General features: G+C 37.1%; 34 protein-coding genes across 40 annotated transcripts in view; 19 read left to right on the top strand and 15 right to left on the bottom strand.

Moving 5' to 3' along the window:
* Positions 1-2,566: 2,566 nt before the first annotated feature.
* Positions 2,567-3,355, top strand: LOC9317399. Its single transcript, XM_021029239.1, has one exon. The coding sequence runs from the start codon at positions 2,638-2,640 to the stop codon at positions 3,061-3,063; it is 426 nt and encodes a 141-aa protein (XP_020884898.1). The 5' UTR covers positions 2,567-2,637; the 3' UTR covers positions 3,064-3,355.
* Positions 3,356-7,083: 3,728 nt separating this feature from the next.
* Positions 7,084-8,268, bottom strand: LOC9315559. Its single transcript, XM_021030041.1, has one exon. It carries the CDS (start codon positions 7,651-7,653, stop codon positions 7,249-7,251), a length of 405 nt encoding a protein of 134 aa, XP_020885700.1. The 5' UTR covers positions 7,654-8,268; the 3' UTR covers positions 7,084-7,248.
* Positions 8,269-13,888: 5,620 nt separating this feature from the next.
* Positions 13,889-16,809, top strand: LOC110228969 (protein NUCLEAR FUSION DEFECTIVE 4). Of its 3 annotated transcripts, none has more exons than XM_021027467.1 (3): positions 13,889-14,962; positions 15,356-15,779; positions 15,898-16,809. In XM_021027467.1, exons 1-3 carry the CDS (start codon positions 14,498-14,500, stop codon positions 16,611-16,613), a joined length of 1,605 nt encoding a protein of 534 aa, XP_020883126.1. In that variant the 5' UTR covers positions 13,889-14,497; the 3' UTR covers positions 16,614-16,809. The 3 variants fall into 3 exon arrangements, with proteins under 3 accessions (XP_020883126.1, XP_020883125.1, XP_020883127.1); XM_021027466.1 differs by having other exon boundaries at positions 15,925-16,809; XM_021027468.1 differs by having other exon boundaries at positions 15,356-15,711; positions 15,866-16,809.
* Positions 16,810-17,745: 936 nt separating this feature from the next.
* LOC110229558 (protein NUCLEAR FUSION DEFECTIVE 4) lies at positions 17,746-19,937 on the top strand. The gene is made up of 3 exons (XM_021030104.1): positions 17,746-18,374; positions 18,663-19,092; positions 19,190-19,937. Exons 1-3 carry the CDS (start codon positions 17,919-17,921, stop codon positions 19,876-19,878), a joined length of 1,575 nt encoding a protein of 524 aa, XP_020885763.1. The 5' UTR covers positions 17,746-17,918; the 3' UTR covers positions 19,879-19,937.
* A 419-nt stretch (positions 19,938-20,356) lies between these two features.
* Positions 20,357-27,595, top strand: LOC9317400 (RRP12-like protein). Its single transcript, XM_021028299.1, has 20 exons — positions 20,357-20,484; positions 20,788-20,853; positions 20,941-21,501; positions 21,576-22,095; positions 22,215-22,472; positions 22,576-22,667; positions 23,228-23,437; positions 23,517-23,915; positions 24,143-24,318; positions 24,389-24,482; positions 24,609-24,665; positions 24,962-25,090; positions 25,235-25,303; positions 25,384-25,497; positions 25,617-25,778; positions 25,884-26,012; positions 26,258-26,359; positions 26,446-26,525; positions 26,609-26,749; positions 26,836-27,595. Exons 3-20 carry the CDS (start codon positions 20,980-20,982, stop codon positions 27,419-27,421), a joined length of 3,840 nt encoding a protein of 1,279 aa, XP_020883958.1. The 5' UTR covers positions 20,357-20,484; positions 20,788-20,853; positions 20,941-20,979; the 3' UTR covers positions 27,422-27,595.
* Positions 27,596-30,725: 3,130 nt separating this feature from the next.
* Positions 30,726-34,534, top strand: LOC9315560 (protein DETOXIFICATION 15). Its single transcript, XM_002879447.2, has 8 exons — positions 30,726-31,136; positions 32,485-33,029; positions 33,120-33,206; positions 33,321-33,377; positions 33,471-33,709; positions 33,809-33,927; positions 34,037-34,123; positions 34,288-34,534. The coding sequence occupies exons 1-8, from the start codon at positions 30,888-30,890 to the stop codon at positions 34,372-34,374; spliced, it is 1,470 nt and encodes a 489-aa protein (XP_002879493.2). The 5' UTR covers positions 30,726-30,887; the 3' UTR covers positions 34,375-34,534.
* Positions 34,535-34,822: 288 nt separating this feature from the next.
* LOC9315561 (pentatricopeptide repeat-containing protein At2g34370, mitochondrial) lies at positions 34,823-41,955 on the top strand. Its single transcript, XM_021027344.1, has 3 exons — positions 34,823-36,021; positions 40,983-41,258; positions 41,576-41,955. Exons 1-3 carry the CDS (start codon positions 34,880-34,882, stop codon positions 41,595-41,597), a joined length of 1,440 nt encoding a protein of 479 aa, XP_020883003.1. The 5' UTR covers positions 34,823-34,879; the 3' UTR covers positions 41,598-41,955.
* Positions 41,952-43,595, top strand: LOC9315562 (seipin-3; the record flags this gene model as incomplete). Its single annotated transcript, XM_021027346.1, is given in 2 exon segments — positions 41,952-42,269; positions 42,271-43,595. Coding segments are annotated over 2 exon segments (1,521 nt in total), but the record flags the coding sequence as incomplete, so codon positions are not given.
* Positions 43,596-43,624: 29 nt separating this feature from the next.
* On the bottom strand, positions 43,625-44,920 carry LOC9315563 (aquaporin NIP2-1). Its single transcript, XM_021027347.1, is given in 5 exon segments — positions 43,625-43,974; positions 44,079-44,140; positions 44,221-44,350; positions 44,352-44,659; positions 44,774-44,920. Coding segments are annotated over 5 exon segments (849 nt in total). The 5' UTR covers positions 44,906-44,920; the 3' UTR covers positions 43,625-43,757.
* A 447-nt stretch (positions 44,921-45,367) lies between these two features.
* On the top strand, positions 45,368-47,812 carry LOC9317401 (pentatricopeptide repeat-containing protein At2g34400). The gene is made up of 2 exons (XM_002879450.2): positions 45,368-46,601; positions 46,699-47,812. Exons 1-2 carry the CDS (start codon positions 45,688-45,690, stop codon positions 47,636-47,638), a joined length of 1,854 nt encoding a protein of 617 aa, XP_002879496.1. The 5' UTR covers positions 45,368-45,687; the 3' UTR covers positions 47,639-47,812.
* An 896-nt stretch (positions 47,813-48,708) lies between these two features.
* LOC9315564 (protein REDUCED WALL ACETYLATION 3) lies at positions 48,709-53,136 on the top strand. Its single transcript, XM_021027343.1, has 16 exons — positions 48,709-49,090; positions 49,314-49,405; positions 49,489-49,626; positions 49,721-49,777; positions 49,854-49,926; positions 50,127-50,285; positions 50,447-50,596; positions 50,703-50,958; positions 51,131-51,246; positions 51,334-51,420; positions 51,503-51,591; positions 51,689-51,751; positions 51,844-51,900; positions 52,004-52,100; positions 52,189-52,348; positions 52,463-53,136. Exons 1-15 carry the CDS (start codon positions 49,058-49,060, stop codon positions 52,342-52,344), a joined length of 1,623 nt encoding a protein of 540 aa, XP_020883002.1. The 5' UTR covers positions 48,709-49,057; the 3' UTR covers positions 52,345-52,348; positions 52,463-53,136.
* Positions 52,852-53,883, bottom strand: LOC9315565 (chlorophyll a-b binding protein 1, chloroplastic). Its single transcript, XM_021027348.1, has one exon. The coding sequence runs from the start codon at positions 53,818-53,820 to the stop codon at positions 53,023-53,025; it is 798 nt and encodes a 265-aa protein (XP_020883007.1). The 5' UTR covers positions 53,821-53,883; the 3' UTR covers positions 52,852-53,022.
* Positions 53,884-55,047: 1,164 nt separating this feature from the next.
* LOC9317402 (chlorophyll a-b binding protein 1, chloroplastic) lies at positions 55,048-56,193 on the top strand. Its single transcript, XM_002879452.2, has one exon. It carries the CDS (start codon positions 55,255-55,257, stop codon positions 56,053-56,055), a length of 801 nt encoding a protein of 266 aa, XP_002879498.1. The 5' UTR covers positions 55,048-55,254; the 3' UTR covers positions 56,056-56,193.
* Positions 56,194-63,104: 6,911 nt separating this feature from the next.
* Positions 63,105-64,301, top strand: LOC9315566 (agamous-like MADS-box protein AGL29). Its single transcript, XM_021027088.1, has one exon. It carries the CDS (start codon positions 63,351-63,353, stop codon positions 64,023-64,025), a length of 675 nt encoding a protein of 224 aa, XP_020882747.1. The 5' UTR covers positions 63,105-63,350; the 3' UTR covers positions 64,026-64,301.
* A 4-nt stretch (positions 64,302-64,305) lies between these two features.
* Positions 64,306-66,230, bottom strand: LOC9315567 (high mobility group B protein 14). The gene is made up of 6 exons (XM_021027089.1): positions 66,014-66,230; positions 65,599-65,760; positions 65,307-65,364; positions 65,150-65,194; positions 64,657-64,737; positions 64,306-64,539 (listed from the first exon to the last, which is right to left on the bottom strand). Exons 1-6 carry the CDS (start codon positions 66,073-66,075, stop codon positions 64,489-64,491), a joined length of 459 nt encoding a protein of 152 aa, XP_020882748.1. The 5' UTR covers positions 66,076-66,230; the 3' UTR covers positions 64,306-64,488.
* Positions 66,192-67,513, top strand: LOC9317403 (uncharacterized protein At2g34460, chloroplastic). The gene is made up of 4 exons (XM_002879454.2): positions 66,192-66,368; positions 66,472-66,666; positions 66,734-67,126; positions 67,205-67,513. Exons 1-4 carry the CDS (start codon positions 66,198-66,200, stop codon positions 67,367-67,369), a joined length of 924 nt encoding a protein of 307 aa, XP_002879500.2. The 5' UTR covers positions 66,192-66,197; the 3' UTR covers positions 67,370-67,513.
* Positions 67,386-69,092, bottom strand: LOC9315568 (urease accessory protein G). The gene is made up of 7 exons (XM_021027087.1): positions 68,942-69,092; positions 68,652-68,852; positions 68,433-68,493; positions 68,138-68,339; positions 67,923-68,044; positions 67,724-67,828; positions 67,386-67,630 (listed from the first exon to the last, which is right to left on the bottom strand). The coding sequence occupies exons 1-7, from the start codon at positions 68,998-69,000 to the stop codon at positions 67,547-67,549; spliced, it is 834 nt and encodes a 277-aa protein (XP_020882746.1). The 5' UTR covers positions 69,001-69,092; the 3' UTR covers positions 67,386-67,546.
* Positions 69,093-69,329: 237 nt separating this feature from the next.
* LOC9317404 (60S ribosomal protein L18a-2) lies at positions 69,330-70,931 on the bottom strand. Its single transcript, XM_002881291.2, has 4 exons — positions 70,723-70,931; positions 70,500-70,615; positions 70,341-70,404; positions 69,330-69,864 (listed from the first exon to the last, which is right to left on the bottom strand). The coding sequence occupies exons 1-4, from the start codon at positions 70,735-70,737 to the stop codon at positions 69,523-69,525; spliced, it is 537 nt and encodes a 178-aa protein (XP_002881337.1). The 5' UTR covers positions 70,738-70,931; the 3' UTR covers positions 69,330-69,522.
* A 1,432-nt stretch (positions 70,932-72,363) lies between these two features.
* LOC9317405 (cytochrome P450 710A2) lies at positions 72,364-74,287 on the bottom strand. Its single transcript, XM_002881292.2, has one exon. The coding sequence runs from the start codon at positions 74,111-74,113 to the stop codon at positions 72,614-72,616; it is 1,500 nt and encodes a 499-aa protein (XP_002881338.1). The 5' UTR covers positions 74,114-74,287; the 3' UTR covers positions 72,364-72,613.
* A 3,583-nt stretch (positions 74,288-77,870) lies between these two features.
* LOC9317406 (cytochrome P450 710A1) lies at positions 77,871-80,049 on the bottom strand. Its single transcript, XM_002881293.2, has one exon. It carries the CDS (start codon positions 79,572-79,574, stop codon positions 78,081-78,083), a length of 1,494 nt encoding a protein of 497 aa, XP_002881339.1. The 5' UTR covers positions 79,575-80,049; the 3' UTR covers positions 77,871-78,080.
* Positions 80,050-82,980: 2,931 nt separating this feature from the next.
* On the bottom strand, positions 82,981-86,974 carry LOC9317407. 2 transcript variants are annotated; one of them, XM_002881294.2, is made up of 3 exons: positions 86,595-86,974; positions 83,802-84,311; positions 82,981-83,692 (listed from the first exon to the last, which is right to left on the bottom strand). In XM_002881294.2, exons 1-3 carry the CDS (start codon positions 86,707-86,709, stop codon positions 83,115-83,117), a joined length of 1,203 nt encoding a protein of 400 aa, XP_002881340.1. In that variant the 5' UTR covers positions 86,710-86,974; the 3' UTR covers positions 82,981-83,114. The 2 variants fall into 2 exon arrangements, with proteins under 2 accessions (XP_002881340.1, XP_020883206.1); XM_021027547.1 differs by lacking the exon at positions 86,595-86,974 and adding an exon at positions 86,043-86,581 and having other exon boundaries at positions 83,802-84,996.
* An 873-nt stretch (positions 86,975-87,847) lies between these two features.
* LOC9317408 (ribosomal protein S14, mitochondrial) lies at positions 87,848-88,798 on the bottom strand. The gene is made up of 2 exons (XM_021027548.1): positions 88,192-88,798; positions 87,848-88,110 (listed from the first exon to the last, which is right to left on the bottom strand). Exon 1 carries the CDS (start codon positions 88,707-88,709, stop codon positions 88,215-88,217), a length of 495 nt encoding a protein of 164 aa, XP_020883207.1. The 5' UTR covers positions 88,710-88,798; the 3' UTR covers positions 87,848-88,110; positions 88,192-88,214.
* Positions 88,799-88,898: 100 nt separating this feature from the next.
* On the bottom strand, positions 88,899-90,351 carry LOC9317409. The gene is made up of 4 exons (XM_002881296.2): positions 89,838-90,351; positions 89,610-89,756; positions 89,455-89,532; positions 88,899-89,338 (listed from the first exon to the last, which is right to left on the bottom strand). The coding sequence occupies exons 1-4, from the start codon at positions 90,240-90,242 to the stop codon at positions 89,105-89,107; spliced, it is 864 nt and encodes a 287-aa protein (XP_002881342.2). The 5' UTR covers positions 90,243-90,351; the 3' UTR covers positions 88,899-89,104.
* Positions 90,352-90,365: 14 nt separating this feature from the next.
* Positions 90,366-92,659, top strand: LOC9317410. Its single transcript, XM_002879455.2, has 4 exons — positions 90,366-91,342; positions 91,875-92,015; positions 92,130-92,213; positions 92,325-92,659. Exons 1-4 carry the CDS (start codon positions 90,803-90,805, stop codon positions 92,430-92,432), a joined length of 873 nt encoding a protein of 290 aa, XP_002879501.1. The 5' UTR covers positions 90,366-90,802; the 3' UTR covers positions 92,433-92,659.
* Positions 92,660-95,812: 3,153 nt separating this feature from the next.
* LOC9315569 (gibberellin 2-beta-dioxygenase 3) lies at positions 95,813-98,478 on the top strand. Its single transcript, XM_002879456.2, has 3 exons — positions 95,813-96,524; positions 97,048-97,387; positions 97,936-98,478. Exons 1-3 carry the CDS (start codon positions 96,124-96,126, stop codon positions 98,200-98,202), a joined length of 1,008 nt encoding a protein of 335 aa, XP_002879502.1. The 5' UTR covers positions 95,813-96,123; the 3' UTR covers positions 98,203-98,478.
* A 1,540-nt stretch (positions 98,479-100,018) lies between these two features.
* Positions 100,019-102,699, top strand: LOC9315570 (katanin p60 ATPase-containing subunit A-like 2). Of its 2 annotated transcripts, none has more exons than XM_021027134.1 (11): positions 100,019-100,174; positions 100,437-100,571; positions 100,682-100,728; positions 100,892-100,957; positions 101,036-101,143; positions 101,220-101,286; positions 101,477-101,561; positions 101,670-101,833; positions 101,917-102,018; positions 102,106-102,328; positions 102,418-102,699. In XM_021027134.1, the coding sequence occupies exons 1-11, from the start codon at positions 100,133-100,135 to the stop codon at positions 102,549-102,551; spliced, it is 1,173 nt and encodes a 390-aa protein (XP_020882793.1). In that variant the 5' UTR covers positions 100,019-100,132; the 3' UTR covers positions 102,552-102,699. The 2 variants fall into 2 exon arrangements, with proteins under 2 accessions (XP_020882793.1, XP_020882794.1); XM_021027135.1 differs by having other exon boundaries at positions 100,044-100,174; positions 100,464-100,571.
* Positions 102,700-102,794: 95 nt separating this feature from the next.
* Positions 102,795-104,526, bottom strand: LOC9315571 (rRNA-processing protein UTP23 homolog). The gene is made up of 6 exons (XM_021027136.1): positions 104,247-104,526; positions 104,076-104,156; positions 103,641-103,761; positions 103,254-103,532; positions 103,047-103,145; positions 102,795-102,951 (listed from the first exon to the last, which is right to left on the bottom strand). Exons 1-6 carry the CDS (start codon positions 104,435-104,437, stop codon positions 102,865-102,867), a joined length of 858 nt encoding a protein of 285 aa, XP_020882795.1. The 5' UTR covers positions 104,438-104,526; the 3' UTR covers positions 102,795-102,864.
* Positions 104,527-104,625: 99 nt separating this feature from the next.
* On the bottom strand, positions 104,626-106,635 carry LOC9317411. The gene is made up of 5 exons (XM_002881298.2): positions 106,525-106,635; positions 106,088-106,275; positions 105,840-106,002; positions 105,670-105,730; positions 104,626-105,185 (listed from the first exon to the last, which is right to left on the bottom strand). The coding sequence occupies exons 1-4, from the start codon at positions 106,600-106,602 to the stop codon at positions 105,671-105,673; spliced, it is 489 nt and encodes a 162-aa protein (XP_002881344.2). The 5' UTR covers positions 106,603-106,635; the 3' UTR covers positions 104,626-105,185; position 105,670.
* Positions 106,636-107,106: 471 nt separating this feature from the next.
* On the bottom strand, positions 107,107-107,681 carry LOC9317412. The gene has a single exon (XM_002881299.2). The coding sequence runs from the start codon at positions 107,520-107,522 to the stop codon at positions 107,277-107,279; it is 246 nt and encodes an 81-aa protein (XP_002881345.1). The 5' UTR covers positions 107,523-107,681; the 3' UTR covers positions 107,107-107,276.
* Positions 107,682-107,873: 192 nt separating this feature from the next.
* LOC9317413 (pyruvate dehydrogenase E1 component subunit beta-3, chloroplastic) lies at positions 107,874-110,876 on the bottom strand. The gene is made up of 5 exons (XM_021027133.1): positions 110,522-110,876; positions 110,334-110,434; positions 110,199-110,242; positions 108,422-109,057; positions 107,874-108,347 (listed from the first exon to the last, which is right to left on the bottom strand). Exons 1-5 carry the CDS (start codon positions 110,631-110,633, stop codon positions 108,011-108,013), a joined length of 1,230 nt encoding a protein of 409 aa, XP_020882792.1. The 5' UTR covers positions 110,634-110,876; the 3' UTR covers positions 107,874-108,010.
* A 13,003-nt stretch (positions 110,877-123,879) lies between these two features.
* On the top strand, positions 123,880-124,703 carry LOC9317414 (protein TIFY 5B). Its single transcript, XM_021028952.1, has 2 exons — positions 123,880-124,032; positions 124,142-124,703. The coding sequence occupies exons 1-2, from the start codon at positions 123,956-123,958 to the stop codon at positions 124,455-124,457; spliced, it is 393 nt and encodes a 130-aa protein (XP_020884611.1). The 5' UTR covers positions 123,880-123,955; the 3' UTR covers positions 124,458-124,703.
* Positions 124,704-126,309: 1,606 nt separating this feature from the next.
* Positions 126,310-127,571, top strand: LOC9315572. Its single transcript, XM_021029393.1, has one exon. It carries the CDS (start codon positions 126,521-126,523, stop codon positions 127,388-127,390), a length of 870 nt encoding a protein of 289 aa, XP_020885052.1. The 5' UTR covers positions 126,310-126,520; the 3' UTR covers positions 127,391-127,571.
* Positions 127,572-128,083: 512 nt separating this feature from the next.
* On the top strand, positions 128,084-130,186 carry LOC9315574 (transcription termination factor MTEF1, chloroplastic). The gene is made up of 3 exons (XM_002879461.2): positions 128,084-128,439; positions 128,666-129,613; positions 129,707-130,186. The coding sequence occupies exons 2-3, from the start codon at positions 128,844-128,846 to the stop codon at positions 130,020-130,022; spliced, it is 1,086 nt and encodes a 361-aa protein (XP_002879507.2). The 5' UTR covers positions 128,084-128,439; positions 128,666-128,843; the 3' UTR covers positions 130,023-130,186.
* Positions 130,187-130,342: 156 nt separating this feature from the next.
* LOC9315575 (solanesyl diphosphate synthase 3, chloroplastic/mitochondrial) overlaps positions 130,343-130,992 on the top strand; it is a 3,346-nt gene continuing 2,696 nt past the window's right edge. Inside the window, exon 1 of one of the 3 annotated variants that reach the window (XM_002879462.2) lies at positions 130,343-130,705. In XM_002879462.2, the coding sequence (XP_002879508.1) occupies positions 130,562-130,705 (144 nt within the window). In that variant the 5' untranslated portion in view covers positions 130,343-130,561. The remainder of the gene's footprint in view (positions 130,706-130,992) is intronic. The other 2 variants (XM_021027507.1, XM_021027508.1) reach the window with 2 other exon arrangements.

Here is a 130,992-nt window from a genome sequence, read left to right on the forward strand (position 1 = left end):
AGGGTTCGAGGCACGGCTACTAGCAGGTTTACATAGGAGAATTGACAGCCTCGTGGGATTAGTCTTTGGGCCTAGGAAGCCTTTGGGAGATTCGCGGTTTAAAAAAAAAAAAAAAAAAAAATTTATAGAGGTTTGACTGTAGTAAGAACTAATACACAAAACACACTATTAGATGCCGACCTAAAAACCTATAAAAACCCTCTAACCATATAATTGATTAAGAAATTTTCACGTTTATTAATTATATCCTAAAGACTAAAGTACGTAAGTTTATTATATAAACTAGAGAAAACGTTAAACAACCTGAGCAATATCAACATTATCTAAAAATTTGAGACTTAGAAATGTCATCTAACAACAACTTGTTCACATCACTCATTGTTTTGGATACAAACATAAAATCCGTCAATGGTATAGTGAAAATGTCAAAGATAACAGCACGGTACTATTAATTTCTCACATAGTTGCTGGCTTGCTGCATAACTAACCAAATTAGTTCTTTAAAAATTCATGTACAGTAATAAATTGAAGGGAACTATTAAAAAAAAAAAATTGAAAAGGCAAAAATTACAAACATTCAACTACAAATACTTTTAGAAGTATTTATAGTTTCGCGAAAATCAAAAATTATACTCTAGTGTAGGCTAGTCCGGCCTAAGAAACCCAAGCTCTATTATTTTCAGATCTAAACTCTTCGATCTGAGACCTATTTTGTCTACAATCGGCCAAGTAGGTCTGACTGGAACCTAGGATGCACCCAGATTGACATTTCAGCAGGCCGATGTGATGTGTTGTACAATGTCAACTTTAACATGGCATGTATAGATGCATTTAGTGACGTGGCATGATCTATACCGTCCTTTTAGAATCATACGGACAGCCCAAAGAAATCCCAAAATATTTTTCTTTTAAGAAGATGATTTTTTTTTATCACTTTGTGCAAGACAGAATCTATGTGAGATCTTTAAACCTAATCTCATCTTACAAGGCAAGCTACGGTAATATATGCATCTGGTGTTTTGACTTTTGAGACTTGGCTTCTTGAGAAAATGGTCAAACTCTAAGAGTATGGTCATTAGTGATACTCAGAGCATGATTATCCAAAGGCTTTTAATAATATTTCTTAAGAATATTTAAATAATATTTTTTTGTTCCACCTCTTAACATTTTTTTTTTTCTTAGACTATGTACATTGGTTTCAACACACCATGCACACCATATATCTCTCTTCCATATCATCTTCTTTTTCTTCCACATCATAATTCAACATCCATATAATTTTTAATCTCTATAACAGTTTTGTTTAAAAAAATTACAACACCTTATCCCACCAACTTTTTTCATATTTTTCATTTTATTTATATTTATATTTTTATAATTACATATTATTAACAACAAACAAGAGTTATAAAAACTAATAACAAATATATAGTAAAAGAAATGATTTTTTTATGTGTGTTCAAATTAAATGAAACAAGTCTCTATTTTTTTTTTTTTTTTCAGCAACAAGTCTCTATTTATAGAGTACAAAAATGATGAATTTTGATATAAAAAAAATTAAAATAAAATTTAATATTTTATAACATAATTAATCTCAAATAATTGGATTGAAAAGAAAAAAAAACTAAAATCTCAGTATCCAATAACAACAAAACACATGGCATAGTGAGACCCACTTTCTATGTTCTTCAACTGTGTTGAATACACGTCAGCTTTTTTTTCTCTTTCAACATACCATTGCAGGTAATCAACAGTTGAATAAATTATTAAACTGTTGAAAAAGTAACCATTGTAAGAGCACCATTATTAGTGGTATCTTAGATGGTTCTTAGCTTATTATCTTATAATTAAACATTGAAAAATAAATCAAAACAGGTTAAAATGCTAAGATTTGACTCTTATCTAAGAGCTTTTGGGAGTGTTAAGAGCTAAAATTTGATTCTTAACTTACAAAAACCAAAATTTTAATATTAAACAATGTTAAGAGCTAAAGCTAAGAACCAACCGTTAATGATGGTCTAAGTAGTCTTAGCTAAGAAACATTTCTTAGCTTAAAGGCACTTTTGGGAATAAATATAATCAATTAAATGCTAACATAATGTTAAGATTTTCTTAAGAGACTACATATAATCATGCTCTAATAAAATATCATTAAGAATTTTTTAGTATTAATGTTTAATTAATATTTTTTTATTTTTTTTTCCTACTTTTGGCAAACGCGACCAATCAAGAGATGTCACGTCAGATAATATTGGTATCAAAAGTATCACTGCGCTAATACTAATCATGCCCATTCTAATTGTTTTGTCAATATAAAATAATTTATGGGCTTGTGATACTCTAAAAGTATAACCCATGTACATGGTCTAAGTAGAGAAAACTTAGTCAGCTGAGAGAGAAGACAAAGTCTCTTCTCTAATTTAGAATCATGGTGTACCACAAACTAAGTGACTCTTTAACACAACAAAACGTGAAACCCACCTGCAATATACGACGGACATGGTTACAAAAGAGATATATGCTAACACAATCCCAGAGACACATACATTAGCCCAGAGGCCCCAGACCTTGACTCTGTCTCTTTTCTCTTCTTACATTCTCTCTGTTATTTGCTAAAGAGAGGAAAACAACCAAGAGATGAGGGGGGCTGAGTCGTTAGTTACCTTAAACCACAAGATTCTCAGACCATGTAGGAAACTCCTGATCAGAATCACCAAGAGTTGTCCCCGACGTCATAACCGGCATTTGAAACTCAAGAAAGCCTCTTCTTCTTCTACTACTGCTTCAGGGAACAAGGTCACCAAAGTGGTGGCTTTGTTCTTCCTCTCCTTCCATAAGAAGAAGCAGAAGAAAGAAAAGATGAAGCGGCTCAACGAACTCAGGAGCTTCTCTCACGCAGTCAGTGACCAGAAGAAGGCACCAAAGCAAGAATCAAGCAAGAAAGTTTTCCCATCAAGACTCACAATGTCTTGGCTAGGCCAAGGAAAGGGTAACAACAACACGCAGGAAGTCCCGCAAGAACACGATGCACGTAGAGACAGCACAAGCGCATTCATTCCTTGATTTTCAGTCAAATTTCATCAATTATGTGGATATTTCTAGGCTCTCTTAATGTACATTGACATTGAGACCCTACACTAATTTATATTACGCGATACTCTCTAGCGCAAGATCAAAATCTCTGTGTTTGCATTGTGGTCATTGAGAAAGATAAACAAGATTGATGCATATGACTTTGTAATGGAGTTAACATATAATATTAGAATCATCAAGAAACGATTGTAATATCAAGAATCCAAATAATATCGAAAACAGAGAAAGAGAAGAAGATAGACATTGAAATTTTATACATCTATCCTAAAAGCACGGACCAAGTTGCTTCATTCCCTACACCCAATCTTAGGCATATCAACTCACCAATAGGGTTGATACAAAGTTGGAGTAAGAAGCCAGGTTTCTATCCTCCAACCAGTTCTTGGCAACATCTCCATTGTATGAGAACCTAAAGCAGAGACCCAAAAAAAAAACAGAGCAATTAAAAAAAGAAGAATTGACATTCTCGTTAAAAGAAGGTCAACGAAATTGCTTGCCAACAATATAGATTTAGAACACTACATTACAATTGAAGCTAAAGTGTTTAACTAAAAATACGCACAGAACTGATTTTGGCTAAACCCTAATTGAAAAACCCACATACAGAAACAGAATCAAAATGTGGGTAGAAGAATCTCAAGAAAGAAAAATTAGCAGAGAAAATCTTACTCTTTGGAGAAGATAAATCTGGAAGGAAGCTCAAAAGAAGTGAAGCCATTGGGCGTGGTAACAGTATTAGGGGTGGGAAAAGGCTAAAGGGTTAAACCCTAAGAGAGAGAGAATTAAGAGTTAAGAGTGTATTTAAGTAAAAGTAATGATCTTTGGCGAGCGGCGTGCTTACAGTTCTGCACAGAGCACATTTATCAATGAATGTGAGAGACAGACAGAGTGAGACTCTTTGTTTTTTGGTTTCGACGTTTCCTGATTCGAATTCGAACAAGGTCCCCTTTGTTTTCTTCTCATAAAAAAAAAACAAATTAAAAGACAAGAGAAAAAAACTTCCCCCGGGTCAATGTTGGGTTCCTTAGTGGGCTCTTAATGGGCCTAATAGCAAACCAATGGACGATGCAAAAGTAATATCTTCTTTATGTTCATGTTTGGATCCTGATAGTCTGATACAGAGATTAGAGAATAAACGACTAGTAAAAGTTGTTTGATATCGTTATATTCGATAGTTTTTCAAATTTTTAATAGAGTACTTACCAAAATATAAAGTACATTTCTTCTTCTTGATGTCACAGGAAACAAATTTTGCTCTCTCTCTCTCTCTCTCTCACAATCAATGACAAGAGAACAGCTGTTTCTGTTCGGCTTTTGTCCACATCTGACCAAGATAAATCCAACTCAGATATATTTATCACACTTCCAATTCCAACTAAGTACAAGTTAACACTTAACAAGCCTTCCAATTATTGTTGTTCTTCTCATAATTAATCCGAAATTTCATTCTGTTTCCTATTACAATTAAGGAAAAATAAAGAATATGAAAGAAAAAAATAATAGGAACTAAAGGAGAAATCTTTGTTTCACATTTCCCCAACTTCACTTAAAAATAAAACAACACGGGAATACTTGCAATTTTCCTTAATATGCAAAAAAAGTATTAGATATCACTAGATTAGTTTAGTTGGTTTAGTAATTTATGTACAGCTTGGTTATCAACTTTGGTTAAGAGTCTTAGTATTTAAGGTTTTCTTTGTACATCTTTTACGATTGAATGGAGTAAAATCATAATTGAGAAGTAAAGTTTGTTAAATCTGAAATGGTATCAGAGCAATTTTTTTCCTTCTTCAAGCTTTGCTTCGTCAAACTTCATTCTTCTTCCGCAAGCTCAAATCATCTTTCATTCTTTGTTCATACCTCTTGCATCTATCATCATCTTTTTCTCCGATTCATTCTCGACATTTTCATCGGAGATTTTCTACTTTCTTCTTCGTTTTCTTGCTTTTCCGATCGTGTTACATTCCGATCGCGTTGATCGTGTTCGATTTCGTGTTTCTTCACGGGCGAAATCTTGTTTCGATTCCGGTTGTTATTTTTTTTTCTTTCATCTATCTTTGTTTCCGATCAAAGCTGATCGTGTTCATCTTCATTCTGATAATCATTGGTCTTGTTATCATCGATCTTGATCATCAATCATCGATCTTATCTGTTTTTCTTCCGATCATTTCATCACAATCGATCGTGATTCTGTTATATCGTATTCATTGTTCTTCGTTTTCATTCCGATCAAGTTGATCGCGTTTATCATAGTCGCAATCGACTATTTCTTCTGGTTCAGAGTTGATCCTTCATTATCCGATTGATTCATCAAAGTTGTTCGCGTTTTTTGTTCGAATCGAGCTCCGTTTCGAGAAGAGCGAGCTTCGTAGATCTCAATTTGTGCTTCAATTGCTCAATTTCATTTTGCGTTATCCGATTTGACTACCTCGGCTTCTAGATTGAGATTGACTTCATGATCTGCGTTTGAGATTTGGTATAATGGTTACATATTCTCCGCTGATTGATGCTCATTCCAGCTCATGATTCTGCTAAATCAACATGATTTGATTCTGGAATTGTCTTCGTTAGTGATGATGTTGTTGCTCGAGAGGGGGAGCTTCAATTAGAACAGTTTAGGCAGAACCATTCTTTTGATGTTGATACACGATGCTTCGATCTAGCTGCATCTGTGATTGATCTTCTTGCGTTTTGTCGTGTTACTGAGATAGCTTTTTCGCTGGAAATAGTCTCAACATTACTAGATATTCTTGAAGATTGCTATGACTTTCTACTTCTAATTGCTATGGATTATGACGTTATTGTCATGTTATTGCTGAACTTTGGAGGATTGCAAGTGATAGCTCATCCTCTAGCCGGTTTAGTTGGTTTCCATGCCATTGAGATTGATGTCCAGATCCTGCAATTCTTTCTGCAGATTGATGTAGATCCTACTACAGCTGGTTACTTTGTGGCATTGATGGCATTTGATGATATTGTTGAAGTTTCTCTTTGGCTCACTTCCACGAACACCAGAAACTTCATCTAAGCCAATATGTATGATTCCCCTGACCTTAATCTTTATTATATTAGGCTGTGGAACTTTTGGCAATGGAGTTAGATGTTGTTCGTTGGATTCTTGTTATCAAGAATTTGCTTCATCCGGATATGTTCTTAGAAAGGGGGAGCTAAGGTTAGAAGGTCTTAGGCATCTTGCTTTCACGTTCAAAACATTTTATTTGAAGTTGTCTTCAAGTGGGTGCATCAAGGCCAGAATTGTTATGGTTTATTATTTGTGTACACACATGATCAAGTCTCCTTCTCAAGACTGATTCTGGTTTCTCATCACATAATCCCCGATGTCTTTGTCAAGCCACCAACAGGGTGTTTTGTGCTGTTGATATATGTTGCAGTGAGATTAATTTAGTTGGACTTAGTTGTTGCTATTGTGGAGCAAGTTCTGTTTTGGCTAGTAATGATACTGTCATGGTTAATAAGCTCAGTTCAGCCACCTGCTAGTCCACTATTTCTTCTGGTTATTGATGGTACAATAGCTACACTGTTTTTGGCTTCCTACCCCGTTATATACAGTTACATAAGAACCTGTTGAAGTTCGACGAAATGCAAGTAAGATGTGTTCCAAGACAGTGGGAGTTGAAAGTGATATTTGAGAAATCTACATTGTTATGCTTGTATATTTTTTTTGCTACCATCTGCTTGAAGTTGTTACTGAGGCTGCGATGGAGGCCTTACTGCTCTCATCTGCTCTCATCTTCTCTGGTTTACAGTGCCACATAATGCTAATGAAGATGGTGAATATGTTAGACAGTGGAGTGCGTTTGATGTTGATGCTCATTACAGTGTCACTCATCCCCCAAGAATCTCTCATTACAGTGGAATGCGTTTGATTTTAAGGTTTTCAAGTCCAAGATGAAAGTCCCTTTCATCTTGAGGGAGTATTAGATATCACTAGATTGGTTTAGTTGGTTTAGTAATTTATGTACAGCTTGGTTATCAACTTTGGTTAAGAGTCTTAGTATTTAAGGTTTTCTTTGTACATCTTTTACGATTGAATGGAGTAAAATCATAATTGAGAAGTAAAGTTTGTTAAATCTGAAAAAAAGAAAAAAAAAAGAGTTGGGAAAAGATGAGAAAATATGGCAAACCGGTAACGGTTCAAGCCTCCAAAAAACCGGTTAACCTAAGAACCGAATTCCGAACCCGGCTCAGATCTCTTCCCTTAAGAGTCCTTCCACTACCTGAACAAACGGAAAACGCCATTTGTCCTCCTTGAATCCTCCGTCCGACCATAATATGCGGCGGAACCATCTCTCCTACGTCGGAATATTCCTCCTTGGAGTAATCATCCTCCTCTTTTCCAACGTACCTTCTAAACATGTTCTCTGGAATATTCACCGGAAGCGAGCTCGACAACGCCTTATCCGTCGTCGTCATCTTGATCCACCTCTTCTTCTTCATCTCCATATCGGAACCAAACAGGCGCTTCTTGTTCTCTTTATGGTGAACGGAGCTAAAACCGTCGGAGAACACTATCTCAGATTCATCGAATTCCTCCGCCATTTACAGAGAAGATTTGGAAGGTTTTATTAGTATGGATTGAAAATATTGATATTAGGGTTTGGAGAGACTCCAAATGATCTTAATCTCTAAACAAAATGAAGGGTTTTATATAGGGAAGAGAGAAGACGAAGGAAACGTAGAGAGTCACAAGACGTTGTTTTGGGGTTTTGTGTTGTGTGTTTTATGAGATCAGATGATGTCATCATGATCATGGCATTGAGTGCGGACCCCGCTTACCTTCTATATCTGTACACTTTTACACTTGGATTAGTATATGTAATTAACGAATTTTTGCTAAAGCAAAATACTTTATGATATGTGGACATATCTTATCTACATGTGTCTGAGTAACGCAGACTGGGGACTTCGATTGGATCGTCCTTTTGGTCTCATCATATTTATCTCTCGTAGTTTATTACTCCGTGAATGTTCAAAATGGATTTGGAACACCAACAAGGTATAATAATAACTAATAGTAAGAAACAAATTGGACACCTTTTTAGTTCCTGTTTAAGGAAATTATATTACTACTTTTTGTAAGGAAATAAATTTTATGTATAATTGAATATGACGTGAAAACACGTGAATTTGTCATATTTCGTAACTTGTGTCTCATGACTTTTTCTCATGCATCATTGCATTGTATACAAAACTTGATATGTCCCTTTGTAAATTATTCTGAAAATATTTTTCATTTAAATAAGTAAATTCAATGAATGCGGAGAAAAAAATGTATGATCATGAATGTTATTGCGGACGTTCCAGTCTTAAAAGACCTGATCAAGCATGTATAGAAATTAAGTTTCGTTTAGTATAGTAACACAGTAACACTGGAGATTGGATTGGACGGAGACTGCAGATTTGTCATATAATGTATGCTGCTTTTGTATTGTATGTGACAAGTAACTGCAGATTGGCACACATAACTACATGGTCGAGACCAGGTCCAATTTTAAAAAATCAAAATCTATTTTGAACCATATTAATTTATAAAAGAACAATTTGTTATAGTCGATCACATTTTCAAATGGTGAAAGAAAACAAGTATGTTCAGAATTTTAATATGTGATAAGTTCGAATCTTCTGCACTATTAAAATATTGATAACTTCGTTAAATACTAAGCTTAGGATGGATTAAGTACTTATGGGAAGTTGGAAACAACACTTTTTGTGTGTTTTACTGGAAAAGGAATCTAAACGTCTGCGTGTACAGACACATCAGGGCTCCGTTGCTTTCGGCCCACGCGTACTGTTTTATATTTTTGGTGCTCTATTTTAACGTTAGCGGTAGCAGAGTAGAACATAAATTCATTTTATTAACATAGAAACATAAAATAATTATGTATTAGTTTTAAATCTTGTCAACTCATTCTGATAGTATTAGATTTTCGCTTTTTTATAATAGGTTCAATTATGAAGTTTTCCAATTTATAGAATTTTAACCAAAGTACAATTTATACCGAAATACTATTTAGAGATCAAATTACAAGAAAACACCGAAATTGATTGGCAAAAGCAAGTGATTAAGACAATGTAACTGTTTAATCAAGATAAAAAGAATATTAAGAACACCTAATGATGAAAGAACCATGAAAGATTCAGAGCGCAGCTCAATCTAAAACGCTTCTCTAAATTATCTCTTTTTCTTCCTCTTCTTCTTCCTTCTCTTCTCTTCTCTTCCAACCTTCAATCTCTCTTCAATGGCCGCCGCAGCCAACAATTCCGACAAAATTTACGGAGTCAATAACATCAAGACTCACATCCCTGTGATTCTTGATCTTGAAGAGAGTAACTACGATGCGTGGAGAGAGCTTTATCTCACCCACTGTCTCAGCTTCGATGTCCTTGGCCACATCGATGGCACTCTGCTCCCAGCTAACGCCGACGATGTCGCATGGAAGAAACGTGATGGGATTGTGAAGATCTGGCTCTATGGAACTCTCACACCCAAACAGTTTCAGGGTTCCTTCGTCTCTGGTTCAACCTCTCGTGAGATATGGCTGCGGATCGAAAATCAATTCAGGAATAACAAGGATGCTCGGGCCTTGCGTCTTGACGACGAATTGAGAACCAAGGAGATAGGTGACATGAAGGTAGCTGACTACTGTCGTGAAATGAAGAAACTTGCTGACTCCCTCAGTAATGTCGACGCTCCGGTGCAAGATCGTACGCTTGTGATGTATGTGTTAAATGCCTTGAACGCCAAATTTGACAACATCATCAACGTGATTAAGCATCGCCAGCCCTTTCCCAGTTTTGATGATGCAACAGCAATGTTGCAGGACGAGGAAGAACGTCTAAAGAAGGCGATCAAACCGAACCCTACACATGTTGATCACTCTTCATCGTCAACTGTCTTGGCTGTTTCTGAAGCTCCACCCGTCAACAACTTCCAACGATCAGGAAATCAACAGTTTCAGAACAGAGGCCGTGGCAGGGGAAACAACAAGTTTCGTGGAAGAGGCCGGTCGTCATACAACTCACCACGTCCATCTTACCAGTCCTCTCCATTCAACGCTTGGAACAGTCCATTCTACCCGCCACCATACCCGATGTGACAGCAGCCGTGGGGGTTTCCGCCTCAACTAACAGCTGCAGGAGGCAGTGGTTATGGGGTTCTTGGACCACGACCTGCTTACAACACACCACACAACAACACTCAAAATGTTGGAGGGAACAAGTATGAAAGCACAGCAGATTTTGCCCAGGCATTCAACACGCTGACACTGCAAGATCCCACCGATTCCCAGTGGTACATGGACTCCGGAGCTACCGCTCACTTAACGTCAGGCTCAGGTAATAATCTCCAAACTATTTTTAATCCTAGCATCAGAAAGTCTGTCATTGTGGGCAATGGTGGTTGCATACCTGTTGCTGCTACCGGATCCTTAACACTTGTTAATAAACCTCGTCCCTTATCGCTTCGAAATGTTCTTGTCACTCCCGATATCATCAAAAATCTTGTTTTAGTCCGTCGTTTTACTAAAGATAACACATGTTCTATAGAGTTTGACCCATTTGGTTTTTCTATTAAGGACCTCCACACCAAGGAGACACTTCTCCGCAGTGATAGCACGGGCGACCTCTATCCAGTTTTTTCTACATTCAATAAGAGGCAAGCTCAAGCTTCGGCGTTTCTCGCTCAATCGTCTAAAATTTGGCATCAAAGATTAGCTCACCCTAGCAATGATGCCTTAAGGACGTTAATTTCCTCTTCTTATTTTCAGTCAAATAAAAAGACTCTCCCTTTGTCTTGTAATGCTTGTCAGCTTGGAAAACATGTTAAGCTTCCTTTTTATTCTTCCACATCTTCTGTTTCTTCACCTTTTGAAATAATACATTCGGATTTGTGGACCTCATCTATTCCTAGCATATCGGGAATTCGTTATTATGTTCTTTTCTTGGATCAATTCTCTCATTTCTTGTGGGTTTATCCTCTTCGTAACAAGAGTGATGTCTTCTCTAAATTTTCACAATTTCATAGCTATGTGAAAAATCATTTTAAGACCAATATTCGGTCTCTCCAATGTGACAATGGAGGTGAGTACAACAACTCACAGTTTCATGATTTTTTCGCCAAAAATGGTATCACCTTCCGCTTCTCGTGTCCATACACCTCGCAACAGAATGGAAGATCCGAACGCATGATTCGAACTATCAATAACGCTGTTCGAACCTTGTTAATTCAAGCTAATCTTCCCACTTCTTTTTGGGTGGAGGCCTTAAACAATGCTGTTCATATTCTAAATCTTCTTCCATCTTCTTCGATAGACAACAAAATTCCCTTCTCTGTCTTGTTTCAAAAATCACCTTCTTACACTCATCTCCGAGTTTTTGGATCTCTTTGTTACTCTCATACAAACTATCAAAACAAACTCGAGCCACGGTCTACACCATCAGTTTTCCTCGGCTATCCTCTTCTTCATTCAGGTTACAGATGCTTTGACCTTAAGACAAGAAAAATTGTGATCTCTCGTCATGTCACGTTCAATGAGAAAGTCTTTCCGTTCAAGGCCTCAAACACTCAATCAAGTTCTGTTTATAACTTTCTCCAAAACGAAACAGAACCTTCTTTAATACAAAAACAAATCCTTCTCTCACCATCGTCTCTTTCTCCTTCTTCTTCCTCCGAGCAACCTGCTCCTCCTCTAATAGAGCAACAAACGTCTCAGCCACCTGCTGCAATTGAGCCGACACCACATCACAGGGTTACTAGGTCAAAGCAAGGTATTAGAAAACCAAAACAAATTCTTTCCTTATCGGTCGAATCTGTTTCTTCAATTCCTAAAGGTTATCGACAAGCTCTTTTGGATCCAAATTGGAATCCTTCAATGACGGATGAATATGATGCTTTGATTAAAACTAACACTTGGAGTTTAGTGCCTAAACCTGCAGGTACAAATATCATAAACTCAATCTGGCTCTACAAACACAAGTACAACGCTGACGGGTCTTTAGCTAGATACAAATCAAGGCTGGTAGCCAATGGTAAATCACAAGAACAGGGTATCGATTTCGACGAAACTTTTAGCCCCGTCGTGAAGCCTGCTACCATACGTGCGGTCCTCAATTTTGCTGTTGAAAGGGATTGGCCGGTTCACCAGTTAGATGTTCAAAACGCCTTTCTACACGGGACTCTTACCGAAACAGATTGATCGTATCTTATCTCCTAATATCATTCACCATCCAAACACAATAATTCATATATATGAACAAGGCTAGCAGCAATTCAAACTGTGTTTATTTATCGTTGCAATTAAAATTCTCTAATCCGGGAAACAATTGTCTCCTTATAGCGCTTATATTTCACAGTTTAATTATGATGATTAAATTGCTAATACTTCAATACGATGTGGTTTGTTCCGTAAACACTTTTGTGTAGGGTATCACTATCAGTAGGGTTGATATTGTTTAGTTATACGTATATTTGTATGTCGATAATATATATATATATAAGTCTACGGAACAAACCACAAACGGGTTTATCCTGATTATTCGTTGCTTAGTTTTGGTTTAATTTAACACGTACGTAAATACCACATGCAAATCTAATTAAGTAATACAAAATTATAGATTTAGTTTCGCAAGTAAATGGCCTTGGCCAATATTATTTGATGATGTTTTTCTTAAGATTCTCAAGCCTTGTCTTTTTAACTTTTAAGCAACGTATGCTTGGATAATATCTGATAGGCATCTCTTGCACAGTGGCGGAGTCAGAAATATATCTCATGGGGGTCATATATTACAATAATATTATTTGTTAAACTAAAATAAAATTTAAAGTAACTTTAAGAATTTAATTTTTACAAATAAAAAAAGAGAAGAAGAAAAATAGTATTTAAGTAAAGAGGAAAAGATGAAAACCTATATAAAATAGAATAAGAGTTAAGTATTGCAGCAATAAAAATTAGTCAAAAATTAATTAGGTGGTGCAAATGAAGAATATGAACTAGGAACATAGGGGTCATATTACATATTTAAGCCAAATAATTTAAATATTCTCACTAAATAAGCTTGCAAATTTTTTTTATTAAAAGTTATGGGGGCAGTTGACCCCCTTGCCCTTCATATAGCTCCGCCTCTGCTCTTGCAAATTAAATATGATAATTAAGAAAAAAAAAAAAACATGATAATTAAGAATTCGTATAATTTATTTCTATTGTATTCTAATGCACGCAATGTAATTTAATTACTCCTTTTTTTATATTCGTACTTATGAGTTTAGATTGATATTCTAGTACATTACCGTAAACAATCCTTTATACGTGATTTAATGTTTTTTGTTTGTTAACAGGCGAAATATATCATTTTTGAACTACCTAATGATATTGTTTATTTTCTAATTATATTTGGATTATTAACAAAATGCTTGGGTCCGTTTGGATAAGTCCAAAATTATAATTTTAAAGTCAACTCTTATTGGAAACATTTCAAACATTGGATTTTTAGTGATTTTAGGGGACTTTAGAGGATTTCTTTAGTTAAAATATAAAAATCTAAATCTCATGGTTTTAAGTGAAATTTGGGGAGATTATATAACAAATTCCCTAAATTCACCTAAAATAATCTAAAAACTTATTAAAACTCAAATCATTAATTTATATATAAGATTGAATTAGTTTCATTTTTGTACTTGGCATATAATATAAAGAGATGATTAGTTAAGTTATTGTCCTAAGTTATATGATTGTGCCTTGCTGTTGAAAGATTTGCCGATCTACGTTGTTGTCAGCGATTCGCCAAGATTTATAGAAACCAGCTACATCTACATGTCTGGTTTTTATAATCACATTAAACTATAACGGAGGACAGATATCTATATATCATAGACAAAATGTAATTATATTTTATAGAAAACGTCACGTTTAAATTCATGTATATATATTATATATGAATTGATTATATAATGTATTCATCATCCTCCAATTAATTAGTCTCTCATCTATACAGCTGTTTCTATAGATTATTTAGTGGACTTCCTCGTTTCTCATGGTAGACATTTCAGATTTAGTTTTGAGTTTACCTAGATTTCGATATATTCAGGTATCTCGGTTTAGGAATTGTCCAGTTTTCGTGTACTTTTTATGTGGTTGTGTTATCGGTTACATTTGGTTTAGTCTAGTTGGAGTGTAACTAAAGCAACTCCAATTAGAACTCGGTTTGTTTGTACCGTTTGTTTTAATCCGGTTAAATTTGGTCTTAACCAAACCAATAATGTTGCGCATGATTAAACAAACTTTTAAATTTAAAGTTGACTTTTTTTTACTTTCATTTTAAGACAATGGAGGATACTCATTATGATCGATGTAGATAGCTATAGAGAACGAGAGAAAAAGAGAGAAAGATGGAGTTCGCAAACACGAAATGGGTGGCTGCGGCGGCTAGCATATGGATACAAAGCTTTAGCGGAGCAAGCTACACTTTTGGAATTTATTCTTCTGTTCTCAAATCATCTCAATCTTATGACCAATCTACTCTTGACACCGTCTCCGTCTATAAAGACATCGGCGCAAACGTAGGAATCCTCTCCGGCCTTTTCTACACTGCGGTTGCAAGCCGAACAAGCGGTAGCGGCCGCTTCTTTGCTGGTCCATGGTTGGTTATATTTGTGGGGCTGCTCCAATGGTTCGTGGGATATGGATTCATATGGATGGCTGCGTCAGGAGTGATCGAACGGCCTCCCGTGGCTGTGATGTGTTTGTTCATGTTCTTCGCCGGTCATTGTCAGCCTTTCTTTAATACCGCGATTGTGGTCACCGCCGTCCGTAACTTCTCCGACTATGGTGGGACCGCCGTTGGCATTATGAAGGTATAGGTTATATTGAGACGTGAGGAATAAGATATATAAATTCTTGAAAAAGATTAATTCTTGTATCGGACAGTTTCTGCTCTTTTTATCGTGTAGTTTAGACCATATAAAATACGAAATAACTTTAAATATTGACATTACTGGCTGGAGAAAGAAACTAGCAGCTAGTAGGTTAGGTATATTGAAATGATAATGTATACGACTGGTCTTTTTCTATATAGTTACATAAACTAGTTAAAATCAATTTTGATGTTGTCTTGTAGACCACTAAATAGGATAAATCGGTAGATTACAAACATATATAATTCTTAATACGTACATAATTCTCATTACAAACATATATACTTGATAAGTTTTGTGGCCCTTATGTGTCATGTGTTTTTAATTTTTTAGGGTTATCTTGGGCTAAGTGGAGCAATTCTGGTTCAAATGTACCACATCTTCTGTGGAGGTGACCCAAGGAATTACATTCTTCTCTTGGCAGTGGTACCATCACTCCTCATCATGACGTTGATGCCCTTCGTTAGAACGTACGACACAGTCATCGCAGGCGACAAGAAACACTTGAACGGTCTCTCCGCCATCTCTTTGATAATCGTCACCTATCTTATGGTCGTCATATTGGTCGAAAATATTATCGGAATGTCAATGCCTATGAAGATATGCTCCTTTACCTTTCTACTTATCTTGCTCGCCTCTCCTCTCTTAGTGGCGGTTAGAGCACAACGTGAAGAGAAACAGAGATTCTTGTCTTTGGATTTTCCGGTTACCGAGAGAACCACGTTGCTTGACTCTCCAAAGCTCAACTCTTCTTCCGGTAAGGTTTAGTTTTGGTTCTTATTTATTGACGAATGATATTTTTGGTGGTCCAGGAGTGAATTATACCCTTTTAAGTTAGTTTAGGTCCCTTAGTTATCTGCTTATCGAAGTGAAAGTCCTAACACATTTCAATCAATCGACAGATGTTAAAGTTGTTATGACCAATGACATGAACGTTCTCGAAGCTATATGCACAACAAACTTCTGGCTTCTATTTGTGGCGATGATATGTGGAATGGGTTCAGGACTTGCGACGATAAACAACATCAGACAGATGGGCGAGTCACTTCGCTACTCAACGGTTCAACTCAATTCTCTGGTGTCTCTCTGGAGCATATGGAACTTTCTAGGCCGGTTTGGGTCGGGTTACATCTCAGACACCTATTTACACAGTCATGGCTGGCCAAGACCGGTATTCATGGGCATAACCCTTGGCCTTATGGCTATAGGTCACATTGTCATGGCCTCCGGTGTACTAGGAAGCCTATATATTGGGTCCTTGTTGGTCGGTTTAGCGTACGGCTCCCAATGGTCACTGATGCCAACAATAACCTCTGAAATATTCGGGGTTCGTCATATGGCAACTATATTCTATACAATTTCGATAGCTAGTCCGGTTGGTTCGTACATTTTCTCAGTGAAGGTAATAGGCTACTTGTATGACAAGGTAGCTTCTGAGGATGATCATTCTTGTTATGGGAATCATTGTTTTAGGACTTCGTATATGATAATGGCAGCCATGGCTTTGCTTGGATCTCTTGTGGCTTTTGTGTTGTTCCTCCGCACTAAGAAGTTTTATGCGACGCTTGTGGCTAAGAGGATCTTGAAGTAATCTTTACGAACCTAGGGTCTGAATCGTGGCTTCATATTCATTTAATTGGTTTCTTTTCTTCCCTCACATTTCAAAAGATAAATATCTATTATTTGTAGAAAGGAAATTGAGCATATGGCCTACTTTTTTTTTCTTTTATTGACATGAGTCATATCACCTACATATCATTTTCAGAAATTTAATAATTTGTGTTAGAAATTTGACGGGTGGTCTGGTCTCGCCGCTTGCCACACGTCAAAATTGCGGTAAGCCGATAATTAGAAATTTACCCGCAACAAAATTACTGTTAATCAGTGTTTTTAAATCCGACCAACATAGTGAACCGGACTACCTTCTGGATCATCGAGTTACTAGGTCAACCGAGTTCGACCACGGGTCAATTAATTAAAATATATTTAATATTTAAAGAGATTATATAGTTTTTATAAATATAAAAATAAAATATTCAAACTATATTTACAAAATATGAAGTCTAACAATAATAACAAAGTGATTTAAATTAAATTTTTAAATCTAAGTAAAAGTCTAAAACCGTTACAAATATTAAAATAGTAGGAGATCACCAATGACGGAAATAAACTAAAATACCATCGCGAATTCAAAACAACTAATCTCGATTATTTCTTTCACCATTCTATCCATTCTTCTTACACGGTACAATGAAGTTTCATCAAAATCTAAAACATCAAATGAGTTTAAGAATTAAAAAAAATTCTAAAAATAACTAAATAGAGTCTAAAACTCTATTTTTTATTTCAAAATCAAATGATAATTTTAAAACCCATGCCCAGCCGGTTTAACCGGTTTTCTGAGTCACGGGTTAATAGCGGGTTTATGTGAGTTTTTGCGGTTTTGAAATTGGCGGATATTAGCACTAAATCCAAACCGGAAAAGTGTATGGGTCGTGATTAATCGGTTGGACCGGACGATTCGGATGGGACGTGAAAACACTGCTGTTAATCGATAAAAATCTGTTGTTTGGAAAGTAGAAATTTTAGTTTCTGTTTTTGATTATCAGTTATACGCCAATACCTTTTCAAATACGTAAAGGATAATTCGTATTTAATTGATTTTTGTATGACTATTAAACTTAAGCTCAACTGTCAACTCCAATACCTTGTTGATCTCGCAAGAGCAGCAAATAATTAATTAAAGACTAAATTAATCACGAATCACGATGTTGTCTAGAGTGCAATTGAATACTTCTTCTCTTCGTTTGACATCACCATCATCAGATTCAGACCGGAGATTTTCTTATACAGTTTCGGTAGTAAAATCGAAACTGGCTTTCAATTTTTCGAGACGATGGAGAGAATAAACACGAAATGGGTAGCAGCAGCAGCGAGCATATGGATTCAAAGCTTTAGCGGAGCTACATACACATTCGCTATCTACTCTTCAATCCTCAAATCATCTCAATCTTATGACCAATCTACTCTTGATTTCGTTTCTGTCTTTAAAGACATTGGTGGTACCTTTGGTATCATCTCCGGTTTCCTTTACACGGCCATGACTTCTAAGTCACGCGGCGGTTGTGGTGGGCCTTGGGTTGTTGTTTTCGTTGGCTTAGTTCAGTGGTTTGTCGGATTCTTTTTTATTTGGGCTTCGGTTGTTGGGTTGATTGCTCCGCCGCCTGTTCCGGTGATGTGTTTGTTCGTGTTCTTGGCTGGTCACTCGTTGCCGTTTTTCAATACGGCTAATGTTGTGACGGCTGCTCGGAACTTCTCTCGTTATGGTGGGACTGCTGTTGGCATTATGCAGGTAAAAAGATTGTAACTTTGTTGAAGAATCATCAAATTGGGTGAAGTTGAAACTCAATTTGTGTGCTTAGGAGTCTCACTTTCTGTTGTTTGTGTTTACATGACCAAAAAAGAGTTCGCCTTTTTTGAAGAAAGATTCACATTTTTGATTTGGAGCTTAGTTTCTCTAGCTTTGTTTGCATCCTAATGGTGGTTGCACTTGAGTCTTTTTTTGTTGTACACTCTCTCAGTTTGATGTATCCAAAAGCTGACTCATTTTCCTCTAAATGTGTATATCTTTGAACATCAGGGATTTCTAGGTCTAAGTGGAGCAATTCTGATTCAGTTGTACCACGCGGTCTGCGGTGGTGAAGGTAACCCTGCTACTTTCATTCTTCTCCTGGCCATAGCGCCAACGCTTGTCATGTTCGTGACTATGCCTTTTGTAAGAGTTTATGAAACGGTCACAACGAGTGACAAGAAACACTTGGATGGTCTCTCTGTGATCTCTTTGATCATTGCCGCCTATCTTATGGTCATTATAACGGTTGAAAACGTTCTCGGTTTATCACGCTCCATGCAGATTTTCTCCTTCATCCTTCTGCTTTTGTTGCTTGCCTCTCCTCTTTTTGTTGCGGTCAGAGCCCTACGAGAAGAAAGGCAGACACTTTCTTCTCTGGATCTTCCTGTTCTCGACACATCTGCCTTGCTCGACCCTCCTAGTTCAATCATTTTTCCCGGTAATTATGCATATCAAAAACTGGATTAGGCCCCCCTAAGTCAGCACACTAAACAGAATGAGGACAGAATGCTGATCGTTTTACAAAATTTGTGCAGATGGAGATCATGTGGTTGCTGAAGACTCAAACTTACTGGAAGCAATGAGCACAGTGAACTTCTGGCTACTCTTCTTGGCAATGCTATGTGGGATGGGTTCCGGATTCGCGACTGTAAACAACATGAGACAGATAGGCGAGTCTCTTCGCTACTCTTCGGTTCAACTCAATTCTCTGGTCTCTCTCTGGAGCATATGGAACTTTCTAGGCCGGTTCGGGGCTGGTTATGTCTCAGACATATTCTTACACAAATACAGCTGGCCAAGACCGGTCTTCATGGCCATAACTCTAGGTGTTATGGCAATAGGCCACATCATAGTGGCCTCTGGTTTACAAGGCAGTCTCTATGCTGGTTCGGTTTTGATCGGTATGGCTTACGGTTCGCAGTGGTCGCTGATGCCGACAATCACATCAGAGATATTTGGGATCCGGCATATGGGAACGATTTACTTCACGATATCGATTGCAGGTCCCATCGGGTCGTATATTCTCTCTGTGAAAGTGATAGGTTACTTCTACGACAAAGTGGCTTCTGAAGATGACAATTCTTGCTTTGGAAGTCAATGTTTCAGGACATCGTTTATGATCATGACTTCTGTGGCTCTCTTCGGCTCTTTGGTTGCTTCTGTATTGTTCTTCCGCACAAGCAAGTTTTACAAAAACCTTGTAGCCAAGAGGAACTTGAAGTGAGCTTGTAAATTGTATCTACTTGTGATTTGAAGTATGAAGCGTGATTAGTAAGCGTCTCAGTCTCCGTTTTTTTTTTTTTTTTTTTGTGTTGTTTGTTGTGTTTGATCTTTCATGTTTTATTTTATTTTATAATAATTCTCGGATGATATATAGAAAAATGATTCGAGCTTGAAAAACTTCACAAGAAAAAGGAAAAAAAAGATGTATAATGAATGACATATCAACGTATATTAATTTTTGTTGTAAACTTTAATGATATTTTCGTAATTATTTATCTTAGGTCATCTAGGTGTCATTGAATCAATTTGTTAATGAAACGAAATGTGGATTATTAACACAATCCCATAAATCAACCGTGTTGGTCGGACCAACCGGTCGAACCGCAATAACTGGGTCCTAGTTTTAACTGTAAAACCAATCACTTTGTCTAAACCGGAGGAAGTCGATTAAACCATAAACCCTGGATTGAATTTCGGTACTGAGAAGTAAGAACCCTAAAGGCTTCTCCTTTCATAATCGGCGCCAACACCAAGACTTTGAGCAGTCTCTTTTAGTCGCCATCGATCTTCAAAGCCAACGAGGGTTCTTCTACTCTGCTGTTTTCAGGTTAGAACTTCTCCTTCTGTTTCGATTCAATCTAAATTGTGAAGCTTTATTCTTCTCTACCTGTTTTGTTTATTTGCTTATTTCATGTTTCTGCGTCTCTTCTCCAACCCTAAAGCTTCAATTTTTGAGTTTGTATTTCTTTCATATTTTACGCTTTGTTTATATAGAATTTTGGCTAGAGTCTAGTTTTTCTTGTTATATGTTTTGATGATTTTTTTCGATTGCTATGATAATTATGAAGATTGTATAGTATTGCATTAAATTTCTGTCTTTGTGTTCTGATATTGTTTCCCATCTTATCAGAATCTGAGAAGCTCCATCTTACTCTTACAATTCCTCCCAGGCAACCTTCTTCAATCTTTCCGAAAAGTAAGTTTTTGTTTGTTTGTTTGTTGAGTTGGTTTCAGCCTCAAAGTAAAGTGATTGATTAACCTAATTGTTCCCGTTCTATTGTAGAGAATTCAGCTGGATTAGTTAAGGAAACGGATCCTAGTTATGGAATCATTATGTGTTGGCATTGACACCAGCATGTGCCTCTCACCCTCAGAAACGGACCTGCCTGTTTCTGAAGATTTTGGGGAGTACATGCGCTCACGCTTATCACAGTCCAAAAGACAGGACCATGAATATCTATGCGCTGTCATTGATGAGTTATCAAAAACTCTAGCAGAAGATAATCATCCTCGGACACCTGTGGCTTACTTTGCCAAGACATGCATCTCGCTAGACAGCCTCTTGTCGGAAGATGGTGAACCACGTTTGGATGTTGTCCAGCCACATGTTGTCATCCTTTCCCTTGTGTTCCCTAAAGTCTCAGCAGGAGTACTGAATAGGGATGGGTTGGCTTTGCGTCTCGTCCTTAGTGTTCTGCGTCTGAAATCAGCCACGCCTGAGTGCTTGATTTCGGGATTGAAGTGTTTGGTTCACCTTCTCACAACTGTTGAGTCCATTATGGGGAACGAAGGCTCTGATTCCTACAGCATTTTACTGAATTTTGTAACTCATTCAGACGGAAAGGTAAATTACAAATTTGCTGGTGTTGATGATTTGGTCTGCATCAGACTTTGACGATCTTCTTCTTTTAAATCCAGGTAAGAAAGCTAGCAAGCTTGTGTCTCCGTGATGTCCTGCTGAAATCCCATGGAACAAAGCCCTGGCAATCAGTCAGTGGAGCTATTGCAGAATTGTTCCAGAATTATTTAGAACTCGCCCATAAATCGGAAGTGGGTTCTACCGAAGGAGCCAGGGGAGCAAAGCAAGTGCTTTACATTCTCAGCACTCTGAAAGAGTGCTTGGCCTTGATGTCGAGAAAGCACATTGCTACTTTGATTGAGGGATTTAAGATGCTGATGATTCTTCGCGATCCATACATTACAAGGCCAGTGATAGACTCTTTATATGCAGTTTGTCTCAATCCAACCTCCGAGGTTCCAGTTGAGGCGCTGCTCGAAGTGTTATCTCTTGCGGCTGGACTGTTCTCAGGACATGAAACATCTGCTGATGCCATGACCTTTACAGCACGTTTACTGAAAGTTGGGATGACTAGGAGTTTTTCCCTGAATAGAGATCTTTGTGTGGTTAAACTTCCTAGTGTGTTCAATGGTCTGAATGGTATGCTGTTGTATTTGCTCCTTCCTGCTTTTTGGTTTCAGAATTTCTCAAACATACTGCTTTTCGTTTCAGTGTAGTTTATCATACTGTTGACATGATCTATTTGCCTCTTTTGGCAGATATTGTTGCATCTGAACACGAGGAGGCAATCTTTGCAGCAACTGATGCGTTGAAGAGTTTAATATTTTCATGCATTGACGAAAGCTTGATCAGAGAAGGTGTCAACGGAATCCGGAATTCAAGCTTGAATGTACGGAAGTCTAGTCCAACAGTCATTGAAAAGCTGTGTGCAACGGTTGAGAGCTTGCTTGATTACAAGTACCATGCAGTCTGGGATATGGCTTTTCAAGTAGTTTCAGCGATGTTTGATAAATTAGGTAACTATTCCTATCTGAGATACTAACCCTTGGCCTCAGGGAGTTATTTGGACCAGTTATTTACTTAACTGCCATGTGCTAATCCTTTCACACAATTTTTCAGGTGAAGAGTCTGCATATTTTATGAGGAAGACCCTCGAGGGCTTATCAGATATGCAAGATTTACCTGATGAAGGATTTCCTTACCGGAAGCAGGTAACTGTACTATACTTGTCCTGGAGCGGAATGATCATCTACTGGATTCTAGATTAGGGTACAAATACTTCAGATATTGATGTCATTTGTAATCTCTTATCTTGGCATCATCATTGATCATATAGTATTTTGTCTCCATTGTTACAGAAATATAATATTCTTGACCATAGAACGTCAGTAACAATATTAGGTTACGTATATGGTGAGTTGTTCTAAGAAATAAAATGCTGTGAGCATATGCAACTATGTCAATAGATATTAGGCTGTGTTGTTTTTCATTGAAGTCTCAAAATGCTTGATCTTTTGGCTAAAGTTCTTGTATAAACCTTTCCTGCTTTTTTATTGACGTAGTGGTGGATCATGCTGTTGGTACAGCAATTGGATACACAAAATATCTATTATGTTATGTAGACGTTTTCTCACTTTTAGTCAAAAATGAATGATAGTACGATACACGATGATGCAACATGTCACTGTATTAGACATTGCTTCTGTTAGTCACGTTCTGTAATTTCCTGACTGTTTATTTGACTGATGTTATCTTTATTTGCGATCTACAGTTGCATGAGTGTGTAGGATCAGCCGTTGGTGCAATGGGACCTGAAACATTTTTGAGCGTTGTTCGTTTAAACCTTGAAGCTAGTGATCTGTCTGAGGTAAAAGTTTGGCTCTTCCCAATCTTGAAGCAGTATACAGTTGGAGGTCGCCTAAGTTTCTTCACAGAGACTATTTTTAGTATGGTCGAAACAATGAGCCAGAAAGCTCAACAGGTTATTTTTATTATTTCCCGCTGTTTGATGATATATGCTTATCTTTATTATTCTTAAATTTTGCTAATTGTGATGGCAGCTCAAGCTACAAGGTCTTCCTGTAGCATCTAGGAGTGTGGATTCTCTCGTATATTCATTATGGGCTTTGTTACCTTCATTCTGTAATTATCCCGTGGATACTGTGGAGAGTTTTGCCGATCTGGGGCGAATATTATGTGGAGTTCTTCAAACACAGGCTGAGACCCGTGGAATTATATGCGCCAGTTTGAATATTCTTATTCAACAAAACAAGGATGTTGTTGAGGGGAAAGTACCTACTAATGATGCTAGTCCTGCTATTCAACGAGCTACTGCTCGTTATGATTCACAGCATGCTGCAGCTAATTTGAAAGTTCTGCGGTTGTGTGCTCCTAAATTATTGGATGTTTTGACAAGGATATTTCATGAATCTGGCAAAGATGATGGCGGTTCTCTTCAGGTAATTCAGAACCTTAGAGGGCAGGGTAATCTAATACCTTACATCATAGAAAATTAGAAATTATGATGAGTTGGAACATAAATATCAGTTCGTTAAATGTCACCAGAGCTTGTTCTTCTTTGTGTTGTATTCTCGTGTAACTGGTCGATGTCCCTCACTAATTAGATAAACTTAACTAAGTCAGAGCTTATCACAGTATTTGATAACTTTCATTGTCTTACTTTCAGTCTGCGATAGGCAACTTGGCTTCCATAGCGGAGAAAAAGACTGTTTCAAAGCTACTTTTCAAGACTCTGCGAGAGCTTTTAGAGGCTACCAAAACTGCCATTGCACAAGATGAAAGTTCTGTTAGTGGGATGGATGTGGATAATACCGCAGACAAAAATTCATCTTCCAACTTAAGGTACTGTTACTCTGATTTGTGTTTCTAATTGCTTAGTTAAATTGACCCTAAAATCTGCAATTCATTTCAGGGCAAGGTTGTTTGATCTGTTAGTTTCACTTCTACCGGGTTTGGATGGTCAAGAAGTAGATACCATATTCAGTTCTCTGAAGCCTGCAATGCAGGTTTGTAAAATGATATTTTGTATTGAATGATTTATTGTCTCGTGTGGCTGTGATTTATCTGCCTACATGAAGATGACTTTTTCTTAAATTAAGATGAGTATATGCTGATGTGGATCTTAACTGCAGGATCCCAAGGGCCTAATTCAAAAGAAAGCGTACAAAGTTCTTTCGATCATCTTGAAGGTATTGATTACACTCTTCGACTAGGTCATGTATATTGATTTCTTTTGTGCATAGCCGACTGATTTCATTCTTGCTTAGCGTCTAAATCTACATTGCTCGGATGCAGTGATGACATTTTGTTTCTGCCTAATATATGCTTAGTTAATTTATGTTAAACAGTAGAGGACTGACAATAAGTTCTGTCCTCTATACACTGATGCTGTTTCTTAAGGTCCTTGAAAATCATTAACCTAAGCTCTCTCAATTACAAATAAATCTTGACTAATGTCTTTTGGTACAAATGTATACATTGCCAGAGTTCTGATGGATTTGTTTCAAAGAACCTCGAGGAGTTGCTTGAGCTGATGCACAATATATGCCATGTCTCTGCGAAACGCCATAAACTTGATTGTTTATACTTCCTGTTAGCTCATGCGTCAAGGACTGTAAGAGGCTAAACCTTTTAGCTATATGTGTATTTTGACTAAATGTATCATGATAAAGACGTAGGTTTTAGTTTTAGATTGCATTTCGCTTTGAGTTATAGGGAAATAGTCCTCCTAGATTCTGATAGTTCTTTTCCTGTACAGGATGATTTAAAGGAGAGAAAAGACATTGTTTCTTCTTTTCTACCCGAAGTTATACTTGCTTTAAAGGAGGTACGAAGCATTGAAACTGTGACACTAAGATTGTGTAGGAATCATTATTAATTTTATTCAGGTCGCTGTTGTTTCTGCAGGTAAATAAAAAAACAAGAAACAGAGCCTATGACGTGCTTGTTCAGATTGGTCATGCATACGCAGATGAGGAAAATGGTGGAGACAATGAGAAATTGCATGGGTACTTCAATATGGTATGCATTAATCTAAATCCTAATAAAGTCATTTTTAACATTTTTTTCAGGAGCTTTGTTTTTCCTTTCTACGTCAAGATTGATTAATTGATTATTGACCTATGCTATAACTGTCGCAGGTAGTTGGTTGCTTGGCTGGAGAAAAACCTCAGATGATTAGTGCTGCTGTCAAGGGTGTAGCTCGTTTGACATATGAGTTCTCCGATCTCATAGCTAGTGCTTACAATTTGCTTCCTTCAACATTTCTTCTCCTCCAAAGGAAAAATAAAGAAATCACAAAAGTTAGTATCACATCTTCCCTTTCAAGAGGCCCCAACTTTATCAATGAGACACAATGAACTGTTTCCCTTTTCTTAAACTTACAACCTATCTACTTTGGGAAACAGGCAAATTTAGGTTTGTTGAAGGTGTTGGTGGCTAAATCACCGGTTGAAGGACTACACGCAAACTTAAAGAGCATGGTTGAAGGCTTACTAAAGTGGCCAGAAGGAACGAAAAACCTTTTCAAAGCAAAGGTGTGTTTCTAATATCTTTTATTAATACAGTATGCCCAAGATGGCATCTTTGGTGCCTAGAATTTGAATCTCATTACCGCAACTTTGCCTTCTCTCACATAACTCAGACGCACACACTTATACATGTTGATCTCTTGCTAGTACATACAATTTGTTTCTTAGCGGCAGGCATATATATATATATATATTAGGATTTGTTTCTGCGGATTCTTGTCCTTTTTTGAGGAGTCATGCTGGTATAATAGGTGAGGCTTCTGTTGGAGATGCTCATCAAGAAATGTGGCACGGAGGCTGTCAAGTCTGTGATGCCTGAGGAACATATGAAACTCCTGACAAACATCCGAAAGGTTAGCTAACAATGTTCAAAGTTGTTTTAAACTTCAGTATCTGTATTATGTCATACACTCATACATTTTCTCTTGGTTCATCTCAGGTCAAGGAACGTAAAGAGAAAAAATATGCAGCTGGCTCTGACATCAGTAAATCGCAGCATTCAATAGATGCTTCATCAAAGTACCTTACCAACTCAATTGGCAGATGGTCTCATAGAAGTTTCTGAGTGGTCAAGTACTGATTGTTTTTTATTTGTCTTCCAGGGCTAGCAGGTGGAATGATACGAAGATATTTTCTGACTTTGAGGATGAATACGAGGACAGTGACGGAGAGGACATGGATGCGGAGTCGCATGGCCGTAGCAAGGCTTCGTCTTTGTTAAAATCCAAGGCATCCGCTTTGAGGTTGGTTGTTATATACAAATTCTGGCACTAATCTTGTCTCGCTATGCTTTTGGATCTACTGACCAACGAGTTGGCGACGTATACAGATCCAAGAAAAGTCGGAACCAGAGTCACCTTGAAGTGGATGAGTCAGATGATGAACCGCTTGACTTAATGGATCGGTACAAAACAAGATTAGCTCTTCGATCAAGTGAACTTCGCAAACGGAAAGCTGACTCGGATGAAGAAGCAGAGTTTGATGTGGAAGGGCGGCTAATCATTCGTGAAGGAGAGAGGGCTAAAAGGAAGGAAATATCTGATGCAGATTTAGATGCCAAAAGTAGCAAAGGTAGCCGTTTCTCTGGAAACTCATCTAGGAAGAACCAAAAGCGGATGAAGACATCAGAGTCTGGATACTCTTACACAGGCAAAGAGTATGCAAGTAAAAAGGCAAGTGGCGATCTGAAGAAGAAAGATAAACTTGAACCGTATGCATATTGGCCACTTGATCGCAAGATGATGAGCCGTAGACCAGAGCAGCGGGCAGTTGCAGTCAGAGGGATGTCAAGTGTGGTCAAGATGGCAAAGAAGATGGAAGGAAAGAGCGCTGCAGAAGCACTTGCCACGACCAAGTTCAAAAAATTCAAGAGGAGTGGTCAGAAGAAATCTGCTGGGAAGAAGAAAAACAAGTAAACACAAGTGGCATAAGCTCCACTCCCATGTTTTAAGATATCAGAGGAACAATAGCTTATTTAAAACACAATTTTGACTGCTGAAACTTTAAACCCCTTTGTTCATTTTGTATTGTAATCAGATGAATTATCTTCAGAGTTGATTTTTAAAAGAGAAATTTATCAACGTCAGTTCCGGATTGTTCTTGTCAATTTATCCATCTCAGCCAGAGTAATAATTAGTAAAGAACAAACTATCCTTGAAAGTTCTTAAGTTAACCATCCCAAATTTGATGATTATCCATCGGCGAACCCAGCCTGTCCTTAATTCTTGCAGAAGACGGCACATTATTAGCATGACAGTAGTATGGTGGCAAAATTTTGATACACTGATGTCTCTAATAGTACCCACATGGTTGAGACAACCTCTACTAGTATCCACAGGCCGGCCCAAAAGTTGCAAAAAAAAAAACGGTGGTATTTGTTCAATTTTTGATAGAGTTTGTAACATCGCTTAAACACTAAGGTGGTGTTATTCAATGATGGATTTTAATAGAATTGAAATCCAACACTAATCCAGTGTTATTCAACTAATGATTATAAATTTAACTTTAAAATCTGGTGTTATTGGATCTTATATTTCATTAGATTTTAATAGTTTGGTGTTATTCAACTAAGATTTGAAATACTTCATTAAAATCCAGTGTTATTCAAAACTAAAAGATTTGTACAATCTTTGTGTAAATTATTAGAATCAAAATCTAAGATATACTGCAAAAATTTTGAAATCCACACAAACAGATTTTTAAAAACAATATCATAAAGCAAATCTAAACTTTAAAGAATTGACTTTAACTCTGTGATTGAATAACACCTCCTAAATCACATAAGCCAGGATTGATTCTACTTGATGATCTTTTACATTGTCACTGCTGAATTAACATAGCAAGAAGAACATACTTCTGGAATTAGTATAAGTTTTGCCTTAGATGGGATGGGATAAATGGTGCTTCCACTGAATTTTAGCCAAAACATATCTTAAAGTCTCCTCCTTGGTTTTTTTCGTTCTGCTGATCATTGGTAGTTAATTTCTACTTTCTAGATAAGCAAGTTGATTCCCAGAAAATTATTGTTACCTATATCATAATTTATAAATTTGAATTTGAATAAAATTTCAAACATGATTATATCCCGCTCAATAAACAGAAAAAAAAATCCACACTCCAAAAAATATTACAACAAACAATTAAAACCGGAATGAATAACGTAAAAATACACAATGATACAATGATATCCCACAATCACATCATCCATCTTTAGCGATAAACAGTATTACAGTAAACACACGCCGCTCATTTTTCCACACACAGCGCTCAGCTCTTTGTTCTTTTTTTTTTTTGGTTGGTGACCAATTATTTCAAGGCACTCTTTGTAGTATAAGCCACATTTATAAGTATATTTTCACTGAGAACGATAGAACATATATTCTTAGTTTCTAGATAGAGACTTTGATGCATATATTCTTAAGTTTAAACGTCAAAGCCACTTTGTTGCTTCCAATTATATATTACCAACGTAGGATTAATAATTTAAGTTCAATATTATTATCAATTTGTATATATATATATACTAGATTTTAACCTGCGGTACACCGCGGGATGATTTAATTTTAAAGTTAGTATAAAAATATTTTGTAAATTGTATCTCCTTATAACATATTTATTTATATTATAGTTTACAATTGTTATTAAGTAACGGTATACCATGAGTCCACGAGACAATTATTAATAAATTGAGGATTTAACCCGTATTAAAGCGGTATATAAATATTGATTCAAATTCGTCCGCCATATAAATCATTTCCGAAATATAATTCGTTCCGTAATTTCTTAACCCGTCCCGTGATTTGTATTAATTTTAAAATTTAATGATTATTTATTATATATAAAAGTTTACAAATCATATCATTCTCTAAGACATTTACATTTTAATAAACTGAAGATTTAATATGTATTAAAGCGGCATGTTAATGATATTTAAAATTTTATAAATATTGTTATTAAGTAATATTATACCACGGGATAATTTTTGGTTTTATACAATCTTTTCTAAATGAGACTGATTTAATATGTCTAATATTGGTGGTATTAAAAAAAAAGGGATTTAATCCGTATTGAAGCGGCGGTTTAATGATATTTTAATCTTTTTATTATTGTTGATTCAAAAACCCGTCCCGCCAAACCCGTCCGGTCAAAAAACTCATTTATTTTATTAATGTTGATCTTATTTATGATATGATTCTGAATCATTGTCTAAATATTTTAATCGATGTAGAACGTTGAACACACATTTTCGTCAATTAGATAATATATGTCCGTTTTTAAAATTTCGAATCACAGTATATGCAGAAAAAAATTAATTTTTTTTACTTTATGTATTATATGATGATTCAAATACAGTTAAAAACAAATCAAACAAAGATGATAGGAGAATCATAATTCTAAATCTTAATCAAATCTTCTAAATATCTAAATTATTAAATATGGAATATCCGGTGTATGAGTTGGGTTAAATATAACCCGATCCAACAAATTTTTTGTGAAGGATTTTTAAAAACGGGTCGGATATCCGAGTAATCCAGAAGCATTTTTACCCACCCGTCACCAAAGTGTTGCAAAAATACTAGTATTAATAACCCAGAAGTATTTTTACCCACCCGTCACCAAAGTGTTGAAAAAATACTAGTATATATATATATATATATATATATATATATATCTAAAGAAAGTTCATAAGTCGACGCAAAATTAGCAACAATATTTTAGGATGAAAATTGCCGCCAAGATATATAAGATCGTCTGAAATCGGTTACAACGAACGGACACGCATCACTAATTTACGACTTGTGTACTAAGCCGTCCCTAATTGCCGGACGGATTTACGATTACGGTAAAACAAGTATCGTTATATCATATTCATAAGAGACTAGAAATGGATTCGACTGTCACTAATCAGCTGTTTTCTTGTAATATAGATACACATCATATATATACATAAATAGCAGCATCTTCCGTATTTTCCAGTCTCAAACCTATACGAAATCTTCTATTTCTAACACCGCCTACATTTTACCAACTGGAATTAAAAAAAATTACTATCCGGACGTAATATATATATTAACAAAAATATGCAACAATGGTGAGATGGGTTAATCTCCTTGTAAACTTTTATGGAAGTTTCTACTGTAATAGAGACACGTAGACACATAGGTTACATGTAATTGTCTATATAACCTTTTTTTATTTATCTTTTTTTTTTTTGTCTCCAAAACCTTAGAGACAATAAAAATATAATCCCTAACACATCAGTAGAGAAACCGAACAAATTAAACACGAAGCCCGAAAAGACAAGGATAAGAGAGACTGTTACTTTGCTCTCTCTCTCTCTGTCTCTGTCTAGAGTCGATCTACATTCTCTGAAGCAAAGCAATGATGACGGAGGAGAGAGAGGCTATGTTGTCGTGGCCTCTGATCGGAGAGAAAAAGGAGAGAAGTAGATTAGTAAAGGAGGAAGTGAAGAAGCAGCTACTGTTGTCTGGGCCACTAATCGCAGTGAGTCTTCTTCAGTTTTGTCTGCAAATAATCTCAGTCATGTTCGTCGGACATCTTGGCTCTCTTCCTCTTTCTGCCGCCTCCATTGCCACCTCCTTCGCCTCCGTCACCGGCTTCACCTTCCTTGTCAGTCCTTTTATATCATCCCTCTCCCTCTCTCTATTCTGTCTAGCTAATCATTAGTTTTCTTTCCTGATAATTTATTCTTTTACAACAAAGTTTTTATGAGATCCGAGAATTATTAGGTATAGTATATATAGTATCTAATAATTCATTTCTCTCTACTAAAAATATTTAAAAATATCGATTGTCGTTAATGCTGCCTAGACACCACCGATTACTTTGACTATTTTCGTATTTAATTAATAAAAAGTTAAAATATTATTTAATCAGTCGAGTATTCTTAAAAAAAGCTGCTAATTGCTGCTTAAATGCAAGATTTTTGCCGTCAAAAGAGAAGGGTACATTTCGGGTGTTATCAATGCAAAAATTAATTCACAGAAATCTTAGAAACCTAATACTTAAATCTGCGTAAGCTAGTATGATAATATGCTGGTTTAAACTTTACATGCAGTTTAAGGCCCTGAATGTTTACTACTAGTTTTTAAGTGGTTTTTGGTTTTTAGATTTTGGTTTTTGGATTTTTTTTTTTTTTTTTTGTCATCCGAAATTAATTAAAGCTCAAAAAATTTAAAAAACCAGAATCCAAAAACTCAAAAAAAAACTTTTGAGCTTTTGAGTTTTTGGATTCTGGTTTTTAAAATTTTGGTTTTTGTTTTTTTTGTTATAAATATAAAAATTAATTAAAAATATCAAAAAATTAAAAAAAGAAACATGATTACGTTGAAAACTAAAATTTTCCCCAAAATCCTCAAAATTGTGGTTTTTAATTTCTCTTTCAAACTTGGAAAAACCACTTAAAAACTAGTTTTCCTAAATTTTAGGGAATCTAATTTTTTTAAATCTTGAAAGGTGAAAAAATAAATTTTCCCATAAACAAAAATCAAAAACCACTTAAAAACTAGTAACCATTCAAGGCTCTGAATCTGAAACTTGATTGGGTGGTTATTTTCTCCGTCTTAAATTAACATATGTCGAATGAGACATAAAATAAAAATAACTGCTGATATATAATTAATATTCAGCTACGATGTACCTATCAAGCCATCTTGTCTGAATTTCCAAGTTGCATATATTCTATGCTACTCCATTAGGTACGAGAACAAAGACATTTTGTCATTTTTAGGAGAAATGCGAAAACACCAAAAAAAAAAAAACAAGAAAAGGTGTTTGTATATAAATATATTTTTTTTCATCTTTTTTTTTTGCTACCCCCACATGTCTACATTGCATGGTAAATGATATATGCACAGTCCAAATTTACAATCGAACGATGTGAACTGAAGGATTACGTTGAACACTTACTTGTAAACCAAGAAATCTAATCGTAAGAAAGCTATTCACCTTTGAACAGATGGGAACAGCAAGTGCGTTGGACACAGTTTGTGGTCAATCGTACGGAGCAAAAATGTACGGAATGTTAGGCATACAGATGCAAAGAGCAATGCTTGTTCTTACTCTTTTCTCTATTCCTCTCTCCATCGTTTGGGCCAACACAGAGCACTTCCTTGTCTTCTTCGGCCAAGACAAGTCCATTGCACACCTCTCTGGATCCTACGCCAGATTCATGATCCCTAGCATCTTCGCCTACGGTCTTCTTCAATGTCTCAACAGGTTTTTGCAGGCGCAGAACAATGTGTTTCCTGTGGTGGTTTGTTCTGGAGTCACCACTTCTCTTCACGTGATCATCTGTTGGGCCTTGGTGTTGAAATCTGGTTTAGGGTTTAGAGGAGCTGCTGTGGCGAATGCGGTATCGTACTGGCTTAATGTCATTCTCTTGTCGTGTTACGTCAAGTTTTCGTCTTCTTGCTCATTGACCTGGACTGGTTTCTCTAAGGAGGCTCAGCACGATATCATCCCTTTTATGAAGCTAGCTATTCCTTCTGCAATTATGGTTTGGTAAGCCTAATTAATAACCAAAATGCCTGATTAATTAATTAGTATCCTTTTATAGTATCTTTATTTTTGGTGATGTTGTTTGATGAGCAGCTTAGAGATGTGGTCCTTTGAGCTTTTGGTTCTCTCGTCAGGACTTCTTCCGAACCCGGTTCTAGAAACTTCTGTCCTTGCAATCTGGTAAGAACAATACATGTATATATTTGTAGTGTAATTGTTATCTCGTTGTCATAATTCAGAACCAAATTTAGTCATTACCTTGTGATTAAGTTTGGTAAGAAAATAAATTTGCAGCCTTAATACATCAGGAACAGTCTGGATGATCCCGTTTGGCCTCAGTGGCGCCGCAAGGTTAGTAACAACACTAGTAATTAGTAAGACATATATATAAGTATAACCAAATCATGTAACCTCAAGATTACTGTTAATTGCCTAAATCCACAGCACAAGGGTGTCAAATGAGTTAGGAGCAAGAAATCCGAAAGGGGCTAAGCTTGCGGTTCGCGTGGTCCTGAGCTTTTCCATCATAGAGAGTATACTAGTTGGATCGGTTTTGATACTGATAAGGAAGATCTGGGGATTCGCTTACAGTAGTGACCCCGAAGTAGCCAGATATGTAGCCTCGATGTTGCCGATTCTTGCCTTAGGTCACTGCCTAGACAGCTTCCAAAGCGTTCTTTCAGGTTATATATATCTTCACTCAAAATAATTTATTTGCAAGGATTTCTTTGCTTGCAAGTAAAGACAAACCAACCTATAAATGTTTTTTTCCCGGTTAAAAGGGGTTGCTAGAGGATGTGGATGGCAGAAGCTAGGCGCTTTTGTGAATCTTGGAGCATACTATCTTGTCGGAGTTCCGTTCGGTTTGTTACTTGGTTTTCACTTTCACGTCGGTGGTCGGGTAATAAATCAATTAACCCAACTTAGATTCTCTCTTACCTCATCTCAAACTTTTCCAGTCAACTTATTTCAAAGTTACACATGTATTAACACCAACTTTTAATTTTAAGGGGCTTTGGCTGGGAATTATATGTGCACTAGTCGTTCAAGGTCTATGTCTTTCCCTCATCACCTTTTTTACAAATTGGGATGAAGAGGTAAAAAGCAGTATACTTATTATTTTTTTTTCTTTTTTATGAAATGTAACTATAGATTATACAGATATCTTATAGTTACACTACAATGCTTTCGTACTCCAACTCTATATATATGATTGTTATTGATTATGAATTTACTATATCTTGGTTTATTTACTCGATAGGTCAAGAAAGCTACAAGCCGAGTTGAGTCTTCTTCAGATGTGAATGAAATTGCAGCGGACAACGGGTCAATTCTAATTGTATTCTGAGAGGCGGAATCCAAAGCTAAAAAAATAGATCATACCTTATTTATCTTCTTCGTTTTATGTTTTTGTATGTGAGTGTTAGTGTAAGTGTGGGTAATTATAGTAAATAAAAGAGATTATTTAATCATAATATCATTGTTACTAATAATAATCATCAACATTCAAACATACATAGAGTATGATAATTATTATTTCATTATTAATAGATTAAATTACACTATTTAGTATTTGTTACACGTATAATATAATGCTATTTCATTATTAATATTTAATAGATTAGTTTTTTTTTTTTATAATTTGATTTGATTTAACAATCTGATTTTATTTTATTTGTTACTTTATTCTATAATATAATTTTATTTCATTAGTCTAGTACTCTAGTGTATATAATTTGAGTTGTTCCCCTTAATTAGGGCTTTTCAATTGTAACAAACGCCGTCGATTTCTTGTTCGTAGGTTTATGTAATAAGTGTATATTCAGCCACTGCTATTGATCGAAACCAAAGTCATGGTGAGAATAACAATTTGCAGCAGAATTCTCAAATTTTCAAAACCCTACTTTTGGTGTGCGACGCAGAGTTCAAGCCGTTGCTTTAATTCACGAGCCCAATCTCATGATCTCATTACAAAGACGATCACTTCTTCTCTTCAAGACGTTTTAACACGACCCACTTGGCAAAATCGAAGCTTTGTTCAATGCAGAAGAGTTTCCTCCCATGCTCAGATGGCTTATGATCATCAATCTGTGACGATTGAGAAATTTGATGCTTTGTGTGAAGAAGTGAAGATAAGAGAAGCCTTGGAAGTTGTTGATATCTTGGAGGATAATGGATATGTAGTGGATTTTCCCAGGATTTTAGGGTTAGCGAAACTATGTGGTGAAGTAGAGGCTTTGGAAGAAGCTAGGGTTGTTCATGACTGTATCACTCCTTTAGATGCTAGATCTTACCACACGGTAATCGAAATGTATTCTGGTTGTGGATCCACTTATGACGCTTTGAAGGTGTTCGACGAAATGCCTGAGAGGAATTCAGAGACTTGGTGCATTATGATGAGGTGCTTAGCGAAGAACGGAGAAGGCGAACGCGCAGTTGATATGTTTACGAGTTTCAAAGAGGAAGGGAACAAACCCGACAAGGAGATATTCAAAGCGGTTTTCTTTGCGTGTGTTTCTCTAGGAGACATTAACGAGGGATTATTGCATTTTGAGTCTATGTACAGAAATTATGGTATCATTCCTTGTATGGAAGACTATGTGATTGTAACCGAGATGTTAGCAGCTTGTGGTCATTTGGATGAGGCATTGGAGTTTGTTGAAAGAATGACGGTGGAACCGAGTGTTGAAATGTGGGAAACACTGATGAATCTTTGCTGGGTTCATGGTGATTTAGAGCTAGGGGATAGGTTTGCCGAGTTAGTGAAGAAACTAGATGCCTCAAGAATGAACAAAGAGTCAAATGCAGGTCTTGTAGCAGCAAAAGAATCAGACTCTACAAAGGAGAAACTTAAGGAATTGCGATATTGTCAGATGATGAGAGACGACCCAAAATTGCGTATCTGTCAGTTTAGAGCAGGAGATACTTCACATCGGAAGAATGACGAAACCGTTGCTGCATTGAGGAGTTTGAAAGTGCAAATGTTAGATATGGGTTTTTGTTGAAAGTTAAACTTGATTTTGAATCAAGTTTAATTATTGGGTCAATTACCCAATAATCATTTGATGGACCAAATCCAAGTTCTAGAGTTTTCTCTAGAAATATCATAATTACCACCTCCTTAAAATGTTCTAGAAATTTTCTAGAATCATCTTCCACCTCCTTAAACATAAAAATCTATATATTCTTATAGAATAATCTAGATAATTAGAATATTGTAATCTAGATATTATGTTAAGAACTCTCTAGATTTAGGATTAAAATATTTTAGATATTTTGTAGTTTGGAGACTATAAATACCTCCTCCCTCTCTCATTTGTTGTAATGTTATGAAGTTGTCTTCAAGTTAAAATCAAAGTAATAAAAGTTATATTTCCTAAAACTCTCTCTCAAACACTTAAACACTTTCTTCATTACCTCTAAAAGAATTTTACTCTAACAAAGTGGTATCAGAGCTTGAAGATCCTAAAGATGGCGAGTAACAACGTTCCCTTCCAAGTTCCAACGCTCACAAAGAACAACTACGATAATTGGAGTCTACGAATGAAGGCTATGCTAGGAGCACATGACGTGTGGGAGATAGTCGAGAAAGGTTTCGTTGAACCGGAGAATGAAGGTAGTCTTTCTCAAACTCAAAAAGATGGTTTGAGAGACTCAAGAAAGAGAGACAAGAAAGCTCTCTGTCTAATCTATCAAGGATTAGACGAAGATACGTTCGAGAAGGTCGTTGAAGCTACATCGGCCAAAGAAGCATGGGAGAAGCTTCGAACCTCTTACAAAGGTGCCGATCAAGTCAAGAAGGTACGTCTTCAAACTCTAAGAGGAGAATTTGAAGCATTGCAAATGAAGGAAGGTGAACTCGTCTCGGATTACTTCTCAAGAGTGTTGACGATTACTAATAACCTTAAAAGAAACGGAGAGAAGCTAGATGACGTGAGAATCATGGAGAAAGTTCTTAGATCGTTGGATCCAAATTTGAGCATATTGTCACCGTCATTGAAGAAACGAAAGATTTAGAAGCTATGACAATAGAGCAACTTCTTGGGTCATTACAAGCTTATGAAGAAAAGAAGAAGAAGAAAGAAGATATCGTCGAACAAGTCCTCAAGATGCGGATTACTAAAGAAGAAAATGGCCAAAATTACCAAAGACGAAGTGGTGGTCAAGTACGAAGACGAGGTCGTGGATATGGAAATGGACGAGGTTGGAGGCCATATGAAGACAACACAAACCAAAGAGGAGAAAATTCATCGAGAGGTCGTGGGAGAGGAAGTTCAAAATCAAGATATGATAAGTCAAGTGTCAAATGCTACAATTGTGGGAAGTTTGGACATTATGCTTCCGAATGTAAAGCTCCTAGCAACAAAAAAGTCGAGGAGAAGGCCAACTACGTTGAAGAACAAGTCCAAGAAGAAGACATGTTATTAATGGCTAGTTACAAGAAAGGTGAACATGAAGAGAATCATAAGTGGTACCTTGATAGTGGTGCAAGTAATCACATGTGCGGGAGCAAAAGTATGTTCGCGGAGCTTGATGAATCAGTGAGAGGAAATGTGGCTTTAGGAGATGAATCGAAGATGGAGGTAAAAGGCAAAGGAAACATTCTCATCCGATTGAAGAATGGAGATCATCAATTTATTTCCAACGTTTACTATATTCCGAGCATGAAGACAAACATTTTGAGCCTTGGACAACTCTTAGAGAAAGGTTATGATATTCGACTAAAAGATAATAACCTTTCTATATGAGACCAAGAAAGTAATCTCATTACCAAGGTACCGATGTCGAAAAATAGAATGTTTGTCCTTAACATTCAAAATGACATCGCACAATGTCTCAAGATGTGCTACAAGGAAGAGTCTTGGCTTTGGCATCTTCGATTCGGGCATCTAAATTTTGGAGGATTGGAGTTGCTTTCGAAGAAAGAAATGGTGAGAGGACTACCTTGCATCAATCATCCAAATCAAGTGTGTGAAGGATGTCTACTTGGAAAGCAATTCAAAATGAGCTTTCCGAAAGAGTCAAGTACAAGAGCTCAAAAACCGTTGGAGCTAATACACACGGATGTGTGTGGTCCAATCAAGCCCAAATCACTTGATAAAAGTAACTACTTCCTTCTCTTTATTGATGATTTTTCAAGAAAAACATGGGTTTACTTTTTGAAAGAAAAATCCGAGGTGTTTGAGAACTTCAAAAAGTTTAAAGCCCATGTTGAGAAGCAAAGTGGTCTTGCAATCAAAGCCATGAGATCCGACCGTGGAGGAGAGTTTACAACGAAGGAGTTTTTAAAGTATTGTGAAGATAACGACATTCAAAGACAACTAACGGTGCCAAGATCCCCTCAACAAAATGGTGTAGCGGAAAGAAAGAATAGAACAATTCTTGAGATGGCGAGGAGCATGCTTAAAAGTAAAAGACTACCAAAAGAGTTGTGGGCGGAAGTGGTCGCATGTGCGGTTTATCTATTAAACCGATCTCCAACAAAAAGTGTTTCAGGAAAAACACCACAAGAAGCATGGAGCGGAAGGAAGCCCGGTGTTTCTCATTTAAGAGTCTTTGGAAGCATTGCTCATGCTCATGTACCGGATGAGAAGCGGAGTAAACTAGATGACAAAAGTGAGAAGTATATCTTTATTGGTTATGATAACAACTCCAAAGGCTACAAGCTCTATAATCCCGATACGAAGAAGACTATAATTAGTCGAAATGTTGTTTTCGATGAAGAAGGAGAATAGGATTGGAAATCAAATGAAGAAGATTATAACTTCTTTCCACACTTCGAAGAAGATGACTCGGATCTAACAAGAGAAGAGCCACCAAGAGAAGAACCTACTACACCACCAACTTCACCAACAAGTCCTCAAGGAGAAGAAAGCTCAAGTGAGAGGACTCCACATTTTAGAAGTTTACAAGAGCTCTACGAGGTAACCGAAAATCAAGACAACCTTACTTTATTTTGTCTATTTGCGGAGTGTGAACCCATGGATTTCCAAGAAGCCATTGAAAAGAAGACTTGGAGAAATGCCATGGATGAAGAGATAAATGCGATAAAAAAGAATGATACATGGGAGTTAGCTTCACTTCCAAATGGGCACAAGGCGATAGGTGTGAAGTGGGTGTATAAAGCAAAGAAAAATTCTAAAGGAGAAGTGGAAAGATACAAAGCAAGATTAGTGGCCAAAGGTTATAGTCAAAGAGCCGGAATCGACTATGACGAAGTATTTGCTCCCGTTGCTCGTCTAGAAACGGTTAGACTAATCATTTCACTAGCGGCTCAAAACAAGTGGAAGATACAGCAAATGGATGTCAAGTCGGCCTTCTTAAATGGAGACCTTGAAGAAGAAGTTTACATTGAGCAACCACAAAGCTACATAGTCAAAGGAGAAGAAGACAAAGTCTTGAGGCTAAAGAAGGCGCTTTACGGATTAAAACAAGCCCCAAGAGCTTGGAATACTCGAATTGATAAGTACTTCAAGGAGAAAGACTTCATCAAGTGTCCATATGAGCATGCACTCTATATCAAAATTCAAAAAGACGATATATTGATCGCATGCTTATATGTAGATGACTTGATATTCACGGGTAACAATCCAAGCATGTTCGAAGAATTCAAGAAAGAGATGACAAAGGAGTTCGAGATGACGGATATTGGATTGATGTCTTACTACCTCGGAATTGAAGTAAAACAAGAAGACAATCGAATCTTCATTAGTCAAGAAGGCTATGCTAAGGAGGTACTTAAAAAGTTTAAGATGGATAACTCAAACCCGGTGACCACACCAATGGAATGCGGAATCAAATTATCAAAGAATGAAGAAGGAGAAGGAGTGGATCCAACAACCTTTAAGAGCTTGGTTGGAAGCTTGAGATACTTAACATGCACAAGGCCCGATATTTTATATGCAGTCGGAGTTGTTAGTCGTTACATGGAGCATCCAACAACAACTCATTTCAAGGCGGCCAAGAGGATTCTTCGCTATATCAAATGTACTATAAACTATGGCTTACACTATTCTACTTCTAATGATTACAAGCTTGTTGGATATAGCGATAGCGATTGGGGTGGAGACATAGATGACCGAAAAAGCACAAGTGGTTTCGTGTTCTACATTGGAGATACGGCTTTCACATGGATGTCGAAGAAGCAACCAATTGTCACTCTATCCACTTGTGAAGCAGAATATGTAGCGGCTACTTCATGTGTGTGCCATGCTATTTGGTTAAGAAACCTCTTAAAGGAGCTAAGCTTACCACAAGATGAACCAACGAAGATCTTTGTGGATAACAAGTCGGCAATAGCATTGGCGAAAAACCCGGTCTTCCATGATCGAAGTAAACACATTGACACACGTTATCACTACATTAGAGAGTGTGTTAACAAGAAGGACGTGCAATTGGAGTATGTGAAGACACATGATCAAGTAGCCGATATTTTCACCAAGCCTCTCAAGCGCGAAGATTTTATCAAGATGAGGAGTTTGCTTGGAGTAGCAAAATCAAGTTTAAGAGGGGGTGTTGAAAGTTAAACTTGATTTTGAATCAAGTTTAATTATTGGGTCAATTACCCAATAATCATTTGATGGGCCAAATCCAAGTTCTAGAGTTTTCTCTAGAAATATCATAATTACCACTTCCTTAAAATGTTCTAGAAATTTTCTAGAATCATTTTCCACCTCCTTAAACATAAAAATCTAGATATTCTTATAGAATAATCTAGATAATTAGAATGTTGTAATCTAGATATTATGTTAAGAACTCTCTAGATTTAGGATTAAAATATTTTAGATATTTTGTAGTTTGGAGACTATAAATACCTCCTCCCTCTCTCATTTGTTGTAATGTTATGAAGTTGTCTTCAAGTTAAAATCAAAGTAATAAAAGTTCTATTTCCTAAAACTCTCTCTCAAACACTTAAACACTTTCTTCATTACCTCTAAAAGAATTTTACTCTAACAGTTTTGTCCCTGCGACTCGGGTTTGTTTGGAAAAAGTCGAAAAAGAGGAAAAAGAGGAACAACTTCTTTTTAGAAGCAACAAGCTTGCCTTTGCTTACGCGCTCCTTCATTCAAAGGCTCGGAAACCATTTACTGTTACACAAGATATGCGAACCTGCATTGATGGCCACAATACATTTAAGATGATCTCACTGATCACTGGCAGAGAACTGACACAGCGAGATCAAAAAAGATTTCACCATTACAGAAACGGGGTCTGCTCCTGCCGAGATTACTGGTGAGCTCTATGGTTTTTCAAAACCTATATCTCCTCAACTTCAAATGGTGATTTACTTAGCTTGTTAGAGATTTTCTTCCTTGATTCTTTTAATAAATTTCTAGAATATGACTGAATGTTTCTTTCCCAGAACGTTGGTATATATCGGTTGGAAATTAAGTTCAGGATTAACATTTCGATGCTTTAATCAGATGGTGATTTTGCCAATGTGTGAAGAGTTTTTCAGTTTTCCTAACTACATATTTTATGGTTGAATGTGAGCATCGTCTTCTTCGAATATATATCTGAGATGGTTTTATTCGAATAAACTTCAAAAGGCATTGCAGAGAAGAAGGATGAAATTAGGCTGCTGGAAAGACAGCGAAGCAGACATGACTTTGGCTTGACGTGCAAGTCATATCCTACACATTAGGGTCTGAGAGATGATCTGTTTTATCTCAGTCACAATGCCAATGCGACGATCATAAAATATAAACGAAAATCAATTTTAGATTAAAAAACTTTGGAGTCTCGTCTGTGGAGCCCATAACGAAGGTCAGGCCCAGTTAAAGCCCACCAACTGAAGCGGCAATCACCGTCGTTAAAGCCGACAACACGACGGTATCAAGCTGTTTTTTTGGGAGACTGTGTTGCGTGGTCTCGTTTTTAAGCTATCTTCATCATCAAGTTTTGTTCTTTTGCGTGGTTAATTAATGGAAGATTCAATCATCAAACCCTATTAGCTGCGATCGATTCCTAGACGCACCAGACGAATTCTTTTACGACAGCTTCGCGACCCACTACGATTCCGACTGCCTCAATTCGTCTCCCGCCGCGAATATCCTTCGCCGAAGGTTGGTTATGGATACGGATTCGTCTTCTTGCTCTTCTACTACATTGAAATCTTTTGAGAAACGGAGCTCCGTGGGAGAAAATGACGAGCTTGAGGTTTCTATAAGGAATTTCGAAACAATTGAGACTGATGTCGATGTTACTGACTCTGCAGATAGCTCAATCGACCCAATTCAAGAAAAAGGGGGAAGACTTTGAAGTTATTGACTCGTGTATCGATACGGAGAAGAATATGGATGTGAATGATTCGGGTCGGGTTGACCCGTTTACAGCAACCACCTTGAATGATGAGCGAGGTGAGGTTTATACCGCACAGGAATCCCCTTGGACGGATTGGTCTTTGACCAGGCTAGTGATCAGGTCAATTGAATTTCAAGTTAGTTTGATGATTAGCTTTATAAGGTTTCCTCCATGGTTAATTAGCAACTGCTTGAGCTTTGTTTTTGATCCATATCGAACAATGAGGCGTGGTAGACGCTATTTAGTATCGTGGATTGTAGAGTTATGTGAGTCAGGGTTAAAATATGATAAGCCTGTGTTGGAGCTTGTGCGGAAGTTAGCATGGGGTTTGTTTTGTGCTGTTTATGTGGGGATCATGTTGTTTACCTTGTTGGTTTCTGCGTTTATGATTAGTGGTTTTGTGATTACTCATTTGGCTCATGAACCACTTGTGATCAAGGAGAGTTTGAATTTTGATTATACCAAGAGTAGTCCAGAAGCTTATGTGCCCATAAGTTCATGTGCTGGTATTGCCTTTGATTTGAGTGGCAAGGAGAGTATTGAAACCGGGAAGATCAGAGGTTTGAAGGACAAGACAGAGATCACTGTCTCCATGACATTGCCTGAGTCTGAGTACAATAGAATCCTTGGGATGTTTCAGGTTCGGGTGGACTTCTTATCCGCGAGTGGTGAAATGCTTGCTAGTTCAAGGAGGCCGTGTATGGTAAGATTTAGAAGCGAGCCTATACGTCTTGTCCAGACTTTGCTAAAGATTGCTCCGCTTGTCACGGGCTATGTCTCTGAAATTCAAACCTTGAACTTGAAGCTTAAAGGCTTGGTCGAAAAGGACATTATTCCTACTGCTTGCTTGAAGGTAATGATTGAACAACGGGCAGAGTTTCGTCCTGGAGCAGGTATTCCCGAGATTTACGATGCATCTCTGTTGCTTGAATCCAAACTTCCTTTCTTCAAAAGGATCATATGGAACTGGAGGAAAACTTTGTTTGTCTGGATCAGCATGAGTTTGTTCATTATGGAATTGCTTTGCGCCTTAGTTTTCTTCAGACCTCTGATCATCCCAAGAACTGGTCAGAGTACACAACAAAGAGATAGAACACATTCTCTCAACAACTTAAATCTTGACAGTCAGGCGGGAAGTAGATGAATCAGTGGTTGACTAGTTGTTGTAACGGTACTTACACTTACTGTAACTTTAGTTTCTTCTTCAACCAAAATTGTAATATCTTGCCTGCTAATTGAAGTCGCATTGTCCGAATAAACTTTTAAGTTTCTTGAATCGTTTTTATAAGTCACAATGATACAGACTTCTAATTTGATTTACAGTGTACTTGCACAGTTTGTGTTGATAATGATTAGTTACAATGAGGAGCAGTGAACAGATTTGAAGATGCAAGAACGAGGATTGACCTTAAAGATTGATCTACATCATCACAAAGGAAGATCGGTAACTCGTTTATGAGAAGATCCTGTCTTGGAGAACTCAGGTTCTGCGTTCTGTATAGACGGTAACATTTTATGAATCAAGGCCCCAGAGACAGCACCAAGTGTTGGAGCCAGCAAGTATATCCAAATCCCTTTGTAACATCCCCACACCAGTGCAGGCCCTATGCTTCTTGCTGGATTCATTGAGGCTCCTGATACCTCTCTGAAAAATGAAAGTTTGGATTATTCCCATTGGTTAGCTAAAAAGATTCTTACCATTGAAGACTTTTGAGCTTACAGAGATTGAGGGGGAAATGTGAAACTTACCCGGCAAAGATAACATTCAGTGTGACGGCTGCCCCAATGATTAACCCCTCTAGTTCCTCAGTCTGCAAGATTGATCAATGTTAAGAGTGAACTTTATATATATCATCTGATCATGAGGTGTTTTTGGTTGTTGATCGCTTACAGTTTTCTTGGTAGTTGTGACGGCACAGACGACTAACATGAGGAAGCCGGTAATGATGAACTCCATCACGAATGCTTGAAAATCAGACCCAGAAGGAGATGACCCGAGGAAGACATCATGACCCGAGGAAGACATCATTGTTCAGATCAAACAGAAGACGGAGAGTCGCAGAGGCCAAGGTTGATCCGATGACTTGAACAGTTATGTAAGCCGGGACTTGATTCAGAGGGAATCTTTGGGAGGATGCTAAGGCAAGAGTGACAGCAGGATTGAAATGTGCAGAGATGTGGCCGAGACAGTAAACAAGAACCATTACCACTATACCCCAAACCACTGCAATGCCCACAAGAGTCACTACATGGTTGTGTTGAGCATTCACGGCAATAGCAGCACAACCCGCGAATATCAAGTAATAAGTTCCCACGAGTTCCGCCATAAGCTGCAGATTGATTTCTCATCGTTACTATCAGTTAAAACGAATACTTGAAAAAGAGAAGCTTGTAAGAGTGGATTAAGCTTCTTTTTTTTTCTCAAGGGACTGAAAAGAACTCACCTTTTGCAAGAAATGGACAGAGATCAATGGCGAGGATGATGACTCGTTTTTGGTGTCTGCAACAGAGGAAGCTTCGATGTTGAGTACAACAACATTTCCATGGTTGCTCTTGCTAACGGATATGTCATCCATTTGTCGTTTAGGTTTTTTTTTTTTGCTGCTTAATCAGAGAAAGAGAAAGAAGGACAAGAGACTGTAAGCTTTGATTGATGTTTGAAGTGTTGTGTTTGATAGTAATGAGATTTCTGCCTTTTATAGTGTCTTTACCAAAACCAAATAAGAAAGAAAACATAGTGAATAAAAGTCAAATTTTGCTTTTTTGTGGGCAACTTGGTAAAGAAAAATCATGGTTGATTGGATGTATAATATTTTAAATAAAATAAAAGCTTAATACTGCTGAATTGAAGCAGATGGTTTTGGGGAGCAAAAAACATAGGTCGACACCAAATAGATAAATGCTATTTTATGTTAAGAAACAGTCAAATCCAATTCAAGTTTTCGGTTAGGTTCCTGGTTTTTTGTGTGTTTCCAGTTTTGTTAGTTCAAGATTATAATATACACCAAGTTGAGGGAAATTGCGTTATTGCGCAGGTTACCAAAAGTCAAAACCATAGGATATAATGCTAACTGAAAGATTATATTAGATTATATTCACATGTTAAAATTATCTGGGATCAAATCATAAGCTTGACCCGTATTCGAACCATAAGCTTAACACATGATTAATAATAACTAATTTCACATGAGGTCGAATAAAAGAATTAAACTAATCAGTAATCACTCCAAAGCAGCTTGACCCGTATTCGAACCTAAACCCAAAGCCATATCCGAACCTAAACCTGATCCTGAATCCGAAACCGAGCCTGACCTTTTGAATTCAGTTTGTGCCACATGCGACTCTTCTAAGCTAGCAAATGCTCAAACCAGAGAAACTAGCTTTCTCCATTTACCGCCAATTCCAATTCTCTCAATTCAAACCTAGACAACTCGAAGAAGCACGACGCGGCGATCTTGAGAGAGGCTTTCTTTTCCTGTTGAAAAAATGCATCTCCGTGAACCAATTGCGAGAGATTCAAGCCCAGATGTTGTTACACTCCGTCGAGAAACCCAATTTTCTGATTCCCAAGGCCGTCGAACTTGGAGACTTCAATTACGCTTCTTTTCTCTTGTCTGTCACGGAAGAACCAAACCACTACTCTTTCAATTACATGATCCGAGGGTTGACCAATATATGGAATGATCACGAAGGTGCTCTGTCTCTGTATCGACGGATGAAGTATTCTGGGTTAAAGCCTGATAATTTCACTTATAATTTTGTTTTCATTGCTTGTGGGAAGCGTGAGGAGATAGGGGTTGGTAGATCTGTTCATTCCTCGTTGTTCAAAGTCGGATTGGAAAGAGACGATCATATAAGTCATTCTTTGATTATGATGTATGCGAAATGTGGTCTGGTGGGTTATGCCCGGAAGGTGTTCGATGAAATTACTGACAGAGTTACGGTGTCTTGGAACTCGATGATCTCTGGGTATTCTGAGGCGGGTCGCGCAAAAGACGCTATGGATTTGTTTAGGAAGATGGAGGAGGAAGGATTTGAACCAGATGAGAGGACGTTGGTGAGTATGTTGGGTGCTTGTGCACATTTGGGTGATTTGACAACTGGTAGATTGCTGGAGAAGATGGCTATCACGAAGAAGATCGGGTTAAGCACCTTTCTCGGGTCTAAGTTGATCACTATGTATGGAAAATGCGGCGATTTGGATTCTGCCAGAAGGGTTTTCAATCAAATGATTAAGAAGGATCGTGTTGCTTGGAATGCTATGATCACTGTGTAAGTCATCAATGTTCGACACTATATTCAGGTAAAGTATGATTCTTTAACCCGTTAATAAAGCTAAATTTGGACTATTTCGGTTCTTCTTTTTCAGATACTCACAAAATGGGAAGTCGAGTGAGGCTTTTAAACTGTTTTTTGAGATGGAAAAAACCGGAGTTTCCCCAGACGCGGGCACATTGTCTACGGTTCTGTCTGCTTGTGGTTCAGTTGGAGCTCTTGAATTAGGCAAACGAATTGAGACCCACGCATCAGAAATTTCCTTGCAACATAACATCTATGTGGCCACAGGACTAGTCGACATGTACGGAAAGTGCGGACACATAGAGGAAGCCCTGAGAGTATTTGAAGCTATGCCAGTGAAAAACGAAGCCACTTGGAACGCTATGATAACCGCTTATGCGCATCAAGGACATGCTAAAGAAGCTCTATTGCTATTTGATCAAATGCCAGTTCCTCCAAGTGATGTTACATTCATAGGAGTGCTCTCTGCTTGTGTGCACGCGGGTTTGGTCGATCAGGGCTGTCGATATTTCCATGAGATGAGTTCTTTGTTCGGGTTGGTCCCAAAAATCGAGCATTACACAAACATAATCGATCTCCTGTCTCGTGCGGGGCTATTAGACGAGGCTTGGGAGTTCATGGAGAGGTTTCCTGGGAAGCCTGATGAGATAATGTTAGCAGCGATCCTTGGAGCGTGTCATAAGAGAAAAGATGTTGCGATCAGAGAGAAGGCGATGAGGATGTTGATGGAAATGAAAGAGGCGAAAAACGCAGGAAACTATGTAATCTCTTCGAAGGTTTTAGCTGATATGAAGATGTGGGATGAGTCTGCGAAGATGAGGGCGTTGATGAGAGACAGAGGCGTCGTTAAGACACCAGGATGCAGCTGGATTGAGATCAACGGTGAGTTAATGGAGTTTCTTGCCGGAAGCGATTATTTACAGTGTGGCAGGGAAGATTCCGGTTCTTTGTTTGGTTTGTTGGTGGAGGAGATGAAGAGGGAAAGGTATGATTTTGCAGGAGAAGTTTGATTTTTGTTCTTCCATTCCCCTGTGAGGCTGTGACTTGTTGAGAGTATAAATTTTGGTGTGTTAAGTTTTATGTTAAAATGTATATGAAACTGAAAACTAAAAATTATAGAATCCAAAACTGAAACTGAAAATGAAATTTCTTTACGAAATTTTCATGGAACATTGAAGAAAAAACATAATTCGCAATCATCGTTAGGTCGTATATTATCTTTGTTTTATTGTCATTAATTGCAAATACTTTAGATCTATAATTAGTTACGTACCTCTCTAGTTAATATCAGTAATCAATTTTTGTTGGTATTATTTTTAGGGGAAAATCACATTTTTAATCCTGAAAGTGTAACTGGGTAGCACTTTAAACCTCGAAAGAATTCTACTAACACTATAAACCACCAAGATTGTTTTACTAACACTTTAAACCTTCAAACTAACTTTTCTGTTTGCAAAACCATAAAATATGATGGAACAATCAATTTATGTTTGTTTAATATATATATATATATATATATATATATATATATATTTATATATATATATATATTTATATATATATATATATATATATTTAATTTAATTTAAATTTTAATTAATTTTATTATTTATTACAATTAATAAAAATCTATAAAAACAAAAAAAAAACTTTATTTTCTTCGTTTACTCACTGTCCGACCATGAAATTTCTTGATAAACTGTTGAAACAATCTTTTAGACTGATCCGTAAGCGTTTTCACTCTCTCTAGTGGATAAATTAGAATCTCAAAATACCAATTGAATGAAAAGATTGTGAACACATACAATAAACTGAATAAAAATCTGAAAAATTGTTGTCGGACGGTGAATAGTCGAAGATGATGATTTTTTTTTACTTTTTTTTATTTATTTTCAAAATCGTAATAAATAATAAAATTAATTAAAATTTAAATTAAATAAAATAAATATATAAGAAACAAACATAAATTGATTGTTCCATCATCTTTTATGGTTTTGCAAACCGAAAAACTAGTTTGGAGGTTTAAAATGTTAGTAAAATAATTTTGGTGGTTTATAGTGTTAGTAAAATTCTCCATTCTCCATTCTTAAAATTAGTAGAGAAAGGAAAAAAAACCGAACGGACCAGAAAAAGAGAACATCGCCAAACCAACAACCGTTTGGGTGAGCTTGACGAGAACGACGTCGCACCCGCCATTTTCTCCATCCTTGAAGCAACACCTTCTTCACTTGAGATCTCTTCTTCTTCTTCTTCTTTGTTCGCACCTTCCGTGCTTCTCTATTCCTAGGGTTTCGGATCCTGTGCCTCAGTTTTTAAATCTAGAGGTATACCTTGGATCCGACGGTGGAGTTGAAATCACTCTCCCTGTCTCTTCCCATCTATTTGGTTTCCAGTTTTTTGATTGAAGATCCCTTTGTGGATCCAATATAATGGCGGATTCTGAGCCAATCACGCCTGGTCAGGTACGGTATCTCCTAACTTTGGTGTTTCAGCTTCTTAAATTTCATTGTTTTTTGCTAACATCTTTCACGGATTCATAGATTTGGAATGAATATCTGTTGAATGTTAAGGTTGTGGGTAATTGAATTAACAATTTGGATTAGTTTACTAGTCTTCAAATGTAGTAGCTTTCAACTTTGAATTTGAAAATATTTCTCACCAGAGATTTGGTTTTCTTTAATGCAGGTTTCGTTTCTACTCGGAGTCATCCCTGTCTTCATAGCATGGATATACTCAGAGTTCCTAGAGTATAAGAGGTCTTCATTGCACTCTAAAGTGTATGTATTGGGAATCTAATTTAAATGGCTCGCTTGTTATGTATCTAACTTGTTAGTAACCTTTACCTCCCTCTTACTTGCAGTCATTCAGATAATAATTTGGTGGAATTGGGTGAGGTAAAAAACAAGGAAGATGAAGTAGCAGTTTTACTTGAAGGAGGTCTTGCAAGATCTGTATCTACAAAGTTTTATAACTCACCTATCAAAACAAACTTGATTAGGTACTAGTTTTAGGGATTTCTTCTTCTTTTTTGGTTTCTTAGAGTGAAGTGTTCTTTCAACAAAAATAAACCATTTACATTTGTCGACTTGTAGGTTTCTGACGCTCGAAGACTCTTTCTTGATTGAAAATCGAGCAACCTTGAGAGCGATGTAAGTTCCTTAATTTTATCAGAATGGATTCATGCTGTTTTTCATTCTCTCTCATGACCGTATTATTTCCTTTCAGGGCTGAGTTTGGGGCGATTCTTTTTTACTTTTATATTAGCGATCGAACAAGCTTGCTTGGAGAGTCTAAAAAGGTGTCTCTTTTAAATTTATTTGATGAATTCTCTTTATCAGTTTCAACTGGTCATCAAAATTTTAAAACAATTTATGTGTTATATATGGTATAATGGCTCATAGTATGTCGTTAATAGTTTAGAGGTAGAAAGCTAACATCTGAGTCTTAAAAGGGTTTTGCAATTTGTGACGCTATTTTTCGTATACTTTCCATTTGCAGAATTACAACAGAGATCTTTTCCTCTTTCTCTACTGTCTTCTCATCATAGTGGCATACATGACATCCTTGAAGAAACACAATGACAAATCACCTATTACAGGAAAATCCATTCTCTATCTTAATCGTCACCAGACTGAAGAGTGGAAGGGATGGATGCAGGTAACAGATTCAATCTTTTCTCAGTACGTGACCTTTACATTTTCACATGTTTTTGCTCCTGCTTCGCAGAATATATCTGAGTTTCTTTATACCACCTTTAGATGTTTTGTGTGTGTTGCAACTGTTTTCCATGCTAATTTACCGTTGTTGTGTCTTTGCAGGTTCTATTTCTGATGTATCATTACTTTGCTGCGGCTGAGATATATAATGCAATCAGGGTTTTCATTGCTGCATACGTCTGGATGACTGGGTTTGGGAACTTCTCGTATTACTATATCAGAAAGGATTTCTCCCTAGCACGATTTACTCAGGTCATTTCAATTGCACAGTTAATTTAGTTTACCATGATATATACTTCTAAGAGACATATGTTTTTCGATGACTCAAGATGCTCATGAAAACTTTTACTTCTTCCAGATGATGTGGCGTCTTAACTTATTTGTGGCGTTTAGCTGCATTATTCTCAATAATGATTATATGTTATACTACATCTGTCCAATGCACACTCTATTCACTCTCATGGTGTATGGAGCCCTTGGTATCTTCAGTCGGTACAACGAAATACCATCAGTAATGGTTTTGAAGATTGCTTCATGCTTTCTCGTGGTTATCGTGATGTGGGAGATTCCTGGAGTTTTTGAGATTTTCTGGAGTCCTCTGACATTCTTACTGGGTCAGTATCAGACTTTTCTCATATGTTACACTGATTCCGGCATGGTCGACTACTTATCCATCTCGTGCTAAAACAATTTTCCTGTCAATGTTTGGATGCCACTTGGTCACTGGGATTAGTGTTTTTGTATGTTGACTAACATTTAGTTTTTTTCTTCCTTACACAACTACAGGATACACTGATCCGGCTAAACCAGATCTACCACTTTTACATGAATGGCACTTCAGATCAGGACTTGACCGCTACATATGGATCATTGGAATGATATATGCCTATTTCCATCCCACTGTAACTCATGAACCTACGGCCCTCTCGTTTTTTCATATCTTCTCATGAACCCTACCATTAAAATATTTTCCGACATTTTCATTTCAGGTAGAGAGATGGATGGAGAAATTGGAGGAGTTTGATGCCAAGAGAAAGATGTCAATAAAGACAAGCATAATTGCAATTTCCTCATTTGTGAGTTTGGCTTCTCTTTGGCTTATGGATCTTATGTATTTGATATTATACTGATACCCAAGTTGTTCCATATATTGTTCAGGTTGGTTACCTATGGTATGAATACATATACAAGCTTGACAAGGTTACATACAACAAATATCACCCCTACACATCGTGGATTCCAATAACGTCAGTATCAAAACCCTTTTTCTTTCACCCCAAACGTCAAACCTTGAGATGTCTTCCTTTCTAGATTCTGACTTGAGCTTTGATTCTGTTGTCTTAGCGTCTACATCTGTCTGCGAAATTCCACACAACAGCTGCGAAATTTCTCCCTGACACTCTTTGCGTATGTTTCTCAATCTTTGTCTCATTTCAACCAAGCTTAGTGTTTTATTCTGAACACATCTCTAATATGACACGACTTGCATATCTTTCTAGGTGGCTCGGCAAGATTACTCTGGAAACCTATATTTCTCAGTTTCACATCTGGTTAAGGTCGGCGAGAAACTGTTTCCTTTCTCCCAATTATGTAGGCAAGAGACCATTTGTATGAAGGATCTAGGAATGAAATTTTAACTGCAAATTGCGTGTTCTGCAGATCGAATGTGCCAAATGGACAGCCGAAGTGGCTATTATGCATTATTCCAGAATACCCAATGCTCAACTTCATGCTCGTCACCGCCATCTATGTCTTGGTAAAGCAATCGTAGAATCCGTGAAGAAACCATGTATCCACTCTACGTTATATTATTGTAATTTGATCTCTTGATTTATTTTCTTCAGGTGTCTCACCGACTTTTCGAGCTTACAAATACGTTAAAGTCTGTATTCATACCAACAAAAGACGACAAGAGGCTGCTCCACAATGTCCTCGCTGGAGCTGCCATCTCGTTCTGTTTATATTTAACTGCTCTCATTCTTCTCCAGATCCCACACTAACCATGTAAGGCCTTTTACTCTGCCTGGTCCATTGTAGCCGTTGTTGATCTTGGAATGTACTCGCTTAGGAAGAGATCAAATTCTCGATTAACACGCTATAACCATTTTATTTTGACAGGAGGGACTATAAACATGTTGAAAACATGAATCTAAAGCTGCACAGAGGTTTCTATGTGAAACTTGGTAAAATAGTTACAACACACATCTCATATCGACAATAAAAATTTGTTTTCAAAGATCAGTATTTTTTGAAGCTTGCCAAGTGAAGCATTCTTTTGGATAATTAGAACCAGAGAGAAGCTTCAGAAAGTGGCTTAGAGTGAAGCATCTTGTGGCATTTCGACGGCATCATCTTAGGACCATTTGTCTTGTTCGTTTTCTTTCTCATCTCTGTTGTAATTTTGCTATAAGTTTCTAATATATAGTTTCATTTGCCTTTTGTTTGTCCGTATTTGGTAGATTGTCCAAATACATCATCTGCAATTGCATGAATTTTACAAGAATGGATAATTCAAAATTCAACAAGTCTAAAGATAAAACGCCAACACAGTTAGAGAAAAAGAGGTTCGATTTCTGATAAATCATACAAAGATACCACAAAGGAAATTTCACAAATTTACATAGGAAAGACCACAAACAAACTCTCTTTCTCTGCTCTCATTCACATAATTATCTCGCTTACTTTCCGGGGACGAAGTTGGTGGCGAAGGCCCATGCGTTGTTGTTGACTGGGTCGGCCAAATGGTCGGCTAGGTTCTCCAAAGGTCCCTTTCCGGTGACGATGGCTTGAACGAAGAATCCAAACATAGAGAACATAGCCAACCTCCCGTTCTTGAGCTCCTTCACCTTCAACTCCGCGAAAGCCTCGGGGTCAGTAGCGAGGCCCAATGGGTCGAAGCTGCCACCTGGGTAAAGCAAGTCCTCTGCCTCTCCCAATGGGCCATTTCCGGCGACTCTGTAGCCTTCAACAGCTCCCATGAGGATCACTTGAGTAGCCCAAATGGCTAAGATGCTCTGAGCGTGGACCAAGCTCGGGTTGCCCAAGTAGTCCAATCCTCCGTCGCTGAAGATCTGTGAACCGGCCTTGAACCAAACCGCTTCTCCGAACTTCACTCCGTTCCTAGCCAATAGCTCAGGGAAAACGCAGCCTAGGGCTCCGAGCATGGCCCATCTGCTGTGGATAACTTCTAGCTCACGGTTCCTGGCGAAGGTCTCTGGGTCGGCGGATAGACCGGCGGTGTCCCATCCGTAGTCACCGGGGAACTCTCCGGTAAGGTAGCTCGGGGGCTCGCCGGAGAATGGACCCAAGTACTTGACACGGTCAGATCCGTACCATGGGCTGCCTGATGGACCCTTTGGCTTGGCAACAGTCTTCCTCATTGTCACACGGCCGCTTCCGAGGACATCTGATGCCGCCGGCTTCACAGCCTTTCCGGCGAAGGCAGGGGAGGACAAAGCCATGGTTGAGGAAGCCATTAGAATCTTTCTTCTTCTTTTTTTGTTTTTCTGTTTTGTTTTTTGTTGTGACTGGTGAGAGTGATTGAATATGGTTGAGGTATAGGTCCACTTTATAGCAATCTTAAGAGTAAGGTTTGTTATCTGTGAAGTATCTGTATCTGTTTACTGATTGGCTTATGAGATTTTGGGATTGTCGTTATCTTGTCCTATGTGTCACTCTCTAGTCCATAAGCTCTTGCTAGATTCTTTTAGCTGAAATGAAGACACTTGTCATTTGTTTGTACACAGGGAACTTTGGGTAAATATCCAAAAATAAATATTTGAATCCCATTATAAGAAGGAAATCTTGTGTAATCTATTTCTTTCTCTTTTTTTCTTTAAGTCCAACCCATTTCATAATCTTTTTCCTTTTTTTTCTAATAAGTTTGTTTCGGATGCCAAACGACAAAGTTTTTAAAGTGAAACTACAAAACCTTATATTGTTATGTAAAACAATTACAATAAAACTTCTATAAATTAATACAGTTGGGACTATAATATTTTATTAATTTATCGAGTTAATAATTTATCGATATACTAATTACTTCCAAAATCAAATTTGGGACCGAAGAAATGTATTGGTTTATCGAGGTATTTTGTAGATGAAACAAAACAAAAAGTGATACGAAGTTTTTAAGTTAATAGCATAAATAAACCGTCGACAATTATATTAAATAATACTCTTGAATCTTGATTGATTATGTTGACTGTTTTCGGCAACAAAAATGACTGGTAAGATTTTCTTGCCAACTTTAAAATACGAATTCGAAAGCATGTGTTTGTAGATGAAATGTGAAGTGTATGTCATTATATTTCCTTATACTTTGTTATGCAAGATTAAATCTTCTGTATTTTCTATTAACAAATCTAGAGTAATTTTTTTTTATATAGATAATTAACAAACCTACAACATGTCATCAACATTTTGGTGAAAGAGTGGGTGGTATGGATCAGTCTAAGTTTTTGGACTTTGGTACGATCATGTTGTTTTGAGTGTTTGATGACATGTCCATTTGGGAAACACCAATGTCGATAATAAAATGACGTGTACCATGACCATCATACGACTCAAACGGATAGAAACACGTCAGATTTACACGTGGCACGTCTTCAATGGGTATTCCAATATGCTAAAACGCTATATGAGATATCTAATTTATCTAACACAATTCAATTCCCAACTCCAAATCTCATGCCAGCTCGGCAAGACAAAAAAATCTAAGCTCAAAAATGTCAACAACCAATAGAAATCAAGACATTGATGATATCCTTGAGATAAAGCAAATTAAATCCTCAAGTTTACCGTTATTTTTCACATTATAAATACCCAAAAACCTCACCGTAACCTAACCATCCAATTCATCATAACAAACTTAACTAAAAACCTTTTACTTGCACCACACTCTCACCGCAATGGCCGCCACGACAATGGCTCTCTACTCTCCTGCTTTGGCCGGAAAGGCCGTTAAGCTATCCCCGGCGGCCTCCGAAGTATTTGGAACCGGCCGAGTTACCATGCGCAAAGCCTCCAAACCCACCGGTCCATCAGGCAGCCCATGGTACGGATCCGACCGAGTCAAGTACTTGGGTCCATTCTCCGGTGAGCCTCCGAGCTACCTCACTGGGGAGTTCCCCGGTGACTACGGGTGGGACACTGCCGGTCTATCCGCAGACCCCGAGACCTTCGCCAGGAACCGTGAGCTAGAAGTTATCCACAGCAGATGGGCCATGCTCGGAGCCCTAGGCTGCGTTTTCCCTGAGCTGTTGGCTCGCAATGGAGTGAAGTTCGGAGAAGCGGTTTGGTTCAAGGCTGGTTCACAGATCTTCAGCGATGGAGGATTGGACTACTTGGGCAATCCAAGCTTGGTCCATGCTCAGAGTATCTTAGCCATTTGGGCCACTCAAGTGATCCTCATGGGAGCTGTTGAAGGCTACAGAGTCGCCGGAAATGGCCCATTGGGAGAGGCAGAGGACTTGCTTTACCCAGGTGGCAGCTTCGACCCATTGGGCCTTGCTACTGACCCCGAGGCGTTTGCAGAGTTGAAGGTGAAGGAGCTAAAGAACGGAAGGTTGGCTATGTTCTCTATGTTTGGATTCTTCGTTCAGGCCATTGTCACCGGAAAGGGACCGTTGGAGAATCTTTCTGACCACTTGGCCGATCCAGTCAACAACAACGCATGGGCCTTCGCCACAAACTTCGTCCCCGGAAAGTGAGTTTAATATGTGATCAAGTTGTGTGTATCTGGTTTGTCGAATCTTGGAAATGTAATGCAGATTTCATCTCTTGTAAATTACTTTGTAAGTGTGTGAAATATTTAAGAAGCTTTATGATATTGATGGATCAGTCACTTACTAATGTGCAAGAACATACTTAAAGCTGATTCGGTGTTCAAACAAAACATATCTGTTCCATAAACAGAGATGATACAAAATAATTTGATCGTATCACATCACAGTCCAAACAAGTTTGTTTTTGTTTTTCAAAATATGATATATCTCAAACCATCCTGGTATGTTATTAACCTTCTTGCTCTATCACTTTTGGTGTGACTTCTTCAATCGGATTATGATGTTGCATTGTTGGGAGTTTTGGTGATAATAAGTCAACAAAGTTGATTCAAAAGTTGATTACTCTTGGTCATAATTATTCTTTTGTTTGAATTTGAATTTTATTGCACGTGTTATAATAATTACTTTATTTTATGGTGTATATAAATATAAATAATGGAGAAAGAATTTATACCCGCAGAAGGATCGGGATACTGAAAATAAAGAGATGAGAGGAAGAGAGATTATTACTTCTCTTGTAATTGAAGTAATGAATTGTCATTTTACAATGAACGTTTAACGTTCTATTTATAGAGAAAAAGATAAGTTACTATGCACGCATAGTGACGGTGGGCTCCACATCAAAATTATAAATTTCTCACGGCTGCGCCTAATGCGCTTGATATCTATGACTTTTGTAACACTCCCCCTTGGAGACCAGTGTCACTATTGTCTTGTGTAACGTCTTCTGTTGTCTCGTTAAAAACCTTTCTAAGTAAACCCAGTGGGAAAAACCTTAGTAGGTAAAAAGAGTACAACGACGTAGTCTCCCCCTCGAGTGATTAACTTTACAGATCGCGTTGATGGCGCATTCCAATAGCATAGACATGCTTCTTGAACACCGAGGTAGGTAGTGATTTTATGAAGAGATCTGCAGCATTGTCACATGATCGGACATATTTGACTTCAATGTCTTTATTCTTCTCAAGTTCTTGGGTGTATGAAAAGAATTTCGGAGGGATATGTTTGGTTCTATCACTTTTGATATATCCTTCCTTCGTTTGGGCAACGCATGCAGCATTATCTTCATATAGGATGGTTGGCTCTTTGTTTACGTTGATCCCACTGCTTGATTGAATGTGTTGGCTTATTGATCTCAACCATACACATTCTCTACTTGCTTCATGTAGTGCAATGATTTCAGCATGATTTGAAGAAGTAGCTACAAGTGTCTGCTTCTGAGAACGCCATGATATAGCAGTACCTCCAATCGTGAATACGTATCCTGTTTGGGATCGAGCTTTGTGTGGATCTGATAAATATCCTGCATCTGCAAAACCAATCATTTGACCATTTATATTTTTAGGATAAAATAACCCTAAATCAATAGTCCCTTGAAGATAACGAAAGACATGTTTAATTCCGTTCCAATGTCTTCGTGTAGGAGATGAACTAAATCTAGCCAAAAGATTGACTGAAAATGATATATCAGGTCGAGTACAATTTGCAAGATACATAAAGGTTCTAATTGCACTTAGATACGGTACTTCAGGACCGAGTATCTCTTCATTCTCCTCATGCGGTCGAAATGGATCACTCTCAACGTTAAGTGATCTAACGACCATAGGAGTACTCAGAGGAGTTGCCTTATCCATGTTGAATCGTTTTAGCACTCTTTTAGTATACGTGGATTGGTGCACAAATATACCCTTTTGGGAATGTTCAATTTGTAGGCCAAGACAAAATTTTGTTTGTCCGAGATCTTTCATCTCAAATTCCCCTTTTAAATAGTTTGTTGCTTTCTGTATTTCATCTTGAGTCCCAATTATATTTAGATCATCAACATATACCGTGATTATCACAAATCCGGATTTTGTTTTCTTGATGAAAACACATGGGCATATAGGATCGTTCACGTATCCTTCTTTCGTTAAATGTTCACTGAGACGATTATACCACATTCGCCCAGATTGCTTTAACCCATATAATGATCTTCGCAACTTTATTGCACATAACTCTTTGGGTTTATATTTCAATGCTTCTGGCATATTAAACCCGTCGGGAACTCTCATATAGATATTTGTATCTAATGATCCATACAAATATGCTGTAACAACATCCATGAGACGCATTTCTAAATTTTCATCAGCCGCTAGACTCATCAAGAATCTAAACGTTATTGCATCCATAACGGGGGAATATATTTCCTCATAATCAATCCCGGGTCTTTGAGAAAATCCTTGAGCTACAAGACGAGCCTTGTATCTCGTAATCTCATTTTCCTCATTTCGTTTTCTAACGAAAACCCACTTGTATCCAACCGGTCTCACATCTTCAGGTGTGAATACGATAGGTCCGAATACATTTCGCTTATTGAGCGAATCAAGTTCGACTTGTATTGCATCTTTCCATTTTATCCAGTCATGTCTCTTTTGACATTCATATACCGACTTTGGTTCTGGATCCTCGTTTTCCTCATCAATTTCCTTTGACAAAAGGTATGAGAAAACGTCATCAACTTCATCCATTTTATTTCGATCCCAGATCTTTCCATTATGGATATAGTTGATAGAAATCTCATGATTTCCTTCAGGCTCATGATGCTCATCATTGTCATTAGACTCATGACTTGTTTCTTCCAAAATGCTTTCTGCTATTTTGGGAATATCATGCTTTTCAACTTCCTTTCGTTTTCTAGGATTTTTATCCTTAGCACCAACTGGTCTACCACGTTTCAAGCGTGTTTTAGACTCACGTGTATCATCTGCTTTTCCACTTTCTTGTGGAATTTTAATTCGAGCAGGGACATTTGCAGCTGGTATATATGATTTAGTTACCGTTTTGGTATCTACAAAAGCATCGGGAAGTTGATTTGCTATACTTTGCAAATGCACAATTCGTCGAACTTCTATTTCTGACTGTTTTGTAGGAGGATCAAGGTGTAACAGGGATGGTACACACCATTTGATTTCTTTCCCTACTTGCTTATTTTCTCCCCCTAGAACCGGGAATACTTTCTCATCAAAGTGACAATCGGCAAATCGTGCCGTAAAGACATCACTAGTCTGCGGTTCTAGGTATCTTATAATTGATGGAGAATCACAGCCAATATATATTCCCAACCTTCTTTGTGGTCCCATCTTTGTACGTTGTGGTGGTGCTATAGGCACATACACTGCACAACCAAAAATTCTTAGATGGGATATATTTGGTTCTCGACCAAATGCTAACTGTAGTGGGGAGTATTTATGGTATGCACTTGGTCTTATCCGAATGAGTGCTTCTGCATGCAAAATGGCATGTCCCCATACAGAGGTTGGAAGTTTTGATCTCATGATCAATGGTCTTGCAATCAATTGCAGACGTTTAATTAATGATTCCGCCAAGCCATTTTGTGTATGAACATGAGGTACAGAATGTTCAACTTCAATTCCCGTTACCATACAATAATCATTGAATGCTTGGGATGTGAATTCACCAGCGTTGTCTAGTCTAACTCTCTTAATAGGGTAATCAGAAAACTGAGCCCTCAGTTTGATTATTTGAGTTAGAAATCTCGCAAATGCAATATTTCGAGATGATAATAGACAAACATGTGACCATCTGCTGGATGCGTCAATTAATACCATGAAATAGTGGAATGGTCCACATGGTGGATGTATTGGTCCACAAATATCTCCTTGAATTCGTTCAAGGAATTTTGGTGATTCTTTATCAATTTTGGCTGGCGATGGCCTTATGATAAGTTTTCCAAGAGAACATGCGGCACATGTCTTTTTATTCCCATGATATATCTCCTGGATTTTCAATGGGTGTCCATGTGAGCTCTCTATGATTTTTCGCATCATCGAGGTGCCTGGATGACCGAGGCGATCATGCCATAATGTGAAATCTTCTGGATTTCTTTTAATCACTAGATGCGATTCGATTGCACTTATATGAGTATAATGCAATCCTGAAGGAAGTTTTGGAAATTTTTCCAATATAAGCCTTTTTCCCGATTTATCAGAAGTTATGTACATATACTTCTTTTCATTCTCAGTTGCAGACTGAGTATCATATCCTTGAAGGTATATGTCTTTGAAACTCAACAAATTCCTTTTAGATTTTGGAGAATACAAGGCATTTTTTATGGAAAACTTGGTTCCATTAGGCAACATAAAGTTGGCCATACCAGTTCCTTCAATCACGTCTACAGGACCTGATATTGTATTGACAATAATGTTTGTCGGTTTTAAGTTAGGGAAATATCTTTTGTCCTTTAGAATAGTGTGTGTTGCCCCATTATCTGGTATACAAATTTCTTGAGCCATTTCCTTGGAGATTGTTTCATCCATTTCTGTGATTAAGATAAACATCAATAAAAAGAAAGTAAATTTTATTCATGAAAAGAAAACACACAATAATTATATATTAAATTGTTGTTAAAACAACATTATTTTTCAAAATAACAAAAGCATAATATTATATATATGGCATAACTAGAGACTATTTCAGCAGTCTCAATACAAGCTCTTTAGTTAACCGCATGAGCGGTCTCATTAATCTTTTCCGCTATTAGGAGTGCCACAAATAAATCCGAAAATTCGGTATACCCGTATGACATATACAGTTTTTGCTGGGTAATGTGGTTTTCATGAAACGTGGTATACGTTTTCTCAAGCATCTGAGAATCAGTGATAATATCACCATAATATTTTAGTTTAACCACAATTTCCATCATAGCGGAATTATAATCCATCACTTTATCAAAGTCTTTGAACTTTAGACTTTGCCATTCATCCCAAGCAAGTGGGAGATTTATTGCCTTTCGATTATCAAATCGAGCCTTTAGGGATTCCTAGATCTCTCTGGGATCTTATATGTGTGCATAATCACATATCATACTTTCATCAAGGTGTCTTAAAATAAAGATCACCAATTTTTCCCTTTCTTGAACCGTCAAAATATTATTCTCTTTTACGGTTTTTATTAAGCCAAGAGATTGTAAATGTAATTCGACGTTGGCAATTCAAAAAATATATAATTGGCCAAAGTGATGTGCAGAGCCGAAAACTTAAGCTTCTCAATATTTGCCATTTGTTTTCTAAAATAAAAACATGGAATATTATTAGAAATCTTTATTTAATTTATTTTAAAACATATTTAAAATAAACCGTTTACATTAATAATGCAAGCGATTACAAAAAGAAAAAGCGTACAAACAAATAAACTAATGTTCAAACGAAATTCTTGCGGAGTAAAATCTACAACGCAAAGATTATAAATACACATAATAATGATTCCAAAAACAAATATTAAGAATAATCGAAACATTCTTCAAAACTTCAAAACTTCAAAATTCTTCTTCTTTTTTCGGAGAGAGTTTTTAGAGAGATGAAAAAAATTTGTTTTGATGAAATGAATGAGAAAATAAGTGTATTTATAGATTGAAAAATACTATTCCTAGCCGTTGGAAAGATTTGAAATTTTTGAAAATTTTTTGAAATTTTTCTTTGAGACCGTTGGCGAAAAAGATTTAAACAAAAATTAATCTGAAAAATTAGAGATCAATCAAACAAAAATTATCGATTCAGATAAAAATATTTATACAGATGAATAAACCTTCTTGTATAATAATCATAATATAAACAAATAATTCACGGTGATATTATGGTCACGGAGTCATTCACATAGAAATAGTAAATAAATATGTGGCGGCTCAGCCGACCGGTAGCAGAAATAAATATTTAAACAGTGAATAAAATTAAGGCGGCTTAGCCGACCGGTAGCAGAAATAAATATTTAAAGCAGTGAATAAAATTAAGGCGGCTCAGCCGACCGGTAGCAGAAATAAATATTTAAACAGTGAATAAAATTAAGGCGGCTTAGCCGACCGGTAGCAGAAATAAATATTTAAAGCAGTGCTTAAAATTAAGGCGGCTCAGCCGACCGACAACAAAAATAAATATTTAAAGCAGTAAATAAAATTTCAGGTGGCTCAGCCAACCATTGACAGAAAATAATTAATTATGGTGCATGAAGTAATATAGTTTCTTTTATTTATTTATATAATTTTCTTTTCTATCTTTTTTTTTTTTTTTTTTTTTTTTCATTCTCATATTTTTCTTTTAACGAGGCGACATACAGCCCGGTATAATACCGTATTTTTTTTCAGCGATCATAGAGTGATCGTGCTGATAACGTGTTATAATAATTACTTTATTTTATGGTGTATATAAATATAAATAATGGAGAAAGAATTTATACCCGCAGAAGGATCGGGATACTGAAAATAAAGAGATGAGAGGAAGAGAGATTATTACTTCTCTTGTAATTGAAGTAATGAATTGTCATTTTACAATGAACGTTTAACGTTCTATTTATAGAGAAAAAGATAAGTTACTATACACGCATAGTGACGGTGGGCTCCACATCAAAATTATAAATTTCTCACGGCTGCGCCTAATGCGCTTGATATCTATGACTTTTGTAACAGCACGGAATTTTTCGGCCTTGCGAGATATTTTTGAGCTTTATTTGGGTGTGTTTGTCATGCAAATTGTCAAGGTGACTATACTCATAAGTAATATGCTTAGATTTCCATGTTACTGACAAAAAAAAAATCCTATATGCAACTCCATATTTTCACACACATCTTATATGTATCCTTGAGATTTATTGCCGAGGTAGAGGCTTAAAATTTGTTGAGGAATTAGTTGAGATAGTAGTTTCTTCCACTTAGTCGTAGGAGACATTTTTCTTACTATAATTCACAAACGAAAATCCAATGAAATTTGTTCTAATCTCATCAACACAAACTGAACCGATTTTCTGACAGAAACGACTATCCCAACTAAAATCAATACGGAGAATAACGACAACGATATAAAATAAACTTCTAAATTTGAATTTCTTTTCAATTCCATCAAAAAGAAAAAGAACAAAAAAAATTTTTTTTAAAAAAAGTCTTAACTATGAATGACATTTAATTCTTTATAAGGTAATGAATCCCACCTTTTGTCTATGTTCTTAAGATGGAATAGGGAAAAAATATGAATTGTTAAAGATTCATGTATGTTTTGAATACACAATTAGAAACTATTCAATAGGAAAAAGAAAAATGAAAATTTAAATATTCGTGGATGTTTGAATACACACAATTAGAAACTATTCAACGCCCATATAAGGCAATTTAAGATTTTCAATTAAAAACTTGCTAAATCTACACCTATGTGAATTCTCCACCTCCATTACTATATATGATACTCGTTAGGTTCAATGAAAATTATCTACCTCCATTACTAAGAAACAGAGAATACAATTTCAAGTCACAAAATCTTCTTCTTCACCAACATATTTGCTTTCACAGCAAAAACCGGAGACTTTCTCTCTTATTCTTACCGTTTAGCAAACAAATGGGTCGGAGAAAGATCAAGATGGAGATGGTTCAGGACATGAACACACGACAGGTTACCTTTTCAAAACGGAGGACCGGTTTGTTCAAGAAGGCGAGCGAGTTAGCCACGCTCTGCAACGCTGAGTTGGGTATCGTTGTCTTTTCACCAGGAGGCAAGCCTTTCTCCTACGGGAAACCGAATCTTGATTCTGTTGCAGAGCGATTCATGAGAGAATATGATGATTCAGACAGTGGCGATGAAAAAGAAAGTGGTAACAACAGGCCTAAACTGAAGAGGATGAGTGAACATCTCGATTTGCTCAACCAAGAGATTGAAGCTGAGAAGAATCGAGGTGAGACTGATCAGGAGAAGCTTGAATCTGCTGGGGATGAGAGATTCAAGAATTCCATTGAGACACTTACCCTCGATGAACTCAATGAATACAAAGATAAGCTCCAGACAGTCCATGGTAGGATTGAATGTCAAGTCAATCACATGCAGGCTTCGTCTTGTCTCATGCTTCTCTCCAGAAAATAACTAGACAGACTTGTTGGAGTTACATTCTATTTTTTGTATCAGCCTACAGAAGTTACTAACACATAAAAGATATTGTTGCTGTAGAATTGTCTTCATCTATGGGGTGTGACTTTTTATTTGATATCAAATGAATGTAACTGAGATAGTGAAAAGTACCTGGAAATTTGTCTGTATTAATCTCAAGTGTACTTACTAAAACTTGATCATCTTTTTCATCACTCCGCAGTCTGGAAATTTCGTTTTAAACAGAATCGAGACAATAAAAAGAAACAGTAAACCCTTTGGCCACCACTCAAAGAAACTGGTTAGTATTCATTGATCTCCAAATGCAATCCACAGAAGCATGAGTACCAGGGAAAGAATGATCTCAACGAAACAGAAACTTCTAAATATCACCGATATACAAACCCATCCTAGAAGGCTTAAAACAATGTTTCTAATGTGGTAAAAACCAAAAAGTAATCTATTCAGAATATTCTGAGTCGGTCTCTGATTCATCGTATCCACCTGATTCCTGCATAAATAAATAGTAAAATGAAAAGCTCAGACTAATGTTTTACCACCGCATCAGTGGGACACTGAGGTGAATAAGTATTAAGCAAAAACATAAGAAAGATGACAAAAGGGGTACCATTCTCTTGGTATATTCTGTCATTGCTCGGTGAAATTCCTCCCTCTTCTCAGTGGCTATATCATAATACTTCACCTTTTCCTACAAAACAGTAGAGGAAAAAACAATCCAGAAGTAAGAAACTTCCGTCGAGGTCTCAACCAGAGATATCTCTTCTTTTGAGAGGATACAAAATACCAACCAAAAACATGTGGAAGAAGAAGAATGAGATATTGTTCACCAAAAAGAACAAGAAAATACCCAGTGTAAATTGCAATCTGGCAACATCTGACCCATTTTAGAAACATATCTATCCAACCACTATATACGCTACCATGAAACCTGTTTCATTGCTTTTGTGTATCAACCAATTTTCAGATTCCATACATTTTGAGATTTGACTATGATTCCAATAACACTAAAGAAGAAATTCTTGGAAGATAGAGCAAGTCTGTTAACAAACTTCAAGAGATAATAAAGTAACTGGGACAGGAGAGCGAAACCCTAATGTTACCTCGTATGTCATTGTTTTCCATTTCTCTCCACATGTCTTCCCAATCTGTATAGAAATGAAGAACAAAACAAGTTTAGCAATAAGAATCAAAATGAATATAATAGCCAATTAGCCATCATGTTTTAAATTCATATACCACAAACTAATTCTCTACAACCTCACGCATGGACTTGACCTCCGGATTCTCCTCTTGATATTGTTTCCGGAAATCCTCCCTTTGGAACCAAAAAGATAAGGCAATATGAGGCAAGAGGAAAATGCATATACAACAGGTGTTTCGTTGTATGTTTTCTAAAGTAACCAGAACACATAACAACATAAATAATTTCATCCTAAAGTCCAATGGCAAAATCCACACAAAATTTTCCTTAAGAGAGGACTGCAAGGAAGTCCAGCTGAGCTTAAATATATAGATAACAATTTGGATTCATATGAGGGAGAGTACCTACAAGAAAAAGAAGAAAGCAGTGGGAGGTTTCTTGGGCATCTTTGAATGGAGTTTAACGGGTTTCTTCTTCTTCGGGCTTGACTTTGGCTTTCGCAAAGGCTGAAGTCTCAGTCTTGTAGACCTCCTTGCACCTTCACTTGACTTCACAGCCAACTCTAAGTTCCTGCAATATTGTAAAATGCAATTAACAAAAAGTCTAACATCCTCTTTCCTTGCTCTTCTTCTCAGTCACCCATTTGCCATCGAATAGCATAAAGTTCACAACTTTCATATCCAATTTCCTATCTAACCACTTAATCAGTAATTACCAGAGAGACTAAGCAGAACCCTTAAACCCTAAACAGAGAAACCAAAGCAAAACCAGGTAAAAATCCAAACTTGTTCTGTAACCTATCTAAGCCACACATAAAACTTACCGACTAGAGCCTCCGCTGCACGACGGAGACAGAGGCCCTGACTTGGGAGCTTTCTTCGTCATTTTCTCTCACTTTCTCTTTCTCAGAATCGAACTTTCGCTTTGCTGCTTCTTTGGGGGTTTTCCGTAATTGCAAAACATGTTGTCGGAGATATTTGCCACGTGGCGTAATCTAATCAACAAAAATGGCAAAGATTAAAAGTTGCCAATTTATCAAAGTTAAACGTTTGTGGCAGAGAAGTTACACATCGATGGCAACATCTCTGCTTCTCAGACATTCCTCAGCTGTCTTCTTCTCTCAGTCTTCCTTCTTTTTCACCAAGAACAACTCTTTTCGTTCCTTCTCTTCCATCAAAGTAAGATTTTATCTGTTTAAAAACCATTGATTCTATAACCTTGTATCGAATTGTGTGTTTAGACTTCCCCAATTCTGAAATTGGCTTTGCTTGTTTGTCTCAGATGGAAAGAGGTGAAGCAAGTGAAGAAAAAGATGCAGTGAAGACGACGAAGAAGGTGTTTGTCGCCGGAGCCACTGGAAAAACCGGCAAGAGGATTGTGGAGCAGTTGTTGTCCCGTGGCTTTGCCGTCAAAGCTGGTGTTCGTGATGTAGAGAAAGCTAAAACATCATTCAAAGACGACCCGTCTCTTCAGATAGTATGTTCTTGGTTTTAATCCGATGTTTTCTCGATCTCAGTTTCTCACTCTGTGATTTCTTCTATAGGTTAGAGCAGACGTGACAGAAGGTCCTGATAAGCTAGCTGAAGCTATAGGTGATGATTCTCAAGCTGTGATTTGTGCTACTGGGTTTCGTCCCGGGTTTGATATATTCACTCCTTGGAAAGTCGATAATTTCGGGACCGTGAATCTTGTGGATGCTTGCCGTAAACAAGGAGTGGAAAAGTTTGTTCTTATAAGCTCAATCTTGGTTAATGGAGCTGCAATGGGACAGATACTGAACCCTGCTTACATCTTCCTCAACCTCTTTGGACTAACTCTTGTCGCTAAGCTTCAAGCCGAGAAGTATATCAGAAGATCTGGCATCAACTATACTATTGTAAGGCCTGGTGGTCTTAAAAATGATCCTCCAACCGGAAATGTAGTTATGGAGCCAGAGGTAAAACACAGCCTTTGATCTTTGTTTCATCGGTATTGTGCTGGAAACTGATAGAGATCTGACCTTTGATCTTTGTAGGATACTCTGTATGAAGGGAGTATATCAAGAGACCTGGTCGCAGAAGTTGCAGTGGAAGCTTTACTTCAAGAGGAATCATCTTTCAAGGTTGTGGAGATAGTTGCTCGTGCCGAAGCTCCAAAACGTTCCTACAAAGATCTCTTTGCTTCTGTTAAAGGACATTAACTAGAATACAAATCAATCAGAATGTAATGAGTCTCATGCTCAAAACCTTTATTTCTCTTATGTCTTGCGTACAACAAACAGATACATAAACTTTTGCGCATAAACCGAGTTCAAGATAAGTATTGAAAGAGTTCCATTCAGTTTCATCTCTTATCCATTTTGGGTCTTAAGAGCCCATCACTGGCGCTTCTTCCCAGTCGCATGTTCCCATGAGTGCATGACATGGTTCACGATTTCCTCGACCCCAAGCCCATGCTTCACCTGGAAATGTTTAGTAATCAAAGAAGACTCCTTTGTAAGAACTAAGGTCATTGGTTATAAAAGTGATGAAACCTATTTCTGAAGATGGCGAACCTGAGCAAAGACAAATGGCCCTCCATCACGCATGCGTAGTGCATCCCTTTCCATGACAGATAAGTCAGCCCCAACAGCTGCTGCAAGGTCTGTCTTGTTTATCACCTGCAGTTAGAAAAATCCACAAGATTTCTTTCACACTACTATAGACTTCAGCAAAAGGGCTTGTAACTGAAGAGTTAAGGCAGTATAAGCGTACCAGAAGATCAGCTTGAGTGATTCCAGGGCCACCTTTACGGGGGATTTTATCACCAGCCGATACATCGATGATGTAGATGATATAGTCAGCTAGTTCTCTACTGAAATTAGCAGCTAAATTATCTGCAAACCCAACACTAAACATATTCACATATCGTGCAGATAACTATCAAGAACTGAGAAAACGCGCACAGGTAGAAGGAAATGAAACCTCACCTCCACCGGATTCACAAAGAAGCAAATCAGCCTTGAATAAGTTAGATAACTCCTCAAGAGGACCCAAATTGATACTGATATCTTCACGGATCGCAGCGTGTGGACATCCACCAGTTTCGACAGCTCTAATCCTTTCCTCAGGAAGAGCCCCATTCTTTACCAGAAACTCACCGTCCTCTTTCGTGAATATATCATTTGTCACCTACAATGTTTACAAGATCAAAATCATTTTTAGTCACATGAGTGCGTGAGATCAAGCAAACAATCTTGTATTGCCACTGATAATAATACTCACAGCAGCAAGACTATATTTGTCCCTCAAGAATCTACAAAGAGCAAGCATCAATGCCGTTTTCCTGAGTGAACAAAATACAAATCCAACGGGGATTAGACAAAAAAGGTCGACCCTTTTGAACAAAGATTGACACTTTATATGATCAAGAACATCAAGATTCAATGGTCAATCTATATCTAAAAAAAAATCAAGAAGTCAATTAGATCAAAAAAACGTTACCCAGTGCCAACAGGACCGCCAATACCGACGGTAAAAGCTCTCTCAGAGAAGTTACGGTCGTTAAGCGGAGGAGCTCGGCGGCTGAAGTAGCCAGGAGAGTAAATGGGTTCGTGTGAGTGCGGTGCCAGTCCATCATGGCTATGGTACACCTTCCCGTCCTTCCCCACCCACGAGGACTTCCCTTCTCCGCCGTCCGATTTCCTACTTGACAGAATTAGATAGATATAGATTGGTGAATAAACCGCAGAAAGACTACAACTTTACGGATAGAAATTCAAGGAAACACGAACTCGTGGCCATGCTCATGATCGTGATGATGATGATGATGATGGTGGTCGTGTGATGCCATTGCCGAGAGATTTGATACTCCTTGTAGTGACTGAGTTGACTTAGTCTGGAGCTACCCACGAGAGGGATCTTGAGCACAGAAAGAAACTTTCTATCCAAAGTGAAAGGAGACAATTTCCTCTGTCGGTTACTTAAAATGACCGCCCCTGTCCTATGCTGAGACTTTGAGAGTTCTAAGGCAATTATTGGAATCGTGTTTTAAACATATTCTGATACCAATTTCATTTCTCAGTCCAAGGCTCGATATCTTGAAACTTTAAAAGACGTAATTGTTGTTTTACGCAATAAAGTTTATTGAATAAAGAGCACAACATAGGAGGAATCAAGGAATAAAAGCCAATAAGGGAAAGTTTTTTTCATAAGCAGGAAACAAGAACCATAAAATCCAGACAAAGTCGAGTTGAGTTTCATGAGTACGCCTAACATATTGATGATAAACAAAAATATCCGAAAAGATCAAAAACAACAGAGAGCATAGCTTCAACATCGATTCCACCCCAAAAAAGAGTCAATCAGAGACGTTTTACATGAACAAGTTGGGCTTGTTGGCCTTGTAAGTCGTCTTCAGCTTCCTGCTTGGTGGTCTAACCTTGCGGAACACCAATGGGAACTTGATCTTGCTGTTGTGGAACTGTTTAGTGCTCTCTCTCTTGCACAGCTTGGCCGGGACAGTGGCTGTCTTGATGATCTGGATGCAAGGGAATCTGACACGGTGACGAGAAGCCATCTCAGTGTACATCTGTTCGACAGCTCCGTTAAGAGTGGTGTCACGGTACTCCTTGTACATGTTGTGGTACCCAGTTCTGCTCTGGTACCTCAACCAAATACCAAAATTCTTGATCGTTGTTGGGTTCTTCTCATAGATCTGGGCAAACAATTTAGTAATGGATTACATTAGTCAAGAAAGAGGCCAAGGATCAACAAAACCATATAAACTCATGAGAAAACGTGACATTGTTTCAATTCCAATTCAATAGCAAGTCGAGAACCAAGGAAGAGACTTTGGGAATCTAAGCTTTCTCATTAGAAAACATTAAAGAGAGACAGCGAAGACAACTGAGAGATTTGCATGATCAAGCAATTTGAAAGTTACATGAAAGTTTTGTATAATAGTCAGGAAAACAAAAGACTACAATATCATCACAGCTATAGGTAAACCAAAGACACAAATGTGAGAATTTAAGGATATATAAACGACTAGATCCAATCAAAACCCTAGTGTTCTAGTCCATCAAATGAAATCACTTTCCAGATAAATTAATCTACTTTCCTAACTCAGTGAGATATAAGAACATGGGATTCTCAAACAAGATTGAGTCCATTTCACAGATGAGCAAGTACCTCGTTGATGGCGAGCATCTGTCCGTTACTCTTCTTCACCTTCTTGAGCTTCCTCAAGAAATACCTAATCCCAATAACCAAACTCTAATTAAAGATCAAGCCCATATAAATTCTCAGCAGCAGCAACAAAAAGAGAGAGATAAAAAAGTTTTTACTAACCAGAACTTGGACTTGGCACGAACCTCGTTCGTGGCCCAGAGCTTCATCCGGTAAATCTTAGGCTGCACATCCTTCTCTGTCGGTAGAGCTCTTCCCACAACCTGGTACTGGTGAAACTGCAAATGCAAACAGACAAAACCAAAGATCAGATTCGTCAAGGCTAAACCCTCGAAACTGCAACAATGGTGAGATTGGAATCAACAAGGAATCAAAGAGAGCTTACCCTGAAAGCACCCATTTTTCGTCTGGAGAGAGACAATGCGGTAGAAACCTCAACCAAATAAATATATGCGGCTAGGGTTCTTCTAGTTTATAAATGAGCATTTGCCAAAAACCCTAATTCTAAAACTGATATCGTAAAAGCCCAATGGGCTGATAATCATAGAACATGTCTTAGCCCACTAGAAATTTTGTTATTTCCTCTCTCAAGTTTAAAAATTGGGTAGCACTGGATTCTACTCTTATTGGTTCCAAAGAATAATCTAAGCCCACATTATTTTGAATTTTTTGTAGTAAGTTTCGTGATTATATCCTCAGGCTAAATTATCTAGTTTGTTGTAAACTTTTCATAATTTCTTTCTACTCAAACGTATTGCATTTGGTATCTCAGAGGGGCTCAAACTTTACTAACAAAACTCTTCGGTCTCTTCATGCCTACATGATAGTGATGATAGTGGTTGTAAGGAAATTTGTCGATCCGATCACCTACTAGTTTTTGCGATTTTATTAGACATAAACTAGTTTTTTGGTGTGATATATGTCAATCTACAGTTTCAAGATTATCTACCGTCTACTGAAATAGAGCATCGACTTCTCGCACAAACTGCAGCTGAACTTAACTGGATCTCTTTCATTTTGCAAGATCTCAACATTTTTCAATCTGCTCCTTTTCTTATCCATCTCTCCACTCGAAACACATCTAAAATTGATTACCGTTCTAGTCGGGAAAAAGAGTCTCTTGGCTATGTTATTGACAAGCATATTCCTATTTGAGCACCAACTTGCTGACATTTCATAAAGTCCTTACCACGACATTCTTTCTACCTTGTTCATACCAAACTTGGTGTTAATTTTCCACTTAGCATCATTTTGAAGGGGGGTGAAACTGAAAATCATTAACAAAAGAAATGAAAGTAAAACTACCAAACTTTAACCTGTTTAAAGCAAAAGGACAAAAACAAATGTGCGTTACGATAAAGCCCAAACACACACATAAGTCCAGTCCACTCTATAGTAGCATTGTGAGATCCAACGAAGTAAATTAGTGAGTGATGAGGACACGCAAACACGAGCGCAAGAAAGAGCAAAGGGAATCAAGGTCGTTAGACATATTGCAGCTCACACACATTCATTGCACAATTGAGACACGCCAACGCCATTGATAAAGACTGTCGATTGTCGACTGTCGATGACAAAAGGACATATATATATGATTAAAATGTACTGTTTAATCAAGATGCTCAACAACACCTATCTAGCATAATTGTATTATAATTGTTTGACAAGACATCAATGCATTAAAAAATTCATATGTCAGCATCTTCATTTATAATTTGTCTTCGTTTTTGGAAATCTTCTTAGCTTTTACATACTTTGCTACATCTATAGTTGAATATACCGTTAAGCAATGCTATTTAATCTTTAACAATCGTACTGATAAAAATATTAATATTAATGAACTTACAAACATGTAAGTAAAAATAAAATGTAAAAAAATCTACATATGCTTTCTATATATCTACATATGAACTATAGGGTTGTTTATTAGGTATATATATATCTTAACGATGTTGATAGAGAATGTGTTCTTGTATGGTTTTGGCTTTCCGTCGTCGAGTGGACAGGGTGGATTGTTAACAATATAAAACGGAAAACAGAGGAAATGATAGTATTAAATACATGAAACACGTTATAACTTCACTGGGGTCCCAAACAAAATAAAACAGTACAGATTGATTGCACAAAAAAACAACAACTACTCTCCTTCTCAATTTCAACGTGACATTAACGCTCTTGTGGAACTCACCTAGAGACACATCACGATCACGAACAACGACAATAATCACACTCTACAGTATTGACTTTGATCGCCAATAATTTTAATAAAAATCCAATCAAAGGTTCGGATAAGTTACGACGCGCTTAGACAAGAAGACCGTGCACCCGTCCTTCGGCGATATCGTGGGGCAGTATATGATGTCATCGCAGCCGTCAGTTTGAAGCCTCTTGAAATCAAACAAAGAGGAGAACATTGCGATGAAGAGAACGAGGTGGTTCAGCGCGTAACGCTGGCCTACGCACTGGTGCGCACCCCATCCAAAAGCTAGGTAGTTGCGTTTGAACACTTGATCCTCTTGCCTTGTCTCGCTAAACCGGTCCGGATCGAACCGGTTCGGTTCAGTAAACCCTTGGAACGATGAGTCGAAAACCGAGGGAAAAACGATTGTACCTTTTGGGATTGTGTACGATTCCGTGAGCGGGAAATCATTAGTAGCAATGTGCGGGACCATTGTTGCCGGTGGTCGGTATCTCACGACCTCGCGAGCTGTGGCGCGCGTGTACTTCATCTCCGCGAGCTGATCGGCCGTGATAAGCTCGCCGGACTCAGGCGACCAAATCTTGGCCACTTCCTCCCTCACTTTGCTAAGCACTTCCGGATTAGATTCAAGAAACGCCACCGCCCAAAGGAGTGATGATGTCGACGCGTCTTGTGCAGCGAAGAGAAAATCAAAGAGCAAACCACCGATTGCTTCGTCTTCGGAGTGAAGTGGTGGCGGATTACCAGATTCTATCTCCGTGACGATTGCATGCATCCAGAAATCGATTAGGCATTTTGGCTCCTCCCCTGTCGCCATCTTCTCTTTGGATTTTCCGGCACAGACGGAGAGTGTCTCCTCAAGGTTCATCACCGCCCGGCGAGCCTTGCTGAACGCAAAGCCAGGTAGGTTGATCGGGAGCGCCATGGAACCAACATTGAACAGATTGTAATCAGTACGGAACGTGTTTCTAGCTTCTTTGTCAAGGTAGGGTCCAACGAAAACAGTTTGAGAAGTCTCAAGATTGAGTTCACGGACAAGATCTCGCATAGAAACCGGCTTAGTTCCGCCAGAGAAACTTTCCTCCCACTGTCGTAGATGACGGAACATAACTATTTGTTGAAGATCAGAGTAAGTGGAGAGTGCCTTGGGGGTGAAGTTGGGAGCAAGGTGACGGCGAACGGTTTTGTGATCCTCACCGAACAAGTAGATTAGGCTATGATCGCCGAAGAGTTGTTTGCCAAAAGGATGTCCGAGAGGGTGAAATGCATTGAGACCCACGTTGGAGAAGATTTGATGGGAAAGCTCAGTGTCTCTGATGTAGATGATGAATTTTCCGATGAGGTAGTTGGCGGAGAGGCCACGGGAAGTGCCCGCCGTTGCGGATTGCTTGTACCAGAAGGAAGTTGGGTCACGAACGAGTGAAACGGCGTTTCCGATGATCGGAGGGACAAAGAGAGGGCCAGGGAGGTTACGTTTCTTGACAAGGTAAGAGATTTGCTCGATTAGAAGGAAGAGAAGTAACAAAGAGACTAAGTATGGTGCGAGAGAGGCAAATCTGGAAACTGAGAAAGCCATTTTTTTTTTTCTTCTTCTTTCTTATTAGAGCGATCTCTTAATGTCTTCTGCTCTGTATTTGAGTTTTGTGTATATGTAGTAAACAATATATAAAGGCTATAAGCTATGATTGTTCATTGTTACAACAGTTTCCACTGTTATTAGTAAATTTGTCTGATACGTGAAAATATGTGTGGTTGGTGACTTGGTGTAACCAACTTGGTGAGATATACTGATATATATGACATTAGACAGTCACTAGCTACTAGTCTCTATATTTATGGAGGAAATGTAGTTACAAATTGCAAGTTGTTTAGCTGAAAAATAAAAGTGGAGAGACAAAATACTCGTATATAATTACGCAGTTTGCTTTTTTTTTTTTTTTTTTTTTTTGTGAAACATAATTACGCAGTTTGCTATTTGAATAAATGGTATTTTAATTTTGATCTACCCATTTACATGCAGTATGCTCTCGTGTCAAAATGCATGCATGCGTTATGTCAAATTCAAAGTTTCGGTTTCCGTCCATTAAGTGGATGTTATATATATATATATATATGTGAGTAATCAAAAATAATGTCGTTATATATATGTGAGTAATCAAAAATAATGTCATTATATCTTAAATCATTATATATCCATGAAAAAAGAAAAAGAATATCAATCCTTTTTAATCAGACCATGGCATATAATTGTATATAATGTTTTCCATTATTCCAACATGTATAGCAGTATAGGTTCAATTTTGTTCTGGGGTTTCATCTTCGACCAATAATCAAATATTTTGATACTATGTGAGATTTTTCGTTTAGATTTTCAAATCACCACTATTTTGTATATGTTTTATGAATTATGAAACGTGTATATTTTGTATATGTTTTATCTTTATCCAGACCAGACACATACATAAAATTATTTTTCACTGGTAGTCTAATTTATATTATGACTGGTTTGTTTACAAAACAATATTACCGGAATCAGATATCAAAAGTTCATAAAATATAATAGTGTCACAGCCCTGCTGGTCGTGTGGTTGACAAAGAATTTATTTAAAGATTCTCTACCATATAGATGGGTTTTGACTTTTGACTATGAATTATGCTTATTACTTGTTGTAAATTTAGTGGAGATCTATAATTAGTGTGGTTAAGTATAGCCGTTTGTCATTGACTCATTGTCTCATTTGCTAAAGGTAAAAATTGTCTATGTAGTACCATATATAGAAAAAGGTTTAAAAATAACATGCATAAACTATATAATCATTCATATGCAAAGTTGCTTGATAGATTTGTCTCTGCTCAAGTGCTGCTCATGCTTTACACGTGTTGCGGCCCACATTCACTCAATCACTCTATTATTACTTCGGCCATATTTAATCTACTTTAATTGTTGTCGGTAGAGGGCACTGGGAGATATAATTCTACGCGACGTTTGCAGTATCTGTTTATGGGTGATATTTACACGGTCGCTTCATTCATGGACCGTAACAATATTGGGCTAAAGAGGGCCTAAATTTTCAAATTTCAGATATTGAAATCATTGGAATCATAGACCTATAGGGATTGCTTTTTTCCCGTTAAAATCTAGCTGAACAATTCTTAATACATTTCGTCGGAATGTCTATCATAATCACCGTTAAATCTAGTAGACCTTCGTTTGTTGTAATCAGCATCTTAAACAACCGCGATGTTCCTTGGAAGATCGATCAGTAGTCCACGATATTCGGATCTTGGACCAACTCTCCACGCTTCCAAGTTCCGTTCTCATTCTTCCTACTCCGTATTAGACGATCCATATGAAGCACAATCTAGTGTCTCATGAATAGCCCATATAACTAGGGTTCTTAGTGTTAGAAAATCTCGGGATTACGAGATCGACTTGAAAGAAAATTTAACATTTGTGTATATCTTCTTATTATTAAATAGGTAAATTTACTATTATCATAAATATAACGAACTTGCTATGCAAGTAATATCATTGTATAAATAAACCTATTAACTAATGAATATAATTGAGATAAACTATTTTACTACTACGGTTTCCTCCAAACTTATCACTTAGCAAGATAGTGACTCATATATATAGTCATGGAGTATAGTAACTTTGAGAGTTGTCTCAAAACAACTCTCCTTCTTCATCTTATGAAATATTACATCTAGAATCATTTCCTCTTGGTGATAAATTAATGACTTTCCCTTTCTTTACTTTCTTTGCATCTTAATAAAGCTCCAATAAGCTATTGCATTTTTTGTTTCATATTTCTATGTTAATAAGCTCTTAATGAGCATAAATCTGCTTTCTTTGGATTTACTTTCACTCCGAACAAACTATCTTTAATCATATTGGAGAAGTGGAGAGCAATTGAAGCCAAATTAAATGTCGATGCAATCGGATGTATATATATAGCCGGTTCAAACTATATGTAAGCTTTCCAATTTTTTTTTTACTAGAAGTATATTTAATATGACATGATAGGGTTTTTAACGTCAAAATTATGGTAAAATGGTTATTTTAAAATTTAGGGAGACTCACAAAAATGCCCCTTTTTCAATACCCCTTTTCAAAAATGCCCCATTTGGATGTCCATTTTTAAAAATACCCCTTTTTATATACAAAATGACTAAATTACCCTTCTTTTAATAAAAGATATCATAAATATATAAGGAAATATAACAAAATTAGGTCCACAAAATACAAAATATTTTTTGGCGAGAAAAGTGATCCCGCAATTTTTCCCGCCAAAACACTTGTAAAAATTTGTAAAACCTTTAAAATACCTTGTAAAATTTTCCCGTAAAATTTTTTTCCGCAAAAAATTTTTTTTTGCGGGAAAAGTGATTCCGCAAATTTTTTGGCGTTAAATTTTTGGCGGGAAAAATTTACAAGGTATTTTAAAGGTTTTTTACAGGGTATTTATAAGGTTTTACAATGTATTTTAAAAGGTTTTACAACGTATTTATAAAGTATTTATAAGATTTTACAAGCTATTTTATAAGGTTTTACAAGTTATAAGGTTTTACAAGTTATAAATACCTTATAAAACCTTTTAAAATACATTGTAAAACCTTACAAAACACTTGTAAATACTCCGTAAAACTTTTAAAATACCTTGTAAATTTTTCCCGCCAAAAATTTTTCCGCCAAAAAAATTTCTCCAAAAAAACTGCGGAATCACTTTTCCCGCAAAAAAAAATTTTTGGCAGGAAAATTTTTTACGGAAAAATTTTACAAGGTATTTTAAAGGTTTTTACAAGTGTTTTGGCAGGAAAATTGCGGGATCACTTTTCCTGCCAAAAAATATTTTGTATTTTGTGGACCTAATTTTGTTTCAAATAAGAGTAAAATGGTCATTAAAAATTAAAAGAGGGCAAACTTAAAAATGGACTCTCAAAAGGGGCATTTTTAACAATCTAAAATTTATATGCATATTTTGAAAAAGTTAAAGATGCTTTTTTGAATCAGAGTCATGTTGGACTACCGCATACACATGCTAAAAAAGGGTGCGAATGTGACACCAATTATTATAGCTCGACAAAACCCTGGATTTGGTCCAAAAAACAATAACAATGGTCAACAATCTTTGTCTAAGTAGCACGAAACCAATCTGAATGAACTGATTTATTGATGATTAGAGTGATCGAATACAAAATGGACGAATTCAGATAACGATGAGTAACGGACAAAGAATTCAAAGGAACCTTTTTTCACTAATAAAAGACGGCAAGAAAGAAAACACATAAGTATATATGAAACACGTTTTTGTCCAAAAAAAAAAAAGTAGTATGAAACACGTTATAACATCACTGATTTTCACACTGGAAGACAACACAAATATGGTGAAGACATGGCAAAACAATGACATGTCTTCTCAAATTCGATAAGACAAGAACACACTCGTGGGCCATTCACTTCGAGAGACACATCACGAAAAGTTATAAAATCACACTGTTGACTTTGACCATCAATAATAAATTTAAGAATCTAAAAATCAATTCAAGAAGAGGTTAGGATACTTTGCGACGCGCCTGGACAAGAACACCGTACACCCGTCCTTTGGCGATATCGTAGGGCAGTACACGATATCATCACAACCGTCCGATCGAAGTCTCTTGAAATCCAGCAGCGACGAGAACATTGCAATGAAGAGTACGAGGTGGTTCAACGCGTAACGCTGGCCTACGCATTGGTGAGGCCCCCATCCAAAAGCTAGGAAGTTGCGTTTGAACACCTGGTCCTCTTGTCTTGTCTCGCTAAATCGGTCAGGATCAAACCGGTCCGGTTCGGTAAACCCTTGGAACGAGGAGTCGAAAACCGAAGGAAAGACTATTGTACCTTTGGGGATAGTGTACGATTCCGTGAGAGGGAAGTCTGTAGCAGCTATGTGTGGGACCATAGTTGCCGGAGGCCTATATCTCACGACCTCACGCGCTACGGAGCGCGTGTACTTCATCTCTGCGAGCTGATCAACGGTGATCAAGGCGTTGGACTCCGGTGACCAGATCTTGGCTACTTCCTCTCTTACTCTGTTCAGCACCTCTGGCTCTGATTCAAGCAACGTCACGGCCCAGAGGAGTGATGACGTGGACGCGTCCTGCGCGGCAAATAGAAAATCGAAGAGCAAACCGCCGATCTCTTCGTCTCCGGAATGTGGTGGCGGCGGATTCTCCGTGGCTATCGCCTGCATCCAGAAATCGATTAGGCATGTTGGTTCTTCTCCTCCTGCCATCCTTGCTTTGGATTTTCCTGCGCAGATGGCGAGCGTCTCCGCTAGCCTCGCTACTGCCCGGCGAGCCTCGCCGAACGAGAAGCCAGGGAGGTCGATGGGAAGCGCCATGGATCCGAGATTGAACAGATTGTAATCAGTACGGAAACTTTTCTTGGCTTCCTTGTCAAGGTAAGGTCCAACGAAAACCGTCTGGGAAGTTTCGAGGTTGAGTTCACGGACAAGGTGTCGCAGTGACACTGGACGAGATCCACCGGAGGTACTCTCCTCCCACCGCCGTAGATGACGGAGGATAACTAATTGCTGGAGGGCAGAGTAGGTGGACAGTGCCTTGGGGGTGAAGTTAGGAGCTAGCTGGCGGCGAACGGATTTGTGATCTTCACCGAACATGTAAATGAGGTTGTGGTCACCGAAGAGCTTCTTACCAAAGGGATGGCCTATAAGGTGGAAGGCATCGGGACGAACGTTTGAGAAGATTTGATGGGAAAGCTCTGTGTCTCTGATATAGACAATGAATTTTCCTATGAGGTAGTTGGCGGAGAGGCCTGATTTGCCAGCCGTGGCGGATTGCTTGTCCCAGAAGGAAGTGGGATCACGGACGAGTGCAACGGCGTTTCCGATAATAGGAGGGACGAAAAGAGGGCCAGGGATGTTTCGTTTCTTGAAGAGGTAAGAGACTTGCTCGAGCAGAAGGAAGAGAAGTAATGCTGAGATTAAGTATGGTGCGAGAGAGGCAATTATAGAAGCTATGAAAACCATGTTTCTTTGTTTTTACTTCTTATATTAAAGGTTCTCTTGGTTGGTTTTGCTTATATATGGAAATGATTTGACTAACAAGAAGAAGAGAGTTTAAGAAAAAAAAGAAAACAAGAAGAAGAAAATGGTTTTGCTTTGTAGTCTTGCCCGCTTTTTGTCTTTCTTGGTGTTCTTTGTTTGGTGGGTTTTGCAGAATTTTCTAAGAGGTTTTGGGAAATTGGATTGAAGCTGTTCACAAATTGCAATGGTATCGGAACAAGAAGAATTCAGATGTCTTTCTCTGCTCTGTTTTTTATTTATTTATTTATATACTTTCATAATCATATGTCTTGTCCATGTGGAGAGCGAGATGAATATTTTGAATTGACCGTGCTTTGCTGTAGAAGATTCGGTTCATATAGAAGATTCTAATTAGTTGGTTAGTTGTCATTAATAGCACATTAAGTTTCTATTTCTAGCCGTTGTAGATCTTCTCTTCTTCCTGCATATAAAATAGAGGACGCGTGTAACACAGTGATAAATAGATTATTTATTTATAAACGATAGTTTTGAAATTTGTGAATAAGCTGACTTGACCATTCTAATACATCACTGTTCCTTAGATAGATTTTGAGGTTACCTCCATAGATGACTTGGTTTCAACTCCCAAATGAATTGTTTGTTTTTAACAGTACTTTGACCTTAAAAGGTACAGTTTGGGGGCTGATCTCATACCTATAAACCTGATTTGCTCAAAAAATCATTAAAAAATAAAAGTTGGAATAGTATAATAATACACATTAGTTGGATAAAATTATTTTCTTTTTGATGAATATTATCTTGTTAAGCTTCAATCATGTCCAAATACATATTTTATGCGCGTGTCCATCACAACATCTTATTTTAAGGTTTATGGTGTCCAAATAATGACGTCTCAAGTTGCGTGTAGCTCAATTAAACTGATTTTTGATTTCATTCCCATCCAGTTTTCTATGTCGTCTGATGTCTCTCAAGTGGGACTGAAGTCATCTAGCTGTTCTACTGAGAGACCAATAAGCGAGATTCTGATTAGGACTAGGACATATGCAGCTTAAAAGTTTGTGTTGGTTATTGTTATTGTTGTGTCTTCACCCTGGCCTAATTAGATTGCATATTATGAAAGCGAAGTTAATTCAATCTAGAAAGTTTAAATGATGTATAATTACTGAGAGTTATATAACCTGTTATGTCATTGAGTTGACTAAGAAGATTGTTATTTGATTAACTAGCATATATACATACTTTTCAACATCTAAACAATGAGATAAACACAAATACGTGTTAAAAATAAAATAGATAAGCACAAGTAATGTCGTATAAAGTATAAACCATAAACTAATATGTTTTGAATTTTGATTGGCTGAGATATTTGAATGTGACATATTAAATAGTGAGATCGAACTCAGAACGACTAAATTATTAATTAGTTTTGTAGCAAATACTCCATCTGTTTCACAAAGAGTTTCATTCTAGTATTTTCACACAAATTAAGTAAAGTAAACAAATTTCATTTTTACTCCTTATTAATACACTAAATAATACTCTCTCTCTAATTGATGAGCTAAAATAGTGAGGATAAAAAAGAGAATTAGTCTTTAAAACTGCATTGAAAATACAAAACGATACTCTTTGTGAAACGAGATCAAAACCTTAAAACTACATTCTTTGTGAAACGGAGGGAATATAAAAAAAACAGAAAATTATATATGTAATGAGAGAGTTTTCTGTCATTTATGTCCAAGACCAGTTAGAACTTCTATCAATCTGTCTAATACAATATTATGGACCAGTTAGAACTTCTATCAATCTGTCTAATACAATATTATATCCGAATCTAAGCACTAATCAATTTCCTTTCTCGAGCTAAAAGTTGATCGAACTATAGCTAAGTCCTTGGAGTAAAAAACATATTGTAAATTATTTTCTTCATGTTTTTGGCTTAGAAGATTCTTACTTTGTTCATTTATATTATTCCAGAGAGAATCAACGTCGTTGACCATTTGTGTAAATCAGTTTCATTGTGTTCACGTTACTAGCTAGTTAATAGTTGATAGTTCGATAATGTGATAAAGAAGTTTCCGATAACGTTTTCACTACAAATCACATCTTTCTATCAAAATAATAACTCTAGGACCTTTTGATATTTCTTCTGATTCATTGGCCTTAATTAGGGTAAGTATCTAAAACATTACACTTTTGACAAAAAGAAGAAAAAATAATCAAATCCATTATCAAAAAAATAAAAATAAAGAATCATATTACAAGTTCTCTTGTGATTCAGATTTTTTTGAATGTTGATTTTTCCATTTTCTTCCGCTTCTTCCAACATACTACAATTTAAACTTTGAAAATTCATTTTGGAAAGGTGTAGAAAAATCAGCAAAATGATAATTACACATTTGGAAAATTTCTTCCTTAATTCTTTGATATTATAATATTTATTGAAGTCAATGAACGTTATTCGCTCCGTGGAATAGAAATTCTATGTTTTCAGTCTCGAAGAATTCCAAAGTTTCTAGATCTATTTTCTTTCTGAATTTTGAAAAGTTTTCAAATGAAGATGATCATAAAAACAGACACAAACATCTTTTAGGGTACACGATGTGATCTTTTGCTTTACATGGATAAATGTTTTATTGTAAAAATTTCTTAGAATCTCACATAGAAATATGAAAAGACCAATACTAATACATTTCAAATAAAATAGTACTAATATCTTGTTTCTTGGTATGGTATCAGAGTCCAATAAATCTTAATGTGTTTAGTTGATCCAAAATAAAATACGATTTGGTATCTTGTTTTTTTGTATGGTATTGGAGTCCAAAAAATTCAAATGAAGCATATTACAATCTTACATCAAAACTATAAAAGAATAAACACTAATATATAAAAGATATGAGCTACTAAGTCGTTATGAATTGGAAAGTCCATATGATTTCTTACACATAAACAGAGCCGACTAAGACCAGATGTTATGATTTTTTTTCAAAGAGAAAAGTCCTAAAACACTATGTAAAAGACTAGCCCTAGTTTTTAAAAAGATGTGGCCTCTTAATATTTCATGGCTTAGGGCAAATGCCCTCTTTCTACCTATGTTAGCACGGCACTGGACCAGAGGAGTATAAAGTGGAATTCGGTAATGATACAAAAGAAATATGTACAGGAAGATGCATGTGAGAAAAATCAATTCTAATTAGTAATAAATCATCATTTCATTCATTGCTAGTTGATTTTGAAGTTTTATCATTGCATTTGAAAATTAAAATTACAGATTTTTTTTTGGTCAAACAAATTATAAAACTGATTAGTGTCCAAGAACTAATTAATTGACATCAGTTTGCAATAAATCTACAAAATGTATAGCCTGGTTCGATAATGTAAGACTGATTGCTGCTCTAAACGACCATGAATTGCATAAATACCCATTCATTTCTAGTAGCTTGAACCGATACATAGCCATACAACATTGGAATCCCGTATAATTTCCCGGTCTAGGTATCAATACATTTTCTGAACAGGAACAATCTAGATGAAAACCAATGAAAGAAGAATAAAAACTGGAAAACCAAATCCAATTCTACTAGACCCGGAGAACCAAACCTTAACGTCATCAATCACAGGTCCACACAGTGAACTCATGTCGTCCGTCCTCGTATTGTAATAAATGCTGTAGAAGGCGATCCTCGTTCGTTCAGCTTTCGCCGTGAAGTTCAACTCCGATCTTTCGAAACTAGAGTTCGCCTGCGCCATATAATGAAAGTTCTGTGCTTGATCTCCGGCAAAAGCCATTACGGCCAAAGGTTCCTTACACTTGTCCCCTGCGTGTCCCAATGAGAAAGACAGCTTGTACGGAATGTTCGCCTTTGTCTCAACCATTTGAGAAATTATGCCTTCTTTGCCCGATAGAAGCTCCAAAGCTCGCTTTCCCTCAGGGACCGAGAAATGGTCTGAGTCAATAAACCGGACCGCTCGGTTTGATTCGACGGTCCATCCGGGAAGAGACGATATTTCTTCGTCGAGGTTTGTCGGAAGAAGAACACCTAATGTCGTGTTCCTGAACATCCATGGACCTTCTTCAAAATCTCCATTAATCACTGCATTGCCTGTCAAAGTATACAACAATTACTTTAACTTTACTTTAAATCTTTTCTATTGGGGTTAAATTATATGATTTATAAAACTTTGGTATCGAAAACATAAATGAAACGTTACCTTTGGTTTTATCAGGAGTAAAGAGCTTCTTAACGGCGATGTCGTCAATGATAGGTCCACAAGTAGGATCATCCTCCATGCCAGGGTTCCTAAAAACCAACCGGACGCGATCAACCACTGCTTCAAACGCCCATGCATATGGATCCCACCCTTGAACGCTGTAGACCGTTTGCAAGTCAATGGTCTGTGATGCTATGGGTTCATTGGAAGCCACTGACACATTCAGCGACTCGAGCTGTGCACATGTGCGGGCGGCACTGAACGTGACAGAGTAGATAGAGCCTTTCTCTACGGGAAGTTCTTGGCTGATTTCTGCATCGTTTCCTAATCTGACGGCGTGACGACCCTCGGGCACGATCAAGATCATCCCGCCTTGCTTTTGACCGGATTTGATTAGCTCCACCGTGCCATCGGATCGCCAGCTCGGTATCTCGGAGGAGTCCTCGATGATTGCGTCATCAGGGAAGCCGTTTGACGGTGGAGTCTCAAAGTCGCCGTTAATTACCAAGCCTTGGAAAAAAAGGATTCCGGTAGAACAAGAAAGTTAGTTCATTATTAATTGAGAAAAAAGGGAATAATTACGGAATTTAAGAAAATTGTGTCAGAAAATAAAAATGATGTATTACAATTCGTTGGTCCCTTAATAACAACAATAGATATTTCATCTTTTACGTACATTTTTGGACCATTCATTCTCTCAAGAATTTGTAATCTAGACAAATAATATCATCTCAAACTAATATTTTCAACTCTCGCGTTTCTCGTGAGCTCACATTTATCAGGCACGGTAATTAAATTATCTGTATAGTGTATACAAAAGGAGAAAAAATACGATGAAACCAATAAAAAAGCAAAAGTAGTGAAGGCAAGACACGAGAATTGAACCATTTTAATCTCTTGGTCCCAAGCATTAACTTTAGTGGGGACTCTAACATTCGTATCATTACAATTTGTGGTCTTTATGTGACATAAATTATGTCTACACTCAGCAGTTACAACTTACAAGTGCCCTTTTCCTTAGGGAAGGTACATTTAGTTAGTTTTATGAAAGAAAGGATACAATTAGGGTTTTGTAATGCACATGGCGTGAAAGGTTAACTACAATTTTTAAGGGGTTAATGCTACTCTAATTCAGATTTCTAGAGTGTCAAAACAGATGATTTAACTCGAAGACTTGAATTGAATCCAACTGTCTCTAAGTATAGAAGGATCTAGAATAATCTAGAATATCTTTAAATATATTTCTAATAATTATCTCATTTATGTATTTGTGTATATTAGGAAACTAGATTAATTAGGTTTACCTTTCTCTTCTTTATATAAACATATGTATCATAACCTTTATCATTATGAGAGTCAATATACTATTCTTATGATTCTAAACTCTCATCAATCTCTACATGGTATTAGAGCCACAATGATCTAACGATCGGCTCCGTTCCTGAATCTAAGCCAAGAGCTTTTTCTTTTTATTTTTGTGTTTAAGCCAAGTGCTTCCAACATTCAAGTTCATCATGAACCTCTGAATCTAAGCAAAAATGCTTCTAATCATTCAAGTCTAACCATAGACCTCTGAATCAAGCCTAAGTGCTTCTAAAATCAAGCCAAAGTGCTTCTTTTAATTTTTTTTTTTTCTGCAATTTAAAAAAAAAAAAAAAAAATTCCGTTTTATATCTTCAAAATATCTTTGTTTTTTATTTTATTAAAAAAAAAAAAATAACAACAACAAAAAAAAAAAAAATCATCGTGGTCTTCTTCTTCAAGACAAGGTTCATCACCTTTTGTGGCGTCGTCCACCACCACACCACCTTGATCTGACCTACCTTGCTTCACTCAACGTTCATTTCTCGAGACAAGGTTCCTCGATCTCCGCTGCACTTTCAACATGTCGGCGTGGGCAATTCACGTTGACATTTTTCTCAACGCCTAGTCATCTCGTCTTCGCAACTTCTCGGTTTCTTCACTATTTCTATTTTGCAAGTCAATCTCAAGCTGTTCATTCCGACGTTCTCCATCACCGCCTTGAGATTGAGGGGGCGTATAGAAGGATCTAGAATAATCTAGAATATCTTTAAATATATTTCTAATAATTATCTCATTTATGTATTTGTGTATATTAGGAAACTAGATTAATTAGGTTTACCTTTCTCTTCTTTATATAAACATATGTATCATAACCTTTATCATTATGAGAGTCAATATACTATTCTTATGATTCTAAACTCTCATCAATCTCTACACTAAGGACTTGAGGACTTTTCTATTCTTTTACCCAGGATGGCCTACAACTATACTAAATTAACGAAAACACCCAAAAACTTTTAATTTCTTTCTGATTGTGATGGACTAGATTGGGATTAGCATATTTTTACCATATGATTAATGAGACAGTCATGAGTTTTAAACCCAAGATTACAAGCCGAATAAAAAAAAGTCTTAATGCTGAGCAACAGAGGACTAAGAAGAAAGTGAGATCGGGGATAAAACCCTAGAACCCAACTCTAGAATTGAAGGTGAATATCATCAGTAAACCGTTTTTTGTTAGACACAGATCTGTAAGTAAACCGTTTTATAAAGGAAGAGCTAAGTACTACTACAGGCCATGGTGGATCCTCTGTTCTTGAAACAGAGAGAATGAGTCAGGTTTCCGAAATCAAATAACCACAGAAGAAAAAAGAATCATGCTTTCGTCAACCCATTAACACTATGAGCAAATACCCCACACGTAGTATAACCAATAACCCCCCAAAAAAAACAAGTAAAATGATGAGATAATATTAGTGAACAGCGTACCGTCTTCGACCGGTAAAGTTTTGCCGGCGGAGTCTGCGGCGGCGACGATGGAGAGACCAAGTAGAAGTATTAAAATGGAAACCAATCTCCAAGTACTGTAGTTGTATAGCACCATCTTTCTCTCTTTCTCTGTGAATAGTGGAAAGTGTTTCTGCAATGTTCTTTTTGGGCAGTGTGAGCAAGAAAGCTGGGAAGTGTAGTGTCCTTTTAAACAAAATCCTCCCAGCTGTTCTTTTTATTCCATTAGTTTTTATTATTTACATTCGGAATAATAGTTAAATCGAACTCAAAAAAACCATTGAGATTTTGTAGGATTTGTTAAAAAATAGATAGAGAAGTGTATCCATTTCGGGACCCTCTTGACCACAAACCGCGTGGTGGTCGTAGTCATTGGTCTACACGACCGTGGCTTTACTTAGGTTCTCTCTTACTCATTTATCTAATATGGACCACTGAGCACTTTTCTTTTCTTTCTTTTTATTTGTAAGACATAGCCATTTGTCTTTTACTCTTTAGATCAGTTCAAGGCTAGACGAAAAGAACAAGTGGGTAGGCTTCTTGCAACATCTTTTTTTTAGAGATGGAGGAAAGGGACATCTTTTAGATATTTGAAGAAAATGGCTGGTTTAAGTAGATTCAGAGACACTCAAATGTAATGGTGAATGAGTGTTTCAAGAAGGTGAAAAACAAAGCTCAAGTACCCAAGATATATTAGGTTACATTAACATTATCACTAGATGTTGCTAAAAACATACTGTTTCTTTGCATAAATGTTTTCAGTCAAACCGTCAACCCTGACATGGATGCATATGTAAAGACGAAGAGAGACTGACGATTCTGTCAAAACCTTAAACCATATGGTTGATCATTGATGTTGTCTGTTTTCTCAATACTTGAACAGCTTAGATGCTGAGTGCTTTCACCTTACTATACAATACCTTGTCAATCTAAAGTGTTGTTTACTTGTAGCTAGATTTTGGTTGACCATCCCAAATGACACATTAGCATATAAATTTCATATGAAATTACTATGTTTTGGTGTTTTAGTTAAGTGAGTTTCCCCTCCTATTCAGCATTGTCCCTGACTTAGCGTAGGAAACTGGCTCAGAGTTACCACTAACTTCCTCAACATTATATAGTGCAATCTAAATTGCTCATACGCTTTAACCTTTTACTTAACAATGCATCAGACTCCAAGTCTATGGCCTTATGACTTGGTTTTAACATACTTAATTCAACCACAAGTGCGACAATAACTACAAAACCGAGATCATTAAAAAGAAGCAAGATTTGTGACTTTGTTTAACTTATTCAACGAGAATTGCTAGAATCCTGAGTAAGATAGTAAACAAAGAGAGCAACACTAGTGAAAAGCAAACTAAGTTTTGCAATGGTGTTAAAATGATTCCACCATCAAACAAACAGCTACTTTGGTAATTGTATTTACCACAAAATTCAGTAGCCGCAAAAGTTCTTTGTTTTCCTTGCTCCCATTTCTTCAGAATCATCTTCTTCCCTGAAACAAATCATCATTCATTCATCATCATCTAAGTAACTAACATACACATAACAATAAAGAGAATAAAAAAAAACTAACTTTGGATCAGTCACATAATGCAGCTACCAAGACGACTTCTTGATTCCCATCAAAGCACCTTTATTTGCTAATCCACGGAAAACGATTCGAGACACACGAAAAAGCTCCGTCACAGAACGAGATCGACCAGTGAACACACATCGGTTTCTGATACGCGCAAAGGCACTGTTTCTCGGTAATTTCGATAGCTTATAACGATTCTTGTCTCGCATCTCGCTGGGAAGATCTGGATCTTTGCAAAATGCTTTGTAGAGCTTTCTTCTCAGTTCGAATCTAGCCGCGAGCAATCTACGTCTGTGATCGGCACTGTTTCTCTTCACGCCTTGCTCTGTACCACTATGCTTCGGTCCCGATTTCATAAGCGTTGTTGTGAAATGTCTAGCTTGAATTTGACCGAGATTGTTCGGATGCTTCACCACAGATCGGGACAACAGCTCCGACGTAGAATGCGACGATTGAGTGAGAGAACGCTGGCAATAGGAAATTACGTTGAGCAGGACTCCTCGGAGACTCGCCATTGATTCGGGAAATCGGAGAAACGCCGCCGCGGAAATGGTTTTAGGGTTCTCTTTTGAGGAAGAAAGCAAATTTCAGATTCACAATCACTCGAGTAACAATGATTGGGCTTTATTTCACTTCTATTCGGCCCACTAAGAGCTCGTCTACTTTAATAGTAAGACTTATTTTTCTTTAACATATAGTGTGCATTGTGCCAATTTAGTTTTGATTTATTTATATGATACATTATTTCCTTTCTTGATCATATTTTTCAGCATACATATATTCAAATTTGTTTCAACATGAAAATATTAGATGTTTTTGGGTCTAGTTTGATGTATTGTTTCAAGAGTATCATTATTTATGTACCAAATCTTGAATAATAACACTATATATTTCTTGAAATTATTGAAGTTTATCTTCCATCGATCGTTTTATCTTTGATTAACTTCAATTTTCTTTTGTTGCCGTCTTCGATTTCTTGCTTGAGAGACTCCATAACTTTCTTGAACTCATCAAATGTGACTTGTTCAATCTCACATTCTTCTGAGCTTCCAGGCCATTGTAGACCAATTTGAATATCTCTGAACCTGTTGAATGTCTCCTCTACTTGCTTCATAGGATCACCTCGAAGGTAATGGATTATAGACTGAGAGATAAAACGACATTGACAATAAGCAAAACAAGACTTAACATTTTACCAAACAAAAAAGCAAAAAATCAGGAATTTAAGGATATATATATATATATATGTGTGTGACTTGCCTGATATAGAGGACGTCTTGCATCTGTTATGACTTCATCCTCTAAACACTTACATTTTGAAGCCTCTTCAATGTTTCCCTATTTAAAGAAATAAGTTATTTTAAAGATGGTGAAAACGTATCATGTATATAAAAATATGAAATTAGAGAGCAAACCAAGTAGATCAACATCTCCACAAGCAACATCTCAATCTCATAAGCCTCGTGACCTTTCCCTTCTTTTCTTGCTTTCTCCAGTGCTTTCTTCAATAGCTCCACTCCGTTTGCTTCTTTTCCACTCATTTCCATTTTCACAATGTCTCTCTGCATGAGGGAGATTACTTAGGAACCCAACGAAGTGCAATTTGACCCGAAAGAGCAAAAAAGTATTTGTATATGAACAACCTGAAGCAACCCAAAGTCAGGGTTTTCCTTGGAAAGCAATGCTTCAAATTCTATCTCAGCATTCGCAAGGGAAGAAGTATCAACGCGGTATGAGTGCAAATCAAGCAATCTCTGTAGTGCTAATTTTCCTCCTCGAATAGCTCCCATTGAAACAGATTTTGAGAGGGTTCTTTCATCTCTTCCTGAAGAAGCCTCCTTACCCATGTTTTTAGCATTACCATCTCTTCTTTGTTCTGAAACGCGTTTTCTGATATCCCGATGACTATTTTTATCGTCTTTCTTTCTCCACAAACCATGATTTATGTAGTTCCAAGCGACATATGCACCAGCAAGGAGGAAGACAGGTGCAAGTGCTGCTCCATACTTGGTCTTCATGCTGAACTTGTTCTTAGACTGATTCACCATATACTTGCCTAAATTATCTATTGGAATGACAAATATTAAAAAAAAAATCTTCTTGAAACTTTCTTTTATACACAAGGACAATCGGATTGCAAATGGAAGAGGAAAGCATTCAAGTTATTCTAATGTTAGTCTTGCATCATAGGTAAAGAAGTTATTATACTTTTACCGAGGAGACACACTGAACAAAGAATATTTCCAAGTTTCCAATACTCTAGAAAAGAATAATACTGTCTTAATCAAAGTAAAACCTACACTAATCTTCGAATTTTTCTTAAAATATTATAAAGCATTTGTCTTGTAATTCCGAAAAAGAAAGGACACCAAAACAGAAAATAAAATCGAGAAACCGTGACTATATATCCAAATCTTTGATGCCTTTTTCAAATTGAAGTTTCTTTTGTCTGAAGTAATAAATTGATGCTTTCCTTCACAAACCTAAAACTCTCAAATGTTCTATGCATGTGGAGAAACTAAAAATTTAAGAACCAATTCCTAACACAGAGATCAACCAATGCAATAAAAATCCAATTTTATTATCATTTTGACTCATAGGAAGAAAAATGGCTTCAACATTTCTTCTAGGCCATACTCAGAAACTCACACTTCCTTTTTCTAATTTCACTTCCACACATAAACCAACTCTTAGATCTCAAAGTCAAAACCCTTATATTGGCTTCCCCTCCAATGGCGGTCGAAGCGGCTGTTTGTTCATCAGATCACCAATCACGGTCGCCAAATCAAACAGCAAAAGTGATTATCACGATGATAAAAAGCTCTTTACGCCATTAAAAATGGCAGCAGGAGCATCCCTAGCACTAGCTTGTGCCTTAAGTATCTTCGGGTTTAAGATAAAGAATATGAGCTACACTGCTGCCGCAGCTGCCAATCCAAGCGCCGCCGACATGATCATATCCGGGAAGCCGACTTCAGCCGTATCCGCTACTTCCGGTATGTATCCTTTGCCAGCTAAGTTTGCATTGCGGTCTCTCTTTGAAGTAAGCTCAATGCTTGCTTCGGCTAAACCCATTCCTTCTCAAAGGCCATTTAATCTTCACAAGCTCCCTTCTTTGCCTTCAAAGGAAGATATTGATTCCATTAAGGTACAATCCGCAAACTTATAAATATTATTTCCAATATTTTAGTGTCACCTGAGTTCATGATCCTCTAGACCAAGACTAGCTAGGCGTGTTGAACCAATTCAAACGGCCGGATTATTCGGTTTTGTTTTTCTTATTACCCAAAAATTTAAGTTATAAAAATCTAATATAAAAAAATTGAAACCAAAACTACATTTATTTAATTATGTAGACTTCCTCTAATCTCAGTTCGGTCTTATCTTCATACTAAAGTGAAATTATGAAAATATGATGTAAGCTTTTACAATTTCGACGCGGTGATGTAAGCTTTTACAATTTCGACGCGGTCGGATGTAAGATGTTTACAAATTATAAAAATAAACTCAAAATGTTTTTTCAAAACAAAAAATTTGACACCAATACCATATTCAAGTTAAAATCTCATAGGATGCATGGAAATGTAGCGTGCTATATATACCCATAACATCAAATCATAAATTTAAATAAATAAAATAAAAAAACTAACTCAATGAATTTAAAATTGTGGGAAATATAGATGGAGGCGGTACGGAAGATGAAGGAAGGAAAATGTGAGGAGGCGGTGCAGCTCCTTCGTGACGCAAACATGCGATACAAAAACGAGCCTGAGGCCGACTTCAACGTGCAGATGGCTCTCGTTGAGATTTTAATATTGCTGGTATTTCTCATATAATCTTTTGTGCATGCAGCTGGTCTATAATTTAATCTCATATGTGTTAAAACAAAATTATTGTCTATGATTAATGGTTAGTTTATTTGGACGATATTCCAGGAAAGGTATCAAGAAGCTGCTGAGTATAGTTGTCTAAATGACGAGAATGCCCAGATTTCTGATGTTCGGATCCCTCTTTATAAGGTTCGTACGTGAACATAATAACATCCCTACATTTATTTCTTGATTAATATTAGTCGAAATTTTATCGACATGTTTTAGCTGTTGAAATTAATGTCGGTTTCAAAAGCACAGGCAATTATATACACGATGCTAGACAAAGATACTGAAGCCAAGCAGTGTTGGAAAGAGTTCAGAAAATCTATTGGTGAAGGATTTGACCCTTTCAGCTTCGAAGAATAATTAATACTTGTAGATCGATCTATTACCTAAAAATTATTGTCATCCCTAAAACATTTTTACCACCAGCAACTAGTGGTGAATAAATTAAAAAATGTTCGAATGTTAGAAAAAACTTCAATCATTCCTACGGATATTCTTCCATTGTTGCACTCGCTCACGTTGAATTTGATTTTATGCAATATCTTAAGTGACTAGTCACATGAATATTGTTCTATGTTTTTTTTTTTTTTTTTTACAAAAGGCTTATTCTTCTTTGTTGTTGGGCAATGTACTGCATGGTTTTTTTATCAAAAGATTGATATCTCTTTAGAAAGATTGTTTGAAGCTGGTAAAGATAACAACCAACTATATATATATGAATATATCAGAGTTGACCAAAAAGAACATAAAAATTGAACAGATGATTATGGTAAATGGTAACCAACAAGTTGAATAAATATTTAACATAATAATTATTAAAAATAATTTCTTTATTTAGTTTATAAATTTCATTTTAAATTAATGTTTTATATAAAATTTAAAATAAAATATAGTAAAAATTCAAATATTTTATTTAAAAATATATAAATTTCACTTGAAAGCATTTATTTATTTATTTTAGTATAAATAATAATTTAAAATAAAGTGATAGTATTATTTTAAATCAAAATTTTTGATAAAGGTTTTTTATATATAAATATATAATAAAAATATGGAAAATAGTTATACATAGAAATGTAAATATTATCATAAAAGTTATTTTAAAATTATTTAATAATTAAAAACGAATTTTATAATTTTGTTCCTCTTTGTTCTTCTGCAATTTTGGGTAGGAACAATTTTGTTCTTTAATATAGTGTTGACAAAAGAAAAAGAAAAAATAGACTAAAGGCATATGTCTATATCTTCGTATTCTTCAAATTTTATATGATATCTATAATCTTATTCCTATCTACGTTTTTTATATATGTTGAAATTAAAGTAAAATATATATAAAGTGCTATCCAACAACGTTTTAAATTAAAAATGTTTCACAAAGTTTGGGCTTGAATCGGTGAGGTGAGGTCCTTGAAAATGGTGAGCATTCAATCACCACCTAGAGAACAAGTTGGGCGAATTATATATATAGACATGATCAATCTCTTTGCTGTACAACAATATCTTTTAGATCATGGTTATAGATCCATTGTATAAAGCAAACTACGAACACCCGAAGATATATGCATTTCCGAGGTAAACGTATATATATAGTGTCACCGCCGAAAAGTAGATTCTAGCTGAAATATATTTATACGAAAATATTGAGTGATCTATGATTCGCATAACCTAATAATCCGACAGAAATATAGTCTCCATTTATAGAAAAAAAAAAAAAAAAGACAAAGCATGTTAATAATAGAAGAAACACGCATTCGTACGTTCCAAGTAGACGCGGAGAAGTAGGTTGAGCACAAAACAACATCACAACCACGTGACGTGTAGACGTTCAGTTTTTGACGACTCAGCGTGACTTCACACAATCACTCATCATTTTGCCACACGTGTTGATAGGGGTTTACTCCAAAATATCAAGGAAAAACAAATCGACGTCGACCGAATCTTATAAAACTAAACATAGGATATACAAATCGATCGATGTCGACCGAATCTTACAAAACTAATCATATGATATACAAATCTGACGTCGACTACAGTACCTCAAACTCTAAACAACATGTCAACAACAGTACTCTTAACGTTGTTACGTATATAAATGTGATGTCGTATTACTGGAGATTTATACGTACATGCAGTCCATATACATATATATACGTACTGCGCATGGGCAAACTCTACAAGAAAATAAAAATAAAAAAAAAAAGGAAAAAAGAGTTGAGATATGTGGATACTAGACCTACACCTCCACGAGTCAAATTAACATGATCACCTTTTCTACAAAATACTTTCTGTAATTTTGTTTTCTTTGTATTAATTCTGACCAACTAATCTTCTACGTCTAGCTAGTAGTGATACTTCTTCGTTTGAAATGAAATTCATTTTAAAGTAATTTTTACAAAATAGATGTCAACAACTTTTTTCGATGCTACTTTTGAGAACTCTCCTTTAAGTGTTTTATATTTTATAATAACAAATATTTTTTAAAAATAAACCTAATTGATATGATAACAAATTAAGTTTATGTTTTATAAAACATATATTTTCGTATGAATGTAGCCTAATGATTTATGTTTATGCTTTGAATGGTGACCAACCAAAAAAAAAAAAGAATGAGGAGACCATGTATTCATCTGCATTTCTCAAAAATTACACCATTTAAAAATATCATTTGCTACTTATGGATACCACATAATTTATTTCTGGGGAATTATGGAACAAAAGTATTCCTATCAAATATGGGGAGAAACAATAAATAAATAACATACAATTATAACATTTTGATCTAATAATAAGAATATGGTTTCCATAATATATTTCAAGAAAAGTAAATGATTATTATATTGGAAATTAATTTTTGGTAAATAACTCTAATAAAAAACTAAGAAGAAATATGTTCCAAAAATAATTTCAGATTCACATAAATATTATGATCTCTCTATTTAAATTAATTATTGATAACTAGTTAATTTCTTAAAGATGTATTTCTACATGAAACCAAATTTTAAAAGTTAAATTCAAATTTTAATATTGCTATTATGTATTTAATTTAAATTAATATTGAAAAGTGATATTAAAGATCTATATAATTCCATTAAAATTTATGTTCAATATAAAATTATTATGATATAATTACTTAGATTTTTACTCCATTTCTCTGTATTATACTTCCCATTCCATAAATATTTATTTAATTTCTCTTCATTCATCTTTCTCCCCATTTTTATTGTTAATGTTAGTGGTGTCATCACTTGAAGATCACTCGCATTCAAAGCATAAATTACCGGATTAAGATATATAAATTATTTATGATTACCAAATAAAAACCTAATAAAGTATGGAGCGAATAAAATTAAAAATGATAGAATCGTAACTAATCAAAGAATATATTATTTGTTAAGTAAAAAAGGAAATTAGAAAAGATATAGGGCCTGATTGGCAAGTGTTTTACAGTCTTTACAAAGCAAAAAAATTTCTAAAGATTTGAAATACATCCAATCAAGCTTTAGAAGCTTTGGCTTTCCTTTTTTTTCTCACATCCAAAATATTTCCTTAATTCACTTTTTTGGCTGTAGAAAGCCTTTTTTCCTAAAGCACATAATTTTCAACTTTCCAAAATTTTAAATTCTATAACCAAAATTCTACAACAATAAAATCTACAGCCACAACAAATAAACCTACAGTAATATTTCTACAGCAAAAAATGTAAAGCTACAACTGTTACCAATCAGGCCCATACTAAACTTTGTTTGTCCAAAAAATAGAAAGGAAAGATATATCAAACAAATTAAAAGAAATTCCATTACATTTCCAGTATATAATCCCCCTAAAAAAAATCTATAAAAGCAGTTACCAAATTGGAAAAATTAAAATAACCAAAAACAGAATAAAAAAATCAAAAGAAAAATGTGAACAAAAAATCCTCTTCCCTACAAGCCTACACACAACAAGCGACTATAAAATACTGCTAAGAAGACACCCTTTTCACCAAATTCACTCTCTTCGCAACAATCTTTATTCTTCAAAGTTTTGGTTTAATAGACCAAAAGAGTAGACCATGGTAATTGTCTTACAGCCAGCCACTTTTGATAGCAACCTCTATGTTAACCCAAAATGCAAACCGAGTCCGGTTTTAATCCCTGTTATAGACTTAACCGACTCAGACGCCAAAACCCAAATCGTCAAGGCATGTGAAGAGTTTGGGTTCTTCAAAGTCATCAACCATGAGGTCCGACCCGATCTTTTGTCCCAGTTGGAGCAAGAAGCCATCAAGTTCTTTGCTTCGCCTCACTCTCTCAAAGACAAGGCAAGTCCACCCGACCCGTTTGGATACGGTACTAAACGGATCGGACCCAATGGTGACGTAGGCTGGCTTGAGTATATTCTTCTTAATGCTAATCTTTGCCTTGAGTCTCACAAAACCACAGCCGTTTTCCGGCACACCCCTGCAATTTTCAGGTATGACAATATGAACCCAAAAAACTAAACGTTTCTTTCGTCTTTCACAAGTTGTTTTAAACAAAAACAGAGCAATATGATCTTGATCATTCTCTTTTTGTTTTCTTTTTCCGATATATTTAATGTTTACTAATTAGAAGATGAAAACATAATAAAAAAAAACTCGAAAACTATAGTTTTCTACGTCAATCATTTCCGGAAAACCCCATGAATTCAGAGTTACCATGTTTAACGGCGAGAAACATGGGATTGTCTGTTTTTTTCTCCGATGAATAAGGCTTAAATCAATCCAGAATTTGATCAATGATTTTTAAAAAGATTTCATACTTGGAAAATTTTCAGTTTATTCTACAAGAAATAACTCAAAAATCTAAAAACAATCTAAATTTAGTTTCAGTGTTGACATGTCCTTAAACCTTTAACCCAAAAGAAAAATGTCCTTTAACCGAAAATACAAAATAAAATAAAATAAAAACAGAGATCCCTGTTCTGTTCTTTAACAAACATATTTGAATTGTAACAGAGAGGCAGTGGAAGAGTACATGAAAGAAATGAAGAGAATGTCGAGCAAAGTTCTTGAAATGGTAGAGGAAGAGTTAAAGATAGAGCCAAAGGAGAAGCTGAGCCATTTGGTGAAAGTGAAGGAAAGTGATTCGTGTCTGAGGATGAACCATTACCCGGAGAAGGAAGAGACTCCGGCCAAGGGAGAGATTGGGTTCGGTGAACACACTGATCCACAGTTGATATCACTGCTCAGATCAAACGACACGAAGGGTTTTCAAATCTGTGTCAAAGATGGAACTTGGGTCGATGTTTCACCTGATCACTCCTCTTTCTTCGTTCTTGTCGGAGATACTCTTCAGGTACTCTTTCTGTTGCTGCTTCTTTTATTTCTTTATTTATCACAACTATTAAAAACCTTACTATTTATGAGATACCATTTAAAATTCTATAAACCAAAATATTTTGAAAATTGTTAGATTTATTGCAGTTTCAGAACTTTATGTAACTAATAATAACTTAAAGAATTTCAAACATTTTTTATTTGGTTAAAGATTTTTCTTTAACATTCTCTCTAATGCTTTGTTGAATATATGAAGATTATTTTCTAGATAAAAAATAATAAAAAATCATGTAGAATATAGGGTTTGGACTTCCATAGTTCCATTTAGTTATGGTGGGTCTAGAAACTGAAAATCTATCTATTGTACGATCATATATTACCCTCACGTGACAACTAGTAAAATCTTAATATGATGAGCATTCATGAGCATGAATCTAACGTTCTTTTTTTGTCCTCGCCTTTTGAAACATTATCAGTCACTTATTACCACTATATATAGATTATTGGGTCACAACACAAATTTATATGTCTAATAGTTTGTTGAGGGCTTTTTGACAATTAATGCAGGTGATGACAAACGGAAGATTCAAGAGTGTGAAACATAGAGTGGTCACTAATACAAAAAGGTCAAGAATATCGATGATCTACTTCGCAGGTCCTCCTTTAAGCGAGAAGATTGCACCATTGTCATGCCTTGTCCCAAAGCAAGATGATTGCCTTTATAATGAGTTTACTTGGTCTCAATACAAGTTATCTGCTTACAAGACTAAGCTTGGTGGCTATAGGCTTGGTCTCTTTGAGAGACCACCTCCATTTTCTTTATCCAGTGTTTGAGGCTATTATTATTTTTGGTTTTTGTAAGTCCCAACAAGAATAACAAGCTAGAGAAATAGATAAGCTTTTTATGCTTCTTATAATCAGGCCCATATAGGCCTAATTAGACATCTCTTAGGGATTTTCAAAATATTAGCTTGTGGGTCGAATATTATTTTGTAAGCCTTCAAATCCTCTTTTTAAGCCAAGTCCATTATCGAAGACGAACAAGTCGCAATCAGGAATCTGTGATAACAAGATTGGTAAAATTTCTGGAGTTGTTGTTATCACATTCGTAAAAGTAACAGGAAAAAAAAAAAAAAAAAAAAAAGAAGAAGAAGAAGAAGCATGTAGCAAGCACGTCTTAATTGTGTTCCCGGGTTCTATGGTTATTGATAGTTGGTCGTATTAATTAAAGCAAGCATGTAATCTTTGTGTTTTGTTTTCGTTGTGATTTGTTTTAAATAACACTTTTAACTGTATATCCCACAAACTAGTAGTAGAATTAGAATGCCTCGCCTTGTTAAGAAAACAATAAAACGATACTACAGTAGAACTTTTATAAATTAAATAATTAATACTCGATAAATTAATAAACACTATAAATTAATAAAATTGTCCGGTCCCAAGTCGGGCCAATGTAAAATTTGACAAAATTCGATAAGATAATAAAATAATATTTTTTTTAGAATTTCTATATAAATATATGGTCTCATTAATATCGTAAATTAATAATCATGTAAAAATATATATATATATATATATATTGTTATATTACAATATGCTTTTAGTTATTTTTTATTAAATTGAATATTCTTTAAAACATATGTCTGACTTTTATTGAATAAAAAAATTGGTCTATTGTAGTTTTAAATTATATTGGTGTAGTATACTCTATAACTGTAACATAAAATAGTCAAGATTTTCTGTAAATTTTTAATTTTTGAATATGCATCATTTTCATTACGATAGTCTTATAGCTGTTAAAATACAACAATATAGGTCACTAATCATAAATTTGAATTTACGTGTATCGTTTGTATAAATAAATTCATCTATAGTCTTTATATTTCTATTATCTAATTTATTTTTGATTTTTTTTTCTTTCAAACTATTAAAATTTTAAGTCCAAAACTACAAAATTCATTTCTTTCTAAATTTTTAAGAATTAAAACATATATCTTTATAAATTAACAAATATTAATTTATAAATAAATTAAAATCACTATAAATTAATAAAATATCACGGTCCCAATAATATTAATTTATAGAGGTTTTACTGTTTTTGTTTTTTGGAAATTCAATGTCACGTCAGCACCAAAGCCATGATGTTATCGATTTGTCACAAAAAAATTGTGTTGGGAACCAATATGGTTAATCAACGGTAAAATAAAGAAAAGTACAAATAAAGTTGAAATATTTGTCTACCATTTTTAAAGTGGACCAAAAATAAACGCCAGTTTTTTTTATAAAATAGTGTAAACTGTAAAGTAGAGTAATACTATTTGTTAACATCATACTCTGATCGGTGATTAGCCAGTTGAAATGAGAGTAAATTTTTTAATTTAATTTTATTTGTGGTAATCAGTCACGTGCAGTCTATATATACCGTGTAAACTTTTTGTAAAATATAGAAAAAATGTCAAAATAAAATCAAAACGGGAATTTTGTTTTTTGTAGTTTAAAATAGAAACGACATTTTATTGTGACGCCATAGAAAACAAGAATCTACGGATCTGATTTGGAAATGTGATTCCAAACTTTTAGAAATAATAATAATTACAGATTTTTTGCTAATTGTTGTCCAACTGTGTAGCACGTGCCTGTTGGTTGATGTATGTTGTATGCGAGAGAGAGAGAGAGAGAGAGTGTTCAACTCTCTCCATCCATCAGACATCTCTTTGTTTTCTTCGTCTTCTCTTCTTGAGCTTTGAGATCTATCACACAAAAGATGGCCACCGATGAGCCTTCTCAAACTCGCTGGAGCTTTCTGGTAAAACTCACTCACTCACTCTCTCTCTCACCTTCTCTATTATCACCTTACTTTAGTAGTTCAATGTCCCAAATCGAAGTCAAACTCTTCAATATCACAGCTTAGAGTTTTTGTCTTTTTTTTTTTCTTTTTTTCTGACACGAAAATGGTCACTTTCAATGACCCTATAGTGATCAACGAACCTGTTTCGATTTCTCTGAATTCAAAGCAATGAGTTTGGAGAATTGATCGATTTGTTCAAGAAAATCTATGTATTTATTAGGAGTTTAAAACGTTTTATGATGCCAAGTTTGGGAGGAAGAAGCTGCCTGAAGAAGACGAATCCAACAAGGACCAACCAGAAGATGGATCATCCAACGGTGATGTCAACACCAACTCTTCCCAAGTCACCAATCAGGTGATTTTGCCTTTTTGCCTTCCTGGAATCTTTGAAATGCTTCAAACAGTAAATGGTGTGTGTTCTTTGTCCTGAGATGATCAAAGTTATAAGATTTATGATGATTGCAGGATGGTAACACAGGCTTGGCCAATGGCAATGTGATTCGCGAGAAGCCGTAAGATCTATGCTTTCCTTTTGCTTTTTCTTCTTAGCTCTTTCTTCATAGTGAGGTTTTGTTTTAGTCTTGGTTCTGAGGAATGGTTAGCATTAGCTGATACATGACCAGAAAGATTCATGGAATGAAAAAAACTAAATGTCTCTTTAATGTTCTTCTGCAGGAAAAAGTCCATGTTTCCCCCATTTGAATCTGCGGAAACTCGTACTCTCGCTGAGAGTTTGAGTAGGTAAGTCATTGTGGCTACTGATACATTTTTGCTCTTGGCATAATGGTATTGTTGTTTTGATGAATTGGTGTGTTTCAGAGATATCATCCGTGGGAATCCAAATATCAAGTGGGAAAGCATCAAAGGGTTGGAGAACGCAAAAAAGTTGCTCAAAGAAGCTGTGGTGATGCCTATAAAATACCCCACGTATGTCATCTAAGCCATTCTTGCCAATGTAACTTTCAGTTTATATTGGTGTTTGAATCTCAACTTCTGATTTCAGGTACTTCAATGGTCTACTAACTCCATGGAAAGGAATTCTTCTTTTTGGTCCTCCTGGTACCGGAAAGGTGCGATGATTCTATCTCGAATGTGTTTTTACTTACGGAATTCTTACTCTCTCTTCAGTCTCCATAAGCTTGCATTCAAACTCATATACCTCACCAAACCATTAACCAATTTCTTGAGCCTACCCCAACAATTCTAGATCATGAAAAGTATATTTTCTTGTTGCATAACAGCCTTATTCGTCTTCTGCAGACTATGCTTGCAAAGGCTGTTGCTACAGAGTGCAATACAACATTCTTCAATATCTCAGCCTCATCTGTTGTTAGCAAATGGAGAGGTGAAATCTTCTTTACCTTTATTTATTTACTCTAACCATGAAATAAGATGCAGTCTTTTGGAGTAATAAAATTTTGGAATTTTGATCTTGTGTTTTGATGTTTTTCAGGTGATTCTGAGAAGTTGATAAGAGTTCTGTTCGATCTAGCTAGGCATCATGCACCTTCGACAATATTTCTTGATGAAATCGACGCGATCATAAGCCAACGTGGTGGTGAAGGCCGCAGTGAACATGAAGCTAGCAGGCGTCTAAAAACCGAGCTGCTCATTCAGGTAAAATACTCAAAACTTATCTGTCTCACAAAGTTCATTATATTTCCGGACCATCAGTAATAAACAGGTTCAAATTTTTGCAGATGGATGGATTACAGAAAACAAATGAGCTCGTATTTGTTTTAGCAGCAACAAATCTCCCCTGGGAACTAGATGCAGCTATGCTCCGGCGTTTAGAGAAACGAGTATCCTTTTTTTTACTCTTTTATTATAAAAAACTGCTTCTATCATGATTTCCCTTGGTTTTTGGCCTCAACTACTGAAACCATTAGATTCTTGTACCTTTACCGGACCCAGAAGCAAGAAGAGGAATGTTCGAGATGCTCTTGCCGTCACAACCAGGCGATGAGCCATTGCCTCATGATGTGCTGGTTGAGAAATCTGAGGGCTACTCTGGTTCAGACATTAGAATACTTTGTAAGGAAGCTGCGATGCAACCACTGAGACGCACGTTGGCTATTTTGGAAGACAGAGAAGATGTTGTGCCTGAAGATGGTAAAATCTCTCCAGAAAAGAATCCATCATTGACATAGTTTACCTTTAAAAACTGCAGAATCTTTGACATTATTAGTTTTGTATTGTAGAGCTGCCAAAAATTGGACCCATCCTACCAGAAGACATTGATCGAGCTCTGAGTAACACTCGACCATCGGCTCATCTGCACGCCCATCTTTACGACAAGTTCAATGATGATTATGGTAGCCAAATTCTTAAGTAAAATTGATGCTATATAATACATCTATGTCATCTAGAACTTGATCATTATTTGTATGGAAGCATTCACATTACGGATGCTCAGAGAACTTTTCTGTCTTAAATTATGAATAAATGCTCCTACTTGCTTGGGACTCAGTTTCAGGGTATTATTTTCATATTTTTGGGGAATTTTTTTTTTTTTTTAAAGTTGGCTTCTTCTTAGTCTTTACCAGATTTATAAATATGGGAGTCTCGGTTACACTGGTGACCAAAATTTTTGTATGCAGTAGAAAAAATAACGACTCAAGAAGTATTAAATATGAAACAACATCTTTTCACTCGCTTCTCTCCGGACCAGACTTTCCCTTTTTTGACCGTTTTCTTGACCTCTTTTTTGTATCGCTCTCGCCTTCTTTCTTTTCCTGGAGACCCAGAACAAAAATCGAATTTGTGTTAACAATGGAACATTTTACATTTTATTTGTAAAAACATACTGCAGCCAAATCTCTAATGTTACCTTTTGTGCACCAGAGTTAGAATCGGCTTTGGATTTGGATTGAAGTTTCTCTGAATTGTTCTCCTTCTTTTTCTTCATGCATGAAAGTGGGTTTGGACCCTGCAAAGTTTTCGGACAACAATGTTAGTTTCTTAATTGCTGAGGCACACAAGAAACAAAGAATCCTAATAAAGTTACGACTAACATTGTGAAGAGAGTGTCCATTACCTTGGCTCTATTTCGCTTGAATTGAGGTCTATCCTTCACACCAAGTCCATTTCTTGTAGAAACTACTCGAGGCATTCCCCATTCTTCATTTTCAATTGTTCCTTCTCCTCTATTAGAAGCTATGATTTTCGCAGTCCGTTTCACCAACAACTTTTTTTCTGTATCAGTCATAGTTAAGCGCTTATTTTCAGAGTCTTTGGCGGTCTGACGTTGGAAATCAGAAGGTTGATCGATCAGCAGTATGTTCCTTAAACCAAACACAAGAGGAACGATAGACTCCTGAAAGAGGAAACAACACACAGAGATTCACTGTATTAAAAACTCTGAAACCCTCACAAAAAAAATCCATCCTCTGATACAAAAAAACTCTGCTCATATCAAACTAACCTGCTGAAGCTTTCTCCTAAACTCCGCGTCCTGAGTACCAAGAAAGAAATGCTCAGAATTTTTCATACCTATCACCTCTGACAAACACTCATCTGCTGCTTTTGCCTCCTCGTGCTCACATCTAAATACTCAAATCGAAGCAAATCAATCACACATATATCATACAAAATTAAGGTCTGTCACATTAAAAAAACCTCAGTTTCTACACATTAACCTCATTATATTAGTTACACATATCAATTTCATATACATTATACAAAATCAAGCCTTAGAACTTAGAAAAATCCTCACTTTCTATACATTAAGCTCATCATAGATGAAATACAAAACTCAGCTCCGTGCCTTATGAATCAAATTAGAAATTTCCACAATCTACTAATTAATCTCACACCAAATCCTAAGAGACCAAAAGATAATGAAAAAAGAGAAGCTTACGTTGCTGTACTAAGCATCTGAGCAGCTTCCAGAGATTCCGCAAAATCTTTCCCCAATTTCTCCAACTCCGCAATCACACATCTATATAACAGCTCCAACGAAAAGCATGATTAGAAATTTGGTAAATTGATTTGAAACTCGTGAGAGAGAAGATGCTAAAGAGATAGAAACCTGGTGGTGAAGAGCTTGACGGGACCTCCGAGGAGTTCAGAGATAGCAGTGTCGGCGGGAGTGATCTCATTAGAAACAAGATGGTGGACGAAAGTGCCGTCGCAAAGGACTTTGTAGGGTTGTCGGAATCCATAACAGACCGTGAAGAATCTCACGGTTCTCCTGTTTTTCTTCTGCCTCTTCACTCTCATCTTCTCCTTCTCTCTACACTGCGATTTTTCAGAGCGCGAAGACGACGCTGGAATTAGGGTTTTAGTTTTTTTTTTTTTCGGTGGAGAGATAAACCGCCGATTTCGGGAGAGAAAACGTTTATTGGTTTGGAAAATTCGGTTTTTATTGGTTTGCTAGGTTCGGTTTGGTGAAATTGCCATCGTCATAAAATAATATAAAAAACAATTACTTGATTTTTTGGGGAGATTGATATGATAAGCAAAAACAAATAATTGGAAAACTAACTTATGTGGGAACTATTTTTGATTTTGTCCTAGATTTTGAACTGTTGCTAAGGTAAATATCTCAACTGAATTATCTCTTTATAAAGTTCATGTTATAAATAATTACTTTATTTTATGGTGTATATAAATATAGACAAAAGAGAGATTTGCTTATTACTTCTCTTGTAATTTAAGTAATGAAATTGTGTGTTACAACGATCGAATTCGATCCTTTATATATAAGGAGAAAAGTAAATCACTGTGTGTATAGTGACGGTGGACTCCACATAAATTACGTAACATTTATCATGTGTGTGCATATATTTTGACTTTGAATTTTGTAACAGTTCAATATATTTTGCAAAAATATTGGAGGCTAATAGGATTCTTCACTCGACCGCCAACTTGAACATTTAGCTAGAGAATCAAACAACTTGTTAGTTGTCATGAATCCAGTACTCTTGCATCCGAAGGTTCTACCGTGATAAACTACGGTTCCAGGTATCTGCATTTTAGCTGAGCTGGTTATCATTTGAAATTCCATTAGGAAAAACCGCAATGGTTGTTCACCAAATACAAACCAGAGTTCGTATTTTTTGTTTGTGGTAACTTTGTGCCCCAGAAAATAGCATGTTTATCTTTGTAGACCACTAAACTTTGATCCTCTCTGCCATTTCCACGAAATGAGACTAAAACACTCTTTTATGGCTAAAATGATCCAACAGTGTTCTCCAATGACTAGTTCACATTGATTAGACTAATTAAGATATGGTTTCTCTGAGAAGAGTATAATGAAGCTGTAGACAAAATGGAAAACATGTTTTCAAAGTACAGTTTGCCAATTAATTCTTAATTTGATCAGTTATATAGACCTAGAATCTCACAACTAATCATCATGCCCAAGATAATATGATATAGTTATCTCATATAAGCCTTTCCTATGTAATTCCCACAACCGTATTCATATACTTTTACATCTCTCTTCATACCTTAATTTGTGTTCTGCAGATAACTGTTCTTCTCATAAATTTCCTCGAACGTTGAGTTAAGCTGAGAAATCCAAAGATGATCAAACCTCACAATGCTACAAATCATTACTTAATCCAAAACAAGACACTGGCTTATATATAATTCACATTTAAAGTGTTCATATACATACCTCTTTGATTCGGTTTCTCAGGTTCTCGATTTGTAACCGGTTCTCTAATCTAAACCTCTCAACATTTTGCATAAACTCATTCATCTCTGAACATTTCACCTTGTAATACTTGTCCCTTTCTTCGTCTAACTCTCTCAGCTCTTCAACCTCACTCTTCAGGCTCCTATCCTCCAATACCATTCAACATAAAAACCAATCAATATCGATATCATAACAATCACCAAACCAAGAATCAAGAATGATCTAACCTCAACTGTTGTATAGAGCCGTGATATTTGGAATCGAGATCTTCGATGCTAGATCTGAGAATTGTGATCTTGAGGTTTTGTGCAGCGATTTTCTGGTCTAGCATCAAACATCTGCGTTCTATGGATTGTATACTTGTGTGCTTCGATGCTAAAATCTGTGATTTGTTCACTTGTAACTCTTTCTCCGCCTACTCAAACATTTGAATCAAGCAAATCCAGAAAACGATCAACAATTTGAATCCAGAGATCGAGAATTGATGATCTGTTTGATTGATTCGTTGGAAAACTTGATTTAGAATCGAATAAAATCAACCAGAGATCTCGATTAACACAGGAATGTAGCGATTCTCGAATTTTCACACTAGCGAGATTGAAAACTCGATGATTCAATGGAACGAAGAGAAGATAGGATTCTAAATTGATGGATTGTTTGGTACCTGGAGAAGATCGAGTCGTTGGTTTCTGGTGAACTCCATTTGATCGAGTCTCTCCTTGAAAGCTGAAGAAAGCGCCATTGCTAGAGAGAAGAGAGAGCGAATTTGAATTTTGAATTTGGAGATTGGAATTAAGTCACTTGAGCGGAGTCGAGTATATTATTATATTATAGGCAGGTATTATTTAAGAAGGCCCATCACGTTTAGAGTCCGATACTAATAAGCCCATTAAGCTTTTTCAAACGAATTGATTGATTAGAAAGGCATAACTGATTTGCAGTGTCCAAGTTCATCATAATTCTAACCATTTTGTAGTAATCTCCCAAGTTTTTAATCACTTGAAACAAATTAATTGAACCATTGCAATCGATTCAGAGCATCCAAGTTCTTCGTTTTCGAGTACACAGTGTCCAAAACTGCTCGGCTGCCTACCACTAGAACAACCAGCTAAAACTTAGAACTTCATAGATAAGCAAAATTAGAAGGCATGGTTGGTGTAAGAAGAGAAGAAATACACAATTTGTCTCCAAAATGAGAACCTTAATCATATATGGATAGAATGAAGAAAAAAAAAAAAATCATATATGGATAGAACTCGACTTGTTTCTCAATTATAACTTTGCAATAAGAAAAAGAAGACACAAGCATTCAATTAAATGAGCAGGAATCAACTGAAATTGCAATCTTTTTAGAAAACGAGCGAGGTTTACACAAGGATGGCAAATGAGGTAAATACAAACAAAACTCAAGATCGATCAGACTGATTTGATCGCGGTGGAGGGATCAGGATCGGAGTTATCGGGAGGAAGATTTGGGATGAGAGGAGCATGAAGATCGGAAGATGTGTCGACGTCTTGGTCGTCGGGATCGTAATCAGGATTGAGAGATCTGTCGATGGCTTCACGACCTGTCTCCAGGCAAGGCTTACAAGCTAACTCTATCGTTATCCATCCCAATATAATTCCGGCTATTGCTATCACCGCACTTGTTATCGCCGCCATTGAGATCTTTCTCTCTTTCTCTCTCTCTTTCTCTGATGCCTCCGACTCTGTACCACCTCTTAGCTTGACTCTTCCCGTTCCCCTCAATTATGGAGGAGATTGAGAAAATGTCAATTATGCCCTTTTCTTTTGAGTATATTCTTTTTCGTCGGCAAGAATTATGAATTAGCTAATCACAATTTTGTTACCTTAATGATTGTATTTTTTATTGATTTATATTCTGATTAAATTGATGTAATGAGTAAGTGATGAAAACGTTGTTACAATTTGATATTGTCAAATAATAATGTTTCAGAAGGTTATTGGTTTATGTTCAAATTGTAACGAACTCATTTTCAGAAGAAAGTAATGTATGTGAATATGGAAATTATCTATAGAAAACTTAAAATATTCAAACAGAAAAAATTCAGAGTTTCATTTCACAACCACTTTCCATCCAAGACAAACAAAGAAAAACAATAGTAAAACGTTAAAAGGGTAAAAATAAATTACTGGCAGAGTTGTTCGACGGCAGTGACAATCTGAGCTGGCTGAACAACCGTCCATTCCTCCAATGTGCCGGCATAAGGAGTTGGAACATCTTGAGAAGACAAACACATCACCGGAGCATCTAAATAATCATGAAAGTTCTCGTTTATTGCAGCCGTCAAGCTGGCTCCGATTCCTCCCGTTCTCATACATTCCTCCACAATCAAAACCCGGTGCGTCTTCTTCACTGAGTTTCCAATGGTGTAGAGATCGAACGGCTTCAACGACCTAATGTCGATAACCTCTGGATCATACCCTTTGTTCACCAGCGTCTTTGCAGCCTGCATTACATGGTACCTGGTTCAAGTACTCTGTTAGTTCTGGTTTGTTTGAATTTCAATGAAGAAGAGATTTTGGTTGTGATTTAGTACCTCATCCTTGAATACGTCAGTATCGTGATGTGTTCACCGGGTCTGACCATTTCCGCTTCTTCCAGATTACAGATGTATTCTTCATCCGGAATAGTCTCCTTGAGGTTATAGAGTAGAACATGTTCAAACAGAATCACAGGATTCTCGCTTCTTATCGCTGCTTTCATCAATCCTTTAGCGTTGTAAGGTGTTGAGCAAGCCACCATCTGGATCCCAGGAATTGACTGGAAGTAAGACTCGAGACGCTGGGAATGCTCGGCTCCTAGCTGCCGGCCCACACCTCCAGGCCCACGGATTACAACCGGGATAGTGAATTGACCACCGGATGTGTAGTGAAGCATACCACAGTTGTTGGATATCTGGTTGAAGGCTAAGAGTAGAAAGCCCATGTTCATACCTTCGATGACGGGTCTTAGTCCTGTCATGGCGGCTCCAATGCCCATACCGGTGAAGGCGTTTTCACAGATTGGAGTGTCCAGAACCCTGAGATCGCCGAACTTATCAGCTAGCCCTTTGGTTACTTTGTATGAGCCTCCGTAATGGCCTACGTCTTCACCCATGACACATACATGTGGATCTCTGTCCATCTCTTCTTCTAGACCTTCTTGAAGAGCCTCGAAAAGCAATAGCTCATGTCTGCAAAAGTTAAATTTAGTTATGCATATGCTGTGGCAGTAGGCATAAACCTTACATGGAAGTAGGTTTTATCATACAAAGACAAGAGCAAGATATGTGCTACTTGGAACAATGGACCCAGAAGTGAAAATGCACAAGCTTGAATTCTTAGGCTTTGAGGATGCAGAAACAAATTATATGTAACGTTACTAATTAAACACAAGCTCAAATTGCAGGATTTTTTGAAGACGTTCGTAGATATGTTTTACGTGGAAATTGTTCATTTTGTATGCTAATACATCAGAACTTGAAAATCAATGTGTTCATGAGGGAGGTAACTAAAAGCTTCCACCTAAGTGATCTTAAGATAGATTCTTCCTCTAATCATTTACCATGATAAATCATTTTAGATGGAAAAATAACTGGAAACACAGCTTTGCAATCACAAATTAAATTTACTTATGCTTACGCTGTGGCAAAAAGCATAAACGTTACAAGGAAGAAGGTTTTATCATACAAAGACAAGAGCAAGAAATGTGCTACTTGGAAAAATGGACCCAGAAGTGAAAATGCACAAGCTTGAATTCTTAGGCTTTGAGGATGCAGAAACAAATTATATGTAACGTTACTAATTAAACACAAGCTCAAATTGCAGGATTTTTTGAAGACGTTCGTAGATATGTTTTACGTGGAAATTGTTCATTTTGTATGCTAATACATCAGAACTTGAAAATCAATGTGTTCATGAGGGAGGTAACTAAAAGCTTCCACCTAAGTGATCTTAAGATAGATTCTTCCTCTAATCATTTACCATGATAAATCATTTTAGATGGAAAACACAGCTTTGCAATCACATTTAAAATTCCCAGTTATCCATTTGACAACTGCCACTTCTAAAGAGCCCAAGTAAGGCTCTATTCAGCAGAGATTCTAACCTAATCTAGAATCAGCCCGGATCTAACACCACCACTCTAAAATGATGAATAGAGGAAGGTTTTTCAAACAGTATCATAGATCTAATGCACTATAGATGAGCCATAACAGTTAATTACCAAACAAGAGAAACCTTTTTCTCCCAATTAACATCCATGATTATGATCAAGAGTTCAAAATTACTAAATCAATGCATGAAACCATTAACATAAGTAGTTAAGTAACATACCCAGGCTTTGATGAAGTAGAGCTCGCAGCAGTGTCCGCCTTCGCCTACAGAAATCGAAAACCCCATCAAAGATCCATTCTAGATTCTTAAGACCCCCAACACAGAAAGAAAAAAAAACCAAGATTAAACACATACCGCAACAGCATTTGGTATCAACGGCTCAGAGCGACGAACTATGAGGCTAGAACCAAAGCTTTTACTATCAGATCCGGCAACAACGTATCTCTTGCTCCTCACTGCATCAAAAACCCCATAAAATTCCCAAATTCAAAACAGATCATTCCCCAAATTCGAAACCGAAACCAAAAAAAAAGGAGGCGAACCTGAAAGAGATGAGCGAGAAGGAACTACGAGTTTGCTGGGATCAATAGAGTTAAACGGCGAGAGAGCCGTTGCAGCTCCAGCTCCAGCTCCTTGGAGTAGTATCGCAGACATTTTTCCGAGAAAACCAGAGAGAGGAAATCAATCGTGACAACTGTTATTATGTATGCATATATAAACAAAAATGGTGATAGATAGAACAGAGAAGAAGAGTGGAGAAGAGCGGAGAAATCGAAGAAAAAAAGCGTGATTTCGTATCCCAGCTTGGCGATTTTGATAAATCCGGTTTATTCCGGTATATAATTGCTCTAATCTGCGTATTGTTTGGATTTGGTAGTTCACCTGAACCAACTAAATTGCAGACATGATCGACAGCCCAAAAATGCTCGGCCCAATTAGTAATTCTGTAAACGCTTTATGCTCATAATTCTACCACCAATTTATATAATCCAAAATCATTTTTCCTACACTTTTCTTTTTTGGTAAATTTTTATTGCAACAAACAAGTAATTTTCAAAATGAAATGCTTCTAAAGTTGAATTTTAGATGATAAAGGGAAGGTTTAGAATTGAAGAAATTTGAAGAGCAAATAACAAAACAAAAAACAGAGGAGCACGAGTTACTTAAGGTCATGTGCTGAACCAAAGTTGGAGGAGTTTGTTGTAGTTGTAATTTTATGAAATGTTTCGTTAAGTACCTTTGGTGAAAAACAATTTAATTCAAAGACGTTTTTTTTTTTAAGATAGCACCAATTACATGTGCTCATTAGTTATTTCAATTCCATAATTTTGAGATCTTATAAATGATTCTTGTTTGAAATCCAAACATTGAATAATTGGCATTTCCCACGTGGATATCTAACCTTCTATGTCGGTATCTGGCCGAATCATGTTAACAATCTAAACTAATTATCAAGTGAAACACGTGGTTGACAAAACAAAAATCACCTAAATCACGTGATGGCAAGTATTTTATTCTTTCCATTTTAAAATAGGGAGACTCACAAAAATGCCCCTTTTTTAATACCCCTTTTCAAAAATGCCTCCTTTGACTGTTCATTTTTAAAAATACCCCTTTTTATGTACAAAATGACTAAATTACCCTTCTTTTAATAAAAGATATCACAAATATATAAGGAAATATAACAAAATTAGGTCCACAAAATACAAAATATTTTTTGGCGGGAAAAGTGATCCCGTAATTTTTCCCGCCAAAACACTTGTAAAAACTTGTAAAAACCTTTAAAATACCTTGTAAAATTTTCCCGTAAAACTTTTTCCCGCCAAAAAATTTTCCCGCCAAAAAATTTTTTTTGCGGGAAAAGTGATTCCGCAATTTTTTTGGCGTTAAATTTTTGGCGGGAAAATTTTTCCCGCCAAAAATTTACAAGGGATTTTAAAGGTTTTTTACAAGGTATTTATAAGGTTTTACAATGTATTTTAAAAAGGTTTTACAACGTATGTCAAGGTATTTATAAGATATTATAAGATTTTACAAGCTATTTTATAACGGTTTTTACAAGTTATAAGGTTTTACAAGTTTTTTATAAAGTTTTACAAGTTATAAATACCTTATAAAACCTTATAAGTACCTTGTAAAACCTTTTAAAATACATTGTAAAACCTTACGAAACACTTGTAAATACTCTGTAAAACCTTTAAAATACCTTGTAAATTTTTCCCGCCAATAATTTTCCCGCCAAAAAAATTTTGCAAAAAAAATTGCGGAATCACTTTTCCCGCAAAAAATTTTTTTGGCGGGAAAATTTTTTGGCGGGAAAAATTTTTACGGGAAAATTTTACAAGGTTTTTTAAAGGTTTTTACAAGTGTTTTGGCGGGAAAATTGCGGGATCATTTTTCCCGCCAAAAAATATTTTGTATTTTGTGGACCTAATTTTGTTTCAAATAAGGGTAAAATAGTCATTAAAAATTAAAAGAGGGCAAACTTAAAAATGGACTCTCAAAGGGGGCATTTTTGAAAAGGGGTATTGAAAAAGGGGCATTTTTAACAATTTCTCTTTAAAATATAAAGCGTTTTAGCTAAAAGAACACCGATAAAAAAAATTTACTTTTTAAAAGTTCAACCAATCATAAAAGAGTGCATATTAAAAATAATCATAAAATGTTAAAATAATATATAATTTGCATAGAAATTTGAAAACAACTTATATTTTGAAACAAAAAAGTTACTCCAAACGTTTTATATTTTGAAACGGAGAGAGTATTAAATAATGCAATGATGTATAGATTATTACCGACTTTACATTTTTACAATAATTAAAATACTCCACCTAAAAAAAAGGAAGGAAATGAAACATTCATTTTTTTTAGGTGGATACAACATTGTTACATACATTTAACAGAGCTATAAGCCTATATAACATTGTTAAATGGAGCTTCTATTTGTCTTGTGCAAATTGTTGGTGTCGGATCCCGCACCAGAAGTACGAGACCAACCAAAGATTGCCGCGTAATCAGGGTAATGGCCCATAAAGGATGAAGCCCATTGGACCCGTGAGCCGAAGGGATGTTCGAAATGGTTGATACCGTTTCAAGAGTCCGAAGTGACTGCACTGCGGCACGAGTTCGATGAAAAAGGCATGGGTAAGGCAGTTCAAGGACATTTGGGCCAAGAGAGGCGAGGCCCATGAAGATCGGAGTCAACTCAAATTCAAACGTTGAGCATTAAAGCCGAAGAATCGAAACGGACACATTTAAGAAGAAATAATTGTGTTTGATTACTCATTTTAATGTCGTTTATTTGTGTATAAATATAGAGGCCAATGGCCATGTAAGGGGACCGAGCTCTAAGGAGAGAAAGAATATAAGCAATTTTCATATCAATTTACAAGTTCTTACGTATTCATTTTTTGTCCCTCAAGAATAATCTTTCCCACTTAACAAAATACTTGAGTGTGTGAATCCGACATCCACATTTTGGCGCCGCCTGTGGGGATACATCAGGATTCTTGAGTGGTCAGATTTCTTCTTTTCTACATTTCCGAGATAAGCAACAATGTCCGGAGGAGACGCCGTTGAAACTTCATTGGCCGAAACCCTCAAAGCTATGCAGCAAACCATGTCGGACATATCACAAAAGTTCTCGGATGTGGAGAAGGCCGTCGATACGTTGCAAACATCCCAGGTATCTCTTAGCCAAAACGTCAATAATATACAAACTCGTGTTCGCTCTTTAAGTGCAGGAAACCCGGTGGGAACCCGAAGAGGGATATTCAACTCGCCAAGTTCCGCTGCACGAAATGAAACCAGCGGACAAACAACTCCCGGTGCTACAAATAATGTAGCTCAGACGTCGGAAGAAGAGACGCAGATCGGGGATGAAGAACAACTTGCAGCTCAATACGAGCAGGAGAACCTCGACCAGTTCGAGACCATGAAGAAGGTTAGCCAGGAATTAAAAGAAATGAAATCAAAATTTCATCAGGCTACAAGTTCGGAGCCAGACATCAATCGAGTCATTGAAGAAGCAAGGCGAACCCCTTTTATCCCGCGAATTGCAAGTTTGAGGATAAAAGATTCCCGGAAGCTCAAGTTGGACCCTTACAGCGGATTGGAGGATCCAAAAAGCTATCTTGCAGCCTTTCTGATCGCTGCAGGAAGAGTCGAGTTGGATGAAGCTGACGAGGACGCAGGCTATTGCAAGCTGTTTTCGGAGAATCTATGTGGCCAAGCTCTAATGTGGTTCACCCAACTAGAGCCGGGTTCGATCAGCAATTTCGACGAACTATCAGCCGTGTTCTTAAAGCAATACTCTATCCTTATGGATAAAAGCGTTTCGGATGCCGATCTTTGGAACTTGACGCAAGGATCTAATGAGTCACTTCGAGTTTTCATCACCAAATTCAAAGGAGTGCTATCGAAACTCCCGAGAATCTCACAGCAATCAGCTTTATCTGCCCTACGAAAAGGATTGCGACATGATTCAAGGTTTAAAGAAGACTTAATACTTCATAAACCAGATACAATTCAGGATGCACTCTTCCGTGCAAATAATTGGATGGAGGTAGAAGACGAAAAAGAAAGTTTTGCCAAACGGAATAAACAAGAAAAGCCGGCAATCACTGTCCCTACCAAGAAGTTCGAGCCTAGAGAAAGCAAAGGACCAAGGAAGTTTGGGTCGCAACCCTTCAATAATTCCGTCGGGAAGCAATTCCAAGGGAAAGGAAGATCAAACACTTGGGTCCGTGATGAAAGTCTATATTGCGACATTCATAAAGTAACCGGACATTTAACCAAGGATTGCAGCGTCCTTAAAAAGCACCTCGCAGAGCTTTGGGCTAGTGGTGATCTTTCTAAATTCAATATAAAAGATTTTGTGAAGGAATACCACGAAGCAAAGGAAAACTCCAAAGATCAAGATTCCAAAAGACCAAGGTTATCCAACGAGGAAGAACCAAGAAATTTGAAGGGGAAGATCAATGTGATTCTAGGAGGATCCAGATTTTGCGGAGATTCAATAAGTTCAATCAAAAAGCATCGACGAAATGTCTCACTCAAAGCAAGTTTAAGCGAAGAAGTCGATTTTCAAGGTGCATCAATATCATTCGATGAAGAAGAAACTCGGCATCTCGAAAGACCGCATGATGATGCTCTAGTCATTACTCTTGATGTCGCAAACTTCGAAGTATCAAGGATCCTTATAGATACAGGCAGTTCGGTCGACTTGATCTTTTTAAGTACTCTAGAAAAAATGGGAATCAGCCGAGGAGACATAGTAGGACCTCCGTCTCCATTAGTTGCATTCACTAGCGAGTCAGCCATGTCTCTTGGAACAATCAAACTACCGGTCCTTGCCAAGAAGGTATCGAAGATCGTGGATTTCGTTGTCTTCGATAAGCCCGCAGCTTACAACATCATCCTCGGGACTCCCTGGATTTATCGGATGAAAGCAGTCCCCTCTACATATCATCAATGTATCAAATTTCCAACAACAAATGGGGTGGAAACGATTCGGGGAGATCAAGAAGCTTCGCGAACATGCTACTTAGCTAGCCACCGTTTGAAGATCCAATAGCAATTAACAAAGCCTGCAAAAGAAGGACTAAAGCAAAAATTTCCTAGTGGGCAGAAGAAAGAGGATGTAGTAGTCGAAGTGGTACTGGAAGAAGACAAGCCGGACCGGAAAATTAGAATTGGAGCAACTTTGACTGGCCAAATAAAAGAAGCTTTGATCGAACTCTTAAGGAAAAACAAAGCATCATTTGCATGGTCAGCAGCGGACATGCCGGGCATAAATCCGAGTATAATCTGTCATAAACTGAACGTAGATCCAAGCTTCAAACCGGTGAAACAAAAAAGAAGAAAGCTTGGAGTGGAGCGAGCAAAAATAGTAAACGACGAGGTGGATAAACTCTTGAAGATAGGTTCCATAAGAGAAGTACAATATCCGGAGTGGGTAGCAAACACTGTCGTTGTCAAGAAAAAGAACGGGAAAGATAGGGTTTGCGTCGATTTTACAGACCTGAATAAAGCATGCCCTAAAGATAGTTTCCCGCTCCCGCATATAGATCGACTTGTAGAGTCCACCGCTGGAAATGAGTTGTTAACGTTCATGGACGCCTTCTCGGGTTATAATCAGATAATGATGAACCCCGAAGATCAAGAAAAGACGTCATTTATCACAGATAGAGGTATCTACTGTTATAAGGTAATGCCTTTTGGTTTGAAAAATGCAGGAGCAACTTACCAACGATTGGTGAACAAAATGTTTCACAATCACCTCAGGAAGAGCTATGGCTTTTAAAGTTAAAAGAATGGGGTACTTTTGGCCCACTATGATCACCGATTGTGTTAAGTTCGCCCAAAGATGCAAGCGCTGCCAACTCCATGCGCCATTAATCCATCAACCGTCAGAGTTATTCTCCTCCATTTCTGCCCCATACCCGTTTATGAGATGGTCAATGGACATCATTGGACCATTACACAAATCAACTCGAGGCGTACAGTACCTTTTAGTCCTTACGGACTACTTTTCAAAATGGATTGAAGCTGAGGCGTATGTTGGTATCAAGGATTCGGCGGTGAAGACCTTTATTTGGAAAAATATTATATGTCGACATGGAGTTCCGTACGAAATAGTCACTGATAATGGACCACAATTCATTTCACACGAGTTCGATGCCTTTTGTGCGGACTGGGGAATCAAAGTTAGTTATTCTACTCCACGATATCCGCAAGGAAACGGACAAGCTGAAGCCGCGAACAAGACAATATTAAGCAATCTCAAGAAACGCTTAAGTCATCTAAAGGGAGGATGGTATGAAGAACTCCAACCCGTCCTGTGGGCCTATCGTACAACCCCTAGGCGACCTACAGGAGAAACTCCATTCTCTTTGGTTTATGGCATGGAGGCGGTAGTACCAGCTGAACTCAACGTGCCCGGACTTCGTCGAACAGAAGCACCGTTAAATGAGGAAGAAAATTCAGCAATGCTTAACGATTCACTAGATACCATAAATGAAAGGCGTGATCAAGCTCTAATTCGGATCCAGAATTACCAACAGGCAGTAGCCCGGTATTACAATTCAAAGGTTAAAAGTAGGCCGTTCTTTGTGGGAGATTACGTATTAAGGCGCGTCTTTGACAACAAAAAAGAAGAAGGTGCCGGAAAACTTGGTATTAATTGGGAAGGACCTTATATTATTACCGAGGTGGTTCGAAACGGCGTTTATAGGTTAAAAGACCTAGAGAACAATCCAGTCAAGCGACCTTGGAATGTGATCAACTTAAAGAAGTTTTATGTTTAGAAGCTACATGCATTGTTTATGTACATGAACTACGATTTGGCTTGATCCCGGAATGGGTACGTAGGCAGCTCGAAAACGAGTTCAGCTATTAATAAAATTTTTGTTTTATTTCTTTATTAAAGGAAGAAGGTTCGGCTATGCGAACATACAAGCGATTGGAAATAAAGCGTTTATAAAAAAAAAAAGAAAAGACGAAGTGTCCCTCATCGTACACTTCGAACTACGAAATCCTCGTTGACGAGCAGAACACTTCAACTCCTTGACCAGCAAGATCGAGGATCGGCATCATGCAGTCCGGAATTCGAGCAAAGTCAGAAATCCCAAGCTCAATCCACTCTCCGGGGTGAGATTCAAGGATGTGAAGACTTCTTGACACTGTAGTGAGCCTGCGTTGCATCCGGTTAATCCTCTTCCGAAGTCTCCTCTTTTCCGACGTAAGCTTTCGGTGTTGAAGCTCGAGCGCCTCTATGAACGCCATCGCCGTTCTTTGGTCTCTAGTCGGGAGATCCCTGATCAATTCACAGGGGGCTCGGATCTGAGATCTCAAGAAGCCGCGAAGTGGAGGAGGATGCCTGTTTGGCTCATTTGTAACATCTTCATTCATCATTCCGATTCTGGAAAAGTCGGGCATAGACTCCGAACAGCGAAGATTGAACTCCATTCCTGCTAAAATGAAAAGAAGGGTGAGAAGTAAAGGGAAATTGAACCTGTAATTTATAGGAACCCCATATCCTTGGCAAGCTACGGATTCTATCCAAGGAATGGAATGATTCGCGGAGAGATTTATGCCCTCGAACGGATCCTGCATTAAAAGACGCATCTCGAAGAATATTTGGAAAAGATGGAAAGTAGCAAATATTTCCATAAATAAAAAAAAGGGCCGAAGCCCATTACGAGTTTTTGTTTTTCTAAAAAAAAAAAAAAGAGAGAAGTGAAGAAATTGGAGAACATTTATGGGAGAGGCTCAGGAACAGGCTCCTTCATCGCCGGTTTAGTCCTCGAAGTGGACGCCTTGTTTTTTGCATCCACTTCGGAACGATCCCGAAGGCGTTTCCGGCAGTCGCTGGCCTCCTCCTCCAAGTCCTCTTCCTCTTCATTGTCGGATGGAGTGACGAAGACGGGGGCGTTCACGGGACCTGGGACTCCTCTGGCGCGGAGGTACATCCGAAGCATCTTCGGGATCTCAGCAACGGAGTCGAAGTTCCGCCACTCCCATTGAAAGGGGTCGCTTTCCAAGGCCCGTATCTTCCTCTCCACTCGAGCGATGCGAGCTTCGAGTGTTTGCCTTTTGAGGCCCAGCCGCTGCCTCTCTTCACATAGCCGACGGTGCTTGTCGGCGACCTAACATAAAAGAATGAATAATATGAAGCAAAGAAGTTTTTAAGTCAAAAACTTTAAATATTTACCTTGTCGATGAAGTCGCAAGCCTCTTTCTTCTCCTTTGAAGGGAAGTGAAAGACGGCGTGAGGAAAGAGAACGCCAGCCGGTTCAAATCCGTCGCCGGACAAGAAAAGAGGGCTGCCGGGAGCGACGGGGGCTACTTCTTCGTTCTCCATCCTTAGAATGTTTCTCAAGTGAGATTCTATAGTCATGTTTAATAAAGCCTAGAGGTAGGTAAGCCTTTATTTATAATGATTTAGGGTTTGTCTTGGAAACATAAATTCATTAATGATAGCGTGCCCAAGTGGTTTAAACCATTTTTGGAAAATCGTGAAAAGGCAATTATTACATTAAAAGACGAGCCGTTCTCTTTAAGAAGGGAAAGAGCAACCGTCGCATCAACTGCAAAAGTTTCTAAGGCTCAAGCCTGACAAGTTTACCGAGTTGACTAAACCCGAAGTGGGGAACTCGCTTTAAGCCGAGCTCAGCTCTCGCATTCTAAAGAGAAAGGTCTGATCAGCCTAAAAATCTCGAAAGCATTGCCACAAGGCCACAAAAGGTTAAAAGCGGACTTTGCAAACCCGCATGTAATTTTAACCAGACCCCCTTGGGCCACAACCTAGAAAGGTTTAAAAGCCTCCTCAGGCAAATATCTTGTTCAAAAGAAAATAATAATAAAGCCTCCTTAGGCAAAAATAAGTTTGAAATTAAGTCTTAAAATAAAAGGGACAATTCCCAATTTAAAAGTGGACACAGCCACTACGGAGCGATCTCCACCTCGGGCTCCTGCTCAGCAACCAGAGTTTCATTCACCTCCTTGACTGGTGCTTGATCAGATGAAGCTCCCTGACCACCCTCCGCGGGACAACCAACCTCTGGAGTAACCTCCGGTACCACAGGAGCTACGGGCGGGACAATGCCCTCCGTCTCACTTGAACCTGGAAATAATAATTCCAGTCAATCAAAAGTACAAGGTAAGAAAAGGAAAGCCTTATAAGCCAGGCGTTACCTGCCCAATCTAAACCCGATTCACTTATTGGAGGTGATTCAGTAAAGAATGCCTCGAAGTCAAGCGGATTAAAAGCCGAAGTGGGAAGGGCTGCTAAGCGGCTCCGTTTTTCAGAAAGGTTAGTCGATAGCTCGGTCCTTTCTTGCTCCTCGGAGAAATCAGCTTCGTGGATTTGGTCCAGCAGAATCAAGTTGCTTTCATGCTCCTTGATGTCTGACTCCAAGTCCGACCTAGCCTTCTCAGTCTGCATGAATCGGATGGCCCCTTGGATCAACTCCATCCCGCGTCCCTTGACCTCTTTTCTGGCTCTTGATGCCGACCTCGCCAACTCGGAGTCACGCAATTTGGCGATCGCCTTGTACTTCGCGTTGAGCTCGGTGAGTTGGTTGTGCAGGGAATCAGCGTTTGATTCGGACTCTTGAAGCCTACCTTGAATATCAGAAAACTCTTCCTGAAGTTTAAAGTTCTGGTCGTACTGACCCTGCAGCTCCCCCTTTATCTGCGCAAGCTCGGATGTTAAATTGTCGACTTTGTCCTCCAGCTCGTGCTTGGAGCCGGCAGAAGAACTGACTTCGGCCTCAAGAGCAGAGAGTTTCTTTTTCCACATGTCAATCTCCTTCTCCCGTCCAAGGACCAACCCTTCGTAATGTTCGATCATGTCGTTAAATTCGCTCTGGGCCTGGCATTATACACGAACCAAGGATGGTGAGTCAGTTCGGAGAATGGCAATGCAAAAAAAAAAAAAAAAAAAAACGGAACTAACCCGAGATGAGTGGTGAGCGTGAAGCAAATAGCGTTCACGAATTGCAGGGCGCCATTTGTTGAAATCTGGCAAGATCGAACCCGAACGGGTCTTGAAGCATCGGAAGACGCTGCCTTCTGTCTCCATAGCTGCGAGGAAGGAAGAATTGTAAAAAATTGGAACTTCAGTAAAGACAAAAGTTTAAGTGTGTGTAAATCACCAAACCTGAAAGCGATTTAACTTGCGGGACAAGAGCAGGCTTCAGCCTCGAGGGAGCATCTCGAGATTCAGAATCCCCCTTTTTCGGAGACGCGCTCCGGGTAGGCATTCCACTATCCGGCTGGGAAGAGGAGGACATGTCAACCGGTCGTGGAGGACCCATTGGTTCAGAAGGAGGGGATGACCGAGGCGAGCGGTCAGTCCGGGCCCTTGACTTTTCCCTCTGCGGGGAAGGATCTCTGCGAGAAGACTTGTCCCTCTTCCGGCGAACCAAGTTCTTGATTGGCTCGTTACTAAAATCATCTCGGGAAGGGCGAGGTGAATCACGGCGAGGAGATCGATCCCTCCGAGGAGAACGTGAGTCGCGACGATCGCGACGAGGAGTGAATCGGAAGGAAGCGACAGATCGAGCTCCCTCGGCGCTGCCATCATCAACCAACAAGGTTCTACTGTAGTCCTTCTTGTCTATGGAAGTCGCGAGAAACTTTTTCTTCTCCTCGCAAGCCTCAGCCATCGGCTTGGAAAGCAACTTACGCTTGGCTGCAAGGGCCCGAGATGACATTCCCTGGGTTGAGGGAGGGGGAGGAATTTGGTGAAGATGACCAGGCGGACTCATCCTGAGTCTGTGGTTAGCTTCTAGGAATCGTTCAAGGGTGAAGGAATTCCAAAGGGTTTCCCCTTCAAGAATTATTTTGAAGAATTCGATGAACTCTTCAGATGGGAGATTGGAAGCGATGAAAGCTGCGAAATGAAACAACGGTGTTAGCCAATAAAGATAAAGAAACAATCGGAAAAGATACGGGCAACCTAATCACTACCGGGTTTCGCAGACCACTTCGAAGGGAGAAAATCTGCGAGATTTCCAATCGAAGCGGGAGTTTTCTTAATTAGAAACCAAGGATGATGCCAATTTTCATCCTTGTTCGGAAGATGTGAAACGATGTTCCTGTTGGCATTAGGATATGCTGAGAAATATCCCGTTTTCTTCGATGAGCTTCTCACGCTCAGAAGCTCGTTAAGTTCAGCAACTCCGATAACATAACCGGCCTCCGCCGCGACTGTTATGATTCCAAGAATAGTACGGAGAAGATTGGGGGTTAATTGAGGTAGAGCGATCTCAAGAGCCGCTAGATATAAAATTAGGGCTTCGGGAAGAGGAAAGGTCAGCCCGCAACCCTTGAAATAAATTTCATACACACAGAAGTAACCATCACGATGGCTCTCTGGGGATTCTGTGGGGGAAGCTATTTGTGCTTCCGCCATAACTTCCGCCGGGATCCGGCAAAGCTCTTTCAATCGCTCGAGGGATTGAAGAGTACAAGTGGACCTATAGTGCGGACCGGCAATGTCACCGGGGCGGGTGCACTCGTCGTTACTAGAACGCCTCTCGTCGAAAGACGGAGACTCGGGTCTATCGGAATCAGAAGTCATTGGAAAGAAAGAAAAATTCAAGATCCGGCGAAGAAGGGTTTTGGTGAAGGAACGAAGAGAGAGGTTTTAATTAAAGTACAAAAGCGAAAGAAGAGAGTAATGGTGAAAAGAAGTTACCTCAAGCTAATGATGAAACCGCCTCGGAAGTCGTGTGGGAAGTGGGAAGGTTTTCCCCGTTTTAATAGTAATTAATCAATATACGGTCATAATGATGACAGATGTCACTCGGTTAAAAATGGCTATTGCCGAAATTAAAGGAGTGATGGGATTTTCGGCGGGAAATCATAAAGATTCTCGAGCGCAATCTTTGGCCACTTGAGCATTTAAAGTCCTCCGAATTGGAATAGCACTTCGAAGAACTTGGGGGGCTAATTGTTGGTGTCGGATCCCGCACCAGAAGTACGAGACCAACCAAAGATTGCCGCGTAATCAGGGTAATGGCCCATAAAGGATGAAGCCCATTGGACCCGTGAGCCAAAGGGATGTTCGAAATGGTTGATACCGTTTCAAGAGTCCGAAGTGACTGCACTGCGGCACGAGTTCGATGAAAAAGGCATGGGTAAGGCAGTTCAAGGACATTTGGGCCAAGAGAGGCGAGGCCCATGAAGATCGGAGTCAACTCAAATTCAAACGTTGAGCATTAAAGCCGAAGAATCGAAACGGACACATTTAAGAAGAAATAATTGTGTTTGATTACTCATTTTAATGTCGTTTATTTGTGTATAAATATAGAGGTCAATGGCCATGTAAGGGGACCGAGCTCTAAGGAGAGAAAGAATATAAGCAATTTTCATATCAATTTACAAGTTCTTACGTATTCATTTTTTGTCCCTCAAGAATAATCTTTCCCACTTAACAAAATACTTGAGTGTGTGAATCCGACATCCACACAAATGTTAATGGAGCTTAGCGTGAAATCTTATACTGATTTCTCATAAAAACTAGTATTTTTTTTTTTTCACTTTTCCATAAAAATATATGTATTTGAATTTTGAATGTAATATTTAATCATAAAATCTATAGCTTACCCCAAATTAAAAATATTATAATACATTTTATTTTTGTATTTAATTCGCGTGAAACATATATAATTTTTTTTTACAGCTTTTTTTTTTACAGCATTCGCGTGAAACATATTAAAACGGCAATAATACCAAAACAAATGGACTCAAATTTTTTAAAACTTCACAAACAGGTTTATGATAAAATCTATGTTATTTGATGAGGCATGAGTCCAGTATTTATCTAATATTTTCTCCTAACCAGAGCCGGCCCAAACTATTTGAGTGCCTAAAGCAAAAAAAAATTTGGCCCATTAAAAAAAGCTGTTATAAAAAAAAATACAAGTTTTAACATGTATGGGATTCGAAACCGTGACATGTACAACAAAAGACTTCAATCTAACCACTAGACCACAGTAACATTTTAAAAATTAATGCCCCTAAAACTACTTATAATTATTTGATGCCTAAAGCCCTTGCTTCATGGGCTTTACCCATGGGCCGGCCCTGCTCCTAACAACCCCAAAAGAATTATAGGATGAACTCTTTAAAAAAAAAATCTTCTCTTTTGATATTAGTTTACAAAAAAAAAAAAAAAAGGAAACTTTTTTTCTTTATAAGAAATGAAAAACAAAAATAAAAATCACAAAAAGCATTTTACACATGCGTGAAGAGAGAAAGAGAAAGAAACAGAGATGTCAAGCTGTGTTCTGTCCAAACCAGCTTTTGTCTCGTCTTTTCTCTATCCTTATCTTTCCCTCTCTCTCTCTCTTCGATCCCAACACATACACAACACGCACACACACATATATAAATCAATAGACTGACACACAATCATCATCATCATCAAAAACTACACAAGCATATTTACTCACAACTAAGAGATCATGGAGATGCAAACAAAATGCGACTTGGAACTTCGCCTTCTTACTTCTTCATATGCTTCTTCTGATTTCCATAGCTCGTAAGACTTCTTTCTCTCAACGTTATTTGTATAACAAATTGTATCATATACATGTATGAATATGAATTAATAGAGTCAAACGATACTGATAATACTTTATATATATCAGGGTGGACAAATCAAGCAGCTCTGAAATTTCACAACCAAAGCATGAATCTCAGATATTAACCATCTTCTACAACGGGCACATGTGTGTTTCTTCAGATCTTACCCACCTTGAGGCTAAAGCTATACTATCGCTAGCGAGTAGAGATGTGGAAGAGAGATCGTTATCGTTGAAAAGCTCAGACGATTCGGAACCTCCAACACTCCCAAAATATTCGCCCCGATTTCATAATCAAAAGGTCTCTATGAAGAGATCTCTTCGGAGTTTTCTTCAGAAACGAAATGTTCGGATTCAAGCAACTTCCCCTTATTCCCGATAACATAATTTGTTTGATTTCATTTTTCCTCTTTGCTTCCAATATAATCCAATTGTGTTGATTATTTTTTCGTGTTTCGGATGGATTATAGACCCTTAGTTAAGAGTTTTAAGGTTTCAGATTTTCAAGCAACTTGTGTTTAGTGTTCAAGAAAAGGACTTTTAGCTTCTAGTCACCTTAACTGGGGCCTAGACGTTTTTAATGGTTTCAAGTTTGTTTGGATGATAAAAAAAAAAAAAAATCAGATTACATAATCTAGTAAAACATTATGAAATAACATATACATGAATTATACATTTTAAATTTTCAGGTTTTAATGATAGAATGATACATGATTATAGCATATTAGTATAAATGTATATATTAAATCAAGTTCACCTCAAATCAATCAAGATTTGATCCTTTGGTAGCCAAGTTCTTTTTTTTTTTTTTGAATCAGCGGGAGTAAAAAACAAACTAAACGCAGATGTGAATATCCCAATGCATCATCTCGTAAAAACGAGTCAACAACTAACGGAATTGTGTTTAAAGCATGAAAACCTAACCGTTTGGTAGCCATGTACCTACTCAATTAAGACTTATAAAGTTATTGTTACATAAATAGGAAAAAAAAATTATATCTAAATGATTTGGCAAGGTAAATCGGTATAATTTTCACTATGAATCATCGTTCACAAGAAAATGGGCGGGCCGGCGGGGTATATGAATGAACTTCACACAAACATAGTTGTCCTTAAATTGTTGATATATATAACTCCTTCTCTATTAACGTGTTGTATGGCGCGACTGATGCGAGAAACATTCATATACAAAAGTGAAGTCTTCTTCAATTAGGTTGCATATAGAACTGGAGTTAGCGTAATAATTAGACCACTCTACACAATCTTTTTTCATGAAAGATATACTCTAGCTACTGAACACTAATCTTTAAATTTGAACAATTTTAATTTGCAAGAATAAGGTATGATGGTGCAAGAATAGTCGAGATCTTTTTTTTAGACAAGTTAAGGTAATTATAACACTTGTACGATGAAATCTAGACCAACCGCCAACGTGTGTGAGCAAACATGAACTTCGCTATTGCCACGCGTTACAGCTTAACCAACAAGTTGATATAGGCAATCTAAATTTTCAATTTCATTTATTCTTCAATGGTGATATACAATATGACATATATTCATATTTTGGCTTCTTATGATACAAAACGTTTACATCTCTGACTTAGAGTAAAGAATTTATTTGCTGACAAACCAAAATATGACTGGTTTGTCGATAACCGCAATAATTCATGAAAAAATGACTGCCATAGAGGTTTGAAAGATTAAAATAAACTAATCTCATTGGAGTTTTCTTTCAATCCGGATAAAAGAAGCGGATAAACTCAGATCAATCGTTTTGATTGAATCTTCAAATTTTATTTTTATAGTAAGTAAATTTTGAATCATTAGGTGATGCAACCAAATAAAATTCACATTTTATAGATACGTGGAAGCAAAGCTATCATTTATATGTTGTTTTATTTTACTTTGTTGTGCTGTCAAAGTGTGTACATATTTTTCTCATATTGTACATCTCAAAGGTACCTAATGTAATGTATAAATATAAGAAAAATAAAAATTTACTGATTTCTGTTGTTGTCACGAGATGACGTGTTGACGTTTTGCGGTACCAAGCCTCTGTACCTTGACCTAAAATATTTTTCCGATTTGCTTATATCACCCAATAACGACAATAATTCAAATTTTGTACTAATCTTAATACACATATTAAATGTAATGTACATTTTCAGGTTAACAAAAAGTAAATCATTGAATAAGACTTGCAGAAGACGATTGGAATTTCCACGTAACTCAACATGAAACGACAAATAGCGAATCGTGGCAGGATCTGCAAGTAAGATATAGTAGTTGACAAGGGCAAAATAGGAAATTCACAATCTCAATAATGCAGACTATGCTCGCAATATAAAGAGCTTTGATCATGACCAATTCAAAGATCAAACACACTAGACCTCAAGGCTCAATTCTCAAATCCAATGCCCAACTCATCACGAGCTATCCCTGAAAATGACAGAAATGCCCTCGTACGTTGTTGGAAACCCTATTTTCGAGCCTTACAAGCCCAAGAAACAACAATACAAATTGTACTCTTCGTTGCTCCCGATCATCTTATCTATCTTCACCTACATTTTGATCTTCCACGTTCTCGACGTGTCTCCTTTGTCGATCTTCAACGACACGAAGATCTTGTTTGTCATCTCCAACGCACTTATCATCATCATAGCCGCCGATTACGGAGCATTCACTGATAAAGAGAACCACGATTTTTACGGAGAATACACAGCCTCGATGACAAGAGGTGCACGAGAAAACCCTAGACCGGAAAACTTGGGATATCGGGTGGATATGGCGGAAGAAATCAAGAACCGTGAGAAACAAGAAGAACTAACGGGAGAAAGAGACTTACAACTTCAGTATTTGCCTAACAAGAAAGCGAAAGTTCCTGAGAGAATCATTCAAGCCGTGAGCAAGAACCAACCGAGAAACACAACTATCCAAAAGTTCGAGCCAATGACTGAGAAAAACATTCCTATAAAAGCTGCCAAAGAAGAAACTTGCACAGCAAGAAAGGTGAACTCTAAACCGTACGGGAGAAGCAAATCGGATAAGGCTCGTGGGTCAATGGTAACCAAGGAAAGCCGTCGTCAAGACATCAAACATAGACCTAAAAGTTACGATCGAAGCCAGTCGGATAGCTCGAAATGGATGGTTGTTCACAAGGTGACAAAGGCTGAGGAGATGGAGATGGCGACGAAGAAGTGGGAGAATGTAAGAGAAGAGTCGGAGGAGTTCTCGAAGATGTCAAACGAGGAGTTGAACAGACGAGTCGAAGATTTCATCCAACGGTTCAATCGAGATATCAAACGACAAATTTAGTTTAATGTAATTTGTTGTTGTACCGATACGGCAAATTTAGTCAACCTTTTTGTGTCATTTCCTTCTTCTTCTTTTTTGTCATTCTTGCATCTTGTTTATTATATCTATTTTGCATGTTTGTGCATTTGTCGTTAGAGTTGGTAATGAGATCATGGAGATAATTAATCGTTAGTTTAATTTCAATGGTTGAAATAAATGAAATTAGATTATTAGAGTGAAAAATTGTTGCGACTATTTTTAAAATAGATGGAAACTGAAATATGTTTAAACTCACTTTTTTGCACGTCAAAAATACATTTACTTCATAGAAAATTCTTGGTTCAGAGAGTCATACTAGTATGTTAGATTAATAGTGTATATATTGAACATATATGAGGACCTTATATAATGAGGTATGTACATGAGTTTTTTTTTTTTTTTTTTTTTTTGAGAATTTATTTGTTATTCTTATATTCTAAGGTATCTAAGTTGATGAATAAATTTGTTGATGATAAACAAAAGAAACTATGAGTTCAAGTATCATATATTAATAAATCTTACAAATTCACATATTGATGTACAAATGGCTAAATAATTTATGACTTTAGTATGAAGTATGAACTATGACTCTTAAAATAAAATATCTTAATAAATTTAGTTCTAGTGAGCAAAATTCTGACTTTTTAACTAGGTCCTTTTTTTTCAATCCTCGTCCTTAACCTCCAGCGGTGGACTGTTGGTTGTATTTTGTTCATCTTTATTCCCCCACAAAATCCGAATCCAAAAAGGATACAAAAACAAAACCGCGGCTCGACAGCGAAACAATTATAGCCACCGAGTCGAGACAGTAATTACTGAGAACGGAAAGTGCAGGTGATAGATGGTGGGATTTAAGAACAGGTAGGTACATAATAGTGATGGAGGGTTTTCAGGATCCGGACAAGGATCTACTTGGAGAAGAAACTCCGGTCATTCTTACACAGTTCAATCTCTCCAAAGCCATTAGAGAGACAGTATCCTCCTCAACTTCGGCGAGTGCGGTCTCAGCTCTTCTCTCGGATCCTTCCATGGTATGATTCTGTTTCTCTTCATGACTTGCTTGTTTAGATGCTCACCATCGGAGCTCCATAACTGCAATTCCTGTGTTGATTTTGAAACTTGTTTTATCCAATTTTGATTTGAATAGAGAATGGTTCTAGTTTCTGGTGCATCATAGCAAAAAACAACACAAAAAAAAAACTTTGCCTCTGTTTATACACTTCTGTCATATGATAATATAATTTTTTGTCCGTGCAGTGAAGTATGTGAACCCAATCACAAAGCTATGCATAATATGATCATCGAGAGAAGATCACACACAAGTTTAGTCAGATGAACAAAGTATCTAGAGTAGATCAAACTATTGGAACACTGAAGACGGATTGTAATCTCAAATGAGCCAATCATTGTACAAGAAAGAGTGCCACGTGTTTGGATGTGTTTTTGGATTATCCAAACTACAAAAAACGAAGACACTTTTGCAATCTCATCTCACCAATCACAACAGAGAATAGTGCCACGTGGAAATAACCCACCTTACCTTCACACTCTTCTTCTTCTTCTTCTCCTTCCGCAAGACCATCCAAAGGCCACACCATCTCTCTCCACCATGTCTGCAGCATTGAGCTCGTCTCTCTACATTTCACCAAAGAAACCGTCATGCCCACAACAATCTCAACCCACAATCTTATCCACGAAACCCACGTCCATCAAAACCACTCTACATAGCCACCCTCTCTTCTCTGTAGCCGATCAGACAGTAACCCTCCAGATGAAAGAGAAGATCCTCTGTCTCGAGCTCATGGGAATTGACTCAGGCAAAGCCCTCTCTCTCAACCCATGTCTCTGCTCAGCCTCCCTTGACTCCATCGAATCCGTCCTCCATTTCCTCCAATCAAAAGGAATCTACCCAAATGACCTCCCAAGAATCTTGGGGATGTGTCCTAAGATCCTCACTTCCGACGTCAGAACAGAACTCCACCCTGTCTTCATGTTCCTGTCGAATGATCTCCATGTCCCTGAGAATGCGTTCAGAAGAGTGATCAAGAAATGTCCAAGGCTTCTGATTAGCAGTGTAGAAGACCAGCTCAAGCCTGCTCTTTTCTACTTGCAGAGACTTGGTTTCAAGGATCTTGAAGCTCTTGCTTACCAAGATCCTATCTTACTGGTGTCTAGTGTTGAACACACTCTCATCCCAAAACTTAGGTAAAATTTCAGCCGCTTTCTTCAATGTTACTAGTGATTAGATCAGAGAATCTACCTTTAGTGTTACATCTATATTGGAATTTTGTTGGTCAGATTCTTGGAGAGTATAGGGTACTCGAGAGCAGAAGCGATTGGAATGATACTTAGATGTCCAGCTCTATTCACATTCAGCATAGAGAACAATTTCAAACCAAAACTGGATTACTTCATGAGTGGGATCAAAGGAAAACTGGAGAATCTAAAGGAGTTTCCACAGTATTTTGCCTTCAGCCTAGAGAAAAGGATAAAGCCAAGACACTTAGAATCAAAAGAGAGAGGTTTAGAGTTGCCATTGTCATTGATGCTTAAGAGCACTGATGAAGAATTCGAGCAATTGCTCACAAAGGCCTCTTCAGTTGCAAACGGATAACATTTATTGTATATGTGGGAGAATGTTAATGATCGTGTTCATAGCTTTATATTTAATTTTGTTCCATGTGTCTCTGAAACAATTGCCAAGTACATAGCAATTGCTAGGAATTTGTGAACATGAATGATTGAATTCTATTAAAAGAAAAGTTCGATTTGGTGAAATATTCGTTTTTGTCAAGTAAAAATCTTCTTTCAAACCAGAATTTGGGCTAAGGTATGTATGATTGGGCTTAGAGTGGGCCTCTTGCTAAGAATTTTATGATACAAAAAATAATATAAAATTAAAATAGCATTAAACCTCAGGAGAAGCCCTAAAAAGGCGTTGGGTAAATTGACTGCCTTGGCAAGTAAAACAGTAAAAATGTGAAAAATTAATTTTCATGGCTGAGGTTCATCTTCGTCATTTAATAATTTAGTCTCCGAGTCGGGTCGGCTGCGTTCTCGACTTGGGTTCTTCATTTTTCTATTCAGATTCACAAGTCTTTGCCTCTTTGGTTAACTTTCCTCTGTTTTCGATCCGTAGAGAAGATTTAGAAAATGTTGTTCTCGAGGAGTGTTGCTCGTATTTCTTCCAAGTTTCTGAGAAACCGTAGCTTCTATGGCTGCTCTCAATCTCTCGCCTCTCACCGCTTCGCAATCATTCCCGATCAGGGTCACTCTTGTTCTGACTCTACACACAAGGTAATTTTAACTTCTCTCTTGTGTCTATGAGGCGAGAAAATATTCGATTAGGGTTTCTGATTTGTGAAGAAATTGTTTTTCTTTTTTTACTCTATAACAGGTTTTATGATCTGTGTTAATTATCCCGGTTTTTCTCTAATCATTACCATGGAGATTGTGTTTTATTGAATAAAGGTTTGGTTTTTAAATTTGCTCATCTATTATTTAGGGAGTTTGTTGGAATTGAAAATTTTCCCTTTTTGTTTATGATGTAATTTTGTTGGTGAGTGTGAAAAATAATGGACTTA

This window comes from Arabidopsis lyrata (genome assembly GCF_000004255.2).
Source record: "Arabidopsis lyrata subsp. lyrata unplaced genomic scaffold ARALYscaffold_4, whole genome shotgun sequence".
NCBI lineage: Eukaryota > Viridiplantae > Streptophyta > Magnoliopsida > Brassicales > Brassicaceae > Arabidopsis > Arabidopsis lyrata.

Excerpts from the sequence above, each read along its gene's own strand:
- LOC9317414 (XM_021028952.1), top strand. The coding sequence starts at position 123,956 with ATGGAGATGCAAACAAAATGCGACTTGGAACTTCGCCTTCTTACTTCT. Across the intron at positions 124,033-124,141 it reads TCTTCTGATTTCCATAGCTC|GGTGGACAAATCAAGCAGCT; the intron begins GTAAGACTTCTT and ends TATATATATCAG.
- LOC9317408 (XM_021027548.1), bottom strand. The coding sequence starts at position 88,709 with ATGGCGAGTCTCCGAGGAGTCCTGCTCAACGTAATTTCCTATTGCCAG.
- LOC9317406 (XM_002881293.2), bottom strand. The coding sequence starts at position 79,574 with ATGGTTTTCATAGCTTCTATAATTGCCTCTCTCGCACCATACTTAATC.
- LOC9317405 (XM_002881292.2), bottom strand. The coding sequence starts at position 74,113 with ATGGCTTTCTCAGTTTCCAGATTTGCCTCTCTCGCACCATACTTAGTC.
- LOC9315567 (XM_021027089.1), bottom strand. The coding sequence starts at position 66,075 with ATGACGAAGAAAGCTCCCAAGTCAGGGCCTCTGTCTCCGTCGTGCAGC. Across the intron at positions 65,761-66,013 it reads TGCAGCGGAGGCTCTAGTCG|GAACTTAGAGTTGGCTGTGA; the intron begins GTAAGTTTTATG and ends ACAATATTGCAG. Across the intron at positions 64,540-64,656 it reads CAGAATATACCAAGAGAATG|GAATCAGGTGGATACGATGA; the intron begins GTACCCCTTTTG and ends TTATTTATGCAG.
- LOC9315574 (XM_002879461.2), top strand. The coding sequence starts at position 128,844 with ATGTGTTTTTGGATTATCCAAACTACAAAAAACGAAGACACTTTTGCA. Across the intron at positions 129,614-129,706 it reads ACTCTCATCCCAAAACTTAG|ATTCTTGGAGAGTATAGGGT; the intron begins GTAAAATTTCAG and ends TTTGTTGGTCAG.
- LOC110228969 (XM_021027467.1), top strand. The coding sequence starts at position 14,498 with ATGGAGTTCGCAAACACGAAATGGGTGGCTGCGGCGGCTAGCATATGG. Across the intron at positions 14,963-15,355 it reads CCGCCGTTGGCATTATGAAG|GGTTATCTTGGGCTAAGTGG; the intron begins GTATAGGTTATA and ends TTAATTTTTTAG. Across the intron at positions 15,780-15,897 it reads AAAGCTCAACTCTTCTTCCG|TCCTAACACATTTCAATCAA; the intron begins GTAAGGTTTAGT and ends TCGAAGTGAAAG.
- LOC9317413 (XM_021027133.1), bottom strand. The coding sequence starts at position 110,633 with ATGTCTGCGATACTACTCCAAGGAGCTGGAGCTGGAGCTGCAACGGCT. Across the intron at positions 109,058-110,198 it reads TCTACTTCATCAAAGCCTGG|ACATGAGCTATTGCTTTTCG; the intron begins GTATGTTACTTA and ends TAACTTTTGCAG. Across the intron at positions 108,348-108,421 it reads CTGACGTATTCAAGGATGAG|GTACCATGTAATGCAGGCTG; the intron begins GTACTAAATCAC and ends TACTTGAACCAG.
- LOC9317411 (XM_002881298.2), bottom strand. The coding sequence starts at position 106,602 with ATGGCGCTTTCTTCAGCTTTCAAGGAGAGACTCGATCAAATGGAGTTC. Across the intron at positions 106,276-106,524 it reads AACGACTCGATCTTCTCCAG|GCGGAGAAAGAGTTACAAGT; the intron begins GTACCAAACAAT and ends ATGTTTGAGTAG. Across the intron at positions 105,731-105,839 it reads TGAGAAACCGAATCAAAGAG|CTTAACTCAACGTTCGAGGA; the intron begins GTATGTATATGA and ends TGGATTTCTCAG.
- LOC9315569 (XM_002879456.2), top strand. The coding sequence starts at position 96,124 with ATGGTAATTGTCTTACAGCCAGCCACTTTTGATAGCAACCTCTATGTT. Across the intron at positions 96,525-97,047 it reads CACACCCCTGCAATTTTCAG|AGAGGCAGTGGAAGAGTACA; the intron begins GTATGACAATAT and ends GAATTGTAACAG. Across the intron at positions 97,388-97,935 it reads TTGTCGGAGATACTCTTCAG|GTGATGACAAACGGAAGATT; the intron begins GTACTCTTTCTG and ends CAATTAATGCAG.
- LOC9315572 (XM_021029393.1), top strand. The coding sequence starts at position 126,521 with ATGACAGAAATGCCCTCGTACGTTGTTGGAAACCCTATTTTCGAGCCT.
- LOC9315568 (XM_021027087.1), bottom strand. The coding sequence starts at position 69,000 with ATGGCATCACACGACCACCATCATCATCATCATCATCACGATCATGAG. Across the intron at positions 68,494-68,651 it reads GGCGGTCCTGTTGGCACTGG|GAAAACGGCATTGATGCTTG; the intron begins GTAACGTTTTTT and ends TTGTTCACTCAG. Across the intron at positions 68,045-68,137 it reads TCTTTGTGAATCCGGTGGAG|ATAATTTAGCTGCTAATTTC; the intron begins GTGAGGTTTCAT and ends TTGGGTTTGCAG.
- LOC9317400 (XM_021028299.1), top strand. The coding sequence starts at position 20,980 with ATGGAATCATTATGTGTTGGCATTGACACCAGCATGTGCCTCTCACCC. Across the intron at positions 23,438-23,516 it reads TGAGCCAGAAAGCTCAACAG|CTCAAGCTACAAGGTCTTCC; the intron begins GTTATTTTTATT and ends TTGTGATGGCAG. Across the intron at positions 24,666-24,961 it reads TTCTTTCGATCATCTTGAAG|AGTTCTGATGGATTTGTTTC; the intron begins GTATTGATTACA and ends ATACATTGCCAG.
- LOC9317401 (XM_002879450.2), top strand. The coding sequence starts at position 45,688 with ATGCTCAAACCAGAGAAACTAGCTTTCTCCATTTACCGCCAATTCCAA. Across the intron at positions 46,602-46,698 it reads TGGAATGCTATGATCACTGT|ATACTCACAAAATGGGAAGT; the intron begins GTAAGTCATCAA and ends CTTCTTTTTCAG.
- LOC9315559 (XM_021030041.1), bottom strand. The coding sequence starts at position 7,653 with ATGGCGGAGGAATTCGATGAATCTGAGATAGTGTTCTCCGACGGTTTT.
- LOC9315561 (XM_021027344.1), top strand. The coding sequence starts at position 34,880 with ATGGTGAGAATAACAATTTGCAGCAGAATTCTCAAATTTTCAAAACCC. Across the intron at positions 36,022-40,982 it reads GTGCAAATGTTAGATATGGG|TTTTGTCCCTGCGACTCGGG; the intron begins TTTTTGTTGAAA and ends TTACTCTAACAG. Across the intron at positions 41,259-41,575 it reads TGCTCCTGCCGAGATTACTG|GCATTGCAGAGAAGAAGGAT; the intron begins GTGAGCTCTATG and ends AAACTTCAAAAG.
- LOC110229558 (XM_021030104.1), top strand. The coding sequence starts at position 17,919 with ATGGAGAGAATAAACACGAAATGGGTAGCAGCAGCAGCGAGCATATGG. Across the intron at positions 18,375-18,662 it reads CTGCTGTTGGCATTATGCAG|GGATTTCTAGGTCTAAGTGG; the intron begins GTAAAAAGATTG and ends TTTGAACATCAG. Across the intron at positions 19,093-19,189 it reads TAGTTCAATCATTTTTCCCG|ATGGAGATCATGTGGTTGCT; the intron begins GTAATTATGCAT and ends AAATTTGTGCAG.
- LOC9317402 (XM_002879452.2), top strand. The coding sequence starts at position 55,255 with ATGGCCGCCACGACAATGGCTCTCTACTCTCCTGCTTTGGCCGGAAAG.
- LOC9315571 (XM_021027136.1), bottom strand. The coding sequence starts at position 104,437 with ATGAGAGTGAAGAGGCAGAAGAAAAACAGGAGAACCGTGAGATTCTTC. Across the intron at positions 104,157-104,246 it reads GTCAAGCTCTTCACCACCAG|ATGTGTGATTGCGGAGTTGG; the intron begins GTTTCTATCTCT and ends GCTGTTATATAG. Across the intron at positions 103,533-103,640 it reads TTAGGAGAAAGCTTCAGCAG|GAGTCTATCGTTCCTCTTGT; the intron begins GTTAGTTTGATA and ends TTCCTCTTTCAG.
- LOC9315566 (XM_021027088.1), top strand. The coding sequence starts at position 63,351 with ATGATACTCGTTAGGTTCAATGAAAATTATCTACCTCCATTACTAAGA.
- LOC9315560 (XM_002879447.2), top strand. The coding sequence starts at position 30,888 with ATGATGACGGAGGAGAGAGAGGCTATGTTGTCGTGGCCTCTGATCGGA. Across the intron at positions 31,137-32,484 it reads TCACCGGCTTCACCTTCCTT|ATGGGAACAGCAAGTGCGTT; the intron begins GTCAGTCCTTTT and ends ACCTTTGAACAG. Across the intron at positions 33,030-33,119 it reads CCTTCTGCAATTATGGTTTG|CTTAGAGATGTGGTCCTTTG; the intron begins GTAAGCCTAATT and ends TTTGATGAGCAG.
- LOC9315564 (XM_021027343.1), top strand. The coding sequence starts at position 49,058 with ATGGCGGATTCTGAGCCAATCACGCCTGGTCAG. Across the intron at positions 49,927-50,126 it reads TGCTTGGAGAGTCTAAAAAG|AATTACAACAGAGATCTTTT; the intron begins GTGTCTCTTTTA and ends TTCCATTTGCAG. Across the intron at positions 52,101-52,188 it reads TCACCGCCATCTATGTCTTG|GTGTCTCACCGACTTTTCGA; the intron begins GTAAAGCAATCG and ends TATTTTCTTCAG.
- LOC9317412 (XM_002881299.2), bottom strand. The coding sequence starts at position 107,522 with ATGGCGGCGATAACAAGTGCGGTGATAGCAATAGCCGGAATTATATTG.
- LOC9317409 (XM_002881296.2), bottom strand. The coding sequence starts at position 90,242 with ATGGTGAATCAGTCTAAGAACAAGTTCAGCATGAAGACCAAGTATGGA. Across the intron at positions 89,757-89,837 it reads CTGACTTTGGGTTGCTTCAG|AGAGACATTGTGAAAATGGA; the intron begins GTTGTTCATATA and ends TCCCTCATGCAG. Across the intron at positions 89,533-89,609 it reads TGGAGATGTTGATCTACTTG|GGAAACATTGAAGAGGCTTC; the intron begins GTTTGCTCTCTA and ends TTCTTTAAATAG.
- LOC9315570 (XM_021027134.1), top strand. The coding sequence starts at position 100,133 with ATGGCCACCGATGAGCCTTCTCAAACTCGCTGGAGCTTTCTG. Across the intron at positions 100,572-100,681 it reads CTTCCCAAGTCACCAATCAG|GATGGTAACACAGGCTTGGC; the intron begins GTGATTTTGCCT and ends TGATGATTGCAG. Across the intron at positions 102,329-102,417 it reads AGATGTTGTGCCTGAAGATG|AGCTGCCAAAAATTGGACCC; the intron begins GTAAAATCTCTC and ends TTTGTATTGTAG.
- LOC9317407 (XM_002881294.2), bottom strand. The coding sequence starts at position 86,709 with ATGGTGCTATACAACTACAGTACTTGGAGATTGGTTTCCATTTTAATA. Across the intron at positions 84,312-86,594 it reads AACTTTACCGGTCGAAGACG|GCTTGGTAATTAACGGCGAC; the intron begins GTACGCTGTTCA and ends TTTTTTTCCAAG. Across the intron at positions 83,693-83,801 it reads TACTCCTGATAAAACCAAAG|GCAATGCAGTGATTAATGGA; the intron begins GTAACGTTTCAT and ends ATACTTTGACAG.
- LOC9317403 (XM_002879454.2), top strand. The coding sequence starts at position 66,198 with ATGGCAAAGATTAAAAGTTGCCAATTTATCAAAGTTAAACGTTTGTGG. Across the intron at positions 66,369-66,471 it reads GTTCCTTCTCTTCCATCAAA|ATGGAAAGAGGTGAAGCAAG; the intron begins GTAAGATTTTAT and ends TGTTTGTCTCAG. Across the intron at positions 66,667-66,733 it reads ACGACCCGTCTCTTCAGATA|GTTAGAGCAGACGTGACAGA; the intron begins GTATGTTCTTGG and ends TTTCTTCTATAG.
- LOC9315565 (XM_021027348.1), bottom strand. The coding sequence starts at position 53,820 with ATGGCTTCCTCAACCATGGCTTTGTCCTCCCCTGCCTTCGCCGGAAAG.
- LOC9317404 (XM_002881291.2), bottom strand. Across the intron at positions 70,405-70,499 it reads CGTGCCAAGTCCAAGTTCTG|GTATTTCTTGAGGAAGCTCA; the intron begins GTTAGTAAAAAC and ends TATTGGGATTAG. Across the intron at positions 69,865-70,340 it reads AGATGCTCGCCATCAACGAG|ATCTATGAGAAGAACCCAAC; the intron begins GTACTTGCTCAT and ends TTGTTTGCCCAG.
- LOC9317410 (XM_002879455.2), top strand. The coding sequence starts at position 90,803 with ATGGCTTCAACATTTCTTCTAGGCCATACTCAGAAACTCACACTTCCT. Across the intron at positions 92,016-92,129 it reads TTGAGATTTTAATATTGCTG|GAAAGGTATCAAGAAGCTGC; the intron begins GTATTTCTCATA and ends ACGATATTCCAG. Across the intron at positions 92,214-92,324 it reads TTCGGATCCCTCTTTATAAG|GCAATTATATACACGATGCT; the intron begins GTTCGTACGTGA and ends TCAAAAGCACAG.
- LOC9317399 (XM_021029239.1), top strand. The coding sequence starts at position 2,638 with ATGAGGGGGGCTGAGTCGTTAGTTACCTTAAACCACAAGATTCTCAGA.